Here is a 140,001-nt window from a genome sequence, read left to right on the forward strand (position 1 = left end):
TCTTAACTTCTCTTTCTTCTTTGGAACACTGCTGGGTCTCTTCCTAGTTATGTTTCCAGTTTGCAAACAGTAAGACTCGACTTTATCATTTATTTCTAGCAAAGCCTCCAGGCTCTTTTTGACTTTAACAGGTGAAAACTTGCATTTCAACAAGTTTCCAGGTGATGCTGATACTGCTCTCATTTTATGAGGGGAGAATTCTTTCCACTTTCTTATAATCTCTACTACTCCTAATTGTCTCACATGCCCTCACCCCCATTCCAGCTACTTCCATTCACATTACTTGCCTGGCCTGGAAGACATTTAATATTGTGACATCTGGGATAGCTGCATAGTAAGTATTCAGTTAAAGGTAGCTAGTATTTACTTAATAATCTTATGAATTAACTATTGTTATTCCTGCATTACAGATAAAGAAACTGAAATTCAGCTATGAGAGTGACTTACTGGAGGAAACACAGCCAGTAAACCAGAAGAAACTCACTGCCACAAGCTTTTAGTCATGTGGTCCCAGTAATTTCAATGTTACACACACACACACACACACGCACACCCCTGAGGTTAGCATAGGTGATGCATCAAAGGTTTTGGACATGACTTCATGAGCATAAAATAATATTTATCAGGGAAGAAAAGAAAGGAAATAGGAAAAAAGGAAAGGTTTACAATGGGAGGTGATATTAGTCAGATACAGACACACCCACTCTAAGATGACTATAAACAAGTTAACCTTGACGATTTCAAAAATTCCCCGGAACAAACAGGGTGTCTTAGCTATACAATGAGGCCTCATCCTCTTGGACCACTGAACCCACAAACTTCCTCCACTCCACAGGAAACTCTCCCTCTGAGTCTACTGGCTAGGCTGCTGTTTTGTTACCTAGCAGCTGTTTGTTCTTTTTCTGATAACAGTACCTGGCTTTGCGTTGGGGGAATGAGTCTTCCTCCACCCAGGACAGGGAGGCAGTGGGGCCCGCTGATCAAAGTGCCTGCCCTATCCCCAAAGAGTGGCCAAACAGACTCTCTCCCTGCAATCTTAACCTTGAGCAATGAATGGCTAAAGACCTGAAAATGTATGGCGCTTATTCAGAGATGCCCTGGGAAGACTCAGTTGTGCCTTGTTTGCCATTTTTTCCAAACTAGGTTCTTTTAGCCTTCCCTCTAATTCTACTACTTGTAAGATGAAGAATCCAATAGGGGCTAACTTAAGGCGACTTATTAGGAAGGGAGAATAGATGCACACTACATGCCCACACCATTCTCACAAATTCCTTCTCTGCTTATAATAGCCAGAATTTGTTTCTGTTGCTAGCAACCAGTAAGATTTAACTGCCTATACCCAGGTCACCACCAACTTTCTTGTTTCCAAATCCAATGGCTTTTTCTCAGCTCCCATCTCCTCTCTAATTCACAATTAAGGCCTTCATGACATAAATACAAACCAAATTCTTTATACAAAAATTATTTTTCCAAATAGTCTCAGTGCAAAAAACCATGAAAAGCAGAGCTTCCCTCTTTGAAGCACCCGAGTTCCCCTTTGTGATCCCTAGGGTCTTTGAGGACACAGCTTTCGAACCTCTTTTAGAGGACAGTCTTTGGAGTCAAAGGGTCTTGAATTTGAATCCTAACTCCTGCCATTATTGGTTATTTGACCTTGGAGAAGATGTTAAACCTCTGAGCTTCAACTTTTTTTGTCTTTAAAATGGGAATAAAACCTCCTAAGGTGGTTGTGAGGTTTCAAGATAAAGATACATGTGCACTTGCCACATAATATGTGCTCAGTAAGTGGTACTGGGTATTATTCTATTATCTTATACCACTCTCAGAGATTACCTCTCTCAGAGTTACTCAGAGACTTTTACCACCACATCAAGGCAGGGAACCCATTCTGCCACTTTTGTCCTCTGAGGCACCCAGCAATCCCCACACCTTGCCTGGGCCTCAATTTCCTACATGTAAACTAGGATGATGACACCAGCCCTGTGGGCACCTTTGAAGGGCTATCTGCAATTACGAATGTAAAGCACTAGCAATGTGCCTAGCACATAGTAGATGCTCAGGACATGTTGATCTCCACCCCACAACCACTCCTCTGAGTCTATGACACAATCTTTTTCCATTCTTATTTTGGTCTTTTCCACCAGCGGTTGTTGGCTTTGCACATTGTTGGTGCATGTCCATCTGGGTGTCCCACCTTCTTAAGCTCAACACCTTTATCAGCAAGACCAGCTAAAGCTCCTGCCTCGTTGTTTAGGGCAAGAGGTTCACAATCATACCATCACTGTTGACGCTTCCTCTTCCTCCCTGTCCAACGTCACGAAGTCCAATGTTCCTCCTGAACATTCTTCACATCCATCTGTTGGCTTCTCTGCAGCACAGGCTTTTGTTACCTCAAGGCTGAGTGATCACATGCACCCCCTATATCCTTCCTAACTCCATTCTATTGTATATCCTCACTTGGATGTCTAACCCGCATCCCAAACATAACATCTCAAGCCAAATTCTTGATTCCTCCTTACCGTGCTTCTCCCATCTCATGCATGGCAACTTCATTTTCCCAGGTGCTCAGGCCAAAAGCCTTATAGTCATCCACAACTCCTCCCTTTCTTTCATAACCCGCAGAAATCTATCAGCTAACCCTATTGCCTCTGACCTCAAATATATAAACACTTCCAGAACCCGCTTCTCACCATTTCCACCATTCTTGCCCGGTCCAAGTGTTATCAGGTTGGCCTCTCTTCCATCTATTCCATCCATTCTCCACGTGTGGGTGTTCCAGTGGCCAACCCCAACTAAGCTCCCAGCCAACAGCCAGCACCAAGTGCTGATCTTGCGGGGGAGCCATCACGGACATCCAGCCCAGTCAAGCCTTCAGATGACTGTGGCCTCAGCCACCGCCTGACCCAACCTCCTACAGAATCCAGCTGGTCCAAGTCAACCCACAAGGCCACAAGAGATAACAATAAATTGTTTTAAGCCCCTAGTTTTGGGATGGTTCGTTATGCACAATAGATCACCATAACAGCGGTAAACCAGATAGACAAAGTACTGCCCTTGGAGTATACTCTCTAGTGAAGAAAATAAGCAAATACATTGCTAAATAGAAAATATCAAAATGCTGTTTAAAAAAAAAAGCCAGGCCATGTCATTGTAAGTCAGGGGTGGAGGGGACCGGGGAAGTGCTCTCTGAAGAGCTGACACTTGCACTGAGACCCAAACGATGTGTAAGGCCTATCCATACAGTCATCTAGGGGCTGAGGGTTGGAAAAAGGGCGAAAGCTCTTGGCACAGTCACCTTTGTATGGGGGACAGTCCCTTTTCACACATCTAGATCTTTTCAGAAGCAGTAGAAATTGGCAACTAGGGTACATTCATGCATCCCAGATAAAATGCAGAATATTATGTCGTTGCACATTATACTGTTAAATGGAACTGTTAAAGCCATTTTTATAGTTGTGATGCACAAAATAAATAAGGGCTTCTATCAAATAGTGCTTCAGTAAAATGTGTATAGTTTGCTGTCCACGATGGGTAAGAGTATTTACTAAAATTAAAAATTTTTTTAAATAAATAATGTGTTTATCGTCCCAGTCATAAGGGAAGGGGGTGCGCGCGGGTTCAGGTGGAGGTTGTACTTCCTTCTACTGCCACGAGGGGGCACGCAGGGCTGCCTTAAAGAGCCGTTCCTAATGGCTGAAGAAGGGGCGTCTTGGATGCCTAAGAAACCAGCAGTGTCTTCCAACACTGACAGATGCGCAGCTTGAGGAGGATGGCTGGGTCAGATGAGCCCATTTCTGGAGGAGCCCACTGTTCGCTCTTTCACAACAGCAGGTCAGTACGCTAGCCTTCTGGACCAGGGGCTGATACGAGGGACACCCTGGGCATGTGACTGGCTGGAGCTGCTGGTTGGAAGGCAGACCACTTATTCCATCGGTGCATCCTTCATTTGTTTCTCTGTCAAATCCTGCTTCTGCTCCACCAGTGCCTGAGAGAACCAATGCATGGTGACTTTTAGGTGGAAGAACTTATCCAAAAAGGTGAAGCGGAACCAGCCAGGCTCCTTACACATGTAGGCTATCCTTTAGAACTGAAAGAGAAATTAAGGGCTTCCCAGACAAGTAAAAGCTAAAGGAGTTCATCACCACCAAGCCAGTATTACAAGAAATGTTATAAGGTCGTCTTTAGGAAGGAGAAGAAGAAAAAAAAGATAAAAAATACGAATAATCAAATGGCAATAAAAATATATCAACAATTACTTTAAATGCAAATGAGTAAATGCTCTAATCAAAAGACGTACGGTGGCTGAGAGATAACAAAACAAGACCCTTACAAATACTGTATATGAGAAACTCACTTCAAATTGAAAGACACACAGATTGAAATGAAAGTAAAGGGATGGAGAAAGATATTCATGAAAATGGAAATAAAATTTTTTTAAAAATCTTGGGTAGCAACACTTATACCAGACAAAATAAACTTTTAAAGCAAAGGCTATAACAAGGGACAAAGAAGGACCCAGCTATTGCACTTCTAAGTATTTATCCAAAACACCAAATCAAAAAGACATATGCATTCATATGTTCATTGCAGCATAATTTACAATAGCCAGGACATGGAACAGCCTAAGTGTCCATCAATAGATGAATGGCTAAAGAAGAAATGGTATATATATATAATGGAATATTACTCAGCCATAAAAAAGAATGAAATTTTGTCAACTGCAACAATATGCTTGGACCTAGAGGGTATTGTGCTGAGTGAAATAAGTGAGACAGAGGAAGACAAATGCCATGTGATTTCTTGTGGAATCTAAGAAAAAACAAAAAACAAAATAAATGAACAAGCAGAACAGAAACAGACTCATAGATACAAAGAACATTTTGACAGTTGCCACGTGGGAGGAGGGTTGGGTGAAAAAGGTGAAGGGATTAAGAAGTACAAATTAGTAGTTACAGAATAGTCGTAGGGATGTAAAGTACAGCATAGGGAATATAGTCAATAATATTCTAGTAACTATGTATGGTGTCAGATGGGTACTTGGTTTATCAGGGTGATCACTTCATAAGTTATATAAATGTGTAGTCACTGGATTGTACGCCTAAAACTAATATAATTGCACGTCAACTATAATTAGAAAATAAAAATTATTTTTAAAAATTATTGACATAAGATGGGCATGATAATGTAAAATTAGCTAGTTATAAAAGAACAGTTGGAGTAAGTTAAGTTTATCCACTCAGATGGTTAAGGCTTTTTCCTATTAATAATTGTGGAGAAGATAGTCTTATGGAAACTATGGGCTAGATCTTAGGCAAGGGCACTTCTATACTTGTATTTTTTTAAAAAACTTCATTTCCTTTTCATTTTCCTTCAGTCTCAGGAAATGAGGATGGTAAAGATAACTTTGAACTGCTTCTAGAGCTGCATCTCTGGTTTCACAGAGATTTGTAAGATAGAACAATTGCTCTCAGTTCCTCCAAAGAATTGGGTTATAACTTCAGTGACAATATAAGTTGATCTACTCATCCAATTACATCATCCTTAATTTGCTTGTTTCCCTCTGGGTACATTGTTTGATTTTAGCAGAGAGGGAAAGACCTAAAAAAAGAAAAGGAGCCCGGCCAGTGTTGCTCAGTGGTTGAGCGTTGACCTATGAACCAGGAGATCACGGTTCGATTCCCGGTCAGGGCACATGCCCAGGTTGTGGACTCGATCCCCAGTCGGGGGCGTGCAGGAGGCAGCCGATCAATGACTCTCATCATTGATGTTTCTATCTCTCTTTCTCTCCCTCTCCTTTCCTCTCTCTGAAATCAATAAAAACATATTTAAAAAAAAAAAAAAGGAAAGAAAATTTCTATCAGGCTCTGAATATGAGCTTCCAATTTGGCCAAATTTCTGATGAAAAATCATTAAATAGTTTCAAATATGTCATGAGATTTCAGCCAAGACATTGTAAATAATTCTGGCAGTATTAAGCAGTTACATGACATTTTAACAAACTTCCCCCAAATCAAATTCTAAGTCAAGTCTCTCTGACCTCCAAATAACTTTGAGATTTTCCAGAGGGTTCCTGGAACATTTTAAAGGATTTGTTCTCTCTCCTCATAAAAAGAGAAATGTTCATCTAATTAGGATCATTTGATATGTTAAATTACCTGGGAAGCACTGACTACTAAGAAGTAATACTAAACCTTCTTAGATTATATTTGTATTGACATATGTTATTAATATGGGTCCCAGGATTATATAAAATTCCTAATAATCTGATATGTCCTGGTATAATATCAGTCATAATTCCAGTTACCGTATTTGTGTGATAACCAGAAACAAATGTAAAAGAAGTTAAATAGTGATTCTGTAAAAGGTCAGTTACTTTATTTGTTGGTTACCCACACATATTAAAGATTGTTTAGTGTAAATACCCTTTTTCCAGTTATAAAAAATGATATTTTCCCTGGCTGGTGTTGCTCAGGGGTTGGAGCGTCAGCCTGCACACAAAGGGTTGCGGGTTTGATTCCTGGTTGGGGGCATATACCTGGGTTGTGGGTTTGATCCCCGCTGCGGTCAGGCACGTGCAGGAGGCAACCGATGGATGTGTCCCTCCCTCCCTCCCTCCCTCCCTCCCTCCCTCCCTCCCTCCCTCCCTCCCTCCCTCCCGTCTTCCACTTTGTCTAAAATCAATGGAAAAATATCCTCAGGTGAGGATTAACAACAACAAAAAATGATACTTGTTCATTGTCATTCAAATGACTAATACGAATTTTTAGAAAATAAAAACCATATGAAATTCCAGTACCCAGAGATAACTATCCTAAATGTGCAGGTGAACAACATCGAGTCATCATTCTATAGGATTATACACATATTTTACATCAAAGGGAACAGACTAGATCTCCTATTTTGTGGTTTGCTATTTTATTCAACAAAATGTATGGCCCCTCTCCATGTTAATGTATATAGATTAACCCCATGCTTTTTAATGACTGCTTAGAAGCCCATCAATTCCCTATGGTGAAGATTTCTGCTTTCCCCAAATTATACTTTTTGCAGTTATAAACAAGGCTACGACAAACATCATGATGTCGAGTTCAGAGAGGCTGTAGGATGCAAAGCTTGGGACTTGAAATTAGGCAACTAGGAAGAGGAGAGTTGCCATTAACAGAGATGAGCCGACTAAAGATGAGCAGGTTTGGGGTGCAGGTAGAGGGTATCAGAAGCTTGGTTCTGAAGATATTAAATCTGAGATGCCTTTAGACATCCAAGTGCAGCTGGCAATCTGGAATTCAGGGAGGCCTAGACTAGAGATGGGGGGTGTTGTCACCACACAGATTACATGACATGGTAGTGGATGCTGTTTCTACATACTGCCTTGGCAGGGGGTATAAAATACAGTCAGGCCACAAATCCATGCTCTTCTGACTTGGCCACTCCATGCTGGCTGCCAAGCCCACTTAGCTTCGGACATACCCACATCAGCATTTTTCTCATTTACACCCTGCTTCTTTACTGCTTTGGAAATAAACTGAAGTCAAAGCATCTTGATTAAATTGCTCCCTTCCTCCTCACACACGGATACACCCACATCCCTTATGTGCTCTGAGAGCTCTTAGAAACTCTCAGAGGCAACCTAAACAGTCCCATTTGTGTTGGCTCTATGAACATCACCTCTACCATTGTGTTGAAGACTGTTGCACTCATACTTGTGGGGTTTACAGGTGCCCCTTACCCTATCCATCCCTAGCCCTGGACCCCAGATCCCAAGCCAGAATAGCCTGTCAATTCATACATTTACCATTTGCTGACTGAGCACTTACATGTCCTGAGCTGGGTCAGGTCCAGCTCGAAAGACAGCCCCTGTGCCTCCAGAAAGTCCATAGTCTAATGGAAATTAAAGGATAGCAATTACCAGGGTGATAAGGAATATGTAAAGGTAAGTCCAGGGAGCTGCGGGAGTAGAAGGGGCATCTACAGCAGCGTGGTATATCAGGGAAGACTTCCTGGAGGAAGCAACAAATCATCTGATTTTGTAACAGTGAATCAGGCAGTTCAGTGGGGCATGTGGTTGGTGGAACAGGGCATTCTAAGCCAAACCATTATGATGGGAGGGACAGATTGCAAGTAACTTACAGTTGATGCCAATTGTGTCAGAGGGAGATGGAAGATAGCGGCAGGGGAGGACCCCACCTAAGGACCTGTTTTACAGGAACCCAGAATTATATAATCGGAAGGGGAGGTGGGCAGGGGCAGGCTTCAACCCAATGGGCCTGGCTTCAAAGCCTGCGGGTGGTCTAAGGCCCACCTGCACCACAAGCTCATGAGGAGCCTGATAAAATTTGAAGGCTGGGCTACAGCCAGACCAATGGAGCCCATAGGGTCTGGACCATAGGAAACTGCATTATTTTCACAAGAGCCCCAAATAGTTGTGGACAATCCAGATTGAAAACCACCACACACAGCTCTCCCGACTCCGCAGCTCTACCCTTGCTGATAGGGGCGCAGTTCTCAGGGCCCCTAAAAGTGGTGGGTGATGATTCACTTTCATGGTCATGGATTGCTTACATACAATCCCAGACAAACCCAGGGAGTTCTGGGAACTACTGTCAGATGAGGCCAGTGGGCAAGGAGTAAGCAGACTAGCTGCGGTGGGAGATCGGGGAGTTGTTTTAGGGGGTAGGAGTGTCTGTTCAGGCACTCAGCAACCAAGCCCTAGTCCCAGCTCTTCCCAGGCCTCAAGGAGACAGGAGGCAAAGAACCACAGAAGCAGCCACTTTTTATTCCACAACCAGTAAATCCCACCTACCACACAGTGACCTAAATTCTCCAGCACAGCCCACGATACAGGCCAGTGTTGTCCAAGAGGACTTTCTGTGATGATGGAAACGTTTGTTCCCACTGTCCAGTACAGCAGCCACTTAACCACTTCTGCAGTGTGCTCAGCTCCCCGCTCTGCAGCCCATAGCCACTCACATACCGCTGGGCGTACAGGAAGGGCACTGGCAGGACCTCTGCATAGACCAAAGTCAGTAGTTAATAGCTCCTAAAGCAAACGGTCACTGCCCACCCCCACTCCCCAGGCCACATTCAGAGTCTCAAAGCCAGGGAGGGGATGGGGAAGAGTTCTGCTATCAGAACCGGGAAGCCTGTGCTCTGGAACCATCCCCATCTTCCCCAATAGCACTTCACATCTTGAAACCTGGGCAGCAGACTGGCACTTGAAATGTGGCTAGTACAACTGAGGAAGTGAAATTTTAATTTAAATTAATTTAAGTTCAAATGCCACATCTGGCTCACAGCTACTATACTGCACAGTGCAGCTCTAGGCCCTGGCCTAGTCCAGGGACAGTTTGGTTCAAGAGCCAACTCTGGGGAGAACAAGCAGCAGGAACAGCCATTGGGGTCGCCACCACCCCTCCCAAGAGAGAAACAGCAGCCCCGGCGATGAAGAGGTCAGGTCTTAGGGTCTCAGAGGGGGGGGACGCCACGGGCGCGCCGGATAAGGTTAGCCAGCCTCTTGGCCAGGCCACCCGTTCTGGGCTCCTCAATGTAGAAGGTCCGGGTGAGGAGATTGTAGAAGGAGCCATAGCACACAGCTACCACCGTGCACGTGAGGCAGATGACATTGTAGGGCATGCTGAAGTCCGGCGTTGGCAGGTTCACCAGCAGGGGCTCCGTGTAGAGCCGCACGAAGTAGCTAGAACTATCGGAGACTGGGAACCTGGGGGTCAGGAAGGAGTGTTGAGGCAGGATCCCTGCTCCCCATCTTACCCCATCACCCCTTGGGTCACACTGGGCCAATGCTCGGTGGCAAGGATTTTCAAAGTTTTCTTAGCCTTCCAACCTTTCCAACAGAAGAAATCTCAGACGAAGGCTCAATACATAAAGCTGACAGAGCTGCCTTGTACTGAGGGGAAAGCAGTCCTGCTTTTGCCTGGCTGCCTCTTCCACAGCCTTCTGTTCTCAGCTAAAGGCATCTCCTCAGGGAAGCCTTCCTGGATCACCCACCAGGTTACTCCCAGAACCACCTCGGACCCCACTGCTCTCTAGAATAGAACCTTCCCTCTGGACTGTTAACAGCCAGGCAGGGGCGAGTCTGTCTTGTTTACTGTCGGGTAACTGATGCTCTCTGGAGTTCTCAGCATTCGATAAGTGCTCAATGAAATATTTGTTAAGAGTATCAGTGAGTAGCTTGGCTGGTGTTGCTCAGTGGTTGAGCATTGACCATGAACCAGGAGGTCACCAGTTCAACTCCAGGTCAGGGCACATGCCTGGATTGTGGGCTCAATCTCTGGTGGGGGTCGTGCAAGAGGCAGCCAATTGATGTTTCTCTTTCATCGATGTTTCTCTCTCTCTATCCCTCTCCCTTCCTCTCTCTCTAAAATCAATAAAAACATTTTTTTAAAAAGAGCATCAGTGAGTAAATACAGGCTTTAAATACTGCTCCTTTCACCTATCTACTCTTCCAGAAACACTTTAGAATCATTTTATAAAGTCTGTACGAATATTACAGACCACTGGGACTTTCATTAGGATTGAGTTAAATCTCCACATTGCTAGAGGAGAGGCAACACCAAGCCCCAGCCTACCCTGCAGGAACCAGACTATCTGTGCTGATGCCCCAAACCAGGCAGCTGAGGTCATACTCACAGGCTGTTGAAGAGAGGACTCTCTTCCCAGTCCACAGGTTTGGCTGCCACCATGCTGGGCACGAGGGCACTGAGGACAGACGGGCTGCAGAGAAGCAGGCAGGTATTCCATGAACCAGGGATGGTGGCAGAGAAGGTGGGTCAGGAGGGGAGGGGCAGCATGGGGGGGGGTCAGAGCCCACCTGATGTAGAAGCCATGATTGGGGTCTGGGGTGTACTCAGTCCACTTGAGCAGCGCCCGTTCAAACTGGATGGAGACCTTGGTGACAGAGCTGGCTGGCAGCTGAATGAGCATCTCTAGGAGGTGGGGCTGCAGCCGGTCCTGGGCAGGCTGGTAGTGGATGTAACCTGGAGACAGGCGAGGCTCAAGTGCCACCCATACCTCTTCCCTCAGGCCAGACTACCTGCACCTCCTGCCCCACCTATTGAGGCCTTGAGGCTTGGATATGGGCACCCAGAGGTGGGCTCTGGATCAGAGGAGCCAGGCAGGATCTCAGAAAAGGAAAAGTGTTTCCAGGGCAGCCATCCCAGGCAGGTAACTAATCAAACTTCACATCTTGAAAACTGGGCAGCAGACATGGATGTGATGCAACAGGAAGTTCACAGAACCACCTGGGATATTTTCCTGCCAAAAATAGGGGACCTGAATCTAATCAAGTCTCTAATACTAACCACCACTACTCAAGAAATATAGGGAACGGAGGAACATGTAAACATTGACAGGACAAACACTGACAGTACAGAACATTCTGTACAACAAATGACCCAACAACAACAAAAGAATGGAAACTGTTACAGATTAAAAGAGACTTAAGCCCTGGCTGAGTAGCTCAGTTGGTTAGAGAATCATCCCGATTCACCAAGGTTGCAGGTTAGATCCCCTGTCAGGGCACATACAAGAATCAGCCAATGAATATATAAATAAGTGGAACAATAAATCAATGTTTCTCTCCTTCTCCCCCTTCCTCTCTCTCAAATCAATAAATTAAAAAGAAAGAGAGAGAGAAGGATATTAAAAAAAAAAAAAAAGACTATTGGGGAACACGCAAATAATGATAGGCCATATTCTTTTAAAGTCCTTTATCCGTTAGAGATATATATATACTAAAGTATTTAAAGGTGAGTTGACATGATGTCTAGGACTTGTGGTTTTTTAAATGTCTTTATTGATTTTAGAGAGAGAGGGAGAGGGAGAGAGAGATAGAAACATCGCTGAGAGAGAAACATGGATCGGCCGCCTCCTGCATACCCCCTACAGGGAATCGAGCCCACAACTTGGGTATGTGCTCTGACTGGGAATTGAACCAGCGACCTCTTGGTTCACGGGTTAACACTCAACCACTGAGCTACACTGACTGGAGTAGGATTTGTTTTAAGATACTCCAGCAGAAAAATAGCCAACCAAAAAAAAGTGGGGAGGGAGAGATGATACAAAAATGAGAGGAAGCCAGAGACTGCTGAAGCTGCTGATGGGTCCAGAGGAGCTGATTATATTATTCCATTTGGGTGTATGTTTGAAATTTTCCAGAGCAAAAGGTAGAAAAAACACAAAAACAACCTACAAAATACATAGGTAGGGTGTTGGAAGCAGTTATTTTGAAAGTGGTACAAGTAGTGGTGCTGAAAATAAATAAAACTAGTAACCACAAGCTTGAAAATATGGGAAACAAGAGAGGGGTTTAAAGACAATGTAAGGTCTGGCCATCTGGGGTGTGCTGTGACCTCTTCCTAATAAGTCTTTTCTGTAGTATTAGTCTCTCTCCACTCCAGAGAATAACAAGTGCTTTATTATTATGTATTTATTATTTAGTGCTATGCCTGGTACCTAACAGAAAGCAGTCAGGAAATATTAACTCTCCTTCAGAAAAATAATAAAAAATTTAAAAATTTTTAAAAAGAGCACTTCTTCCCTCCCAAGGAAGCAAAAACCTACTCCAGATCTGTAATCTTTGTTCCCAATACTCTGTTGTTCTTGCTCACCCTTCCTCTACCTGAAAGAGCCTATAAATCATCACAAAATAGTGTGCCTGGCCCAGCCAGGTGTGGCTCAGTGGTTGAGCATCAACCTAGGATCCAGGAGATCAGGGTTTGATGCTGGGTCAGGGAACATGCCCGGGTTGCAGGCTAGGCAGCCGATCAATGACTCTCTCATCATTGATGTTTCTATCTCTCTCTCTCCCCCTCCTTTCCTCTCTCTGAAATCAACAAACATATGTTTAAAAAAAAGAAAGAGAAAAAAAAAGTGTGTGCCTGGAGCACCAGGAAGGAGAAAGTAAAAAAGGTAAGGAAACTACTGCCCTCCTCAGGTCTTATTAAGAATCACCAGTACTATGTGTTTTACTCATTTGTGCTTTATAAATTACTCAGGATCTGGCATTGGTGAGGCTGCCCTTTCCATTTGTCAAACTATTTCTAACTTTTTCTGCCTGTGTAGTTTTTCTGGGGTATGGACTTCAGGAATTACCCTGAGAAGTGAGGGTTTGGGGAACTTGGAAGGAGAGAGAGCAGGTGGGCAGGGGTAGAGGGAATGGTCGGGGACTCAGCTCTCACTTGGCTTGTTCTCCTTGCCCTTGGAGGTGATGGTGAGGGTGTGCACATACAGCCGCAGGTACCAGGGCACGGTGTCCAGGAGCAGCACAGGGAAGGCCCGGTACGGGTGGGTGTTGTATAGCAGCGTGCTCAGCTCCCCGCTCTGCAGCCCATAGCCACTCACATACCGCTGGGCGTACAGGAAGGGCACTGGCAGGGCCTCTGCGTAGACCAAAGTCAGTAGTTAATAGCTCCTAAAGCAAAGGGTCACTGCCCACCCCCACTCCCCAGGCCACATTCAGAGTCTCAAAGCCAGGGAGGGGATGGGGAAGAATTCTGCTATCAGAACCGGGAAGCCTGTGCTCCGGAATCATCCCCATCTTCCCCAGCCCACAGCATTAATAGAATTACTATTATTTCCTAAATACTTATAAATGCCAAGCCCTGTGCCCCTGCCAACCAAACCAGGTGCTCTCATGATATTCTGCACTTTTCCTGGGTAACAATGAACACAACTGCAATTAATTGTTTAATGTCTGCCTCAACCAGTAGACATTGTTTCTCAAATGCAGATACTATCTTCTGTCTTCAAAAAGTTTGTTGATTAAATGAATACACAGACAAACCCCATATTTTACATTATCTCATCCAATCTGCTAGGTATTGCTGTCCCCATTTTGCAGATGAGGCAGTGAGGTTAGGGAACTGCCCAAAGTCATAGAGCTTTGAAGAAATGGAGTTAGCCCAGCTGGGCGTGGCTCAGCAGTTGAGCATCGACCTAGGATCCAGGCGATCAGGGTTCGATTCCCGGTAAGGGCACAGGCCCGGGTTGCAGGCTGCAGCCAATCAATGATTCTCATCATTGATGTTTCTATATCTCTCTCTCCATCTCCTTTCCTCTCTCTGAAATCAATAAAGATATATTTTAAAAAAAAAAAAAAAGAAGAAGAAATGGAGTTAGAACCAACTGGCTGACTCTAGAGACCTGGGTCAAAACACTAGCCTGTTATCTCATGATGATGAGGCAGGACGGTAGGCTTTCCCCAAGAGATGACATCTCAGCATGTGGTGGCCCACCCTCACCCACCATTCTCCGGGGGTCTCTTCCACTTGAGCTGGAGGTTAAGGTTGCGGGAACTGTTGATCACGGCCGAGTCAAGCAAGTCGTAGACAGCATAGGTCTTCCGGGTGCCCAGGATGACACCCTGGTATGTGGTGAGGGGAGGCGGGTTCACCTCCAATGTCTCATTGTCCTGGGGACACAAGGGCAGGGCTGAGAAGTGAGTGGAGAGGCAGGCTAGCTTTCGGGAGGGGGGATTATGGGTGTGGCTGGAGACCTTGGTACCTGGCTGTAGCTGGTGATGTCCACGTAGACTCGACTCTCTGAAGCCAGGGGGCAGGGTTCTGTTAGGGTTCGGGAGAACATCCGGAAGAGGGACCAGTCTGGGAGGCAGAGAGCAGGGTTGATCAGGAGCTGGAATTAGGCCTGGTGTGCACAGATAGGGTGGGGCTGGCGATGGGTGAGCAGAGATGAGTTGCCATGGTAGCTTACCCTTCTTCCCCTGCCCCGTGACGAAGGCATCAAATACAACAGAAAGGGTCTGCCTCAGCTCCCAGGAGACACTGGTACAGCGAGCATTCTACCAAAAGGGCCAGAGAGCAGCAATGAGGACATCACTCCAACCTCAGAGCCTCAGGGACTCCTACCTGGACTTGGTCCCTTGTCTACAATATATCTTCCCATCCATCGATTTGCTACCACTCACTATTGAGCACTTGACCCTGTGCCATACCCTGTGCCAGCAGCTTTATGCATCAGTTGGATGAACCATTGCCAACAACCACAGGAAGTACTACTACTATTACTCTTATTTGACAGATGGGGAAACCAGGCTCAGAGAAACAAAATGATTCACTCAAGGTCATGTCAGCTGGTAAGAGACTAAGTTAGCAGGTGCACTGCATAGCTATTCTGAACCACTATGTTCCATGACAAAGATTTACTGAAAGCTTGCAGGCAACCACTGTTTCCTTGGTACGTGGCCAATGCCCCAAACAGTCATCATTGAATCTACCACTTACTACTGGCTCAACCCTGAACAGACACTGGGCTACGTGCTTTGCCTGCACTTTCTCTCCGAGCCTATGGATGGCACGCTTCTCCCCTCCACCCCCATTCCCCATGACTTACTCTGCAAACAGGGCGGATATGCACTGCCTGGGAGTGGTAGCTAGTGTGGAACAAGCGATCAGCCTTCAGCAGCATAGAGAGGCCTGCCTGGAAGAGGTGGGAAGAGATGAAAGGTCAGTGCCCTGGACACCTGGGCACAGAGCAGAGGTTATCTGTAAATACATCTGGCTACTAGCAGTGAAAGGGCATTTGCCAACTCCATCCACTCTCCGGACTCCCACCCACATTCAGACCACTCTGGCCTCACCTTGGAACTACAGGGCAAGAGCTTCTTCCATGGGGTGAGGTTCTCAGTGCAGACAACCTCCCGCGGTAGCACAGCATAGCGTAGGAAATAGTGATCAGTGTCTAAGGGAGACAGAAGTCTGTCTGGGGTGGGTCTTGGGCCCCACTCCTCAGGACCCACACTCTAGTGATGGGGGTTACCCCTCCGTGTTCCCCATATACCTCTCTAGCACCACCACCCTAACAGTCCCAGCTGGGAGTGGGACCCTCTCCTCCCCTGAGAGAAGGCAATGCAGAGACAGCACAGTCTCGGGAAGCCCTCTTCTGGGGCCAGCACACCCAGGAGATTTATGATCTGGCCCCACTGAGGAAAGAGGAAGCTGAGGGGAAAGGAGGCAAAGGTCTGGGCAAGAGGTAACAGGGAGAAGGAAAGGGCCGCAGGGGCTTCTCACCATTGGCCAGTCCCAGGGGTTTGAAGGAGGCAGTGGGTGTGACCGTGTTGGTAGAGTCGATGAAGTTGAGAGAGGCACAGAAGATTCCTGAGAGGACGTTACTGAGCTCCTTCCAAGATTTATCCACACTGGACAGAAACACAAACCCCCTCACTGCCCCAGGGCTGCCTCTGCTCCCATCTCAAAGCCTGCATTGGTTGCCACACCATTAGATCGGCTAGTTGATGGAGCTAGAACAGCATCACTGCCCCTGCTCAGCCCCCCCCCCCTCCTCGCTCCCTGTAGCCACACAGCCTGCAAGATGACACCACCTCCCCCTGTCACAGTCCCTTCATGGCCTGCAATAGGCCTCAAGGTGGGCACTCACTCAGTGACGGTGTCTTGGAACCAGACCCAGAGTTCTGCACCTGATGGGGCCTGCAGGAAGGGTGGGCCCCAGTATCGAGTCCTCCAAAAGCCTTGAGTGAGTGACAGGTGCAGCTCCCGGAGCGAATACTTGGAGATCAACTGACCCAAGGCTTTCGGGAAGAGCCTATAATGAGAAACTAGAGAAGGGGGAGTAGGTGAGAGATGATCCTGGAGGGAGGGTTCTCAGCCACCCCAAAGAAGCAGTAGACTTCAGCTCTGAGGTCAGAGAGATCTGCATTCCAGCCCAGACTGTTCTTTACCAGCGATGTGATCTTTAGCAAGCCTTTAACTCTCTACACCTCTGATTTCTTCCTAGTAATCTTTCCCAGGACTTAGCACTGTGCTTAGCACCCAGTATAAATGGTAACCAGCAACATCATCATCAGTGTTGTGGACAGAGGGCTCTAACTAAAGATTGAGAGTGGCAGCCTGGAGCTGCGGAAAAAGCACTGGACTAGAAGTCGCTGCCCCTGTCCGGGCCATAGTTTCGCCAACATACATTGGGGTTCTTCAATAACTATCCCATCCTTCCCCCACGGACCCACTTGGGCCGGCTCCACGCCCACCGACCGGAACCCCACCGGGAACTAGGCACCGCCCCCAAGGCTTGCCCCAGTTATCTTTCTCCGGTCAGTCCGGTCCTCTCACCCCCTTCCCGCTGCAGCTCCGAGTCCCACCGCGTGCGGAACTGGAATGTGGCGGCTACGTCTCCAGAAGGCAGCGGGGTGATGACGAGCTCCTCCCGCAGGCTGTCGCGTGGGGGCTCTGCATGGCCCCAGCCGCCCGGCCCCAGAAGCAGCAGCAGCACCGCGAACGGCACCGCCGCCGCCATGCCTCCGGCTGCTTCCGCCCAGTAGCGCCCGCCCCCAAGAGACCAGCCTCCAATCGGAAGAGCGTATGAGAAGTGACTTCCGGTACCGTCCTGGAAGCCCGAGTGCGGTTACCAGAGCGACGGCAAGGCTAGGCCCTTCGGGGACAGTGAGTTGAAGGGGGCGGTGGGCGTGTGGCGCAGTCGGGGGCTGGGTTGAGGCTCTCCAGCTTTGAAGAAGTCCCACCCACGAGAAAGTGTTTAATAATACCGAGTGCTTCTGCGGTAGTTGGGAAAACAGACTGAAAAAGATTACTTTTGCGAGGTAACGCTCCTGCCTCCCTCAGCTAGCGTCTCCGTTTGCTCCGCCCTGAGAATAGCCAGCTCCTCTGGTGGCAGAGCTTTCCTGCAAACCCCCAAATAACTGGCCCTTTTCTTATAAAAAATTTAAAACATGCAGCGAAGTTGAAAGAATGAACCCCATCACCTTGATTCCACCGTTAACATTTTACTCTGCCTGTACTTGCTTCATCACACATCGGTCCATAAATCCCTCAGTTCATCGTGTATTTTAATGCATTTTAAAGTAAATTGCAGGCATAAGTACCCTTCCCCCTAAATATTTCAGCACGTATATCATTAACTAGAGTTTAATATTTGTTTACATTTCCATACAATGAAATGCACAACTCTGAAGTGCGCATTCCCGGAGTCTGACGAATGCATTCACCTGTGTACCCAAACTCCGGTGAAGGTCTAGAACACTCCTAACGCCCCAGAAAGCTGGCTAATGCCCCTTGCCCATCAATTCCTGCCCCTCCCCACCTTCCAGAGGCAACCTGTTCTGGTTTTTCTCCACAGAATAACTTAATCTGTTGTAGAGCTTCATATAAATGAAATCATCATATAATATGTACACTTTTTTGTGTAAGGCTTCTTCCATGGCAAGAATGCCTTTGAAAATTATGTTCTTGCATGTATTAGCAGTTTCTTTTTATTGCTGTATAGTATTGCATTATATGAATATACCATAGTTTATCCATTCTCCTGTTGATGGACACCTGAGCTCTTTCAAGTTTTTAGTTATGAACTAGACCGCTGTGCAATTTACTTTGTAGACACGTGTTTATCATTTACCTTGGGTAAATATTTATTAGTAAAGGGTAGGTTAGGTGTATGTTTAATTTTTTTTCTTGCCAGTTTATTCTTGGGCAACAGACCTATTCAAACTTTCTGCCAAATCACACAGTTATAAACATCAAGTCATGTTATTTTAGAATTAGAAAAGACATTAAAGATGATCAATACTTGAATTATTCAGCTAAAGAAATTAAGTTAAGAGAGGGTAAGTGAGCCCTGGCTGAGTAGCCCAGTTGGTTAGAGCATCGACCCGATATGCCACGGTTGGGGGTTCAATCCTGGGTCAGGACACATACAAGCAGCAACCAATGAATGCATAAATAAGTGGAACAACAAATTGATGTTTCTCTCTCTCTACCCCATCCCTCCCTCCCTTCTTCTACCTAAAATCAATAAATAAAAATTAAAGAGAGGATAAGTGAAATGGCATGACTGCAAACACCACATAGCTGGCTGCTGGTACAGGCAGAGTAAAGCCGGGTCTCCCAATCCCTCTCTCTTGCTTTCCCCACATCTTTACAGAGACTCTCTCTTAAATGAAAGACTAGCACCCACTCAGCTGAGATTAATCTTGTAGCAAACCTTTTTACTAAAATTCAAATTAATCAGGATCACTGGGTTTATTTTCTTCTGCTTGGGGGTGTATCTCCAGTAGTACACAGGATTTAAGCCAACAGGCTCTGACTGTGGTAACCAAGGAAATGGGAGGATCTGGGAGTCATTTTGTTTTCAGGACGTTTCCAGGAGGAGCGTGCTGGGCGGACATTCTTTGGCCCAGAAGCTTGGTACCAACTTCCTTTGCTTGTCCTGAGTACCAGAAAAGGCTGGACTGCTTGTTGCATCAAAAGATAAGGTTTTAATCTGATTCTAAATCATAAATACTATACAGTGTTTATTTAAAATATGGCAATTTCTACTAGAAAATTGTAGGAAGAATAACTTTGCTCTTATTGGGAATTCAAATCTAGCTACTACTACTTTTTTTTTTTCTTAACATAGCTTATTTTTTCCTTTTTATTGAAAAAGGGTAACGCTGGTTAACAAAATTATACAGGTTTCAGGTGCACAATTCCACAAAACATCATCTGTACACTGTATTGTGTGTTCATCATCCCAAGTATTTGTGTTTAATTTTATAAGGAACTGCCAGACCTTTCTCCAAAATGTATCATTTTATACTTGTACCAACAATGTGTGAGTACCTGGTCAACATTTGTTTTTAATTTTTTTAGTATGTGGGAAAGTATGTAGTGGTATTTCATTATGGTTTTAATTTGAATTTCCCTTTTACCTAATGATGTTGAGCATCTTCTCATGTGCTTATTGGCCATTCATATATTTTCTTTAGTGAAAATTCTGTTAAAATGTTTTTGTACCCTCCCCTCTTTTTTACTGGCTGGTTTGCCTTTTTATTATTGACTTGTAGGGGTTCCAGGGTTAAGTTCCTGCTTTAGGTTTTCCAGCTGCCCTGTGCAGAACACATACATGAAGTTTGCACATGGTCTCTTGGCAAAACTCACCACCATACTTCTATGAAGAGCCAAATTTGGTGTCAGGCAGGTCTGCCAAAGATATACCCCAACCAACCAGAGGGGAAGTGTCAAAAAGGTGTTATTATCTCATGACTTCACTCTATTTACATTCAGTGTTCCTGTCCCACTAGACATGGAATAGAAGGCAGGCCATGAGTTTAGATGTCAGACAGATATGGGTTCAAATACCTACACCAGCCTTTAATCCATATGAGCATGAGCAACCTGAGTGTCACTTTTCCTCTGCTATAAAATGGATAAGCCTACTTTCAGGGTGGTTGTGAGGATTACAACTTAAGTACATATAGGATCTGGAATGTAGTAAGTGCTTAATAACATTTACTCAACCCTTTGAGGTAGGTACTCTTATCTCCAGTTTAGAGAGGAGAAAACAGATACAGAAACTGAGATAATTGTTTTAAGATCACAGTGAGGGATGGAGCCAGGACTAGAGGCTACACTATCAACCTCTACAAATTTTAAACAAGTGGCTGCCATCACTATGATTATTTTGTTTTTCGATGCTTTCTTTCCTTTTGAAATTGCCTGTCCCCATCATTCAAGACACAGTAACCTCCAGAGAACACTTACCTTCACCCTCTCTAGTGTGCTACAGTCCTCTGTGTACTTCTGCTGTAGCCCACATTATATTTCCATTATCCTTGGCCATGTCTGCTCCTGGAAGAGCTCTTGGTCACCTTAGTATTTCTGTTGCCTAAGCAAGGAGGCTAGCATATAGTAGGTGCTCAGGAATGTTGAACAAACAAACACACACAAGATAACATCATAGCACAGTTCTGTGTTGCCCCACACTGCCATGCTGTTCACAGTGTCAAGTTCTGTGCATTCCTGGGGACTGCTATAGTGTGAGCCTTCTAGGAATCTTTCCCTGGGTTGTATTTCCTCCTATTTCTATAGAGCAAGTTTGTCTTCTTCCTTCCTTTCCAGAGTCTGTGATTAGTCTATACAACAGACAAAAGAAGCCACACTGTGGCTTAGAGACTAAAAGCTGGGCTGTTTGCCTCAGAATTGGCTCCAGATCATCTTCCCATCTCCAAGGGCACTGTGTTGCCTGAAGCCAGCAGATGCTGGCTCTGAAGGCCAGCCAAGCCCCTGTGGTTTGGCAGAAGAAGAGGTCATTATCCAACCAGGAAGTGGTCCTGGGGTCTCAGCTGACCCTAGACTTTTCCAGGCAGGGCTGGGATTCATGACAGCTGAACTGAAGACTCCCCATCAGCTCACAAACAATTCTGCCTCTCCAGAGGGCTGTAGATAGATCCCACTTCCTAGGCAGACTCCCTGCCCCAAAGCCCACATTCTTAGCATCCTGTGCCTGGGGTACTAAGAGGTCTGTCAACATGTTGACAGCAATCAAGCTAGTCTAGCTACTCACCACTCACCTTAGAGGGAAGTAGGGTGATCCCAGGGCTGAGAACCCCTTCATAGCAAAGCTGCACAGCTTACAGGCTACAGCCCAGAATGCTCAGCCACAGTCAGACAGGAGGTTGAGCTTTGCTGCTCCAAAGGAAGGGAGGAGGCACAAGAGGACAGAGGACAGAGACCCTGTGTACAGCAGTCATAAGCAACCCACAAAAACTACACTATTTAACATAAGACTGGGCCCTCACCCAGCTGAATGGATGATCTCAACTTGGACACAGAGGCTTTTAGACAAAAGGAACACAACACTCCCACAAGTTTCTCCCTGGTGCTAGGAAAAGCACTTAAGAACTGTCACTTACAATAGCCTCCTGCAGGGGTGAAAGCACGATGGGACTATGGGAAGACTGCAGCCCTGTCACTCAGCCTGGGTGGCACAAAGAGCTTTGGGATTTAGGCTGAAGGTCATTGGTCTGTGGATGGTGTTTGATGTATAAAGAGAGGGTGGAATGATTTGTTTTTTCTAATGTGAGAAAAGACTTCATGTTCCTTAAGGTTGGGTCCTATAACTCCTTTCACTCATCACACTCTCCCTGGGCAAGCTCATTCACATCCATGGCTTCACTTACCACCTATACATTGATAACTCATGTATTTATTTTTCCAGCCCAATGCTCTCATTTAAATCCCACACTCATGACTCCAACTCTGTACTCAACATGACCCCTTGGATGTCTCAAAAGCACCTCAAACTCATCATATCCAAAACCAAATTTATGCCCTTCCCACCCCTGGTTCTCTCCTAAACTGCCCATCTGGGTGAAGCACCCTGCAAATCATCCCATTGTACAAGGCAGAAACAATGGTGGCACCCTGGACCCCTTCCTCTCATACCCACCTATCAAATCTTTTGGAATTTGCCTCCAAAATCTCTATTCTTTCGCTTTTCTATACACCCCCCCCCCCCAGCCAATTACCTCTTATCTAGGTGGCTGCAATCATCCCCTAGTTTCCAGACATCCACCTTGGTCCCCTCCAGTCAGTACTCCATAAGGAGCCCTTCAGCTATTCCTAGTCTACTCCTACTCATCTTTCAGATCTCAGCTCAAATGCTGCTTCCTCAAGGGAAACACCCCGTGACCTCTCTGAATAGGCTATTAACTCCTTTCTGGCACTAGTCAGAGTTGCAGTTTTACATCTGGCCTCCACAAGACTCTAAACTCTGTCTTTTTTTGCTACTACTACATTCGCAAGGCCATGCTGTGTCTTACACATGTTCAACACCCACATCTAATATTTACCGAAGGAACGTCATTTGTTCATTCCGTTAAGCTCATCATCACAACCATCTTCTGGGCCACTGGTGCGTCCTGCATGAACAACCGTGTTGTTACGTCTGTCTTGACCCTGTCCTCCAGTATGTTCTCTACACTGCAGCCAGAATTGTCCTTTTAACAAGCAAATTCAACCACTTGTAATCTTTCATTGCTCCCAATGCAATTCAAATTCATTAAAGTGGCCGCTAACATGTAAACTGCTAGTTACCTATCCAAAGACTGCTGTCCTCTTGTTCCTTAGTAACAGAGCCCTAATTTTATCAGGATGGCAGTGTGCCCTACTAAAGGGCTATCCCAGCCTTCCCAGTAACCAGAGTGCTTCTGAAAGGCTTGAAAGGTAGAACAGCAATCAGGTGCATTGGTGATTCAGTGACCTGAAAGGGTTATTGTCTTTCCAAAGGCCAGAATTTCCTTTCTAGACAGTGCCGTGTCCCTATATCTATAAACTGTCCATAAATAAAACATTTCTCATATTAGCAAGTGCTGGCCAATGAGATGAAAGTGGTTAGAACTTCCAAAAATGCTTCTTGACGTGGGGATAGACAGCTGGGTGTGCTTTGCCCCGCCTCAATTTCTTCTGCTTTCTGCCAGTTTCAAGGACACGATGGTGGGGGTTTCAACAGCCATCTTAGACATGAAATATCAATGAGAATTCGAGCCACATGCCCGGGATGGCTGACAAAAGAGCCAAACAGGACCCTGATCCCAGGAGGGAGTGGCCATACAGCCCTGTACTTTGGGCTTCAAGATGAGGACATAAATCTATATCTTAAGGTACTGATATTTTTCTTGCAGTCAAACTGAAACTTGATACAGGCTCTAAGCATTTTATGACCTGACCATTGTCAATCTTACCTCTCCCTTCACTTCCTCAAGTTCAACAGTTCAGCCAAGCTGAATATTTTTCAGCTCCTCACAGCTTTTCTCTCCATTTAAAATTTTCCCAAGTTGCTCTTTCTGCCTAGAATACAGCCCCCACCTAGCTAACTCCTACCTATCCTTTGGATTTCAGCTTCAAAATCAGCTCTTCAACAAACCATACTAGCCAGGTTAAGATGCCCATTTTCTGATAGCAGGGTAGCTCCTTGTCATGCTACTTACTGCACTGAGAATTGTGGTATTTCATCTCCTCCTGCAGAGACAATAAACTCCATGAAGGCAGGAATACAGCCTGTCTTATTCAAAACAGTATCCCCAATAACCAGCACAGGTATGCAATAAATATTTCTAGAATAAATGGAGCAAATGCGTCAGGGGGATATGGTGTTGGCTACAGAACTAAACAAACACAGTGGGTATGATATCTTTGCAACGTGAAAAATGAAGTGGAATGGTTGGCATATTATCATTTATTATTTATACCGTGCCCTATTCCAAAAAAAGGACATAAGGAAGCAGGATGGTTGGAGTACCACCTTACTTGAGTGCTAAAGAGTTCATGTCTGTTTAGAGACATTGGTATAGGAGATTGTTAGAAGATGGCAAGGGTAGTTTGGGGGAAAGGGGGTGCTAAGAAAAGCAGTGGCATCTTGTCCTACCTCATCTCCATCTCCTTGCTTGCAAGCTCTACCTCAGGAGCTCTACTAGTGGGAGGGTTGCAGCAGGAAGAGGTTAGCAATAAAATAGGAGAGGGTTCACTCCCAGGGAGGCACACCACCCACCTTTCTTTCCTCCCTCTGGTGCCCAACTACAAGTAGAGTCTGGTCTTCCCCAAAGAGCTCTGGCTGGGCCTAAGTTTCATGTGGAGAACAGCCAGCTCTGTCAGTCCATAGGTCGGGGCCCACTGCTAGCTACAGGCTCCAGGCTCTGCCCCTCCCTCACCCCCATCCTCCTCGTCAGACTGTGCCAAGGGCGTGTCTGCTCCACTGTCACTGGGATTTGGGCTGTGCAGGTTGGTAGAGGAGTCAGAAGATGAGGAGGAGGTGCGGGATGTGGTCCTGTCTGGCGTGTGCATCGGCAGGCTCAGCTCCTCCAGATGGTCGTCTACCCCTGCCCAGAGAGAAGAGCTGGTCAGGGCTTCAGAGGACTCTCAGGATGATCTGGTCAGGACAGAATGAAACCCAGACAGGGGTAGGGACTTGTCCAAAGTCACTTAGCCAGTCCAGCAAAAAGCCAGTTCTTCTGACTCCCAGCTCCTTCTACTTCTGGGATCACATCTGGGTTTTAGAGTTGGGTCAATCAATTCAAGATTTCAAGTTTACTTATGTCACTAATTTACTTATTGGCTTTGGGTAAGTCACTTTTACTCGAAAGGACTCTGCTCCCTCTCTGTAAAAAAAGGGATTTCTACATTCCAGAAGAGTTTTGAGGATGAAATATAATAATGTTTATAAAATGTCTGGCACATAGTAGTAGGCTATCGATTAATAGCAGCAGTTTTAAGTAAGAGAATATCTATCTTATAAGTTAAGTATATGGGCTTTGGAGTCAGAAAGCCATGGTCTGAACCCAGGTTTTCTACTTTTTGGCTATGTAACAACTTCTCTGAGTCTAATATTCTTCTTTATAAAATGGAGATACTACCTGCCCTAACAGGACATTTGTAAGGATTGAGGTAATATATGTAAAGTACTTTAGTACAGTATTAGAAACTTTATAAAGTGCTCAACAAATACTATATTATTAAGATGACTAAAATTGCTTAAGTTCTCTAATGTAAAAATTACATTTGTATATAATTTTAATTACATTAATTTTATAAATGTAAAATTAATTAGGCTACAGGGGAGTGGGGATTGGGCATTCCTAGAATTTTGGATTGGGCATCCATAGCCAAGTTGTCCTCAGGGTCAACTTCCCTAAAATCAGAACAGACAGCTGTTTCATTGGTAGAAACGCCCACTTCCAGCCCCTGTGGGTTTACTTCCCCAGTCTTGCAGCCACACTTCAGAACCCCAACATCCGGCTCCAGCTAACTGGTGCCCAAGTCTCAGCACATTAGCATACCAGACGTCTGGGGGGTTGGCGGTGGGTCTTCGCAAGGCAAGAACACATCTGCTCCGTCTTGATCCCCAAGATCAATAAATTCCACTTGCTCCAGCGTGTCCACATTCACTTCCATGGATGATATACTACCTATGGGGGCTGTAGATCAAGAAGGGGGCAAGTCAGGAGGATACAGACTGAAGCAGATAGGATGATCAGAGATATCTGTCAGGTCTAGAAATAGAAGTTTAGAGGGCCAAGAAAACAAGATTCTGGATCTACAAGGCTTTCTCCCTATCCCAGTCCCTCTCCCCAGGACTTAGAACTTACGTCTCTGTGCCTCGAGATGCAGGTGGGACAGTGGGAAGACAAACTCTGTCTCTGGCTGCAAAATGTCCTCAAAGAATTTCTGCCGCTCCCGCAGGCGGAGCTGCTGGCGCTCCAGGGATGCTCGAGGATTTGGGTCCATGTCAGCTCCTGGAGGGTGGAAGATGAAGCTGTGAAACTGAGAGGCAATGCAGTGGGGGACTGAGCTTGGAGAGCCCCACTGCAGCCAGCATCCCAGCAGTGAGGCCTCTGGTTCCAGCCCGGACACCTCTGGACTTGGCTTCCTCCTTTCCCTTCCCTAAAACAAAGTCTGTTACCACAAACTTCAAGTCTCATACGGAGGCGGGGCTGAACCTAGCTCCACAAAGGGGATGCCAGTTCCAGGCACGGCAAGAGAGGCTCCTCTGTGTTCAGGGGACAGACGGAGCCAATGGCCAAGTCTCAGAATCATGCCCATCTGAGAGGGGTTGGAGAAACTGCTCCAGCCCAAATAGAGGAGGCATTTGTCACTTAATGGACCTGCCTCTCCTCAGAGGCCATCTCAGGGTGGAAGGTCCTCTTCCTCTAGTGCTCTGGTTCCTGCCCATTCCTCAAAATCCAGACAAAAGCTGAAGTACCCCCTCCCCTCCTCTCTCTCTCTACATTCACATACCCCATTCACCTTCACCTCCATCCCCTCCCAACCCTGCTCTGAAGTCACCGACCTTACTTCCAGACTTGGCTCTTTGCCTAAGGAAATCATCTTTCTAGCCTCAGTCCCCCCATCTGAAAATGGCATAATCATCCTACCTGCCTCAAACACAAGACACTGCTTATGCGGGCGCTCTGCCTCTTCTCAGCACTCCCACAGCTCTTTATTTGCGCTGATGTCTGCTCTAACATACATGTTCTCTGACACATCTCACTGTCTTATCCTCCCCTAGTCAGTGGGTCCAATTCAGACCAGGCCCCCAGTGCTGAGAGCTTTCCAGAACATCAAGCTCTGGGCCAGGCCAGGCCCTGGGCATTCACTCACATTCGCTCAGTCTCCTTCCAGGCATTCGGCTCAGAGCCCATCACCGGAGGCAAGGGAGAAGTATCTAACCTGACAGCCAGATCAGCCTCCTCCGCAGACTGCTTTCCCCGCCTCATCTGTGCTCAGTGTATTCAAGACCCTGGTCAGCTCCACAGGCGCTCGGGCAGCGGCGAGGGACCCAAACCCAGTGCACCAGGCAGGGCCAAGGAAGTGTGGGGGGACCCTGTGGCCGCCGGCTGGCCATGGAGGAGCAAGGCGCTGACGCCGATTCCTGGGAAAGGCTCAGATCTGCGGCCCAGGTCACAACGCTAAAAATACCCGGGCCCCTGAGGCCGACAGCTTCAGCGGCGGGTGGGGGAGGGCCACGAGAGCGCAGGGGAGTGACGGCGACCAGGGGCTCTGGGACAGCCCCTCTTTTCCCCCTCCCCCAACCCCATCAACCTCTAGAGACCGACGGAGCTGCCCCCCGGGGGGTCTACAGAGCCGAGTGAGGGAGAGAAGGGAGTTGTTTATGCGACTAGAGGTGCTGGGGACAGGGGTGAAAAGATTTGGGGGCAGGAGCCTGCCAGGGGACCAGTGAAATGGAGAGCGCCCTCCTGGTCTCTGCCCCACCCGCAGTGTAGTCAGAGAGAGCGAAAGAATGCCCTAAAAAGGGACGCGCCGTGTCCGCGGGGGAAAGGGGGAGGCGACGGAGGCCCCTTTCCCCGGGGCCGTTCTGCCCCAGCTCGCGCCCCCCCCCCCCGCCCTCCCGCAGCACCTGCGCCCCCGCCGCCGCGGAGCCCCTACCTGCCTGCCGGCGCCCCGGCTGACTCAGTCTGTCCGCTCCGGCGAGACGGCGGCGGGGGCGTGGGAGCGGGCCGCGCCGGCCGGGGTGGGGCTGCGCCGGGTCTCCCCCGGGACGCACCGGCCCTGGGAGCCGGGAACGAGGAAGAGGCGGGAGGCGGAAGTGGGGGAGGGGCGGCGGCGGGCACACGCGCTCGCCTTTCGCCGGGCGGTCCCGGGGGAGCCCCTACGGGCGCCAAAGCTTGTACTTCGAGGGCGGGAGAAAAGTTGCCGGCCCGCATGCATCCTTCCTCCCGGCGCCCAGCCTGCCCCTCCGCGCTCCGCCCGTGCGCCCGGTTCCGCACGCTCTGCTCCACTAGCCGCGCCCCGCTGCCGGCGCAGACCCGCCGCGGGAACACGCGCGACTCCCGGCCCACGCACACTTGCTGCTCTCGGACTCCCGGGAAGCCCCGAAGCAACCAGCACGAACCCGCACCACTGCACCCGCAGCCACACTCGCACGTTGATGGGCGCACATCTCAGGAGGGCGCAGGCCGGGGAAGAGAAGCTGAGGACCGGCGGGAGGGGGAGGGCACCGACGCGGTGCCGCCCATCAGGGCTGGTGCGCTGGGCTGGAGGACCCCTTTACCCTGGCACTCACCAGGCAGTCCCTGGTTCCAGGGTCGGGGGCTGGGCAGTGCCAACTGGGTGGGGTGGGCGCCCGGACGGGGCGGGTCAGAGCTAGAGGGGTGGGCCGCTGCGCCGCACCCCTAGACGCCAGCGAGGAGCCAACTCCTGCGAGGTGCTAAGGGGCGCGGCAGGCCCGGGCGGGCGGGGGTGGGGGCAGAGGCGCAAATTGCGGGCTGAAAGGGGAAAGGTTGGCCTCCTCGCAGCGCCTCCTGGCTCAGACGAGTGCCAGTGTCCAGTCTAGCAGTTCTCGGTCAGAGAGGCCGCCCATTCTCTTCCTCCTCCCTCCCACCCTTTCTCTCGGGCTCGTAGCTCCAGAAGCCGCGGGGAGTAGGGTGGTGGGGGAGGCTGGCGGCCCGAGGTGTCTGTTAGAGATGCTTCTGTGGTGGGGTCAGTTGATTATTCATTCAATGAACATCAAACACCCTTGAACAAGCCAAGAACTAAGGACTCGTCCTTGTCACCTCCCTTTCCTTCGCTGCCCTCATTAAAATGCATCTTCATTTCCTGTCGATTCTCTTTCCTAAATATCTTTCCAATCCACCATTCTTCTCCGCTCCCACCACCATCTCCCTTGACTCCTGCAACAGCTTTCTAGCTGGATTTCCTATCCTCACTCTGGCCTGCTACACCCCATTCCCCACACAGCAGTCAGTCATTTCAACATGCAAGTTTGACATGTCACCCTCTGCTTAAACCCCTCCCTTGTCAGAATAATATCTAGGCCTAATATCTGAGCTGAGTTTTGAATAAATTAGTTCAACAAGCAGAGAAGAGGGGGAAAGGAATGGAAGTGTGAAAATTCATGACACATTCAGGTCTCCATGTCAGGAGACCAGTACTCTATGCAGATACTTAAAGCACTGCCTCTTCTGTTGTTATTGGGATCTCAAAACAACTCTGTGAGATAAAAACAGCAAGCAGCTTTCCCACTATTTTACAAGCAAGGAAACTAGTTTGTGGGAAGAAAGGAGTGCAGTGGTTAAGAGCACAGGCATGGTAGTCAGACCCTCTTGGGTTGTAAACCTAGCTCTGCATCAAGTCAGCTGTGTAAACACTTAATTTCTCTGCTCCTGGATTTCCTTGCCAAATAGATAGGAAGGCTTGACCCCTACCTCTTCTGAGATAATTCATATAAAATGCTTAGTACAGGACTCGAGCTCTTTGGAGATGTTCAATAAACATTAGCTGTTTCGATTGTAATGGGTTCTGAAACAGAGAAGAAACTTTCTTCCGCGAATTTCTGAAATTATAAAAGTACGCCCTAATAGTTAATACTTCTACAGAGCTTATTATATTAACTCTTTTAATCCTCTTAACAATCTTGTGAGATATTATTATTTCCATTTTACAGATACAGAAACTAAGATGCAGAGAAGTGAAGGGACTTGCCCAAGGCCATACAGCTAGTAAGTGAAGGAGCTGGAATCTGAACCCAGGTAGGCTGCCTCCAGAGACTGTAGTTATAACCACTACTCCTGGCCTGTTTCTCTTTGACCTGTTGCAGTTTTCATCTTCCAGATAAATGTTTTGGTCAGTTGGTTCTGATTCCTCATTAATGGATGGAGTAGATACTTGGTTCCATTTCCTAGCAGAAAGGAGTAAGGCCAAGTCAGGGGTACAGTGGATAAAAACTCAGGCCACAAAGTCATCTCCCCCTTTTTCAGGCTCATCCCTAGGAACAGGACTCCATGGATTATTTTGAGCTGTCCCCAAGATGGTGACAGATCAGGAACCTCTGTCCCTTCTCTTTGCCAGATATTTGCCAGATGAAAGGGTTGAGGAGGAAGAAAGCATGCAAGCTAGAAATAATTTAGGGGGCGATCCTGGAAGAGTGTCAGCCAAGAGAAAGACCCAGGCAGTGGACCTAGATGTGGATGGCAAAAGGAGGTGAAAAAGTAGATGGCTTAGACTTCTAGCTTCCGTCTACGATGCAGAAAGCTGAGAAGAGCATCACTCCCACATTAATAATTTCTTTAAATTGTTAGATGATCCATAAATTTATAACTTTTGTTGAATCCATCAGAGAGCTGAGGTTGCAGAATAACCAATTAACCTGAATTCCAAAGAAGGACAGGAGCCTCCAAGGAGAAATGGGATGCAGGCAGTGGCACACTTATGAAGCAGGAAGAAGACAAGGTCTCTACACAAGTAGGTAAGAAGAATTCAGCTACAGTTTTTATTGAATTGCTGAAGGCCCTAGTGTGGCTAGCAGAATCTACAAGTAATCATGGAAACAACAAAACCTAAATCTAGTTCAACTCCTCACAAGATTGACTCAGTCCTCCACACTAACGGACTAAGAAGAGATATGACAATTTATAGGCATAAATAACATTGTCCTCAGTCTCTACTGTTCTACACATTATGTCCAGAAATCAATAAAAAAATTAAAATACGTACATAAAAAAGCAACTTTACAAAAACAAAACACACACACACACACACACACAGCTCTATTGTCAAGAGACAAAGTAATGAACTGAACCAGACTGAAGGAGTTATCTGAGCAGAGAATTTAAAACAATTATAACAATATGTGAAAGGCTCCATTGGAAAATGTGGACAATATGCATAAACAAAAGGGGAATTTTAGCAGAGAGATGGAGACTATAAAAAAAAAGTCATATGGAAAATTCTAAGAATTTTTAAAACACGTAAGAAAGATCAAAAATGCCATTGGCAAGCTCATCAGTAAACTTAACACATCTGAGGAAAGAATCAGTGAACTTGAAGATAGGTCAACAGAGGCCACCCAAACTGAGAAAGAGAAAAAAGAGTGAAGTAAAACAAAACAGGAAAAAACAGAACAGAACATCCAAGAGCTAACAAATGTGGAATTTGAGTCCCAGAGGAGAAGAGATACATTTAAAAATGCATACCCTCCCCCCCCCCCACACACAATATCACCTATCTACATATTCAAACTGTTGAAAACCAAAGATAAAGAGAAAATCATTAAGGCATCTAGAGGGAAAAGGCACACTACTTACAAAGGAACAAAAGTAAGAATTAAAGCAGACTTCTCATCAGAGAAGTTATATGACCAGAAGAAAATAGAATGATGCTGAAAGAAAAAAGTGTCAACCCAGAATTCTATACCCAGCAAAAATGTCTTGCAGACTTGAGGGAGATACACTTTTTTCAGATGAACAAAAATAAAATTCATTACCAGCAGATCAGCACTAGAAGAAATAGTAAAGAAAGTTCTAGCGGCAGAAAGAATATGATACCAAAGAGAAACCTGGATCTACTATAGAAATGAAGATCTCTGGAAATGGATGGAATAAAGGTAAATATAAAACATTTTTCTGTTTTTAATCCCTTAAAAGATAATGGACAATGTAAAGCAAAAGAATAGCAATCCACTGTGGGTTCACAGATATATAAAAGAAAAACGTATGACAAAAACAATAGTAAAAAATGATGGGATGAGGAATTGGAAATATACTGTTAGAGTCCTTATGCTATATTAGAAGTGGTATAATATTATTTGAAGATTGATTTGATTAATTAAAGCTATATATTGTAAATACAAGGGCAACCACTTAAAAAAACAACAGCAATCTTTAAGGGGTATAACCAACAAGCCAATAGTGGAGATAAAATGGAATCATAAAAATATTGGAATGCATCCTACCTGGGCCTCTTTGTGTTCAATATGACTAGTTACGTATGTCAAGATTGCAAGGCCCTGACTTCTCTTTCACCTGGACCCTTCGCTCAGGAATGTTAATACAGCTGGCAATTTTGAGAGGTGAGATCATGTCTTTCTCAAACAAAGGCAGGCTTGTTTACTGCTTGCTATAAAAGTGCTGGACTTGGGTTTCTCAGCCACAATGCAAACCCACTGTGTGTGTACTGTGCATCTAGGACCACTGTATCACTTGCTGGACTTAGAGTTGAGGGAACCAACACAAAACTATGCTGATATTCATGTTGTCTGGTGTGCCATGAGCAATAAACTGTCTTGACTGGATACAGTAAGTCTCATTGTCTACTTTTGGTACCCATGAGGTTAAGCCATGACGTTAAGGTTTTTCCCTGACAAAACATAATCAAACCAAAGTAAGGAAGAAAAAGAGGAGAAAGCACAGATGAAAAAATATAAAACAAATAGTAAGATGGAGGTTTTAATCCAAATGTAGTAACAACCAATTAAAAGACCAATTACTAAATTGGGTGAATAAAAGCAAGGGGAAATAATGTGCTGTCTACAAGAAACCCAATTTAACTATAAAGAAATATATGAGTTAAAAGTAAATAGATGGAGTAAGATATACCATACAAACACTAATCAAAGCAAATTGGAGTGGCAGTATTAATATCAGAAAAAGTAGACTTCAAAAAAAGGACTATTACCAGGGATGGAGAGAGACATTATGTAATGATAAAAGGTTCAATTCACTAAGAAGAATTAACAATCATAAATGTGTATATAACTAATAACAGCTTCAAAAATACATTAAATAAAAATGAATGTATGTAGAATAAGAAAGAAAAATCTATAACACAGTTAAAAATCTAAGGCTATAGAACATTCTTTTCATCCACACACAAAACATTCACCAAGATACATCATATTCTGGGCCAAAAAACAAACCTTAATAAATTTAAAAGAATTTAAATCATACAAAATATGTTTTATGACTTTAAAAAAACTAAAAGATAAATAATGACAAAAAGATACTTGGAAAACAGCACAACACTTAGAAATAAAACACAACAATTCAAAATAATCCCTTAGTCAAAGATGAAGTTGAAAAGGAAATTACAAAAATATCTTGAATAAAATTGAAATGCAGCAACCAGACACCTAAAATCTCCTAATATTCCTTGCCTTTTGTTCATTCAGACCTTTGTATAGTTCTCTCGTACACTGTATCAAGGTTATTCTATGTGACCAATAAGACATGGCAGAAATGATGGTATATATCGCTTCCAAAATTAGGACTTATAAAAACAAAAAGGGACCACAACTTCCATCTTGGGTGTCCTCTCTATTGCTTGGATCGCTCATTCTTGGGAAAGCAAGTTACTACACTGTCAACAGCCCCACAGGCCCACATGGCAAGGAACTGAAGATTCCAGTCAAGAGCCAGAAGAGAACAGAGGCCTGCCAGCAACCACATGAGTGAGCATGGAAACAGGTTCATCAGCCCTCAAATGTGTATATATCTAATAACAGAGCAGCTTGACAGCAACCTCATGAGAAACTGAGGCAGAACCACTCAGCTAGAGCATTACTGGATTCCTGATGCTCAAAACCTTTGAGGTAATAAATACTTCTTGTTTTAAACTACTAACTTTTGGAAAAATTTGCTGTGTAGCAATAGATAACATGGCACTGGGGCAGAGGGTTGCTGTCACAGCACTCTAAAGTATGGGAGTGGTGCCTGGCCGGGCATGGCTCAGCGGTTGAGCATCGACCTAGGATCCAGAAGATTGCGGTTCGATTCCCAGTCAGGGCACATGCCTGGGTTGTGGGCTCGATTGGCAGGAGGCAGCCAATCAATGACAACTCATCATTGATGTTTCTATCTCTCTCTCGCTCTCCCTTCCTCTCTCTGAAATCAATAAAGATATATTTAAAAAAAGTTAAAGTATGGGAGTGGCATTAGAACTGGGCAATAGACTTTGAGAAGCCCATATTCTAGAGGTACCTCTCCCTTGGGCCTCTGAGCTTCTTGAGGGAGGCATGCTCTGCTTCTGATGTTGCTGTTCTTGGTACAAGGACATAATGGGTCCCCAGCCCTTGGCAGCCAGGGCTGATTGGCAGGTGTATATGCTTCTAATGCAGCCCACCAGAGTCCAGTAGAGTCCAGCTGATGTGAGCTGAAGTTGTGCTGGCAAGAAGAGGGATGCCTGAGCAGGCAGAGTGGCCAAGGAGTACTGGGGTAGACAGGAGGGAGAAGGGAGGCTGTCCTTTGTGTCTTCCCTCCCAAGTCACCTCCGGGTTTCTTCCCTAGGCCACAGCACGTTTAGCCTCACACATGATGCTCTCCCCACCCCAATGATAAAGGACATTTACATGTAAGAAACTGTCTGCAGTCTAAGCTTGGTTCATCACTCCTAAAAGGTGGAGCTACGCACTCCCTATGCGTGCACATCTCTCTGCCTTAGAAGCTGTATGATATGAAGTGGTTCCCACACTTGGATGGGTATCAGATTGGCTGACTCTCTTGGGTGGTACCTGAGAAGCTGATTATTCTAATGCAGCCACCTAGGCAGATTATTCAAAGCAGCCAGAGTGATTAAAGTCTACCTCATCTGTCCCAACCCTTCACCACAGCTCCGTCTCTGCCCTCATCTCCTGCCACTGGCACTCTCCACGCCCCTTCCCTTCCTTCCCTCAGGTCTCTTCTCAGATCTCATCTTGTTGGGGAATCTTTTCCATTCTGTCCTTTTAACATAGCAAAGCTTCTGTCTCTGCTCTCCTGTTCCCCACTGCCCTGTTAAATTTTCTCCACATACTTATTTCCATCTGACAGAAAAGTGGTGTGCTGGAACTGACTCATAAGGGCTCACAAAAGCCTCTTACATTTTCAGGAACTCTGCTGGCTGGTTGTTAAACATAGCCATTATTAAAAATTAAATTATACAGCCCTAGCTGGTTTGGCTCAATGATTAGAGCGTTGGCCCTTGGACTGAAGGGTCTCAGGTTCAATTCCAGTCAAGGGCACAAACCTTGGTTGCAGGCTCAATCCCTGGCCCTGTTGGGGAGTGTGCAGGAGGAAGGCAAGCAATCAATGTGTCTCTCTCACATCAATCTCTCTCTCTCTCTCTTCCACTGTCTCTGAAAAGCAATGGAAAAAATATCCTTGGGTGAGGATTAAAAAAAAAAAATTAAATTATACAAGCTTAATTAATGATATTAAAAACAAAGATGAAAATGCTCAAACTCATCAGTTTCTAATCTTTTTACTGCCTTTTACTATGATCTATGTTCTTGAGAGTGTACATCTGTAGAAATATATAATATATAATGGTATGGTATTCTCCATTTCTGTTCAGCTCTGCTTTCAGTGACATCACATTGGTAGCTTGAAAATAGCTGTGGAAGGAGTATTTACAGCACAGACATAGGTAAATGTGGTAAATCAGGTTTGATTTATTATTTTGTTGATGTCTAGACCAGGGATTGGCTATGGACCAAATCCAGCCTACCAACTATTTTTGTAAATAAAGTTTTATTACAACACAGCCATGCCCACTCATTTACATATTATCTATGGCTGCATTCAAACTACAAGAGCAGAGCTGAGCAGTTGCAACTATATGGCCTTTACAGAAGAAATTTCCTGACCCCTGGTCTAGCCTTGAGAAAGTAATGGAGATGTTGATAATGCAGATTAAATGTAAATATGTGTTCTGTCTACAGCTGTTACATGGAAATAGCAACACACACACACACCCCAAAATAAGAAAATATACTTCCAGTATTTGAAAACTATGATCTAATACAGCAAATAAGTTGATCATGTCATTGATGAATGGGTAGAATTCCAACATTGTTGTTCTTTCATTTTTTCACTTTCTTCTCTTAGTATAAATGAAAATACCAACATTCATGTTGGAACTACATTCATCCATTACAACCATAATTTGGCTATGGATACAAGAGTTAGGCACAATTCAAGGAGAGTATTCTGTATGAATCAGCTGACTATGGAATTTACAATAAAGAGTATTGTCAAATTTCATTACTTTAGATGTCTATTAGTTAAATTTATAATAAACACACACACATACGCACACTTTCTTTTAGAGAGCCAATTATTGAACATTTACAAGCACACACACTGTTTGGTTTGCCCTCTACTGGAAGGTAAGTTCCTTAAGGGTAGAAATTTTCTTTTATTCTAGTACTTGGAACAACACCTGACATGTAGCCGGGGCACAGTTAACACATGTGACATGAAAGAATAATAGATAACCTTAGCTGGGAACCCCTGGTTTCATGGGTTGACTGTCACACCTTAGGTTTCCAGCTCTACCATTATCCAACTTATGGCCTTGAATAAATTATTTAACCTCTTTGAACCTTGGCTTCTTCATTTAAAAAGAGGGAATAATCCTCTTACCTCACAGGGAGGTCGTAACAATATATGCCTCTGCCTGGCACCTACCAGGTTTCTCTGCAGATGGGAGTTTCTTCCTCACCCTCTACCCCTGCCACACATACTCCTTGGAGACCCAGCCCTGCTGTCGTCATATATTTCAGTGATGTCACAGCTCCCCTCCCTGGGAGCTGCAGCATGACCATACCAATGCCCAGCCTGCGTGCTGGCTGAACTGAGAGGGGCAGGGCTCAGGCAGTGCCTGGTACCAGTCTTGCTCCATCTGTCTGAGGCATCCTTCACAGCCCCAGCATGAGTCCATCAGCAAAGAAGAGGCCCCAGAATAGCGTGGTTTTCAAGGTTGGACTAGGGACTGGACCTAGAGGGGGTCTTACAAAGAGTCCAACCACACCCAGGGCAGGTGGAGGGAAAGGGAGCGCTGAAGGGTGAAGGGAGGTCAGAAGAGTTAAAATGGTCTCCCCATTTCTGCCACCAAACAGAAGCGAGATAACTCTCGGTCTAGGGTTGGTGAAATCATGCTGAGCCAAATGGAGAGGCCTAATGGAGGCACTCAGAGGGTAGGGGGTAGGGTTATCGCTCCCTCTCTCCCAGATGCAACATAAGGAAGCACAAGACAATAGGCAGCTTCTTATCAATAAATGGACTGAGAGGAACAGACTTAAATGGTAAGAGGCTCCATTTTGGTCCCAGCTGAGGAAAGCCTGGCCACCCGTGCAGTACTGCTTCTGGGTGCCATAGTTCAGTGATCCAGGAAAGTCACCAGGCTGAGTTGAACCAAAGTCTGGATGGGGAGTGGGAGGCTATCGCAGAACTGAAGTGTCTGTTTTTCTGGTTTCTCTACTCTGGCAGGTGTTAAAAAACTTGTCGCTCTTGAGGTTACTCAAGAGCTCGAACCCCCGGATCCAAGAACTGCATAACCTGGCAAAAATGTGTTGGAATTCACTGTTCAAAGTTCAGAAGGTCCTCCCGAACGCCTCTAGGTGAGCTCAGGCCACTCACACCCCCAACAGCTATCTTTACTAGGAACAGACACTGTGCTAAAGAATTTAGAAACCTAATTTTCACAAAGGCTCTGGGAGAAAGGTATTTATGACCTCTATTTTACTAATAAAAAGCTGAGGCTCAGGAGATGAACTGACTTGTCCCAGTTATCTGACCTGGTAAGTGGCAGAGCAAGAATTTGAAACCATTCCTGTCTATCATCAGAGCTGTGATCATAACCATGGTCATACTCATGCAGTTATGGGACTAACTACCACCTGCACCATTGAGCACCGTGGGCACCCCTCCTGCTCCCCCTCTCAGGTCAACATAACCCCTACATTCACCTGAAGACTAGGCATCTTGCTGAGGCTCAGTTTCCTTATTAGTCTCATCAGAATATTAAGAAAACTCACATTTATTACGCACCTGCTAAGGGCCAGGTACTATGCTAAGTACCTTACAAGCATTTTCCCATTTAGTTTATTCTTCACAATAATTCTATTAGGGAGACAGAATTATCCCAATTTTACAGATGATGAAACTAAGGCTGTGAGAGGTTACATTTCTGGCCCCAAATCACATAGATGGGAAGAGGCAGAAGCGAATTTGATCCCAGCTTGTCTGTGGCAAAAACCTGTGTTCTCCAAGCCACTCTGCCGCTTCACTGCTGCCCACCGTGCAGGACTGTTGTGGGGTCCCAGGCCACACACACAGTGGGCACTCAGTGAACGCTGGCCATTACCATTATCAGTAGTGTCCTTATCTTGAGCCCAAGGCCTCACCCCCCTCCACACACTCAGCTAGGACGGTGCTACCACTTTGCAGGGGACCCAATCTATTACAGACACATCCTTTCCAGCATTTAATACCTCTGGATAACTCCTCCTCTCTGGGCTCCTCTCCCTAAGTTGGCCTCCTAGATGCAGGCAATCAGGAAACACTGAGCCAGAGGGTCAGGATCATCCAGTTCCATAGTTTTCTAACCCTTTTAAAGCAGCAGAGCCCGGCTGGGCATGGCTCAGCGGTTGAGCGTCGACCTAGGATCCAGGCGATCAGGTTTAATTCCCAGTCAGGGCACACCCCGGGTTGTGGGCTCGATCCCCAGTCGGGGCGTGCAGGAGGCAGCCGATCAATGACTCTCATCATTGATGTTTCTATCTCTCTCTCCCTCTCCTTTCCTCTCTCTGAAACCAGTAAAGATATATAAAAAAATAATAATAATAAAAAATAAAGCAGCAGAACCTCTCTTCAAAATCTGTCCCCAAGTCCCAATTGTGTTGTTGTGGGGGAAAGTCTCTTACCTTCACCCTGCCCCTGGGGGGAGGAGGGAATTCCTTAGAATCCTCAGGCTTCTTGGAACACAATTTGAAAACCAAAACAAAACACTGGACTAGTTCACCCCATCAAGTGGAATCCGCACAGGTAGAACCCTGACCTATGGCTGGTGCAGACCATCAATATTCCCAGGTGTCCTACCTGCTACTAGTCATCACCTTTTGCCTTCCCAACCTCTCACATCCTTGCTGCCAATAAGTATCACATCCCCTGCCCGGAGGTGCAAGGCCTCTGGGTGGTAGAGAAGTTCCTTTTCAGGCCCTTCCTAGCTTTCTTCACAGGCTCCCCTGAGCTGGCTGCACAGCAGCTGTCTCAGGGCCAGGCTAGAGGACCAGGCCTCGGTCCTGCTCTACTTACTGCTATTCTCCTTTCCAGGAACAACACTGTCTGCAATAAAGTGGATCAGAACAATGAAGAGCTCCAGAAGGCTAGGTGCTCCAAGAAAAAAACGAAGTCCAAGAACTTAGGGAAGCCTAAGGAGTCGAAGGCCAAGGTGGGGATGCTGGGGAGGAAAAAGGTTCGGAAATCATGTGCAGTGGTGCCAGAGGGAGAAGAACAGGTGGAGTCTGAGGTCCCAGAGTCATCGAGGGGTCATGGCCTGACCACGTGCCCTGGAGCCTGGGGGAGGCAACTACCCACTAGGGACCCTGGAGTTGTTTTCCTGAAGACCCACCATGGGGACACGGAGCAGCTGGAAGTAGCTGAGCAGGGGAGCTGGTTTGAGGGGCTGCCCACGCGAATCCATCTCCCAGGACCCCGGGTGATGTGCAGGTCATCTACCTTGCGCTGCATCAAGCGCTGCTGCACCCGCTTCTGCTCTGCATCACTTGAGCTGCCTATGTGCCATCCATACAGGATGTGACAACGCCACTGCCAGGCCAGGGTGAGATACGGGCCCCAAGCCAGGTCCAGAGCTGGGCCCCAGAATCAGAGGGCTCAGAATACGGTCTTGGGGGCTGTGGCTGGCAGTGCTGGGAGGCCTCACCTTCATGACTAGAAAGGGAAGCTCAGAGAGGGGGAAGTCATTGACCAAGACCACACACCAGCCTAGTGGCTAGAACAGAGCCTCTCAGGATCCAACTAGGGGCACTTAAGGAAGGAGAGGCACACTCTGGGAGTGTGGCCTCTGAGGTGGGTGGTCATCCCACTGGCTGGAGGCCTCATGAGGGGCCACAACTGCTACGACTCAGAATCTCACAGAAGTCTGAGTAAGCAGTTCAGGAATTTCTAAATGTTGGGGGAAGTGATGTGGTCAAGTAGGACTCTGCCACTTCCCATCCCCTCTCGACCAAGTCACCTCTCCATTTGTTTTTCTATTCATGCTTCAAATTAATTTACCCTGAAAAAGTTCCTTAGCATGAAAAAGAAAGAAAATACTCCAGGCCCTCTGAGAGAGAATTCAGATCCCCAAAAAGGAAGGGGGTGATGGGCTTGGAAGTCCAGTGGAAAAGGCGGCTTCCCCTTCACAAAACCCACATCTCCAACCTGCGAGACATTGCAGAGCCCTGTCCCTAAGCCCTCTCCCTGGACGGCAGCGCCTCCTGGGGGTGCTCTTATCTCCTGACACTGAAGTCTCTGCTCGCAGGTGGCGTGACCTCGGATGGGAGCCAGAGTGTGAGCACAGAGAGGAGATTGTACAATCATCTGAATGGGAGAGTTGGACGGGAAAATTTGGAAGTATACAAATAAAACCTGCCATATGGCACTGAAGAATACTTCCGCTAGCTCTGCTTGTCTGCCTGGGGCTAGAAAGCCTGGAAAGAGAGGCCCTCTGTGGAGGTGGGGGGAAAGTGTGCATCAAGAATTCAGGCTTCTTCCACCCCATTGCCAGGCCCCTAAGGTCAGTCTAGAACCTGGAACAAAGAAGCCAGAGGGCTGCACCCTTCCCCACGACCCCTAACTGGCCTCCTGAGTGGTGTACTCTATGAAGTCATAGAAAGGGAACATTTCCTGGGTGCTTTCTGGGTGTTTCCTGGATGCCAGATGCCTCACAATAGCCTTTCAAGCCCAGGAGAAAAGGAAACCACGGTGCTGAGAAGGAAAGTACTTGCCCAAGCTCACACCACTAGGAGGCATGGAGCAAGAACTGTAATCTCCTGGCTATTCCCCATTCCCTTTTCTGAAGAAAGGAAAGAGGCCCAAGGGAGCATCCATCCAGCCTGTCATGCACATGCATTTTGCCCTGATTATCTCAGCTCTGGTGTCAATAAAAGGGTGTCGTTGGGCCCCACCTGAGTCACAGATCACAGAAAGCAGTAGGAACTTGGTACTATGTTCCTACTGCTCTCATGTCACATGGCACATCATCCAACCCTAAGTCCACCCATCCGGTCAGAGTCACCCTGTCAGTAGAAGGTATAGGGCCCTGAACATGTGGTTGGGAAGAGGAAAGCCCAGGCTTTCTGGAAAGAAGACTATAATCCTCAGTACTCCTTCCCCTAGAAGCAGGATGTGTTGCCTGAAGGAAAGCAGCGGAGCCATCCAGGGACGCAGAGCCCCCACTCCACCTCACCCCACCCCCAGGAGCCAGGCAGTGAAAGAGAGAGATCTCCAGACTGGGAGAGAGGGAAAAGCACGGGAGGGGTTCCCCTTGAACTCTCCACTCTTGATCTTCTACCCCACTGCTGCTCAGCACCATGACCGAGCATCCAGCAGAAAATGGAGTGTGCTTCCCTTGGGGCAGCGGGACAGCCTGGGTGCCCTATACCGGCTGCTCTGTGGTGCATGGCTCTGCCGGGGTAAGGTGGCCCAGCAGCACTCCCTCCCGGCTGTAGGCTATGGTGCATCCCCGCACCCCCCCCTCCCTCCCACCACCCATCCCCAGCCCCCACCACTTCCATGTGACAGCCACCCAGTAACCTCCACTTTATGCTGTTTTCCGGCTCAGCTTGCATCCCAGCCCAGTTCCTGAGTCTCCATTTTGGTTCCCTTGCTGGACGTCATCAATCTCATCAACTTCGAAAATAACCTCTACTGGATCTTTCCTCTCAAGCACTTTCCATTCCTTCATCCCACCTGCGGTGAACTTCTGTCTTGTGCTCACAGCAGGTTCTCAGCAGGCTGGGGTCCAGGCAGTGCGCCTCCCAGCCCAAACCAAAAAAACTGTTGGGGGGGGGCTGCACTATTTTTTGTGGGGGCCTACCCAGGGAACCCCAACTGGGGGCACGGAAAGATCAGCAGCTTTGGCTTTGCCCTAGAGGAGACAGAACTGCCCACAGGGAATGGCATGAAGAAGACAGGAACCTGGGTGCCCAGGCTGGGCCCCAACCTTGCCAGGGCACCTCAGGGGAGCAAGGATGCAGGCCACCTGCATGAGTGACTCCTAGCAGGTGCACTTCTTCCAGCCTTCTCCCCACCAGCACTGGCAGTTGGTCCTCAGGCAATCTGCCTACCACAATCCCACAATTGGGGGCTCCCCACTATACCCACCCTTTGTTTAACCACTTTAATCTGTGGCTCCTCTTCTGGGCTCAGATCCTGACTTGGGCAAGAGGCTGCAACAAGGATTAGAAACCATCCCAGAAATGGCTCCCTAACAGCTAACTGGTCAGGGAGGGGGATTAAAGTGTTTGAGTGGCTTTTAACAAGTCTCTGAGGCTATTTCATCTGTTTATTAAATAGAAATACTAATATCCATTCCAGAGGGTTTTGAGAAAATCAGGCTTGATGTAGGCAAGGGGTACTGATTGTGGGGTACTGAACAAATGTTTGGCCATTTTCCATGGCCCTGCACCATAACGAAGCCCCAAGGCTGGTACTGGCCATTTCTCACTTATGAGCACCTGCCTAACTGCCCACTAAAGGGAACTAGCTGCTTGTTAAAAATCCAATCCTATGCTCACAATCTTTTGCTAGAATGGCATCTGGATTCCTGAGACTGCTCCTCTCCCTGTCTGGATCATGTACCACTCAAACATGACTGGAACATGAAAACATGAAGCTATAGAAGCAGACAGGCCTAGCTCCTTACCCTCGATTTGTCTGCAAAATGAGGAAAATAATGGTGCCTATCTCATTGGGTTAAGTGAAAATATATGTAAGTCACTTTGTAGTGCACGGCACATAGGAGCCCAATACTTGCTGGCTCAGAAGAAAGGTATGTCCTCTGTACAACTGGGGGAGAGGGGGCAGTAACTATAACAGATTTATGGATCACTTCCTATAACTGCCAGGCCCAGTACAGAGTGCTTTACACATGACATCTCAGCGAATCCTCACAACCACTCAGGGAAGTATTATTACCCTCAGTTGACAAACAAGGAAACCAAGGTAGGAAAAGGTTAAGTAGCTTATCCAAGGTCTCACAGCTAGTAATGGGACTCCAGGACTTAACTCTGTAATCCATTACAACCCCCCAAAACCTTCCATATTAGAGCCCTAGAATTCTGACTTGCCCAGGTAGAGGCAGGGCAGGGACTAAAACTCTCTACCCCCTCATCTCAATGCTGTTTGCACCACCCTTCACTAATTTCCTACAGAAAACCTCAAGCACAACAGTGGCTTTTAAGTCCCTCTCCACAGAGGGCCGCTCTTGTGCCTTGAATCTGCCTCTACTTCCCCAGCTCCTGAGGCTCTGTTGTCCTTGGGCAGGAGCTCCTTGCCTGCACTCTGACTGCCTTCTGGGACTGTTAGAAGGAAGCTACCCTGATCTGGGAGTCACTGAAGGAAGAGTCTAAAGTCTAAGAAACTGCTTCCAGGGGTGCCTGTTTGAGCTGTGCTCTCCATAGCACTCATGGGGACCTGGAGCTTTCCACCCCACCCCCTAGTGTCTGACTGCCATCTGGCCCCATTTGGCTCTGATCTGGACAGGACTGCCTAGAACTAGAAGTTAGAGACACCCTCAGAGCTACACATTCCTTTCTCCTTTCCCATCCTACTTGCGACTTATAAACTATTCTGAGCACTTGCTATGCACTAGTCTCCACTTCTCTGCAAATGGCCTGAGTTCAGGTAGTGGGTGGGATAAAGAGAGGTCCAGACTTCAGGCCCCTAGAAAGTCAAGAGATACAACTCAGTGGTGGGGTGGATGTAACTTTCCTTTATCCTTTGGAAATAAAAATACTTCCTACATTCCTCTGTTCACTTGGAAATCTGTGACCATATTTTATGTATATCAGTTTTTCTTGGAAAGCTAGTAAAATTTTATAAAGCAGTATACACCCTTAGTATTTAAAACAGTATAGCAGGATGTGGAAGTATGATTATAAGGTGATAGGTTATTTAACCAATAAGAACTTACACATCCTTGAACTATTTAAAGTCTTCAGAAAGTTTATTAATGTCACTACTGAAGCCTAAATCCTGGCTCTGCCAGCTCCTAACATGTAACCTTTGGAAATTCCTTACAGTTTCCTCATCTGTAAAATACAGAAAATATTTTCTACTTCAGAAAATTGTTAAGATTAAGTGAGCAAGAAGATGTAAAACACTTAGCCCACTGGTGGACATCTGTTAAGCACTCAATAGATGTTATTTATTAATAAAATGACATCACTGCCATTGCCCAATTCTCTCCGGAACTTGCCTCTAGATACTGCTTTTATTGTTACTTTATAAATATATATATATATGTAAAATAACGAAGGTCACGTTTTTACCCCATCATTCGGCTCAGTCATTGTGTTTTGTTTTTTTTAAATTGGCTCTCCTGACTTTCAGCAGTATCCAAAAAAGATTTGTCATCTCAGGAAATACGTAGAAGAGCACAAGCTCCTGAAGGAAACCCCCAAAGAGGTATGCCATCACCCTTGGAGCAACCACCACAGGTGACCAAGGGAGATGGCAGCCATAAGTGTGCTGATGCCTTTCTCAAAATAGTCAGTCACGTGCCTTTAGTGTTTGTGGTGTCTGGAGAAAAATCCAGCAACCTAGGGGAAGTCATCTCAGCTGGTCTTGCCTCCAGGACCCTGCAGCCAGGATCAGAACCTATTATAAAGCTGCTTCCAACTTAGCCAGAGCACCCTGAGTTACGGAGGTGCCTCACCCTAGCACTTTCCCAAGCCTCTGCCCAGGCACATTCACTCTTAAACCTTCATCTTGTCAGCCTCAACACCCTACTCCGGAGGGGTGGGGGCTAGGAGGCTAGAAAGGCTTCCTGGGGAGATGCAAAACTCATCTATGTAGCCCTAACATTAAAAGCTGAGAACTGACAGCTCTCGTGGGCAGACTCCAGAGAACCCAAATAGGAACACCAGTGGTTTCAATGCAGAAGTAGGTACAGACCAGTGCATTCCACTGGACATGTTCAGAAATCACCAGCAAGTGAGAAAGGAATCCTGAGAGTCATGGCGGTTCACCCAAGATATAGTAGAGGAGGCTGCAGGTGGAGGGAGTGGGACATAGGAGTTCCCTGCACTTAATATTTTAACCAAATGGAGGAATAATCTGGATCTAGAAGAGAAGGTGACCTAATAATTCTTTATCTACAGCTCCCTTGCCTGGCTATGCTGATCTCTCACAGTCCCACCCATGGCATTACAAAGTAAGTACAGGCAGAACCGTGGAAAATACTGTATTTATGTACATAGGAAGGACAGCTGCAAGCCCCTCACAGAGGACACTCCACTCCCAAGAAAAATCTTAACAGCAAATTCCTATCTCCCTCAGCCCTATCAGTGCAGGTTGAGCTGGAAGATTGGGCTTCCTGTCTCTGTGCGCCCCTCATACCCCTCCCACTGCAGAATTTCAAATAAGTCAGGAAAAAGGACCTACTGCCAGAACTGACGTCAGTGGGAGCTGAGGTGCCTGATCATTCCCAGAGATTCTATTGCGAGGGTTAGGTTGAGAGCAATGCTGGGACTCTTCTCTGGGTCCTAAGGCCTATTATGCTGAAAGCTGGCAGCAGGGTGGGGACCCAGTAGAGAAAACTGGAAGTCAGTCATGGGTTCATGGGTGCACACACACATGCATGTAGCAGGACACAGGCTGTGCATTTTCTTTGTGCTTGATTGCCTCCATCTGCTGTCCTCTCCCTGAGAGCAGCCTAATACTTTGCACCTACATCTTTTTCTGTGGCTATGAATCCAGGCACCAAGTGATTCTCCAAACAGAATAGCTGCGGTTCGGCAACATGACAAAGATAACAGCTGTCCTAGGGAGATAAGACAGATGACTAGAAGAGTGGTTTGCTCCAATCAGATATCCTTGATTTTTTTCTTTTTTAAAACAACAGGCTGGTGACAGGTATGATGGCTCAAGAGTGACATGGTTCCAATTCTGTTATTACCCTGAAAGAGGTCCCTTTGCTGACCTCCCACATACCAAGGCTTCAGCAGACGAGGCCATTCTTGTAGCTGTGATCCTGACTGCTACCTGCCTTCTTGACAGGGCCTCACTATCTCTCCCACACCAACAGACTTCACATTTCCAGGGTTCCTCTCAGACCTGGGCTGGACCTCATCTAGAAGGTCTGAGCAACCCAACATGTTGGGGGGGCACAACTGCCCAGCAGGGTGTCCAAAGGACCCAATTCTAGACATTGGATTTAGGGGCTGAGTTGAGGGGGATCTCCTTGAGCTCCGTCCGCATGCACAGGTACTCCCCGATGACAGCCATGAGCGCAATGCACACAGCTTGGACCAGCCACCAGGTCAACGCCGAGGGGAAACGGGAGCTGTAGAACCAGCAGCCCAGGAGATGAAAGAAATGGACAGTGACAGTGAAATCCAGACACTGCTTCCCTCGCCGGATGAAGTACAGCAAGCCCAGGGCACTGTGGGGAGAGGACAGCAGTGAGTTGTCACTGGGTTGTCCTGGCCTTAGATTAGGTTATGTGGGGAGTGGGGACAATTAGGATGACAGCATAGAGATCAGAAGCAAGCGAGATAAGTGAGAAGCAAGGGTTACATTATTAGATGCTCAGAGGAACCTAGCAAGTAATGCTGAGAGTGAGTCAGGCTGGGTAGAAGAAAAACAAAAGTACGAGCTTGATGATAAATGGCAACTGTCACTCAGGGAAATCCTAGAAATTGGTGGGGATTGAGGCACAATGAAGCATACATGTTCCATCTAAAGTGGAAACAAGAGCTACTTGCAGCTGGGTAAATCAGCATGCTAGAAGTCTGGCCTAGAATCAATCCTCCCACTTTTCAAGAGAAGCTAGAAGTCTGGATTTTTTAATATAAAATATCCTTTCAACTAAGTGGAAAAATGTTTTAAACACCATACATGTACTGACACTGTGTAAGCCAAACAGACATATCTGGGAGCCAAACTGGAGTCAGCCCACCAATTGTCAACCCCCAGTGTAAGGTCAAAAGTAGTAATGTGTAAGGTATTATTCTAAGTACTTCCATGAATTAGCTCATTTAATCCTTACAACTATGAAATGGGTAATATTATTAGCCTCATTTTTACTGATGACAAAACTGAGGCTTAGACAGATTAACTTGTCCATAGTCACTAGACTAGTGGTAAAGCTGAGGTTCAAAGCCAAGTGTGTCTGCCTTTGGAGCCTGAGATCTTAATCTATGCTAACCTGCCTCTCAAGAGAAAGGTAATGGTCATGAGTGATGTTAGGCATTATTTAGTGAAACCCTTCAGTGTACAGATGAGAAGCCGGAGGCCCAGAGAGGAAGGAAGTAACTTGGCTAGTGTCACAGGGCCAAGAATAGAACTCAGTTCTCCTGACTCTCAATCTGATCCTTTCCTCACCTCATTCCACATCAGGGAAGTGATCTGAGGCAGATGCTGTCCCACAGGCAGCATGCACACAGTGACACAGAGCTTTCCAGATAAGTTCAAACAGCGATGAAAGGAGCCCTGTGATGGAGTCAGTCCCAGAATTGGCCTCTGCCACCCACTTTAGTCTCCTCCCCAGGAACAAATGCCAGCCTGTCTCATGTCCAAATTTAGGAAGTTAGTTCCAGTGCTAAGACCCCAAAAGCTGGACAGCAAAACTGGTGATACTCACCAGGTGAGAGCGTTGAGGATGAAGGACATCATGGAGAGCCGGCCTGAAGGGGTTGAAAAGCCCAGGATCTGAGGGGGAATCACAAATGGAAACATACTGGAGAAATGACTTAGTAGAGCCCCGGGCTCCAGGACCTCAGCCAGCCTCCTAAGGAACTTTTCCCAGAGCACAGAAGACACTATGCCCCTTCATCTCTATGACAGCCTATTTCCACAAGGTGCTTTCACAAACATCCATTATGGCATCCCATTTGAATCTCACAGCAGCCAGGAAGGCGTTATGAACTCTCATCTTACAAAGGAGGAATAAAAGCTCAGAGAAGTTAAGTAACTTGCCCAAAGTGATATAGTAAGTAAAAAGCAAGAGCAAGGTATAGAACAGGGCTCAGAAAACTATGGCCCCAGGAGCCAGGCACCTATTTTGACAAATAAAGTTTTTTGAAGCACAGCCACACTTATTCACTTAGTATTGTCTATGGCTCCTTTTTTGCTACAATGGCAAAGTTGAGTAGTTATGACTTAGAATCTTTACTAGTTCATCCTTTAAGAAAAGGTTGACCCACCCCTGGTCTAGAATTCAGGTTGTGTGTGCATGAGATGGCCCTTCAACAAAGTGCAGGATGCCCAATACCCTTCTCAGGAGAACACAGGCTACTAAGAGGGGACTGCCGGGCACCTATGGGTGTGCGACCTTCACCACTCTTGACGAAATACTACTGAATACCAAACATTTGCACAACGCTTTCAGTATGCAAAGGCCTTTGATATCCATAATTTCATATTATCCTCAAAAACCTCACAGAGCTATTACTTTTGTTGTTGTTACTCTTACCTCTTTTTGGATAGAACTTACCCAAGGGCTACACAGAGCATAAGCAACAGAAGTAAAGATTCCATCCCAGGTCTCGAGGCTTCAAGTACAGTGCTCATTACCAGACACCACAGCTGCCTCTCAGATGCAGACACCTCTGAGGTCCCCACTACACCTTATAGAGTACTTTCTTATTCCTTTGGACCTCATAACATTTTGCTGAGGGTTATTCTGTCTGGTTTCCAGAAGAGGAAACAGGCTCCTAAAGGTGAAACAACTTGCCCAAAATCTCATAGCTAGTATGTTTGGGCCCAGATTGAATACTTAGCCTTTTTGAAACAAAAGTACAGGCTCTTTGTACTGCAGTCCATGACCTCTCTGTTATTGGTCTCATGATTTTGCAAACAGAAAAACTGAGGTTCAGAAATAGGACGACACTTGCCTCAAGTCACACAGCTAGTCAGTGGAACTTAAACGGAGGCCTGACTTCAAAGTCCAGGCAGTTTCCATTACGCCTCCTTGAATACTCTTTTACCCATCCCCTTCCCCAATTTGGCACCTGAGAATCTTGGAGCTCAGAGAATTGAAGTCACTTTCTCAAGAGTGTCAGAAAGGAGATGTATTGGGTTGCCTAGAACGCTGGCCTGTTTGTTATAACACCCAGCCCCTTTCCTTTGTATTAAATCATAACTCAGCCTCTCTCTTATCAGCCATTCCATTTTACAGATGGGGCAGCAGAGGCTCAGCAAGGTGCGATCCATTCTCCAGAGCCACAAAGCTAGAAGGTGGCCCAGCCAGGTCTAGAGCCCAGGGGTGGTGTGCCACAAAGCTCACTCCGTGAGGCCGAGACCCCGCCCGAGGACCCTACCTCGGCGTTGAACATCTGGTCCAGCGAGGGGCTGCCGCGCAACAGCCAGTCCACCAGCGCCAGCCACAGGCCCAGAGAGCCGTAATAGACGTTCTGCATGAGGACGATCTGCGACAGGATGAGCACCGGGTCCCACACGTAGCTGCGGAACTGGCCCGCCATGCCGGCCCGCGGGGCTCTGCCTCCGCCTGGGGCCTGAGTCAAAGCTGCCGAGCCATGGGCTCCGGGACGCCCCGGCACCTGCGAGGACACAGCCGAGCCTCAGCTTGGCGGCCGTCACCATGGCAACACCACCCAGCCAGGGAGGAAGGACTGGGACGGAGGGGGCGAGCCCATTTCGGGTGTCGGGGGAGGGCGGGGCGGACAGACCCATTCCCGGAGTGAGGGGAAATCCTGCCCGTCCGACTGCTCGGGCCCAGGCCGTACTCAAGCTCCCTTGGGGTTCACTCACCAGCGACCGACTGGAGGATCCAGACGTCCGAGCGCGGCCCAGCCTGCCTCACCAGCCGACCCCCGAAACAGTCCTGACAGACAGGACCATGGAGGAGAGGCCCTACCAGCCTAGAGAGGCAAAGCTCCTGCGACCCGGGCGCCTGCCGCGGCTGCGTAGGAAGGAAGCGTTTCCGGGGACGGCGGAGGAGGGGCGGGGCTGAGGTTGCGCAGGCGTAGTGGGCGCCAGCTTCGGCTGGGCCACCAAAACGGGGGTTTCGGCGCCGGGTAGGGAAGTGTGCGCATGCGTAAAAGCAAGAATGACGGCAATCGGAAGCGAGGCACGAGAACCGAAGAGCTTGCGTGCCCTCTAGAGGGGAATTTGGAAGAAAAGAGAGCAACTGGGGAGGAGAAGGAGTGGTAGCCCAGGGTGAGGAAGTGTTGACTCTTTAGCAAAGATTTCCAGTATTTTCTTTCCCCTGAAGTCTGGGATATTTGAAATTAATCCACCAGCTCTTCCACCTAGGATTTTGCCACCGTTCGTGTTTCACTAAGGGTGAGCGAAGGAAAGCAACGTACTGTCTCAAAGACGTGAGTCGGTGGCACTCGGGATTAGAATCCAGGCGTTGCCAACACCGCAGTATTGATTTTGTACCTACCGGGTGCCGGGAAAGTTTGGACTCATACTAAATGTCCCTGCCCTCAGACAAAACCTAGTTAGAAGGCAGAGTAGTAGGTGTTGCGTCATGTATGAAAACAACAACACAGGGTCAGAAGTCCTGAAGGACCTGGGAGCGGACCCTGACTGCTTGCCGCTGTGACTGTTTTCCCTCAGCCTTCCTCTTTCGAGTCCAAAGAGTATGGGCAGCAAGTAAATATTTGCTGAGTGAGTAAGAAAAAGAAAGGGCAACAGCAAACTGATGAGTCACTTTATTCCTGCACCAGCAAACCCAAACTCCTCAACCTCATTGGTAATAGTTTTCCCCTCCCCAGAATGGGAAGAAGGGAAGTCACTGGTCCCAGAAAAGGAATCTGGATTTTGGAGCAGCTCTACTAGAAGTATAACTAGCTTCCTCCTTTAACCTTAGCTTCCCTGTTTATGAAGTGAGGAGTTAGACATTAATGTTTTCCAACATTTAATCTACCCTCTGCTAATGATTTTCCCATTTTAAAAAAGTGTCAAAGACCCATGTAACCACCAATCAGAACTTATGAACAGCATGTGATAACCATATTATCACCTTGGGTTGATACAATTCCAGACAAAAGTAAAGAAACTTGAGACTTTATCAAGAATAAGTATGTGATTTCCCTTATCATTTGGAAATGCTGTAAACAGTTCGCTTGGACTCCAGTGTGGAAGTTATTAAGGCCAGAGACTTCTGAGGGACTTTCCAGCTCAATCATTCTCTTACGTGCCTCAATTAAGTTCAATAAAAATACAGGGATGGGTGCACCTGGAGCCACACCACTCTCGCCCTCTCCATCGCCACATTCATTACATCCTGACATGCCTGGCAAAGCACACAGGCTAAGGAGAGGAACCAGCTGCTGCCAAACCTGAGGGCTGTGGGGTGGAACAAGCTGGAAGGCCAAGATGCCATCTTCAAGCAATTCCATTTCAAAGACTTCAACAGGGCTTTTGGCTTCATAACAACAGTAGCCCTGCAGGCTGAGAAACTGGACCACCATCCTGAATGATTTAACGTGTACAACAAGGTCTGCATCACCCTGAGCGCGCCTGAGTGTGCAGGCCTGTCAGAATGGGACATAAACCTGGCCAGCTTCATGGAACAATAGCAGTGTCCATGACCTAGACCCTGCCATTCCTCTCTGAATTCTTCAGGGAAAGGGGTGACTGATCTGGAAATCCAGAAAGAGAACAGGGGAGCCCCAATATGCTGCTGCAGTCAAAATTGCCAAGTCCACCCTGCTGCCTCCAGTTAGGGGTGAGTTCTTGCTGTGGAAAGAGATGCCAGCATCACTGCCAACACCAGAAACTTAGACCATTTCCCCCACACCATGCCCTTCATCCTTGGGGCTTTATTAAATGTGCACCAATTTGATTAAGATCTTCCCATACTTTACAGCTTCCCAGCAATAGTAATGATTTTCTTTCCAGGCTATATCTTGCTCCCTTTCTAATTCATTTCCCAAGAAGCTGTGATAGAAGCTGTGTCTCAGACAGACAGAATCTTATCTTAGAAACCAGAACCCTAATGCCAACCCCTCCTGTGTGACAGAAACATGTCTGCTTTTATGCCTCAATTAAAACTATTGTTTCACTTGGAAAAAAATACGGGGGTGGGCAAAAGTAGGTTTACAGTTGTGAGTACTCGAAACAGTTTATTCTTGTATTATTTATTTACTATTTATTGTATTTTTTATTACTATTATCAACCTACTTTTGCCCACCCTAATTACATGATTAGCGTTTCTGAGAAAACATCTTTTTAGGTACCTACATGATCTTGTTTCATCCTTACAATCTAAGAAGATAGATGTTAGGGTCCTTTTTAAAAGTGGAAACTGAGGTTCAGAGGGGGCTGACTCTGCCTAGGTCAGAGAGCTCATAGGAAGCTGAGCTGGAATTCAAACCCAGGACATTTGACGCCAAACACCAAGATACCATGCCAGAAGAAAAAAAAGAAAGGAAACTGAAATGAGTGGTGTAGTAGTGGGAAGTGGAAAAGGAACGGTGAAGCCCTCAGCTCAAATAGCTCTGGCTAAGGGATTAAGGGTGGTGGGAGGAGAGGCTCGAGGAAAGGTGCTTGAGAGGCTTAACTTCCTGAAAGCAGCTTCATTTTCCTTCCAGGTGCTGGAATGTGTGGCTCTTCCTGAGGTGTGTCTCCTCACGTCGAAGCTGGACCCTATCCACCCCATCTCCTCCCACAGAAGGAAGGCTCTCCCTACCCTTTCTCCTGAAGTGGAATATGCCAGTAGCCTGGAGCCTGGAGTGTTGAAGCAGGCTGACTAGCTGGTGCTGGTAGCTGACATCAGAGCCTGGAATTTTGTTTCTGGGAAACCCCCAAGGTCCAGCAGGACAGCCTATTGCAGTTTCCTTTTCCATGGAGGATTGCAGCTTCTGAATTCTCACCATTCCTAGCCCCAGAAATGGGCACCATCCTGTGTTTTTATTAAGGTACAACGAGGAAACCAAGCACTGGGGAAAACCACAGTAACTCCCTTGGCCAGGCTCCTTGGTCCATTTTAAGAATCTGACCACAGGCAGCTGGAGAAGAATGAGCTTTGGGTTCAGACCACAAAGCCTGAGCTAGGACTGGACTGGCTTGTCATGGGACCTTAGGCAGGTCCCATGCTGGTTCTTAGTATACCAAACTATAAACCCAGAGAGGGGCATTGGACTCAACTTGCAAATGCAGGCCATGGCCCTGTTCCATCTGAATCACCTTAGGAACATATCATGTAGCAGATTCCCAGGCCTTGTTACAAACCAAAGTCTGGATCTCCAGAAGCAGAGCGCAGAAATCTGTATATTTAAAGAGCTCCGCACGTGATTCGGGGGCAGCTATCTTTGGTAATTACAGAACAAGATCTGTAATTGACTTCAAACCAACTCCTCCTTCTAACAGAAAATTGCTCTGTGACCTTGCCATGTGCATGCCTCTCTTTGGACCTCAAGGTTTTTTTCCATCTGTAATATGAGGGGGTTGGACTAGAATAGCTGATCTCCAAGGGCCCTTCTCTCATGGCCAAGTTTGTGATTCCAAACTTATGAATGAAATTTTAAACTTCAGGTCAGAGGCAGAGTGACAAACAGCCACAAGCTGGGACAAACTGTTCCCCAGGAACTCCTCTGATCACTTGGTGACGTCACTTATGTCATTTCCACACTAGGCCCCCACTATGGGCAAGTAAGGACAACTGCTACTGGGGTCACTTCCAAATCCACCCCCAAAGCCCTTGGGAAATGTCCTCATCTAGGTCTAAGGGCTTTGGAGCCCAGCTTGTATTTGAATCCTGGCTCTACTACTATCTCGCTGGGTGACCTTGGGGGAGTTACTTCATCTCTGTGGGTCTGTTTCCTCCTCTATTAAATGAGGATCAGAGTAGTATCCATGTCATGGGCTGTCCTGAGAGTCCAATGTGTGCTTACGTCACTGCCTGATACACACTCAGCATTATGTAAATGTTGGAGATATTAATTATTGTTATTTTTCTTCTCTTGGAATGTGGGAGTGGCAATACCTGATCTCTCAGATTTATGGCAAGGATCTAGATAGTTATCAGAGTGAGCCCAGTGCCTGGTACATAGTAGGAACTCAGTAAATGTGGGACCCTCTCTCTAATCCCTCCCCAAGGGTCTCCAGCTCCCTACCTTTCTCCCTTCTTCCTCCCTAGGCTGCCTTACAGCCCAGCTCACATGACCCTTTCAAGGAATGTTTGACGAAAACACGTAGTGGAGACACGTGTCTCAGGGACACGTTATACAACTCGGCACTCACAGTTTTTGGAAACTATGTGGGAGGCCAGCATTTGGCTGCTTGTCCTCTGCATCAGTGGCCATCCTGGGCTCTGGCCAGCGAGTTCGTCTCTTAGAAGGGAAATTGGAGAGAGAGGAGAGAGAGCTCATTGCCTGCCTGTTTTCTCCCCAAGATTGAGAATCCTTTGTTACCCAGACTTTTTTAAAGGCTGTGTGAGGCTCCATATTTGGAGAGGAGCATTTGCTCAGCACTTACTGTGTGCCAGACATTTATATTAGTTCGTTTAATCCTTATGTAATTTCTAAAACAAGCCTGTGAGTTGTGGATACAATATTCCCACTTAACAGATGAGGAAACTGAGGCTCCAAGAAGGAAGTGACTCGCTCAGTTCACAGCTGGGTGTGGTTGGTCTTGACCCTAACTAGAAATGATTTCTTTCTCTGACCTTGGAGGATTCAGGGCTTTATTTTAAGAAGAAAAGCTGTTTTCTTCACCTTTTCATTATCATTTGTTCATTCAGTCATTCATTTGATAAATATTCATTGGCATTTACCAGGAACTGATCTGGGTGATGCAGATATATAGAAATAAAGTGAAGAGAGAAAAACTCTCACTTCATAGAGTTCATGTTATCACGGAGGAGAAAGACAACAAACAAGTCAACCAAATTATAAAATTTAACATCAAGTTGCGAGAAGTGCTGTGAAGGAAAATAGGGGGAGAAGGGGAGAGAATAGGGAAGGTGAGAGGAACTAGGTCAGAGATGGCAGTCGGGAAAGACTTCCCTGAAGAGGTGGCTTTTTAAGCAGAGATCTGATTGAAGTGAGGGATGGAGCCAACTGAGTATCTGGGAAGAACATTCCAGATAGAGGAAACACAAGTGCAAACCCCTGAGGCAGGAGTGAGATTGGCACATTGGAGGGATAGCAAGGAGGCCAGTGTCCCAGGAACTGAGTGAACAAAGGGAGGAGTGGAGGCGCCAGCCATCAACCCTTGCCCAAGAATCTCCAGCTTACAGTTCATTGTAACCTTACAACACCCCTGGGAGAGGAGGGGGGGACTAGGGGTGGGAGTAGGTGGGAGGGCTGGAGGGGGACAGCTTCATTCTCTCGTCCAACAAATATTTTTTAAAAATATGTTTTTGGCCCAGCCGGGCGTGGCTCAGTGGTTGAGCGTCGACCTGGGATCCAGGAGATCGGGGTTCAATTCCCGGTCAGGGCACATGCCCGGGTTGCGGGCTCGATCAATGACTCTCTCATCATTGATGTTTCTGTCTCTCTCTCTCCCTCTCCTTTCCTCTCTCTGAAATCAATAAAGATGTATTAAAAAAATAAGAAATAAAAAAAATATGTTTTTGCCTGGCCAGGCGTGGCTCAGTGGTTGAGTGTCGACCTAGGATCCAGGCTATCAGGATTTGATTCCTGGTCAGGGCACATGCCTGGGTTGTGGGCTCGATCAATGACTCTCTCATCATTGATGTTTCTGTCTCTCTGTCTCCCTCTCCTTTCCTCTCTCTGAAATCAATAAAGTTATATTTTAAAATAAATAAATAAATAAAATAAAAATATGTTTTTATTGATTTTAGAGAGGGAGAGAGACAGAGAGAGAAACATCAATGTGAAAGAAATATCAATCCATTGCTCCAACACACACCACAACCGGGGATCGGACCCAAAACCTAGGCATGAACCCTAGCCTGGAATCCAACTGGTTACCTTTCAGTGCACTAGAGATACGTCTGTGAACAAGACAGTGTCCCTGCTTTCATGGAGCTACATCTGGTGGGGAAACAGATGATACATAAGTTAAAGAATAAATGTGTTGTCAAGTAAGGAAGTGTTGTAACAAAAATAAAGAAAAGCAAGGAGAAGGTGATTGGAGGGGGGAGGGTTATTTTTAGAATTCTTTAAAATACCTCAGGTGGATGCTGACTCACTGTGTGGGCCTTGGTTTGCATATCTTACAATGGGTTTGCCTGTCTCCAGGGTTGAAAGGTCTAGGAGGGACCTTCCCAGTTCTGTAGTTATGCAAGGCAGCGGCTGGACATTCCATGGCCTCTGGAAGCGCATTGTCTGGAACTGGAGAGAGATTTGCATGTTGAGGAAGGCTGGGGGGGGGGGGGGTGAGCCATTCTGGGAGAGAGCCCCACACCCACTCTCTCAACTGTCCTGAAAATAGTGACATGGTTACTGTTACTTGCTCTGTGTGAGGAGCTGCTGGGGAGGGGGATAACTCCAGACGCAGAGGAGACCTCTGTGATCATAAAAACAGATAACATTTATGTGCTAGGTACTGTGCTAGGCATCACACTCTCCACTCTCACTGTAGAACAACTATAATGACTCACAAGCTACAAATGAGGAAACCGAGGCACAGAGAGGTCAAGTGTCCTGCCCCAAGTCACACAGCCAGGATTACAGCCCAGGTCTCTCTGACCCTGAAGCTTATGCTTTTAACCTCTGAGACACACAGAGAAAGGAACGTCTGCCCAAGGAAGGGGACAGATAGAGAACTAGACGTCTCAGGGGAAAGAGAGATGAGAGCTACATGAGAAGTGAGAGATTTAAGAAGGCTTCCAAGAGGAGGAGGCATTTGAGCTGGGCTAGTAGGGACAGGATTGTAGTAGCTTCTTGGCCTTGGTGTCGTGGATGCTCCAGCTGTTCACACAGCCTCAGGTAACTCTGGCCTGGGAGGCCTAGGGGGGGACAGCTTCACCCCTGGCCTAGGGCGGGGGTCAGCTCTGCTTTTGAGGGGTGGTGGGCAGGGCCTCTGGGCTCCCTGGATCACTCCTCCAGCTGAAAGGAGGCTGGGAGGAGATCATGCCCTGACTGCTCCATCTCAGGGGTAGAAAAATCAGAAAGAGGTGGGGGAACCAATGTGGAGGCACGGACCATGGACCTGGCCTTCACCTTGTTCCATCTTCCTAATTCCCCAAGAAATAGGTCTTTTACCCTCATTTTACTGAGGAGCAAAATAACTCAAACTTTCCTCTAACTGGCAAGTCATGTGCTGGAACCAGGATTCTATCATCTATCTATTCTATCATCTATCTATCATCTATCATCATCTATCTACCTATTTATTTCCCTTCTATGTTTCTCCTCCCCCTCCCCCCTCCCCCTTCCCCCTCCCCTCCCCCTTCCTCCTCCTCCTCCCCCTCCTTCCCCTCCCCCTTCCTCTTCCTCTTTCGTGGTCTTCACTGCTATTTGTTTGTTTGTTTAAGTAGGTAATGGAACCAGGATTTTAGTCAAGCGCTTCTTACCCTAAAACCTGTGTGAGCTCTGTTTGTTTTGCTGGTTGGCTTTTTGTTTTCTTGTTTGGGGTGTGTGTGTGTGTGTGTGTGTGTGTGGACTCCAGCTGAGTTCTACAAAACTTTGACTACTGCATTTTGTTTTCTGGGAGCCAAAGAAGAACCCATTAGAACTTTGTAAAGGGCCTCAGGGTTCCATCAAATTGTTTTTAAGTCTTTGGAGGTCATAACTTCATTGTGGATCTAAAGAGAGAATCTGAAGTTTCTTACCCCAGAAAAATTTACATAGAAACATACCCTACAAAGGTAGTGACCATCATGTACCCTTTGCCCCCAATCCAAGGAGCACAGGTTAAAACCCCACAAAGCCACGGATAGCTGTATTCAAACATACTGCGCGCCTTCAGAGAGATTCTCACACCTTGGAGAAGGGGAAGTTAATTTCTTAATTTCAGGGGGTTGGCATAGTTTTGTAGAAGAGCTTCCACTAACTGTCTCAACTAGCAGTTTTCAGTCGTTTTTGCTCGTGTACTCTCTAAATGATTATTGAAAAACTACTTCCTGGCACACTTTTTAGTTGACAGCTAACCTTTGTCATTGAAAGTTGACAAAGTTACAATGGTTGTAATTTCTGATACATTATAAAGTCATACACTTAAAAATAAATAGTTACCTAACTCTTTTAAACATATCCAGTTAATTAAATACCCTAGCAATTTGATACTTACAACCCTCCATTTAAAAAATACATGAACGGAGTTAGAGCCGTGGCTGCTTTTGTCGCGGACATGAAACTCGATGACTTCTACAGGGAGCCAAGTCTCTGATACAGACGTTTGCAGATTCTTCAGCAATGGTGCAGCCCCCACCACGAAGCCCAGGACGCTTTCTCCAAGCTTAAAAAGTAAGAAGCCCCGGGAACTTGTGCTGGTGATTGGAACAGACATGAGAGCTGCGGCTGCACCTCAGGTTCCAGCCCCGAAATCCTGGAAGGGGTTAATTCAGGCCTTACTGGATGCTGCCACCGATTTTGACCTAGAAGATGAGGAGAGCAAACAACTTCAGAAATGCCTCCATGAAGACAAGTGTCTTGCTCATGTGGCCTATGACCTTATTTGGGAACTCTCTCCTGATGGTAGTAATGATCGATCCACGTGTGACAAAGACTGTTACATGCAGCATTCAATGACTTGGAGTCAAAGATGGAAGACTCTGCTTCGGTCAGTGCTCCATCTGATGGGAAATGGAGCCCTGGTATTGGCTACGGTTTTCAACAGTGTATGAAGCAGCCCAGGGGAAACCACGCGCACCCTCTGACCTTACTGATGAACAAAAGGTTCTCGAGAGAAGCAGAAGCTGAAAGTGTTACCATCCACGGGTCTACACCAATCCTGCGGCACTGACCTCGTCCAGCTGGGTATCAGGATGTGCTCAGAAACACTGAAGTTATGAGAGAGATGTAGAAACTCTATGCAAACAAGTCATTTCTTTCCCTGGTTGAGGAGGGGCTGTGGGTGACACCACTTTCCAAGCCCTTTTCTCATTTCCAAGTTGGATGAGGTTAGTGCCACAGGATTGGTGTAGACTCAGAAGCATAAATCGGACATAACACATTTCATGCTAGTTCGGATAGGAGATAGAGTTCAAGAAGCTTCGAGAAGGCCTGGGGGACAAAGGGATTTACATTGTCCCTTATGGAATTGAATATGCTGATCTTCCAGAGTATTTCAAGGGACTGACCTATAAGATGTCCAGGAGGGGACAGATGAGCAGGCACGGTGAGAGCAGGTCAGCTAAATGGTCCATCTGCAGCACACAGTAAAATGAGAGACCATAGTACACGAGAGGGCTACAGAAGTCACCACCGTTAGACCGAGCTGTAAGGCCCTACTGTGGACAGTGTTCAACAGTAAACTTACAAGAACCCCACGCAGCTCCTAGCAATAATCGAAACTCAGAAGTTGAACGCTGGGGCTACACTGAGTATGGTGGGGGAATGTCCCAACTTAACCCTTCTTGCCGGTCAGTTCTCGGTCTTTTGTTTTGTTTTGTTTTTTCCTTCCTTGGTTCTTGGTCTTACGTGAGGCGTGGCTTATTGATAACTCGGTCATATTCCTCTGCCTAAAAAATATATATGGATATATTGGATCATTATTTTACTTTCTATGACCATAACACTAGGTATTAAATTTTTCTATCATTACAATTATCATAAGAATGTAATTGATAAAAAAAATGTAAATACATCACAATTTTTTAATGTCCCACCAAAAATTTTAACACCTTTATTGAGATACAACAGACATAAAATAAACTACACATATTTAAAGTGTACAATTTGATATGTATACACTCATGAAGCCAGTTCCCAAACTTTGAGAAATAATTATTAAACAGAAAAAGTACAGTGGGTGATTTTCCTCACCAGTTAGGCACACATCCCTGGGTGAATACTGCTTGTGCTAGAATGAGATCACTTTAGCAATAATTTTATTGCTAATTTTTACAGCTGTTGAACAGTGAATGGTGTGGTGAAACCAGTACAAACTGGTTTCACGTTTGGGGCATTTTGTGGGTGGTAGCTAAACATAATCATTACTAAAAATTAAATTGTATAAACTTACAATTAAATAAACTATATAAGAAACAAAGAAAATAAGTACTCAAAACATGACTGCCTAATTATTTGCCTACATTTTACTGTTATCTATGTTCTTGATATTATTTGCACCTATTGTATTTGTGTGGCATCCCTAACTAACTCTAAATTCAGTGGCATCACGCTGGTAATTGAAATCAGCTGTGGTGGGAATATTGACACCACAGAAATTGGCAAATGGTACAAATAGCACTTTCTGACTCTCCCCACTCTCCCTCCATGCACCACATATCGTTAAATATTTACCAGCACACCAGTGGCTGTAGGTGCTGAGAAACCCTCTTCACTTAAAGAGCTGGTGGGAACGAAAGGTGCTTTGTTATAGCAATGTGATGACTGATAATTAAAATCACACAGCGATCTATCAACAAAAAGTATTTTTAATGATCTACCTACTGACAACTAGATTAGAAGCTCCTTCAATTCTGTGGACAGAAAAGATGGCAAAATCCATCTGGCTGGCAAAAGGATTTCCTATTCTGACATGAAATTCATTCATTTTCTCAGCTTATTTCCAAAGCCAAGCTGAGAAAATTGGCTTTCCTTTAAATCCGTCGGGAAGCACCTGAGCGGCATCTGAAGCTTGCTTTACTTCCGAGGCTGTCTGCCGAGAGGATTTTCCTCTTTGGGTAATTAAGGGCTGGGACGGCGCAGGGGCGCCCACTCTCTGCTCTTCACACACTCTTCATAGGAAGCCAGCAGAGGCCGAAATATCCTGGTTCTGGACCCATGCTTCAGCCTTCGAAAGACAAATAGACACACATATTCTTATAAAGACATATTATCTATGTGTTTATATATCTTTATATCATATTTTCATATCTTTACACCATATAAAATAAGAAGAGCTACGGAGGCTAGACACCATTGGTACTTTGATTATCATGGGATGCTCCCCTCTAAGAATTCCAACAGTACCTGTACTTGGGGCCCCAGGGGATTTACCCCCTTGCTCTCCCCCACCCTCCCCCTCACCCCCCACCCCCCACCCTCATACACACTGTTGGGGGAGTGCAGGGATAAGGGTCACACAGGACTGTTTTATTTTGTTTTTGTTTTTTTTGCAAAGGTGGAAGCAGATGTGAGAATGGAGGTAAACTTGCAGAGCAGTTCTCTGAGAGATCAGACTTTTCAGGAAGTTCAAAACCTGGGAAAACAAATCCCTTGAAACAGGAGTCAGCCACCCTGAAACCAAGAAGTCTGCCCATGGCTTACTTTTGTTCAGCTCACTGCTAAGAATGATTTTTACATTTTTAAGTGATTGGGGGGGGGGGGAGATCAAAAGAAGAATGCTATTTAGTGACCGTGAAACTTTTATAAAATTCAGATTTCAGTGTCCACAACCAGTGTTTCGTTACAACACAGCCCCGCCATGCTTTTAAGTACGCATTGGCTCCCCTTGTGCTACACAGCTCTAGAGTTTAAGTAATTGTGACAAGAGGCCGTGTGGCCGGCAAAGACTAAAAAATACTTAGCTCTTCACAGAAAACATTTCTGGACCCCTTAAAACTAGCGGTGTTCGCGCCCCATGAGGACCGTCTCCCGTACCCTCGGAGGGGAGCGTACTTGGTTTGAAGGGCGCTGGTCTAAACTGACGACCCTGGGCAAGTCCTTCTGTGCGTGGGCCTCAGTTTCCCCCACTGTACAATGAAGTTAGACGCAGTGATCTTTGGGGGCCTGTCTAGCAGGGCATCAAATCAATAAAGGGGGTTGGGGCTCCTGTAGGACGGTGACTCGGGGGAGATGGGGACCCGGCGGACGCGCACAGGGCGGGTCCCTCGGGGTTTCCATCTCCGCCCGCGGGCGCTGCGCCCCGGAGGCCCAGCTTTCCCGGGGAATTCCTGGGGGAGGGGGCAGGGGTGCGGGCGCGGGGCGGGGCGGGGCGGGGCGGGGCGGACACCGCCTATAAGGGCGGCCGCCCGCGGGCCGCGGCCACTCGCCTGCGCGCCCTTTCCGCACCGCGGCACCATGGCCCCCGCTCGCCTGCTCGCGCTGCTGCTGCTCCTCGTGGGCGCCCCGGCCGCCGCCGCGGAGTCGGTAGGTGCTTGGAGATCCCCGGGGGGGCGGACCAGGATCTCCTTTGTTCCTGGGAGCCTGGGATAGGGGGTGATCGGGGAGCTGCGCCACCCCCAAGGAGATGCCGAGGCCGGGGAAACTTTGTTGGAAACTTGGCTCCGAGGTCACAGAGAGGCCCCGGGGGGCGGCGGGGGGCGGGGGGAGCTCCCTTGCTCGCCGTGCGCCCCCAGCCTGTTGCTCGTCCCGCCTCCCCGTGGCCTCCGCCCCGCCGCGGGCTCCGGGCTCGGACGTGACTAAGCCGGTGTCACCTTCCCCCCCCTTCCCTGGTGATCCTGGGGCTGGCTGGGAGCCCCGAACCTCCTCCTCGTCTGCTCGGCGCCGGGAGCGGGCAGCCCCGGAATCCCGGACGCCTGGGGATGAGGGAGACGGCGAGTGCGCGGGAGGGGGCGGGGTTTGGGGTCCTGCGGGGCCTCGTTTCACACACCGGGGAGTGGACGACCGAGCCCTGACCTCACTTCTGGCCGCAGCGTTGCCGCTGGCTTGTGACTTAGGGCAGGGCCCTGCCCCCGCTGAGTCTCGGTTCCCCCATCTGCCCCGCCAAGGGTTTGGGGGAGTGCGGCGGGAGGTGACCAGTGTTTCTCTAGGGTCGGTCTTTACAAAGTGGAGACTCTGATCCTCCGACAGCCGACGGGAGCGGTGGTTGGGGCTCCGCGCTTCACCGCGCGCCGCCCCCGCCGCCCCCGCCTCGCCCGGCTCCCCTGGGCCTTACGCGAGAAGAGCGTTTACTTTCGCCCGGTGAAGACTGGAAAGTCGAAGCACCCACCTCGAGTGAGAATGAGGTGAAGGGGGCTGGGGAGAGAAGGCCTCCGGGAGCCGCGAGTCTTTCCCTGTCGCTGCCCACTGGTCCCTGTCGTGGGCGAAGTCCTGGGCCACCTGAAGCGTCATTCATCCCAGCAGCCAGCTGGGGAGAAGGGAGGCGATCTGCGGGAAGTTGAGGGCGCAGGAATTGCTGGGAGAGGCGATCTGCCCTCCAAGGGCCTGGGCTTTGTGCCCCCTTCCTGTCCTTAAGCCCAGTTTTTTTGGGGGTGGGGTGGGGAACGAAGCGAATCCCTATCGTCAGTTCCTCTGGGTTCCTGTTTTTCTGGGATTGCTTAGGGGAAAGTCGGTTCTGCAGGGCAGGCCACGGGTGAGGAATGAATGGGACCCTGAGTAATAGCTTTCTAATGACTCTGTCAACTAGCTTAATTCTGGCAACAACCCTGTTTACTGTTCTTAAACTGTTCCTGAGGCTAGAAAAGCTAACTAACCTGCCCAAGGCCACACAGCTAATTAGGGGCTGAGCAGATTCTCTCTGCTCTCATCTTAACTTGTATGTAGTCTGATGCTACTCTGAGTGGCAGCTGCTGTGTCCCATCCTGCGATAACTCAGGACTAATTTAGAATCTAAAGATTTGGGGCTGGCTGTCCAGCCTCACGGAATTCTGAGGTGGAAGGTGATGACTCCCCCAAACTAAGGGCAGCCTTGCCGAAAAGTTAGTGGCTGAGCCAGGACTCAAACCCAAGCCTGCTGCTCCCTGGTGCAGTGGTCCTTACTAGGCCCTGAAGGATGTGTTGGAGTCCAGCAGTCCGAGAGGCATCCAAAGGAATGCCATGTTGATTCCCGTTGGCCTGGGCAATGGGAGGGGAAAGACCCCGGAGGCTATGAGGTCAGTGCATGGGCAATCACGTGCCAGTCTTGGCTCAGGGACTGCTGAGCTTGCAAGTCCCTGAGTAGAAGCAGACAGCTGTGTCCCCAAAGGATGTGGTTTGGGGAAGGGCTGTCAGCCCTGAGTGTGGTGACCCATCAGATGGGGGAGATTTCAGCCCTGAGCAACTGCTTCCTGAGAGAGGTGTTCTTCTGTTTCATCCTGACCTCAGTGCTCCCCTTCCTGGCTAATGTCACAGACCTTCCACCTCTAACTGGGTCAGAGGGCTTCCCCTTTTGGCCCACCAACCCCCCTTTCTTCCCAAGGCTGTGGCCAGAAAAATCAGACCTCACTGCAGGAAGAAAGGTTTTGCTAATAGCTATGATTTATTGGGTGCTTTCCCTGTGCCAGGTTGGGTATATGGAAAGCACTCCACAAAAAACCTGTGGGGGATTGTACCGTGCCCACTCTACAGATGAGAGAACTGAGAGTGGTAAAATGGGTACCACTTTGAGGTAGCAGAGAGCATCTAGGCCATCAATCTGTCCAGTAGTCCTCTCCAATAGTGCTATTGGGGCCCCTCCCCAAATTTTAGGTTTAAGCCAAAGGCCTGCCCTCCCCTCGGGTGGTTTCCCCCACCTCCTAAGGTGCCAGAAGTTTTGGGAAGGAAACTCTGGCTAAGCACCCAGCCTCTTCTCCATTTAGCTAGGGCTTGCCTTCCTAAACCAGTTCTTCTTGTCCAGCTGGGAGTATTCCCCTGAACTGCCTTCCTGCCACTCCCTCCCTAGCCAATTAAAGGCAGCCTTGTTTTGGGAGTCTGACCCCCCACCTTCCAGGTGGTGCTGTCCAGGAGCACAACCCACCTATGTGGCATTAGGCCCAGTTGGTTCTGGGGAAGTGTCCCCCACCCATCAGTGTACTTTAGCTTAGAGATGTGTCTGGTCTCCTTGAGAATTCTCTCCTTGATTGCATGGAAATAGGGCTGGGGAGGAAGCCAAAGGGTCTAGGATCCTTGAGTGACCAGTGAGAGCTCTTTGGAATTCTTAGAAGCCCTGAAAGCCACCAAGCACCCAGGAGAATATTTGGACCACAGTTTAGGGGGCGGTGAGTCCCATGGGTCCCATAGGGTCGAGTCCCTTTCCCTCTCTGGGTTGATATTTCCCATCTGTAAAATGGGATTTCAACTTAATGGCCTCCAGAGCCCTTTCCAGCTCGAGTAGTTTATTAATGATTAAGTACCTACACTTTGAAAAGGGCTTTGGAAACCATAAAGACACCCTAAGGCTTTCCCTCCCTTGAAGAAAGTTACATTTGTTGAGGGAATGATACACTCCACCAAATTCTGAGTTTTCTCCCCCCCTGCACACACACATACCACTTCCACCCACACACCCCCAAGGCAGGGACTCTGCTCTATTCCTTTTTAGTGAAACACTTGTCTTGTAGTTAGTACTCAGGAAATGTTTGTATGAATGAATAAGTAATATTCAGGCATGTAACTTCATTCTAAAAGGGGCACCGGGGTTATTTAATACTGATGTGAATGCCTCCTGGTGTACTGCAAGGTAGGTATGACTATCTCCATTTTTACAAGGAACTGATGCTCAGAGGAATGTAGTGGTTTGCCAAGGTCAAAACAAGGTCTGTCTGATAACACAAAATGTTTGCTTTGGTCGTCCTCAGAGAACATTCCAGGTCAGGAAATTGCTTGGGTTGAAGGTAGATACCTTAGGTCCTACCTCTGAATTGCTGGGTGACCTTGAGCTATAATGCCCTATTTCTGGATCTCAGTGTCCCCAACTCTAAAATGAGGAGGTTGGACCAGAGCCCTTCAGGATCCTTCCTGTCCTGAGAGCTTACTGCTAGGGGGAGGAGAGCTTTCTTGGCCTTCTTGGTAAAGAGCCTGAACAAGAGAAGTTGGGGGTGGGGAGGGACATTCAGCTCCTGCCATCCCCAGCTCCTGGAAACAGAGGGCTTTTCCAAGAACTTAGTGCTGAGCGGCCTGAATGAGCGCCTGGGAGAGCGGGGCTGGGCTACCCGCCCCAGCTCCCTCCTGGGAGGAATTGACTCCTAGCTGTCCTCAGCCTCCTGGACTGCTGGGTGTGAGTTCCAAATGATGTTTCAAATTCGGGAAAGGGACTGGACAGGGCTCTGTGTGAGTCACTGGAGGAGAGCGGTGGCTGGCCTGCCTGAGCCACCCATTCCTTTCTACTGCTTGGCTATAGGATGGCTCTATGGTGGGGTTATTGCAATAGGCTCCAGAATTTTACCTTGTTCTCTGAGAGCCTACTAAAGACAGTCAGCATCTCCAAGGCCTCGAGGGGACACATCAGAAATAATAGTACTTGACCCAGTCCTTCACAGTGCCTTGCCCTGTGTGAGGACTTTGAAAGAATAGAATTTAGCCAGTCCTCAAAGTTGGTTATTTGGCCTCTGCTGAGCAGGTAATGCTTTTTCTCTCTTTTTTTCCTTATAGCAAAACTAAGGCTGCAACTGGTCTTTTATAGAGCAAAGCTGGCACAGTCCAGATTGGATTTGACCTGAGGAGTCTGGTTTTTTGGACACCCCTTCCTTGCTTTCTGGGACTGGCTACAGGGCATTGGAACATTGGTTTGGAGTTAGGCTGAGCTAACTCCAGAGATGTGAGGTCCTGTCTGACTCAGGATGGGCCACTCAGCCACTCAGCTTCTTGGTCTGTAAGATGGTCTGGACTGTGGTAAGGCTTGTAGGAGATGACAGGACTGCAAATAAAGCTCCCAGTGTCATGCCTGGTAGGGAGGGGGCGTTCTTAGTGACAGTGCCCTTCTTTGTCCAGGCTACTTGGATGCTACCTGGTACCTTTGAGGAACCCACCCCCCTTGGTCCCTGGAAAGCTTTATCCCCTCCCCCATTTCAACCCAGAACTGCAAGGTGGGGAGGGAGGAGTCCAGGGTGGGGCTGATGGAGCCCAAATCTTCTATTTGTTTGTCTTAGAAGTAGGCTGTTTGCTAATTATCAGATGGGTTTATATTTAATCAAGAACCAGTTCCAGGCAGCCCCACCCTCCTGGCCTGATCAGTAGAAACCCCTTGCTGAGAAGTTTGCAGCCTGCAGGGAGAGGGTGCTGGGGTTTCTAAAGGCTTCGGAACACTGGGACAGGGCCCAGGACTTGGGGGTCGTCAGGTTAGAGACTGAGTGAATTGCAGATCTGACTTTGGGCTTTGAGGGGGTGTGATGGTGGACAGAAAGGTAGTGTTCTGAAAAGCCAGTTTTCCTGCGTTTTCATTGCCTGGTGCCTAGAGAGGGAGGAGGAGACAGCATTTGTCAACACTGGGGGCCTGATTTCGCTTAGGAAGGAGAAGACAAACCTGACTTCGTGAGCTGGTTTGTTATTAACTCGCTGCTGAGCTTTGGGTGCCATCCCACACATCTGCAAGGGGCCGCTGGCCCTGTCGGCTGGAGGCTGGGCGCCTGGAGAATGGGTATGTTTCACAGCCAGGAAAACCCGAGCCCCGTCCCAGCTCTGCCTCTTACCCTCAGTGACACACAGTAAGTTAATAAGTCACTTCGCCAACTGGAGCCCCAGTGTCCTCTATAAAACACCTGTGTCGCTCGAGGGTCATAATCCGTGCTTGGCAAACTTGTAAAGTGCTGGCTTAAGTTTCGTTCAGTATTGTCAGCTAGACAAGGGTTCTTAACCTGGCCAGAGGCTGGCTTCAGAAAGGTGGTCTGTACCCACGTTGAAAATGTAAACTGATGGTTACAGTTCTTGGGGTTCAAAACTTTTTACTTTTTTCAGAAAACTCTAGGAGTCCTCAAAAGATCACTCTGGTCTGAACAGTTCTTTCTAGCTTTGGCCTTCTGCAGTCCCCACCCCTTTTACTTTCCACCCACCTCTGTGCCCTCTGTTACTCCCCTCTCTCACTCCCCATCCAGACCCTCCAACTCAGCCCCATCCCCCTTACTCTGCATGTCCCCCTCCCTGTCCTTCAGGCCCAAACTCGGCTGTCCCAGTTTTCTCTGGCACAGTGGAAGAGGCTGCTAGTCAGGTGACACCTGGGGTAATGGAAAGGGGAGGCAGGGAGAGGCTGGTATGTGTGGAAACAGTGACTTGATGGAGCCTGCCGGTCACGGCCAGGCCTGCAGGGACTGGCTGTACCACTGCAGCCTTGGGGCATGGGGGCAGGGGTGACCTGTGGCTGGGCGAGTCACCTGGAGTAGAGATACTCCTTGCCCTGGGGAAGCTGGGCTAAGATGTCTTTGGGACAGACTGACTTGGTCTAGAGCCGTGGCTTCCCCAAGTGGTAGGGGAGGCTTTGAAGGGGCAGGAAGCCAGCACCCAGAGCTGATCTAATCAGCCCAGACAAGGCTATCAACTCTGCTCTTGAGAACAGGGAGGCTTGTTTATGTCCTGCCCGACATCCAGCAGGGACCTCGGATCCAGGATCCGCTGCCTAGATTACAAACCCCAGCTTCAATGCACCTCTGTCTCCGAGGCCCTGCGGGAGCCAGCCCCTCCCGGCTGTCTCCACCAGTAATCGGTAATCGGAGCAGTGCCCAGCTTGGTTACCAGGCTTCAAGACAGAGGGAGGCTTGTCTCTTTGAGAACTGTCTTTTACAGGTGGGGAAACTAAGGCCCAAAGAGGCAGTCTCCCAAGATCGCTTGGGAGTTAGTGACGGGTGTGACATCGGCTCCTGGCAGGGAGACATCCAGAGGCTCCCTGCCCCTCCCCCTGCCCCCATTCCTAGCTGGCACCCCAGGATCCTGGAGCCCTTGCTGTGGGAATGGGTTGCCCTGGGGGGTTGGTGAAAAGCTGGCTGCTGGCAGTGCCAGGCCTGGCTACTCTCCTGAGTGATTGTGTTCAGAGTAACCCGACCTCAGAGTGGGCAGAGCCTGGGCAGAGAGGACATTCGAACCCCCACCCCACCCCCAGACCTGGCTTAACCCTTTAGGCACCAGAGCACCGGGTTGGGGATTGGTGTGTGGTTGTTTTTGCCTTCTAGATAATTTTTTTTTATCCCCAAGGCAGGTCAGGCAATACTCTGGCATAGAATTTCAGGCATCCATCGCCTTTGCCGTTTGATCCTTTTGGAAAAATACAACTGAAATACAACTGGTCTTTTTTGCATAGGACAGGTTGCTCCATGTTGTGTGACCTTGGGCAGGTCTCTGCCCCTCTTGGGGTCTTTCCCCCTTGCACAGTCTGAAGGGGACATGATTGGTTGTGGAAAGGTCTCTGATCCAGTATAGGGTATAGCCCTGTGCAGTTTGCAAAGTACCTCCGACCGCGTCCTTTCCGGCAATGGAATTGCTTCAGCTTTTCCCAGGTCTCTCTGACTCTTTGACCATTAACCCCCTTATCCAGAAGGAAGACAGATGGGGATTAATAATAGCCACTGTCGTTGAGCACCTGCTGCGTACCAGGCCACGTGCTGGGTCCCTTGCACACACTAGTACATTTCACGTAATCCTCCCCATCCTGCCAGGTGCTACTAGCCCTGGTTACAAAAAGAGGAAACTGAGGGTTCAAGGTGTGAAATAAGGCCCCAGACTCATACAATTTTGCTCATGAACCTGCCTTTTCAGGTAACCGCTCTAGAAGAGCCTTCCTTTCTGCTGGGGTGGGGCTTCCTTTCCTGATTGTGGTCCCCCTTGGGGAAGAGCCAGGTGGGGGAGGGCTCTCCTCCCTCCTTGCACCGGTTCATAGTTAACCAAGCCCTGACCCTGAACTTCTCCCTGGTGCCCCAGCCTAGTTTCTGTTCTTTTGTTTAAGCAATATCACTTTCAGCGGTGTTTACTCCCTGGCAAAGGGAAGGGGTGCCCTGGAGCCCTGGAGCCCTGGCCTGGCAGTGTGTGTGTGCTGTGGGCTGTGAGGTTGGAGTGGAGAGGTGAAGCATGGGTGGCAGTGAGAAGTCTGGTTGTGGCTAAGATATAGTCTTGAGAAAGATCTAGGATTGAATCCCAGCTCTGTCACTTTCTAGCTCTGTGACTTGAGATGAATAACCCAACTGAACCTCAGTTTCCCGCAAAATGGGTAGAACACCCTACCAGTTTGTGCCAACAAAGTGAGCTCATATAGAAAAGAACCCGGCTTGGTGCCTGGCATGCAGTGGATACTTGTGATAGCCACGCCAGCCCCCATGCTTGTCCCGGGTGACAAAAGCTGTAGGACTTCGGGATAAGGTTGGTGACCTTTTCCTAGCTTTATGCCTGTAGCCTAAGAACTGGAAGGAGGTATATCTGGATTGACAGCTACTGCCTGTGGACCTGTTCAGACCCTTAGGGGCAACCAAAACCCTTGAAGAGGGGAGGGAGGACACTCTAGCCTGAGCGCCAGGAGACCTAGGTTCTAAGTCCTGCTCTGTCGCAGCCGCCAGCTGCTTGGGTGACCTTGGCAAAGCCCCTTGTCTTTTAATCTGTTTGCTGGGTTATAAAATGAGACGCTTGGGCTCTGTGGCCTCAGATACCTTCTGTTGGCAGGTGTTAGTCCCTTTAGAACAAAACAGCACCTACCCTCCTTCTTTCCATGGATAGTGTGGGAAGCATCCAGCATCTCTAACCCTCCAGGCACCAACCCCAGGTGCGCACCAGCCACGGGGCCAGCAGGGTCCAGGAGACCCAGGCCCACTGCCTTGTCCCCCTGGTGATTTCTGTTGTGTGTCTGTGAGGACAAAGACACAGGGAGACCCAAAGGCCCAGAGAGGATGCCTGTGCATGCACACACATGTGAATACACGTTCCTTGGGCAGGGATGGGGTGAGCTGAGGAGAACAGACCACATCCTTAGCCAGGAGCAGGGTGGGGTCCTTCTCTGGTCAGGGCTGGGCCTGGCTGCTGGGTGGCCTGGTTCTTCAAAGCCACCCCAGACTGAATGGGCTTTGCTGTAAAGAGAGTGGGGGAAGGGCTGTTGGAACCCCCCCCACACACAAAGGGATGATTACCCACAAGCCCCTGCAGCTTGGTCCTGGCATGCTGGCCTCGTCTTCAAGAGTTCCTGCCCACTTGGGAATTTGCCTGTTGTCAAGGGTCATGGGCAGAGAAGGAGCCAGAGAGGGTGCTTCTGGAGCTGAAGAATTTAATTTCCTGTTTCCTCTTATCAGCACACCTCACAATTCTGCCAAGCCACCTGGACTTGCTGCAGGAGGGCACCTAGGCTGCTCTAACGCAGCCTTTAGGGACCCGGTCCCTCCAGAGCCAGAGCAGGTACCTAACGGGGTCCAGTCCTGACGGGGCTGCGGACTCCAGGTGTGACCTTAGGGAAGCCCTTCACCCTCTCCAGGAGCCCTGCGTAAATATGAAGGGCTATGAGTGACCAGGTGACCACAAAGAGAGATGAACCAGGAGTAAATCTGGTTAGGCCTCACTTTGCAGGCGTGGCGCCAGCGACGCTGGACCTGCCTTGCCTTAGTCTTCGGTTCACCCCTGTTGGGCGGAGGTGTGTGCTCAGCCAGTGGGTGCTAACCCATGGGTTGTTTTGAAACACTCGTGTGCACCGAAAGGCAGGTGAGGAAGCAACGTTATACGGCTCCTGGGGACAAGGAGGGTCTCGGCCTGAAACAGCCCCTGCTGGGACCCCAGCCCCTGTCTTGAGGACTTGGAGCTCTGACTCCCACAGCCAGTCTGGTCTCCAGGCCAGGTCAACAAGTGGTCATGACACCATCTTTCCCTCCTGGGCTAGTTTGACATCCACCGAACAGGGCTCCCTGGGTAGGTGGGCACTTTATGTGCACGTGTGTTTATGCATGTGGGTTTAAGTGTATATGGGTAAAGGCTCAGGGGACCCATGCTTGGGTTCTGGCCCAGTGTGGCCATTTCCTACCTGTGTGAACTTGGGCAAGTGAGTTCACCTTTCTGAGCCCCCTTCCCACCCCTTTTCTACTTCTGTAAAGAAAGATCTATTAGCAGAACCACTTCATGCTAAGTGCTTAGCTAGGTAAGCCACAGGTCCTGCGCTCAGGTCCTGGCCCACAGAGGACTTTGCAACAGAAGGGGGTAGGAGCACAGGAACCCCGCCCTAGGTACTGGCAGTTTGTGCAACCACCGGGAAACCTTACTTCTGAGCTGCCAAACCAAAGCCGCAGGCACAGGGCTATGTGCGGGGGGCTGGAATTCCAACACCAGTGGCTCAGCAGCTCCTGATTCCCAAGTCATGAAGTCATCCCTGACCAGGGCTTAACCCCTTCTGGCTCCCCACCCCCATGTGTGCCAAGCAGTCAGCAAAGATTCTCCCCTCCTGCAGGAGGTGCGGTGCCTCCCACTGCCTCTTCCCAGCCTGGCCCTGCTCCCTTCTGGGAATCCAGCATATGTCCTCGTGGGAGAGGAAGAGGGAAAGGGCCTGACAGCTTCCACCAGCCTCTCCCTGGAAGCCAGTGGAAGGAGTGCAGGAGGCCCTGGGCCCTTCCTGCAATGGTAACCTTGTCTTAGGAACCAGTATTCCTTCTCAGGCTTCCTCCTGTCACAGGCAGTCTCGGCTGGGTGAGGGCCAGCCTGTTTCTGGGACATCAGAAAGAGACCTGGCCTCTTCCCTCTGTGAGCTATGTAGTCAACTCACTATGTGAACTTGGCCAAGTTACTGACTGTCCAGGGCTAATATTTTCTCATATTCTTTGAATTTAGAGAACAAGACATCCCTCGCCCCTCCAGCTGGTATCCTATGGTTCTGAGCAGAGCCCAGGCTCCTGCAGTTAGGGGTTCTGGGACAGAGGATGAGAAACTGTTGGGGTGTGTATTGAACTTAATCGAAACCCTAACCCTTCTGGCAAATAGTAGACATTTTGATATTTGAATTAATTAGTGCAATCATGAACTTGGTGCAAGGCTGCTCTTTTGTGGGCAGACAGAACCTCAGCCCAGGAGCTAAGAGGAAGGATGTAGGGCATTCTGAGTGCTTCCTACCCTCTTGAGCTTAGGGGTTGGGAGCAGAGTAGCTGGTGTACTGTAGGACCTTGAGAAGGTTCTTTGCCGCCCTGTGCCTTTGTTACTTTTGTAAGCTGGGGTGGACCTAAGATTTTGTTGTGACCATGGGGTAGGGGCTGAATGACACTTACGGGTGCTGGAGCAGATGGTCTGTGAAGGCAGGAGCTATGCCTCTCCATGTCGTGTACCGTGTTGGTAGCAGAATAGATGTGTGGGAGCTCTTTGGAAGGCTGAATACAAGAGATGTTTATGCACTTCTGAGTCACTAGGTCTGGACAACGCCCTGACCTGAGGCTGTCCTGGGGTGTGGGTGAGCAAGCCCTGCCTGTCCCAGGCAAGTCTGACTCAGCTGGGAAAGGTGTCCCAGAGCCAGCAGCCCTCTCTGCCATGGGTGAATCAGCTGCAGCGGCATCATAGAACCCTGGCATAGCGTATCCTCTGGCCGGCCTGTGTGGGTGGGAACGCTGGCTCTGAAGTCAGGCGGCCCAACATGGGCTCCTCCCTCCTCCATTTGCTACTTCTATCACCAAAAGAAAATGATTTCATGTCTTTAGTGTCCACTTTCCTTGCTTATAAAATGGGGTTAAAGTCATGCTTTGAGAATTAAGAACAGGTCCTGGCATATAGCAAGTGCTTAGTAAATGGTACCTAGTACTATATTTACATTCTGATTATTACCACTTTTATTATTTTTATTAGCCCAGAATGGGTAAGGGACTTGCCTAAGGTCATACAGCAAGTTAGGCGCCAGGAGGAGTCCAGAACCCAGGGCTCTAGGCTCTGGCCTGGTCCCCTTCCAGCACCTCAGTTTACCTTCTTGAATGCCCATTTCACTGCCTTTTGGGGCTCAGAGGCTGTTGTAGAGCATTATGGGGGCTATTGACTGATCTGTCTCCTTTTTTCACCCTAGATCCGAGAGACTGAGGTCATCGACCCCCAAGACCTAGAAGGCAGATACTTTTCCGGACCCCTACCGGACGACGAGGATGTGGGGGAGCCCGGGGAGGAACTCGATGACTTTGAGCTGTCTGGCTCTGGAGATCTGGGTATGGAAGGTGCGATGGGCAAGCCTTGGGTGCGGGTCTAGAGGGAATATTTGCTCTCCTCCAGGGAGGGTGACCACTTTTGTGGGGATTTTCCTACAGTGCTCCTCCCTGCTCACATAAGAGGAAACAAAGTAACTGGATCAACCATTTCCATCCCTGAGACCCTCCCTGGGCTGATTGTTTGTAGCTCTAGGCTTTCTGAGCACCAGCCTGCACCTATCCCCGTAGGGCATAGTGAGAGTGGGTTGGGGTAGGAAGAACTGAGTGTTTTCCTTCCTCAGAAAAGGAAAAAGACCTGGGGCCTACAAGGGCAGAGGTGTGGATGGGAAACCAAGAACAAGCTGCTTATAAGTGTGGACTCCCAGCAGCCGCGGCTGAACGGGGGTCATTTATCTGGGGGTAACTGGCCTCACTCACACAGCCTTTCTGACCTCACAGATGACTCAGAGGACCCCAAGGTCTTCCCTGAAGTAATACAACACTTGGTAAGTCTTACTTTGCTTTGCTTGCCTTGCTTCTCCCCCGGCTCCTCTCTAACACCTGTTGAGAGGGACAGAATAAGTGAGGGCCTGACCTCACTCTGCAAGAAAGCTTTTATTTGTGACCTGGGCTCCTTGGGGGCGGGCACCACTGTGGATCATGGGTAGGCCCCCTTTCCTGCAAGATAATCACCGTGAGTGAACATTTAGATGTGTTTCCAGCCCCTTTTCTTTGCTGGAATTTATAGATATTTCCCAACATGAATATCAAATGATCTCGAGTTCTATGTGTTGTATTTTTCACTTAAAGTGGTCATGAGTATTTCCCCACATAATTAAATGCTCTTCCTGTTTTTGGAGGCTGCATAGTTAGAGTTCACCCGACTCCCCTGATTGATGGAAAAGTTGTTTATAACTTTTTGATATTCTGAAATTATAGCAGACATCTGATACATGTCTCTGGTTAGCATCTTAACACAGAGTCCCAGAGGCAAAATTGCTTATTTAAGGGCAGGCAGTTTCTGCAGTTTGGCCAAACCTTCCCTTCAGAGCAGTTGCTCTTAGGATACCCACCGAGCAGCGTGAGTGGGGACACCTGCTTCCTTGTACCTTTGGCCACATTACTCATTCCCAGTTTGAGACAGACCTGCCAGAAGAGTTGAGGGGAAGGATTTGACGCCATCATTGTTGAGGTCGTTCGTAGTTGATTTCTGCTCCAGGGCCACATGGTTCAGTCAGCAAGATGGCAGAGCCAGATTTTCCACCTAGCTAAATGTCCCTGTCCCCTGTCCTGGGTCTCTCCCCAAACCATACTGAGCCTTTCTCTTCTCCTGTCCCCACCCAGGTGCCCTTAGATAACCACATTCCTGAGAGGGCGGGGCCTGGGAGCCAGGCCCCCACCGAACCCAAGGAGCTGGAAGAGAATGAAGTCATCCCCAGGAAGCTCCCACCGCCCCCTGAAGGGAGCGAGGACATGTCCAACAGAGTGTCCATGTCCAGCACTGCCCAGAGCAGCAACATCTTTGAGAGAACAGAGGTCCTGGCAGGTAAGGCCCCTGCCCCCCACAGGATACCTCGAAGAGGGGGAGGGCTCAGTGGGAGGTAGTGCTGCAGGCGGGGACACCTGAGTCCATGGGCTCCTTGGGGGCCCTTCTTTACAGCCACCCTCAGGGTGTCCCACTTTGAAGGACTACACCTCCCTAAGGGGGGGCTCTGACTGTGCACTCTGCTGGAGGGGGAGCGTGATTGCACATCAAAGTCTTCTAAAGAATAGACAAGCTGAGTCATTCACTTGCCTCAAGCCCTTCTCTCTTATTTTCAAAGCTTTTTCACCTTCTGGGTTTGGTACCTAAGGATTTAATTATTAAAAGTCAACATTCTTTGAAAACCTCCCTTGAAAGCCCAGACACTCCCTAGGATTAAGCTGGCTTCCCCTCCCCCTGTCACTTGACATCTTCTGACCTTGACTGAGAGGCTTTTGAATCTCAGTGGAGGTGAGCCTCAGTTTCCTCCTCTGTAAGTGGGGGCAGTGATACCTCCTTGAGCTGGTATAATTACTCCATGAAAAACGGAATCTGAAATAACTAGGCAAACTGTAAAGGGCTGTTCTGATTTGTTAGTATGATATGTTAACCTAAAATATAAGGTCAAGGTGAGAGGCAACAAGGGTTTATTTGAGATCCAAAAGAATAGCTATTTGGGAAGCACTGATTCATGCAGAAGAAGCCCAAATAGTGTTCCTATTAGAGGTGAAGGCAAGGGGTATTGATGAAAAAGGGGGGGATAAGTACATGAATAGAAGAAAGGAATTCCTTATGGGTGTTACATAAGCTAAGGAAGCAGATAAACTAACATAGTGATGCTAATTCTAAAGAATGTCTTTCATTTTCACTCGTGATATCTGCTTTCCTGTTATCTTGGCAAACAGGTTTTTGGAATACAATGCTGCTTTAGGCGCAGTCCCTCCAAAAGTTATTTTGTCCAGTTTTAACATTCCAAAGGTTTGAGGTGTGAGACCAGCAAAGCAGTTCTTCTAGGGTGGCAGCTCCGGCTCCATTTTGAAGTGGCTCCATTCATATTATTTTTCACAAATTTGTCATTGAGTCTTCATTGACCTTTCGCAGTAGGTGGCACACAGGGAACCTTCATGTGACAGACTGAAAGCTGAGGCCTAGAGAGGTTCAGTGGTTGGCCTCAGGTGAGAGCTGTAGGCTCCTTGACTATAATGTGCTGCTATGGGGAGAGCTGTGTCCCAGAGTGAGGCTTCAGGAGTGGCTTTGTCAAGCCTGACTGCCGGACCTTCAGCTCCGATGGTGGCTGACAGCCTTGGAGGTCTCTAGAGCTGGGGAGGGGGAGATTATCAGAGGGAGGTGTTCTGGCCAGGTTTCACAGGCCAACGGCCAGTCTGGATTAAACCAGCCTGGTGACTGGGCACCCTGGGCCCAGGTTGGGTAACTCTTGTCTCCTGGCAACCAGCTGGGCCAGTAGCTCCCAGGAGGCTCGAGGTACAGGGAAGGAGTCCTGCATCCTGCCTCCATCCAGGACAGATAAGGGATCTTGCCTGTATCTGGCAGATGAAGCTCCTGGGAGTCTAACCCCAGGTGACTTTGAGCCCATCTCAGCCCTGACCCTGGGACCCTAGAGACCATTTAGTCTTTTAAGTTTCAGACTCTTTGGTTGAAGTGTTTTAAAACCTCCCCTATCTTTCTTCAACCACAGTTTCACTTTCAGCTGCATGTGTGGGATTCACAGAAAGTTTTGTTTTTACCAACTAAGGATCCTATTCCTTTTTTTTTTTTAACCATAAAAGTGGTTTTAAAAACCACTGATCTATTCCAAGCAACTGTTTCTTATACATGGGGCAGCTGTTGCCCAGAAAAGGCAAACCACTTGCTTTGGGCTACATAGCAAGAGTCAGGACTAAAGGCAGGTCCTCTGTTAAATCTTGCAGTAGACAAGGGTACAAGGATGTGATCTTCATGTGAAGTTACGTTGCTGAGCTAGCTGAGGCAGGACCCCCCCATCGCACCTTTTAAAACAGCATCTGGGAGCTTATCAAGTGTTTACTACGTGCCATGTGATTCATGTGCCCTCCTCATTGGAGTCCCCACAGCAACCCTATCAGATGGGTATGGCTATCGATACCCTTACAGAGAAGGAAACTTGAGTCTTCAAGAAGCCAAGTCACTTGTCCAAAGTCATAAAATCAGAAAGTGGTAGACCTGGCACCTAGGACCACAGTCACTTCTGAGTCTTTACTTGAACCTTGACCTTCTAGAAGAGCTGGGGTCTTTGGAGGGAAAGGTGGGAATGACAAGAATGGATTGGTACCTGATATTCTCTCTCTCTTTTTTTTTTTAAGTATATCTTTATTGATTTCAGAGAGAGGAAGGGGGAGAGAGAGAAACACCAATGATGAGAGAGTTGTTGATCAGCTGCCTCCTGCATGCCCCTGACTGTGGATCGAGCCTGTAACCCAGGCATGTGCCCTGACCAGGAATCGAACCACGATCTCCTGGATCCTAGGTCGATGCTCAACTGCTGGGCCTGATATTCTCTCTTCCTGGCATCTCCTGGGGGTACTTTCTTGCTGCTTTTCATAGAGTTTTAGCCAAGAAAGAACCTTACTTGGCTCCTGTGCTCCATTCTCTGCATAGCTTTAGTGTGTGCAGGTAAAGAAAATTAATCGTCTTAGCCTGAGTAAGTCCGAATTAGGGGACTCAATCGGCCACAGAAAGGATTCTGTGAGACATCCCTGCCCCCTCAACAAACAGGAGTGAGCCATGCTGGCCTCCTGGCGGAGTGCAGAGGGCATCCACCTGAGTTAGAAGCCCACATCTGCCGGACACAGGCCAGGTGCCCTTGGGCTGTGCTCCTCTCTGGGCCCAGCTGTGAGTGTCCTTTACTGTTGTGCCAGGCCCGATTCAAGGTGCTAGGGACCCAGATGGAAACCACAGACATTTACAGTTTATGAGTGCAGAGCATATGCTATGCACTTCTAAGCACTCTAAGTGGATTAATGTACTTAATTCGTAGAACACACATATGCAAAAGGTGCTGTTATTTCCATTTTGCAGTGAGTGAGATGAAGGAGCTTAAGATCACCCAGCCAGTAAGTGGGAGGGAGGGAAGGGGACGTTAGGCCTTAGCTGGTGATCATAAACCACCATTTACAATTATGTAGAACATAGTAGGAAGGACAGGACGTGTGTTACACCCGTGCACGGTAGTGTATACCTGTGTGTACACGGATGTGTCTGCAGAAGTGTAGGCCGGTGTTCATACAGGTGCACCCGGGGACAGCTGGGGGACAGCGCTAAGTGTGTGTCCATGACCATTGCCACGGTCTGCAGTTTCCCTCGCTGCTGGCTCAGTTAGGGCTGCGCTGCTGCTGGGGAGTCGGCCGGGTGTTTGGAAGGAGCCGGGCTTTGGACTCGGCCGATGTGGGTTGGAATGGTGGCTTTGCCACGCTGGCCCCGTGGTCTTCAGTGACCCCCCCCACACCCCCATCTCGTAGGTGAGGATCAGATAAGGCATCGGCACGCAGGGCACAGGCAGTGGCGATGGGGGGGCTGTCTCATTGTAAGAGACGCGACTGGGCGCGGGAGGGCACCCGAAGCCCCGAGGAGCCGCTCTCACCTTGCTGTCCCTCCCCAGCTCTGATCGTGGGCGGCACCGTGGGCGTCCTCTTTGCCGTGCTGCTGGTCCTGCTGCTCATGTACCGCATGAAGAAGAAAGACGAGGGCAGCTACGACCTGGGCAAGAAGCCCATCTACAGAAAGGCCCCCGCCAACGAGTTCTACGCCTGAGGCTCCCTCACCGCACCGCCGACCGGCTTGGACTGGGGACTTTGGAGGGGGGACTTTAGGGGGGGTGGGCGGCCCAGTACTGACCTGTCAGCATCTTCAGCTCTGATTCGTGGTAAGGGACAGGAGAGGCATCATCTCCTGTTCCTGCTCCTCTCCGGATCCTCTGGGCTCACGGTCCCAGCAGAAAAATGAGGCTAAACTTGGCCTTTCCGAAGGCAAGTCTAGGATCGCGTGACTTCTTCATCTTCCAGCTTAGAACCTAGGCCCTGCTTAGAGCCTGTACTTACCGCGCTTCGTCCAGAACCCCTCAGAAGCTGTGGCGGGCGTCCTGCTGGGGGTCTGTCTCCAGCGCCTTCCTCCCTGCCCCCTCCCTTTCACAGCCCGTCCCTCTGCCAGGAACTGAGATGTGCCCATCAAAGGGCACCGTGTCCACACTACAGGAGTCTCTGTGGTATACCTTGGGCCATGGGGCTCTTTCAAGTGACTTTTGGAAATCAACCTTTTTTATTTTGGGGGGGAGGGAGGGTGGGAGAAGAGCTGAAAGTTCATACTGAAATGGATTTGTAGAATATTTGTAAATCTATTTTTAGTGGGGCTTTTTTTTGGTTTGTTTAACAGTTCATTCCTTCGTGTAGAGTCTCTCTGCCTGGGCAGGAGTGCACGGACGCTAAGGCGCTCTCTGCTCTCTGGCACATTTCCACCGTACTTGCTAAGTTTGTATTTAATGGTTGTTTTTGTTGTTTTGGTTTTTGGTTTTTGTTTCTCAAAAGTGAGAGAAGAGCCGGAGATATGATTTTTATTATTAATTTTTTTTTTTACTATTTATAGCTTCAGACAGGGCCTCGCTTTTCTCTTTTTCTTTAAATCCCCTCCCTATTTTATAAAATAGACTTTATAGTCCTCTGTCCATGACTTGGACCCTTTCGGAAGCTGCTTCCTCTAAGAAGTAGTTTTTGCTGAGACATAGTTTTCTAGCAAATCCCAAAATATAATGTACGGGATAGTGGGATATTTGTGTCTCTTTTCTTGTAATATATTGTTCTTCTTTGGTCCTAGAAAAATAGATAAATATATTTTTTCAGGAGATAGTGTGATAATTCCCATTTGAAGTTGGCTGGGTGGTTGAGTGAGTGAATTTGTATGTGGCTGAGGGGGGTTTTGCCTGTTTCTCTTGCCCCTTTCCTGGTGCCTTTTCACTGGGCTAGAGTAGTTGAGGGTAGATAGTTCTGCCTTCTTTCTAGCTTCTGCTTTGAACCCAGCTGGTGTTCCTTCATTTCTCCAAATTTAAGAGAAAACTGGAGAGCTGTGCTAGCCAATACAGTAACCACCAGCCACAGGTGCTGTTAAAGTCAATTAAAATTACATCAAGTTAAAAATCCATTCCTCAGTTACACTAACTGCATTTCAAGTGCTCAGTTGCCACATGTGGCTAGTGGCTACTGTAGTGAGCAGGCAGGTAAAGACCATTTCTATCTATTGGAGATAGAAGCGCCCCAGGATGCTTGAAGGGGTCTCTGCTCCTAAACAAAACAGCTAGAGAACTAAGCTGGCTTAGCAAGTCACAGCCCCAGCTTTGCTGGGGTGACCTTTGTCTTCCGGGCAAAGGACGGGGTTGGGGAGGGCTGATTAGGCCCTAGCTCGGGAGCCTGTTACCTGTGCCTTCCCTTCCAGGGAGGAGAGGCTTGGTGGCTTAGCCTGGGTAGGCTGCATCTTATGACCCCACTGGCTGGGGTGAGGGGACTCAGTCTCGCTTCCTGTACCCTTCACCCCCACAACCCAGGGTTCCCAGCTGGCTGGGTCCTCTTCTCCACGTGCCCCCCCCCATGTCCTTCCCTCTGGCTATGTTGGAAGTGAGCATCTCTTGTAGCCCCCTCACTGTTGTCTGTTACTGATTTTTTGATAAAAAGATAATAAAACCTGGTACTTTCTAGATCGCCTGCCTCTGTGATTTTTAAGTTTATAAGAAGTTCTTTCTGGGCTCTGTTTCCTTTGGCCTCAGTGGAGCCTGAGATGACTGCCCTGCCCAAATGCCCTTTCCAGAAGCCAGGAAGGGACCTGGGAGGAGGGAAGTAGTGAGAATGTGCACGCTGTGGCCTGTGGGCCATGCACTCTACCTCTGTTTTGTTTAGGCGGCACCGTGTTTGAAAAATAAACATATAAAAGTCCTTGGATTAGTTGCCAACCAGCAATTAGGCCATTTCCCATAAAAATCCAGATTCCTCACTTCTCTTGGGAAAAAAGATTTGACAACTCTCAGGCAGCATGGCCACAATTAGGAGCTGCTGGCAGGCAGGAGCCCGTCTAGATGTGGTTCTCTGTCTCACCACAGTCTGCACCGATTGCACTTAACGTCGCCTGCTTGGCCTCAGCAGGCAGGGTAATTGGCAGGCTCTAGACACTTCTTTTGATCCTCATAGCAATGCTGTGAGGTGAGTAAGATCCTTTTTACTGAGTGGGCCACCAGCAAATCCATTCTGTGTTTTACACCTGGACCCACTTAATCATCACAATTCCACAAAGTAGGATCTGTTAACACCTCCATTTTACAGATGAGGAAACTAGCTAAGAGGTTAAATAACTTGCCCAAATTGGCAAAGCACCAATGGCAGAGGTGGGATTTGAACCCAGGCAGACAGACTCTAGAGTGCTCATAATCACAGTATCTGAGGGTTTATGTCACTCAGGGCCCCTTCACGGGTTGCTCAGGCCCCACAAACCCCCTCTGAAGCAATGAGTCTGGTCTCAAATCCCTTCCCAGACCCCGCCACACTTGGTTTTCCTGAGCCCCAGGATACTTGAAGGGGTCTCTGCTTCTTATAACTGGGATCTTGCAAAAGCCCCCACATCTGTTCCATCTATGCTGTCCAAACTGGCTGCTAGTCACATGTGGCTACTTAAACAAACTGATTAAAATTTAAAAATTAAAATTCAGTTCCTCAGATGCACTAGCTATATTTCAAGGGCTCAGTAGCCACATGTGGCTGGCAGCTATTCTATTGGGCAGCACAGATACAAGACACTAATGTCCTAGGAGTTTCTGTTAGGGCTCTGTTGAGTAGTGTAAGACTTCTGGGTTTGGATTTCAGCTTTCACCAGCTGTTACCTTGTGCTCCAACAGCCCACGGGGAGGTAGGTCAGAGCCTGGTGCGCAATAAGTGCTTGAGAAATAGCACTTTATTACCATCATCAGCTCCATCAGGTAAGGTGTTAGCTCCACAAGGCCCTGTATTATCTATTGCTGTGTAGTTTACCCCTGAGTTTAGGAGTTTATGATGGCATAAATATCTCACATAGTTTCTGCGGGTCAGGAATTTAGGAGCAGCTCAGCTAGGTAGTTCCAGGGTCTCATGAGGTTGCACTTGAAATGTTGGTCAGGGCTGTGATCACCTAAAAGTTTGACTGGGATGGAGGAGCTACTTCCAAGATGGCTCATTGACGCGTCTGCCACGTTGGTGCTAGCTGTTGGCAAGAGGCCTCAGTTCCTCACCCTGTAGGCTCCGGAGGGCTGATCGAGTGTTCTCATGACATAAGGATGGCTTTTCCCATAGACTGATCCAAGAGAACCAGGTGGAAGCCATGATGTCTTTTATGGCCAAGCCTCAGCAGTCACATTCTGTCACTTCCACAATGTCCTATTGGTCACACAGGCCAGTAGTCTTCATTGCAAGAGGGGACTAAAGAAGTGGGGGTAAGACTCACTAAAAGCCATGTTAAAGGCTGGTGACTATAGCCCCACTGCTGGTCAACTCTGAACAGAGGTTAATTTATCTGGAGAGCTAACTCTGGAACTTAGTATAATATTTCTGAGAACTGGGCAAAGCGGGTTTTGGACAATATTGGGCCATTATTCCTCCTGCCAATCTTCTGAGAAGCTGAAGCACTGACTCCTGCACGGGCCAATTCCATCATAGGGCACTGGAGGGCCTACGGGCCAAAGAGATGTGCCTTTGCCAATAGTTTGGGGAGTGGGGTAAGCAGAATTCTCAGATGAGATGACCCACAAGATTTCTGCCCTCTGGTGTCTACAGCCTAGACATTTCCTCCCCTTGGGTGTGAGCAGGACCTATAAATATGGTGGCTGTCACTCCCATGATTAGGCTCCTTTGGATGGCAAAGGTGAAAGGATTTTGCAGATGTAATGAAGGTCCCAAACTAGTTGATTTTTGAGATCCCGAAAAGTGGGATTATACCAGTTGGGCCAGACTTAATTAGTTGAAAGCCCTTTTAAAAGAGGGTCTGGAACCTTCCTGATAAGAGCAATGCTCTCCTGTTGACTTTCAAGAAGCAAGTTGCCTTGAGTTCTATAAATACAAGGAAAGAAATTTTGCCAACAGCCATGTGAGCTTGGAAGGGGACCCTGTACCTCAGAGACACTGCAGCCCTGACCACAGCCCTTAATTACAGCTTTGGGAGACCCTGAGCAGAAGGCCCAGCTAAGCTGTGCTGGGACTCCTGACCCATGGAAACTGTGGGACAATAAATGTGTGTTGCTTTAACCTGCTACATTTGTTGTAATCTGTTGTGCAACATAGAAAGCTAATACAGAAGGTCACTTAGCTCTTCTGGACCATCAGTTTCCACATCTGTTAAATGGAGAGAGTGCAATATTTGGACTATCTCTGAAAGTGTTCTGGGGTAACAATGACAGCAGCTAGCCCATATAAAGTGGTGCCTGTGGGCCTGTCGAAAGTGCTTTACATATATTAATTATTTTCTTTCTGATGATATCTTATGAAACAAATACTATTACCCCCATTGACAGAAGAGCAAACTGAAGCAGAGAGAGGTTAAGTGACTTGAACTTGTTAAGCTTACCCAGCTAGTACATACTGCTTTGACTCCGAGATAGCTGTTGTCTGAAAAGTCACTAAATCTGTATTCCTTCATTTTAAAGTGACCCCTCTGAAAATATACATGAGTAATTAGTGTGAGAAGTGCATGTATGTACCAGGACAAACCCCGCCAAACCCAGGATACCCCGCCCCAGGGTAAGGTGCTAATGATGCACTTTCAGACCCCAGCCAGGGTTGGGGAGGGGTTTTGAATCAGTAAGGGCTTGGGGATGAGCTTGGTAGAGTGGTTCCCACTTCAGCACTTTATAACAAAGTGAGTCCATAGAGCTTGGTCACAAGGTCACGCCTTTCCCCAGGACTTTGCCTGCTCCTCCCATCCCCCACCCCTGCCCCGGGTGGCTAGCAGCCAGTTAGAGCAGGTGTTTACCGAATTACTGTGTCACTGCTGCCCTGCCTGCCTTTGTCACTGGGGTGTGGAACAGAGCCAAGCCCGGCTGTGGGGCCTTTTTTGGTGAGTATGGTCAAAGCTGACCCTTGCAAAACTTATTATTGTGTTATTGGTTTAATTACCCTTAAAGCCACTTCTTTGCTCTCTTGCTCTCTTCATGGTCTATGCCCTGAACAGTCCACATCTTCCCCAGGGAGAAAGGTACCTGAGAATTTCACCCACACTGTGGTTATGAGTTCTGAGGAAACCCAACTTAAACAAGACAGAGAGACCCAAAAATCCATGCATAAGCCAGAAAGCTAGCTTGTTCATGGTGGAACCTCAGGCAGCATGAAAGCTGGTCAATTGGAAGATTTTGAAAGAGATTTTGTCTTTGTTCTCACTACGTGCCCCATCGCCTGCTCCCCGCCCCTTGGAACACACACAGTCTACCTACACCTACCAGCAAACTAAAAGTATTAATTACTATTAGGTAGAGAATTAAAAGAACCTCAGAGCCCCAGACTTAGTATCAGGAGTATAGGGTTCAAATCAGGCTCTGTCGTCAACCTGCTCTTAGAGCTTCCTGGGCCTTCTCTCTCAGAGCCTCAGTTTCCCCATCTGTGAAAGTGAGGAGGAAATGTGGATGGGAGCAATGATTCTCAGCCCTGGAGGGTCCTGATCCTGAGAGCTTGAAAACGTGAAGATTGTCTTTAAGAACCCTAACAGTTTAATTACATGAAAACTCAATTCTCAGGAAGGGAACAGTGCCACCTTCTGGTTTCACTTTTCCCTTGCAATCTCCAAATATCTGCCAATGCAATGCAAAGCAATTTGGTATTTATTATAGAGCCCAACTCAATGCTCAAGTATTGTACTGCGCCCTCCAGGATATGCAGCAATAAGCTCCTTTCCACTTGAAGCTCACAATCTATAGGAGACACTTGACATGTACATAAAGCCCTTTGTTCCAAGGTGGACATGGTCCCAGTGAGGTTTTCCACAAGGTGGAAAGCCTGAAGCCAGGGCCTGCTTTATGGACACGTGATGTGTGGAGTCACAATAGGCCTTGATTTCAGGCTCTGCTGTCACTGTCTTGAAATTCTTAATAATTTTGGCACAAGGGGCCATACTTTTTTTTTTTTTTTTTTTTTTTTTGCCCCGGGGTCCCACAAATTATATAGCTGGTCCTGCTTGGGGGAATCTTGGAGGCAGTGACATCTGAGCTGGGTTTGGAGAACAGAGCAGTAGTGAAGGGAGAGGAAAGGAGGAAGCCTACTTTAGCGTGGAAGGAGAGGTGGAGTCAGTCCTTAGGCCTCTGAAACTGGGTGGTATGGGGGATGGAGATAAAAGATCAGGGGCTGTGAGGGGTGTGGGCAGGGAGGTGGGTTTGATGTTCCATGAACTCAGGATCGGGGGCTAGGAGGACCTCCAAGGACAGTCCAGTAGCTGGAACTCAGAAGACAGGCTAGGGCTGGAGCTTTGAGGTGGTAGACTTCCAGGTGGGTGTGCAGGTGGGACCAAGGGTCCTAAGGTGCCCTGAGGGGAGTGCAGAAGACAGAGGTGCATGGCTGGGCCTGGGCTTTCAGGCCAACCTAGGTTCTTGGCTTCTGACACTCCTGCTTTGTAGAGTGGTAGAGGAAGTCCTTGAGCACAGGGCTGGATGGGCCCTTGAGCACCAACTTCCTGTGTGGTGTGCTATAAAACTCTTCTTAACCTCCTTATAAGTGGCTTCCTGCTTCCACATCATCACAGGCACTGAGCCCGAGCTCTCCTGAGGTGTGCACTCATGTTGGGGACATTTCCATTCAACTTGTGCCCTGCATTCCTTGGCCAGGATTCGCTCTCAGCAGCTATTAGGGGCTTTGAACAAGCTTCTCCTTCCCTGTCATAGTGGGTTCAGCCTGCTGCTGCACACTTTGGGAAGTCTAAAGAGCAAACCTCTTGGAAAACGTCAGCATCTTCTCTCTCATGGGGCTTTCCATGCTCTGGGGGAGGAGTTTTGCAGGAAATGAGCGCCTCCTCAGAGTTCAAGGAAGGTCAGGACAAGGGGGAGGTGAAAGCCCTGAACCAACATTTCAAACCAGTTCTCTCCATTTAGCACCATCCGGGGCTAGCAGAGGTAGCTGGCACCCGTGATATCTGTGTCCCTGGTTCCAGCAGCCTGAGCAAGGATACTGCCTGGTTCTTCTGCTTCCCTGTAGAGCACAGACCAGACAGAAGGTGGGCAGGTTGAGCAGGGATGGTTTGTGACTTAGTCCCCAGGCCTCATGCAGAGAAGCTCCCCTCTCAGCTGGGTTACTGCCCAGTTGATCGCAGGACTTGTGCCCAGAATTGTCCTGGGAAAGTTTTATTCTGTATCTTGTGTTTGTCTCTGGGCCTGGGGTGCATCTTTGCTTGGGGTGGGGGATAGCTAGTAGGGTAACTCATCGCCAGAGCTGACAGGTGGCCCCCGCGGCAGGAACAGGGTCAGGGATGCTAGCTTCTTCTCTAGAAAGGGCCCAAAGGGCAGGCTCTCTGCTCCATCGCAGTTTCCTTCTTCTGTGTGTGTGAGGAGGGGGAGTACACTGGGCACCTCCTTGTGCAGGTGCGTCATATAGATTAGGCTCTGCCTTGGACTGGGGACACTGCTAGCACAGCAGAGGGACCCCTGATCCTCAGGACTTCATCCTACTGGGCCTCTGAGAGAAATCCCTGGGTGGCTAGTTAAGATGGCAAGAACTTCCCAATGCCCCAGGCAACCTGCCCAGCCACTAAAGGTGTGAGCCGAAGAGGAAACACCAGCGACTGTGCCTGCTCCGGCCATAAGGAGCATGAGGAAGTGCCGGAGTCTGTGTTCCCGGGTAGAGCCCAGTGCTCCAGGTGGCTCCCAGTGCTCCAGGCGGGACCCGGTGCTCCAGGCGGGACCCACTGCTCCAGGCAGGACCCAGTGCTCCAGGCGGGACCCACTGCTCCAGGTGGGACTTGGCACACCAAGACAGATCTCATACTCAGGGCCTGCAGGCCAGGCCTGGGCATGTGAAACGATGGGAGACACAGAGATGGAGAGAGACAAAGATGGAGCGACAGGGGCACACAAATAGAGAGATCTACAAAGTTACTGAGGGAGAGAGACAGATTGTTCGATTTAGAAACAGAGACAAAGGCGGTGAGAGCCACACTCGTGACCGGACACAGAGAGCGTCACTCAGGTCCTGTCTTCCTAGATGTCAAAGGAGGAGCCGTGACTCCTGGAAGACGCGCAGGGGCGGGTTTCAGTGGCGAGAGCCTTCCCCCGCTGCTCGGAAGGGTCCTTCCCTTCCAAACCGCGCAGAGGGAGGGCCTCGGACGTGAACCGCCCGGCCGGGGCGCGCCTACGTCTGGATGAAGAGGTGGAAGTTGGTGCGCGTGAACTCGCGGTGGATGCTCTCCAGGAGCGCGTCCGCGTCGGCCTCCGCGTCCGCGGGGGGCTGGGGGTTGCCCGGGGGGCCGGGCCGCGCGCTGTATTCGGGGGTGTAGGTGAAGGAGAAGGCGCTGGGGTAGAAGAGGCCGTCGGGGCGCACCAGGCTCACCGCCACTGTGATGGGTGTGCGCAGCCAGCGCCAGTCGCTGCAAAAAGCCGCTACATCCGGCACCACGCACACCAGGGACCGCGGGCTCCTGGGGGTGGGGCACGGGGATTAGGGCTGCAGTGACGTCAGTTAGGGCTGACGACAAGCCCTCTCCTCTCCCCGTTCCCCGGGACCCAAGGGAGGCTCCCCCGCCCATACCTGTACATGGTCTCGGCCTCCACGTCCCCGAACCACACCTTGAGCCCCGCGTGGAAGTTCTCACCGTGGAGCTCCAGCGTGGCCACGTCACCCCCGCCACTCAGCTGGGAAAGGGTGGGACCAGGAGGTGTGGGGGAAGGGGTGGCCAAGGGCCTGCTGCCCTCCCTCCCCAGCACCCCGCCCCCCAGCGCAGTCACCCGCCAGAGTCCCCCGCACCCCGATTCACCTCGAGGGTGCTGATGAGGGGCACCGGGGTGACCGGCTCCCGGGTACACGCCAGGCTGGTGCTGAAGGAGAATTCCACCGACTCGGTGCCAATGATGGTCCAGCAAGAGCTGTCGTTGAGCAGCGCCCTATTGGCCTCCTTGGGGCAGGGGGAGGCCTGAGAGGAGACCCGGGGAGGGGCAGAAGCTCCGGGTGGTGGCCACCAGCGTGGGGCGCCCGGCAGTGCCTGGGCTTCCCTGCTCCGGTTCCCGGCCCAGGCTCTGCGGTTTACCTGCCCTTTGAGCTTAGACAAGACCCTTCAGTTCTCACTGGGTTAAATGAGTTCGCTATATGAGCCGGCTTCTAAAGGTCTATTTTGTTAGGACTCTAGAATTCTATTTTTAACATTGTGCAATTCTGCGCCCTAACATGCTACAGTTCTAAAGTTCTTTGGGAGGGAATATTGCTCACTCATGTTATTTTCTACTTAAGGATGATTTCATCCCTCAACTGTCCATGATAATCTTCTTTGGGGAGTAGCATTGCTTAGTAACAAGAATAATCATCATCTCCCACATTCTACAATTCCATGACTTAACGTTTCATGGTTCTAATAGTCTTTGCTCAATAATACTCAATACTATTATTATTTTTTTATTTACATTCTAAACTTTTATATTAGAACATTCTATGACTCTAAAATTCTTTGGGAAGGAATATTGCTGTAATACTGTTATTATTTTTTCTACATTCTCTGTCTCCATAGCCTATGATTCTAACATTCGCTGGGAGGCAGTGCAGCTCATTATGACGGTGATGGTCTTACATTCTGTGCTTCTCTGTGTCCTGACTTTCCTAGATGCTTGGTGCTGATCTTCTCTGCTTCTTACCTGGAATTGCACCACCTTCTCTGTGGCAAGACATAAGTAGGTGCCACCGCCTCCTGGAGGACCACCAGGAAACTGGAATGCACACTTGTGCAGTTGTGAGATGGGCTCGTCCACGTCAAGGAGCGCACACTGTTTGACTACTTTGCGGATGATCTACAACAAAAAGGTGGTGGGAAGTGTGGGAGCAAAGGTGACTGGGTGCTCAGAGGCCACCCTCCCAGCCAGCTTTCCGTTACTTCAATAGCCATGTGGGCACTGGCAGATTCCCCCCATGCCAGCCCTTTACCTCTATCCAGCCTCACAAAGCACTGAGTATCCTGGGTGAGAACTGAGTAGGTGTCTTTATGCCTTGGGCCCTCACCAGCCCTGCCCACATGGATCGTACCTTCTGCATGGATCTGGGGGGCCCTCCCTTCCCATACCATCGGAGGTAGTGTGATGCCCGTGACAGTGCAGACGAGCTGCACCAGGGAGCCGTAGCGGACATAGCCCTCTCGAGGTGGGAAGTCCCCCTGGGAAGAGTGATCATCAGCTGGGGGTAAAAGGAAGGAAGAAAGGAGGGTTTCAGGGAGCCCCAAGCTTCTGCTTCAAACCCTGCCCTTCTTGCCTCTGACTCCACCCCATTTGCACATGGGTTTTGTGGGTAGGGTTGGCACATAAGGAGGCAGCTAAGGCTGACGGTTCTCATCTTGGAGGGGCCATTTGTGGCCATCCTCGCAAATGTCCACCCCCTGGGGTGGGGGGCTGAGGTGAGGGACTGGGCTGGACACTGGAGTCAGAAGGGCTTGGATCAGTCACTGACTCACTGGGAACTTTGGCAAATCTTTTGTGTTTCAAAGCCTCAGTTCCAAAGGCAGAGTTTACCTTCCCTAAAGTGTGGTGGTGGATATCAAATAAGCTAATGAATGCAAAATGCCCAGCCCCCACCTGCTGACGTAGTTACCCAGGTGCAGGGTGAAGGCAGCCCATTGGCGCGCACTGGCCACGAAGGCCCCATCCTCCACGGAGAGGTAGCGCGTGGAGACAGTCTGGGAACGCAGGCGGTTGAAGAGGGAGACCTTGGAGCCCGAGGATATGCACACTGTGAGGGGAGGTGGAATCAGTGCTCTGGCCTGGCTTGGTCCCTCGGACATGCCAGACACAGCTGAGTCTCGGTCCCCTCAATACTCAATACTATTATTATTTTTTTAATTTACATTCTAAAATTTTATATTCCAACATTTTATGCCCCTGTGCCAGTTTGATTCATATGCCCACTAGCCTAAACATAGTGGGCACTCATATTTCATAGCTGTTTACCTAGCACCTGCCCCAGTCCTGTTTCTGCACTTGTGCCTGGTCCTTTTGCTGCCTGGACATACTTCAGTTCAATATACAGAGTTATCAAGTATTCACTAAGTGTAGCAGGCACTGTGCTGGGTACTGGGCACCAAAGGGAGAATTGGACCCAGTCTTGCTCTGGAGGAGCTCATGGTATCAGAGAGGAGACAGGGACATAAATATAAAATTTCAGTCTGCTGTGGTAAGGACTGGGTTAAGGAGGGCTTCCTGGAGGAGGTTATACTCTCAGCTGGGGAGCATGAAGTAGGTGGGAGTGCTTGGGGGGCTGCATAAGCATAGGCCACGTGGTGTGGAACAGCAGTAGTTTCTAGGGCTTGACATTGATCTCTTCCAGCCTATCACATAGGCAGAGCTGCAGTTTTGTTTTCTGATTGGATTTTGACCACCTGAGGAGAAAGCACTGGGGCATCTCCTTCTCTCCCTCACAGTGCTAGGCATAACATAGGCCCTTAATTTATACTTAGCCCAAGTTCCCATCCATTAAATAATAGCTAACGTTTGTTGTAGGTCAGGTGCTGTTTTAAATGCTTTATAGGTATTAGTTCACTTGAGCTTCTCAACAACCCTCAGAGGTAGATAATATTATCTCTACTGAAGACAGCAACTTGCTGAAGATTGCTAGACAAGTGAAGGGAAGAGCCAGGATTCAAAGCCAGGCCACCTGGCTCCAGAGTCTGCACCGTGCCCATCACACTATACCGCTTACTCCTCGGGCCCTTTCCTGATACCAAGGGTCAGCCAGGGCACTGCCTGGATCTGAGACATTCTTCAGGGTTTACAACAGACAGAAAGTAAGTCTGTTAAAGTAAGTCTGTATAGGAGTAAGAGCTGGGCTCCGGAGTCACGTTGACCCAAGTCCAAATCCTGGCTGGACCACTTCCTAGCCAGTCAATCTTAGGCAAGTCACCTGGAATATGATAGGCCCACATGTTTCTCGAATGAATGGATGAATGTTCCAAACCTCATTTTTCCCATCTACAGCTTGGGAACAGTGACAGCACCGACCTCACAGGGACACAGTGAGCGTCAGACAGGAGGGATGGATATAATGTGTTCCAGGAAAGCCAACCCTCCCTTCTCCTACCCCTCCGTCCCACCTCCCAGTGTGGGTAGTGGTGGTGATGTCACTGTCACTCAGACTTTCCCCCCTTATATTCTCAAATCCTCCAGCCCTGGGATTTGTCACCTGGCGCCCAGGACAGCACTTATCTCAAACTGTCTCTAGACTGTTAGACTGCGTGTTCCTCCAGAATGGACACTGGTCCTTGTTTTATAGGGACCCAGCACCTAGCAAGAGCCAGGCATAGAGCAAGCCCTGAATTTAAATGTTTTTAACTGAATTTCCTTTTTGTTGTTGCTAATTCTCACCAGAGGATATTTTTTCCATTGCTTTTCAGAGAGTGGAAGGGAGGGAGGGAGGGAGAGAAACATCAATGTGTACACCCACTGGTGGCCTCCCGCCCGCACCCTAACGGGGGTGGGGGGACGGTACCTGCCCTTGACCGGTAATCAAAGGGGAGACCCTTTGGTGCGAGGGCCAACTCTCTAACCACTGACCCACACCGGCCAGGGCTCCTCTGCCTTTTTATTGTCACTTTTAATCTGTCTCTAGTTCAGCACCTGCCGGCCTTTTGAGGGGCCCCCAACTCCCCCGTCCCCAACTCACACTCTCAAGCCTGGTATCTGTCCCCTCTCCGCTCCGCCCTTGCTTCCCTAACATATCATTCCCAGACCCTCCCCCGGCTCGGCCAGACCCCGCCCCTCGGGGCTCAGACTCCGCCTCCTCCCCTCGGACCCCACCCCTACAATCCGGGTCTCTCCCCCTCGCGAACCCCGCGGCTGCAGACGCAGGCGGCCCCTCCCCCTCGCCCTGAGACCGAGCCCCGCCCCGCTCACGGTCCGTGTTTTTCAGGGACTGCTTCTTCTGCGACGGCTTCGAGATGACCTTGATGAGGCGGCTGTGGAAGGTGCCCAGCTCCCGGCCCCCTCGGAGCACCAGCCGCAGCACCAGCCTGAAGTGCTTCCTTTTGTCCGCGTCCGAGATGTACAGGGTCTTGGCGCAACCGAATTCCTACGGGGTTCAGCGGACGGGCCGGCTCATCTCAGCCGCCCGCCTCGGGATGGACCGGCCTCGCCCAGTCCCCTGACGTCCGCCCCGTCGGAGCCACGCTCTGCAGTGCACCCTCCGAGCGGGACCTCGCTTTCCCGGGCGCCCCGCTACCCATCGCTCGGCTTCCGCTGGGGAGTACGCGAGCACCCCTCCCTGGGGAAGAGGCGAGCATGGGAGCGGGACTGGGACCCCCTCCTAGGCGCGCTCACCCTGGAGTCGGGCTGCTCCTCGAAATTCAACTTCTGCGTCTCGGCGGCGCTGCCGGAAGCGCCGTCCAGTCCCATGTAACCGCAGACCGTGGGCCCCGTCTCCCCGGCCAGGTGGGCTGGAAAGGGACGCCAGGGGGCTCTGGACGGACTCGGGAAGAACTCGGGCGCCGGGCAGGCCTACTTTCCGCCGCCAGAGGGCGCGGCGAGACTGCGTCTGCCAACCGCCCCGCTCCCAGCCCCTGCTGCGTGGTCCCCTACCGTGCGAGGCGACCAGTCCTGGAGTCTGTCCTCACCTTGGCCCGGCACTGGCTTCACCCTCCAGCCAGGACCTGCGAGGTAGACACAGGGCGGGGGGCAGAAGAACCTGCAGAGACATGTAAGCGCTAAATTCGTGTATCATCTCCATCCGACTGTCTTGTAGGCACCTCAAAGGTAGCAGAAACCTGAAAGAATCCCCCCTCCACCTTTCCCACCGCCCTCCCCAGGCTTCTCCATGACTGTGAACCCCATTAACATCGAACCTTCTTTATCACTCCCCTCATTTGAACCGTCAGTAAGTCCTGTCCACTCCACCTTTAAATCATGTCCAGAATCCACTGGCTTCTTACCACCTCCACCTTTTTATTTGTAAAACCATGAGCCAACCATGTTACTTGGCTTCTTAAAATCCTCCAATGGTTTAAATTCCATGTCCTCACATGATCTGGCCCCTGCTTTCCTCTCCAACTTTATTTCCTACAATCCCACCCAGCTTCTCAAACTGCAACCACTCCACTTCTTTTGTACCTCAAACAGGCCGAGTTGGTACCACCTCAGGGTCTGTGCATTTTCTGTTTCTCCTCACGATTCCCCCACACTTTCTTCTGTCTGGCTCTATTTTCACACTCAAGTCTCAGTTCAAACGTTACCTTGACCTTTCTAGCTAAAGTATCCTCCCTTCCATTTCTATCACATTGCACTGTTCCCTTCCAGTTTCCATGAGGATCTTGTTCATCGATTATGGGGACTTTATTGTCTGTCTCTTCCACACTAGAATGAAGATGCCACAAGAACAGGGACTGTATTTGTCTTGTTCAGCTGTATGCCCAGTGCCCAGTGGTACCCAGAGAGCCTGACACATGACAAGTACTCAGTTACTAGTTGTTGAATGAATGGGTGAATGAGTGAATGAATGGAGACTGTCGATTCCCTGGGAGGTTCTGCTAAGACCAAAGTGGGAACTATTGGTGGCTGAGGGAGAAGGCCCACGATGGCCAATAGCTGAGCCCTGAGTCCTCTCCAGGTTCCAAAAGACTCATAGGACCGGATGCCAAAGAGATCTGGGAGGGGTGGGTTCGGCACCTACCGTTTCTCATTTCCGTATGATTTCTGGGCCACCTTGGCGTGCAGGATCCGCACCGTTTGCTCGCACTGCTGCTGCAAGCACCGGCGCACGCCTTCCCTCAGGACAGTGGTGTGCTCTGGGGATGACCTGGGAGGCCCACAGCAGGGAGCGTTAAATAGCGTAGGTTGAATGAAATGAAGTTCTAGTGTTGACCCTTTGTGGTCAGGGCAAGGAAGTGTTGGGTAAGGGAGGGGACATGTGCAAGTCAAGAGCTAAATATTTGGGCTGCCCGGTGCTCAGTGAGGCTTGCTCTGAGCCTACCGGGACCACCCAGGCACCACTCTGTGGGTTTGGCTCCACGCCCATTGTAGCCTGGAGCACTGGGGAGATGCCCCAGAGGCACAAAGGCCAAACGTGTGTTGGCCTTGAGATGGAGGCAGAATATGTGAGGGTGCCTGGCTTTCCCTGCACCCTGAGGGTACCAGCCCCCGGGAAGTCTTGATGCCAGGGGGGAAGAGCCTTTGCTGGCCCCACAGACCAGAGTGCTCTCTTGCCTGCTGGTAGATGCCTGCAAAGGTGGAAGGGCCCCAAAATAGTGTCCCCAGGATCCTGGGATTGGGGGAGGAGGAGCATTTCAGTTTTTTCCCTGGTCAAAGTAACTCTCCCCGCTTCCTCCCAAGAGCAGGGCCTGTTACTGTCTTAGCTTTACTTGGCTTGATCACAGGGCCTCCACTGGCCACGTGGCGTGGGCCACGCAGATCCTGGTGGCCTGATGGCTTCTCAGCCTGGGAGTTTTGATGGGTGAGGGTGGGTGGGCCCAAGACTTAAGCAATTGCAGAGAACAAGTAAAGGAATCCGTGATGGCAGAGATTTGAGGGACCACCAGGTGGGGCCGGGGAGAGCCATAACCCCCGGCTGCCTTGAATCCTTTACCCACTTCTCAGGACCATTGTCGGGGGCCTCTCCTCACTCCTGGAGGGGGCGACCGAGGGCAAGAGCCGCCTCGCCCTCCGAAGCGGGGCCAGGCGACCGGAGGCCCAGCCGAGCCCCGCTCCGCCCCCTGGGGCTCTCCTCAGGGAAGTGGCTGGAGGCCTCCAGCGCGTCCGGCCGCGGACAGGGTGGCCGCCCAGCGGCCCTCGGTACCGGACTCCGGCCCCGCAGCCCGCGTCGGCCGCTCCCAAGGTGGCTGGAGCAGGGGGCGCTGCTCTGGCTCCGCCCCGGCCCTCGGAGGCAGGGGGATCGCCTCGCCAGTGGGAGGGGTCGCAGCCCGCGCTCCCCCTCCCCACCCGCCAGCCCGGGTTAAAGGCGGCCGCCGCCGCCTCGAGCTCCAGCTGCCTGGCAGTCCCGCCTCGGGCACGCTGCCCGCGCCCTACCTGCTCCAGCTGCCCGGGAGGCTCCGCCCGTCGGCTCCACTCTGCGGCCGCGCCTCCGAGTCGTCCAGCAGGTTCAGGTGAGTCAAAGGGCCTGGGGGCGCTGAGGGGTCTGCGGGGAGCAGGCGGCCAGCCAGACCAGGCGACCGTACTTAACCGCGGCTGCACAGCCTACGGTACCCGCATTGGACCTGCAGTGCCCTTCCCCACTTCTGTAGGGCTCTTTCCAAATTGAGTCCCCACCAGCAAGCCCACCAAAAAGGGGAGGGAACGTTTCCCCCTAATCTCCTCCCCCTGGGAACCCCCAGGTCCCTCCTGTAGATCAGCTCACTTTGCAGCCAGCTCTTGAGGAATTATTTACAGAACTCTCCTCCCTCTGGAGGCCACTTTCCCCACCCCAAAGACATTTCCAAATCTTTCATTTTAACCCAGGATTGATTACCCCCCCCCCCCCAGCTCTGGGCTCTAGCGTCAGCCTGTCACCACGTTGCTGTGTGACTTCGGGTGAGACTCTACCCTCTCAGGACCTAGTGCCTTCCTCTGTAGAATGTACGGTTGGAAAGGTGATGAGCTTTGAGGCAGCCGCTATTTTGACTTTCTAGAGTTCCTGGGGTGCAGGTAGGGTACCAGGTGAGATGTTTGCTCACGCACGCCAAGAGCAGGATAAGGGGGACCTTAATCATGACTTGGGGTCCCTGAGGCTTCTGGAGGTAGGAAAGGATGAGAAGTGGCAAGAGCCCCTTGTGCCTTTACCCCCATGCTCCCCAGGGGGTGCTGGCTTCAACTATGGGCCAAGCTAGAGAAAGCATTCCAACCTTCCCGCTCCAGCAGCTGGCACATCTGGCTTGGTCACCCTCCCCTGACGGACTCTGCCAGAGGGATTTCTGTTCCTCTACCAGGCCTGAAAGGCGCAGGCGGAAAGGATCCGGGACGGGAAAGCCGCCTCGGGTGAGAGGCAGGCACCCGGCCTTGCTCAGAATAGGCCCATTCACGGAATTGGGGGGCGGGGCGGGGCTGCGGTTGGGTTAGGGGTGGCTGGCCCCCCTCTACCAAGACGCAGCAATAGAAAAATGTCTAACGCAGCCTCAGCATGGGCGCGGGGGTGGGCAGGGAGCAGAGGGAGTGGATGGAAGGGAAAGGGGGTCAGCGGCTCCTAGACGCCAGGTTGCCAGGCAACTCAAAAGGAAGGAGGGAAGCAAGGAGTCCCAGGTTCCTTTGCAGCTCAGCGGGCCGCCTTCTCGGGCCTCAGTTTCCCCATCTGTACAATGGGAGTCTTTCGTGATTCTCAAGGGGCCGCGTCAAGGGCCTTGGGAGGGTGAGCGCTCACCTGCTGCCCCCACAGGGTCCATGGCCGCGTCCCGAGGCCCCCGCCGCTCGCTCACAGCCGTCTGTGTGCTTCCCGCGCCGCTGGCCTCGGAACCCTGCGCACTCCCGCTCCTGGACCCTCACGCCGGATATATCCTACCGGCCTTATCTCAAGGCCCCGGGGCTCCCGGCTCGCTGTTTGTTCTGGGCAGGGGCACCTGCTGGGCAGATGTGGGCTTCCCACGGCCGCCTCGCCAACGCAGCCAGACCCGGGAAGCGCCCCCTGGCGGCCTCTCCTGAGAGCAGGCGGGAAGTGGAGGCGCCGGGCCTCGAATTCAAGTGCGTGGTGGGATTTGGCCAACGCAGTGCCCACCCCCTACCCTCCCAACCCAGAGCTCACGGCCCTCCCCTGAGGCCTGCGGTGTGTGTGTGTGTGTGTGTGTGTGTGTGTGTGTGTGTGTGTGTGTGTGTGAAGGACAGCCACACAGACGCGCCTTGTGTGGGGAGGAGGTGGGGAATGACTTCCTTCTGCAGAGGTTTTCCTCCCGGGAGACGAGGGCGTGGACCAGTCGGCTTGTCCTTGGAACTCCCGAGGTACAGGATTGCATCCCGGCGCAGCCACTTTCTTGTCGCGAGACTTTGGGTATCGGAGCCTAAGTTCTTTGAGCCTGTTTCCTAATCTGTACAATGGGAACAATAACAGCCTGTCTCATAGAATTGTCCAACTGTCGAGAGGGTTAAATGCCACAACGCCCGAGAAGCGTTTAACATTGTGCCTGGCATTTAGGAAAGGCTGTTTCTGTTTAAATTTTGTATGTTTTTATCTACTTATATTTATTTACAAAGCAGAATGCCTTGTGTTTCCCAGAAATCCCACTGTAATGAAAATTAATTATGAAGATACACAAAAGTAGAGAGATTAGTAAAATAAACCCATGACTCTCCTCCACCTCCAAGTGCCCATCGCCCAGAATGAGAGTTCTGCAAATACTACTATTTTGCTATCTCCCTTCCTCTCTCCAGGCTCTGACACCTCCATTCTCTGCCCCCCAAGTGCCATGAGGGGCCTTCCATGCTCACCACTGCCCATGTTGCTGCTCCTTCTTCAGCCCTGGGAGACCCAGCTCCAGTTCGAAGGTGAGCCGGGGCCCAGACCTCACCGGCGAGGGGAGAGGAACAAAAGCAGGCTTTCCATCTGCAGCCAGGTAGGCCTGCTGGGAGAGACAAGCAAGAGCTTTGGAACCCTCCAGGCTGGGTTCGAATTCACCCTTTCACCTCTCTGAGCCTCAGTCTCCTCATCTGGAAGATGTGGCTTAGAGATTTCAAAATTGGGCTCACGCAGAATACCCATTTGATGTTACATTTTTAAAAGTTAATTGAAAAATAAAGAGGTTTCACATAAAAATCCTGATGTGGGACTTGTCTTGGAAAGTTAAAGAATCTGCCAACATGGCTGGCATGCCTGCAGCAGCATTTGGCTGCAGCTGCTCACTTTAGGGACACGGCTTTCTGGGATCCACCGCCAGACCCCATCAATCAGTTCACTCGTTTATGCTGCGTGCGGGCCCCTACAGGCAGTTGAGTTTGCGACATGACTCCTTCCTGTCCCAAATGGATCATACCTCCTCAGAATAGCCCTCAGAGCTGTAGGATAGACAGCTGGTGAAATCTACCCGGGCCCTCGGCAAATGCTGGGCGAGCGGCTGTCTCTAACTTGCATTTGCTGGGGTAATTCCGCGCGGGCGCTGTTTTGCAGGGATAGTACCATTCGCCCCGGTTTTCCCTGGGGATCTCCTCGGCCCTGAGGCTTCGCCGACCTGGGAAGGCCCTTCCTCATCTCGCAGGTCCCAGGTGCCGCACTGGACCCCTGGATTTGGTGTTCGTGATTGACAGCTCGCGCAGCGTGCGCCCCTTCGAGTTCGAGACCATGAGGCAGTTCCTGGTGGGCCTCCTGCGCCGCCTGGACGTGGGGCCCAACGCCACGCGCGTCGGCGTGATCCAGTATTCGAGCCAAGTGCAGAGCGTCTTCCGGCTGGGCGCCTTCTCGCGCCGGGAGGAGATGGAGCGCGCCCTGCGCGCCTTGGTGCCGCTGGCGCAGGGCACCATGACCGGGCTGGCCATCCAGTACGCCATGAACGTGGCTTTCAGCGTGGCCGAAGGCGCGCGCCCGCTGGAGGCGCGCGTGCCTCGAGTCGCTGTGATCGTGACCGACGGGCGGCCGCAGGACCGGGTGGCCGAGGTGGCGGCGCAGGCGCGCGCCCGCGGCATCGAGATCTACGCGGTGGGGGTGCAGCGTGCGGACGTGGGCTCCCTGCGCGCCATGGCGTCGCCCCCGCTGGACGAGCACGTCTTCCTCGTCGAGTCCTTTGACCGCATCCAGGAGTTTGGCCTGCAGTTCCAGGGCCGGCTGTGCGGTGAGTCAGGGGAGCGCGGGAGCGAGGCTCGAACTGCCTAGATTCCCATCCCCACCCCGGTGCACCCCGCCCCGTGCTGGGGGCCCGCCCGCCAGGGAGCGGAGGCGCTCAGGCCTGAGACAGCCTGGCACGTGCCAGCTCTGCCCACTTTTGCTTAGCCTTCGCCCACCAGTAGCAACATGTGGCGTACTCCCCGCCCAGGACGAGCCGTGGTTCACCGCAGGCTTAGAGTCGAACTCTAACCGCCGCCCCTCCGCTCAGGAAGCACCGCCCCTCAAAGCTGAGCGCCAGCGCCCGCTCCGGAGAGTCCTGTCCCGCCCGCATGGGCACGGCCCTGCCCGCTCGCATTTAGCTCAGCTCGTCCTGCAAGCTGCCAGATCCGTTCCAGTCACCTTCAGCCGCTCCGCCCACCTGGGTTCAGCGCCGCCCCACTCCACCTTACCCCGTGTGGTCCTGCCCTATCCCATCGACACACACAGCGGCCTCCCTCTTTCGAGCCTATTTACAGGGGGTTCAGGCCTGTTGTTTCCCGAAGCCGTCCCTCTCGGACCAGTTCTTCTCAAATGAACTAAGCCTATACTTGATCACGGTTCCTGCCTTTGACCCCATCCAGCTGTCTCTCGTTGCAGGCTTCTGCCCATCTGTCCCCTGCTGATTCTACTCTTAAATGTGTCCTTAGGAAAGAACCTGTGTGCTGAGGGGGGACACGGCTGCCAGCACCAGTGTGTCAGCTCCGCCAACACGTTCCACTGCACCTGCAACCCCGGATACCAGCTAGCAGCAGATAACAAGGGCTGTTTGGGTGAGAACTACTCCTGCCCTGCAATCCTGAGCCTTCTGCGGCTCCCCATTGCCCCAGCATCAACCCAATGGGTCTGGAAGGGCCTTTGGAAGTCCAGCTCCCTCACTTTACAGGTCTGAGAAAGGGAAGGTATGCCTGGAGTCACACAAGTCCTTGGTGGGACCAGGGCTAGAAACCTTGACCTCACCGTTAAGTGTGCTTTCTGCATCTTTCTGTCCACTCTTTCAGGCTTGATCCTACCTGGCTCCAACACGCCTCCCAAACTTGTTTATGTCTTCTCACAGGCACATCTTCACAGTTTCTGTAACTTAGACACTGCTGGAGTCTTCACTTAGGGTCTCCATACACCACCACCCCTGCATCGTACATGCTGTCATTCCTGCTTCTGCGTCTCGCCTGGGCTACGCACCTGGCTCTCTTGCTGCTCCTCTCTGCACCTGCGAATCTTTCAAGGCCTGGTTCTTCATTTTTGCCTTCTGAAAAGCTACGGCACACAATGCCTTTGCTTGTACAATTGGGACTTTCTTTTTCATTTGTATGTGTGTCTACTCCTTTCATCTTAACAGCAGCTACCGTTTACTGAGTGCCAAGTTACCTTCAGACATTGTGCTGGGAGCACTGCATACATCATCTCCCAACCTCACAGCACCCTGGAAAATGAGGTCATGTGATCCCCATAACTGAGATGTTAGCTGGGGTCTCCTTGTTTCTAGAACTTAGACAAAACTGGCCTGAAACACCATGTGATGACCCATGAACATCCCAACCCCTCCCCAAGATCTCTGAGAATTCCCCAAGTGCTTACATTCTGTGGCCCCCTCTCACTCTGAGCTTCTGCTGAATTCAATCAGTTGATGGCTCTTCTCCTAATTTCTCAGCCCCACACGTGCTGTTCTTGTGCTATACGCATAAATCGGCCTCTTTCTTGGTTTACACACTTGTGCACACCAGGGCATGTGAGTGTGTATATAAGTGTGTGTGCATATGTCCATTTTACTAAAGATGGGGGTGGACAGAGGTGTGCGTTACATCTAAGCAAAGCCAAACATACACACAAAAAGGGAAACACCCATTTTTTCTAATGGAATATGAAGCATCGTTGACCCTGAAGGCCCTCAGCCTCCCCACTCCGAGGGAGTTTTTACTGGCGCCCTCACCCCACACAGTCACTCATCTTCACATTGTCTTGTCCCTTTTCTTCCTCTCTCCACTCCCACCTCTTTTCCAGAAACCCCAAGTTCTCACTTTTTTATGCAGGATAATTCACCTCTCTGCAGTCCCTATTCCCTGGTGCTGCTCTAGGCGATCTTTGCGCATCTAAGCCATCAAAATACTCAGCAAGGCAATAGCTGCCCTTCCTCAGAAGGAAGCTGTAAAGAGCAGTTGTTCTCTCCCATTATATCTTCATTTTGCAGATGGGAAAATGGAGGCTCAGACAGGTGAAGTGGCAGAATCTGGTCCTCCTCTGTTAGTGAGCGAGCATCTTCAGGGCAGGGGCCCGGTCTCCTACGACTGTGGATTCTTGGCCTATTCCTGGCTTGTAAGGGGCACTGTGGGACGCATCTGGGTCTTGAGTTGGCAGGGCCATCCGGCCCACAGCCAGGAGGCCTATGCACATAGGAATCACAGGTGCCTGGGTACCACCCCAGGCTAATTAAGTCAGGGTAGCTGGGAATTGGGGTCCAGGCATAGGTATTTTTTTAAAAGCTGTGCTCTCAGGGCTGAGAAGTGCAGCCCCAATGTATATGCCAGCCTCCCCTCTTCCTCAGCCATTGACCTGTGCACTGAAGGGACTCATGGTTGTGAGCGCCACTGTGTCAGTTCCCCGGGTTCCTATTTCTGTCGCTGCCGAGCTGGCTTTGTACTCTAGACCAGAGGAGCTGCAGGGTTGAGCGACCTCCGCTCCCCCCTGTAGCATCCTGGACTGAGGTCTCTGGTGGCTCCAATCAGAAGTGACATCTTGCTGCGTCTTCCTCCCCACCAGTCATTGATCACTGCGGCTTTGGGAACCACAGCTGCCAGCATGAGTGTGTTAGCACCGTTGGTGGGCCAAGGTGCCGCTGCAGAGAGGGCCACGACTTGCTGCCTGATGGGAGGAGCTGCCAGGGTGAGGAGGGGTCCCCTGTGTGTGCTGAAGGGCAAGGGGCCTTAGCTGGGGGAGTCTGCCCTGACTTAGCCTGACCTGCCTGCCTCGCCTTGAAGCCCGGGACCTTTGCAACGGCATAGACCATGGATGTGAGTTCCAGTGCGTGAGCGAGGGCCTCGCCTATCGCTGCCTGTGCCCTGGTGGGCGGCAGCTCCAGGCGGACGGCAAGAGCTGCAGCCGTGAGTCGCGGGTGGAGGGGGTTCTGCCTGCCCCTGCCCCATCCTCGCGTTCCGAGCATCCTTGACTTTGGTGTGGGTGTGGTGTGAATGTGTGGGTGTGGGCGGTGGTGACGGGGCTGGAAGGTGTGCGGGGCCCTGCCTCTGTCTCTTTCCCTTCAATTCTTTACGCTGTTGCTACGGTTAATTTTTAAAACACAAACATGGGTGGGCGAAAGTAGGTTTATAGTGTGAGTGTACAAAACAGAGTTTATTCTTGTATTATTACTTGTTAATTATTGTGTCGTTTTCCACACAAACAACTGCAGCCCTACTTTGGCCCTCCCTGTGTGTGATCGCACTCCCCCCTTGCTCGGAAGCCACCTGTGGCTCACCAGGGCCACAGAATAAAGGTCAAATGCCTTTTTCAGATGGTGGGTGCAGCAGCCACATTCGTGGGTAAGAAAATCCAACTAGGGGGTTACAGCTAGCATTAAAAAGAAAGAATAAAGAAAGTTTACAGCATGTAGAAAGAATAGGTATTGTTTCGTGGAACTTAATTTTAATTATATGTGAGCATATGTAGTACGTCATGACGTATTATTACTGTTTTTATTTTATTTTCCTTTTTTTTTTTTTTTTTTACTGTGGGTTGTGGTCAAATTTTTGAAACCACTGCCTTAGCTCATCACAGTCTAGCTTCAGCCAACCCCATAAGCCTTTCTCTTGCCACACTTGAACATTTTAGCCACACTGGCCTGCCCGTTCCTGAATGTGTGGAGAGCCCCCAGCTTCCATGCCTCTTCACATTCTGCGCCCACCATCTAGAATGCCCCCGCCTGCCTTGGAGAACTCCTACTCCCCTCTGAAGACCAAGTCGAATGCCCCCCTCCACGCAGCCTTGCCACCTCCAGGAGGAATGAATTATTCTAGCCCCAGGCTCTCTGCTGTAACACATGGCACGTTGGACTGCTCTGCCCTATCCTGATTTCCTCATGGATCAGGATTATGTTGCATTTATTGTTTGAGCCCCCTTCAGGGCTGGCGAAGTCCCTGGCTCAGAACAGGCGAGCCAACATTGCAGAGCGATTAGGAACATGGGTTTTGCGGTCAGGCAGACCTGGTTTCAAATCCTGGCTCAGCCGCTGCTGGCTATGGGATCCAGAGCAAAACACTTTATCTTTCAGAACCTCAGGTTATAGAAAAGGGGGACAATCCCCAAGGTTATTGGGAAGATTGAGAAGCAATATATAAAGCACCTAGCCCAGTGCCTGGCACATGGTAAGCTGTCAAATAATAATGTTTTTGTTTTTATTTAGTATTGTTAATACTGGTAAAGTGTTTAGAATTCTGTCCGATACACAGTAGATGATCAATAAATAGTAACTGTTGTAGTTGTGGGTATTATTATGATTATGTTTTTAGCAGATTGCCTGGCTTGTTATGCTCAGCACCCAGTAAATGGCAAAGGTTATAGTGATGCTGGTAATAATAACAGCACATCGTGCCGGTGCCTGGTCAGGAAGGCCTTCACACACGGCATCTGCTATATAATCAGTGTTTGTGAGTGAAGGACGAGATGGGTAGATGGCTGCTGCCCGCCAAGATTCTGGTCCCTCCATCCAAGTCCTTCTCACCGCCTAGGGTGCCGGGAAGGCCACGTGGACCTGGTTCTGCTGGTAGATGGCTCCAAGAGTGTGCGCCCTCAGAACTTCGAGCTGGTGAAACGCTTTGTGAACCAGATCGTGGACTTCCTGGACGTGTCCCCCGAGGGCACGCGCGTGGGGCTGGTGCAGTTCTCGAGCCGGGTGCGCACAGAGTTCCCGCTGGGCCGCTACGGCACCGCGGCCGAGGTGAAGCAGGCGGTCCTGGCGGTGGAGTACATGGAGCGCGGGACCATGACCGGGCTGGCGCTGCGCCACATGGTGGAACACAGCTTCTCTGAGGCGCAGGGCGCACGGCCCCGCGTCCTCAATGTGCCTCGCGTGGGCCTGGTCTTCACCGACGGCCGCTCCCAGGATGACATCTCGGTGTGGGCAGCTCGCGCCAAGGAGGAAGGTGGGCTTGGCCCGGGACGCACTTGCGTGGGGTTGGGTTGGACACGGGGAGGTGACTTTCCTGACGTCTAGGGCACCCCCTGTATCCTCGGTAGGCATTGTCATGTACGCCGTGGGCGTGGGCAAGGCAGTGGAGGAGGAGCTGCGTGAGATCGCCTCAGAGCCCGCAGAACAGCATGTGTCCTACTCCCCTGACTTCAGCACCATGACGCACCTGCTGGAGAACCTCAAAGGCAGCATCTGCCCGGGTGAGCACATCTGGCTCCAGACACCTCCCCTTCTCTCACTGCCCAACCTCTGATATCTCCCCTACTATTCACCCCCATTCCCCTTGCAGAGTTACAGGGAGGGTGTGGACTCGCTAGACGCACCCTTGTTACCTAAACCAGCAGCAGGGCTGTCACTTGGTAATTTGTTAGAGTTGCAGCGTTTCCAACTGTCTCCAGACCTAATGAATCAGATTTTACACTTGAATAAGACCCTCAGAGAGTTCATATGTTTGTTAAAGTTTAGGAAGCACTAGCCTAGGCTACCTTTCCCTCAAACTAGTGGGTTTTCGGAATATTTTGGGGGAACTTTTTCAGAGGAACGTCAATCTCAGAATTTCTAAGTGGAGTCACAGCCTATAGTCCATTAACTTGTTGGACTTCAGTTTTACAGACCTGGCAAAGTTGCAGGACGGAGGGTTTCAAGTACGCAAAGCTACGTGTCTTCTTTTGAACAATGTAGCCCATAAGTGCAACCGTCTACTGCATGGTGCTCAGCTGAAAGGGCCAGTGCTCTCCAGGGAGGAGCGGAGGGCTGGCGAGCCTTCTGAACTGTACTTTATAGGACATAAAAGGGATTGTTTGGGGGTAATTTTTACCATAGAGTGTTAAGACTAACCCAGGCGTAAGATGTGACTCTTCTTTCAGATTTCCAGGCCCTACGTCCAGAGCTAGGTTCAGTAGGGCTGAGCTGGGCCTAGGGAATCTCTCTCTCTCTCTGTCTCTCTCTGTCTCTCTCTCTCTCACACACACACACGAAAACACACACACAGTTGACCCTTGAACAACCCACTTATATGTGGATTAAAAAAATATGCTTATAAGTGGACTAGCCCTGTTCAAATCCATGTTGTTCATGGGTCAACTGCCTTTTCCATCCACAGTTGGGTATCTGCATATTCAGAGGATTGACTTAAGTGATATGCAGATTTTCAACTATGCAGTGGATCAGGGTTCCTAACCCTCAGTTTGCTCAAGGGTCAGCTGCATATACATACATACATGTGTGTGTATATATATGCCTATACGTATATATACACATGCACACATACACCCCCACCCCAGGTTAATTCTAATAATTAGCCAGCATATTGTGGAGGCACCAGATTAGCTGCTCCTTTAAGGCCCTTCCTGTCCTGGCTCTTATGTCCCACACTATGTGACTTTGGGCAAGTCACTTAATCCCACCCATACCTCAACTTCCCTCTTCTGTAACAGGGGAGGGTGCCGGCAGCCCAAGGTTGTCTCGAGCTCTAGAATTCTAAGAGAACTCTGGGCTCTGTGTTTGAGGCTCTTCACCAATTGGCTGTGTGGCCTTGGGCAGATCCTCCCCCCTCTCTGGCGCTTGGTTTCCTCATCTGCAAAGTTAGGAATCTTTTCAGGACAGTCACCAATACCATTAATGACATGACATACAGCAGTTTGCTAAGGGTACATACAGGACTAAGAAATAACCTTTAAAATCATAACAGCAATTCTTTATTGGAGGCCAGACATTGTGCTATCATTAAAAATGGCACATCTTTACAGACTGTTAGTGAATCTAAGATATCATCCATTGTCAAATTCACCATTATTTTCTGTATAGCTAAGGAAAAAAACGGGTGCCAAATTGAATTGTAAGGCACTTATTTTGATTTTAGAGATGCTGAAATGTGTCAGAGATAGACTTGGATCAGTGGTTCTTAAACGTTAGTATGCATCAGACTCACCTAGAGGCTGAGTTAAAACACAGCTTGCTGGGCTCCAACCCCAGTGTTTCTGATCCAGTAGGTCTGGGGCGGCGGAGTCTGACAATTTGCATTTCTAGTAACTTCCCAGATGAGGCTGATGCTTCCCGTCCAAGGGTCACACTTTGAGAATCACAGGTCTAGTTGAAATACACTATCAGGTATTTACGGTGCCAGGCAGTGCTCTAGACCTGCACTCCCCAGCAAGGTAGCCACCAGCTACATGTGCCCACTTAAATTAATTACAATTAAATAAAGTAAAAAAAAATAGCTCTTAAGTTACACTAGCCACATTTCAAGTGTTAAATAGCCACATGTCCGGGCAGGGCAGATATAGCACATTTCATCACTGCATGAAGTTTCATTTGGAGAGTGCTGCTGTGAACTCTTGCCACTCCAAGTGTGGTCCACAGGCCAGCAGCGTCAGCAGCACTTGGGAGCGTCTCAGCTCCTTCCCCATTCTGAATAAGAGTCTATATTTTAACAAGATCTCCTGGTGATTCTGAGCATCAAGTTTTAGAAACACTCTTCTAAGATGTGTACACACAAATTATAGAATCCTCAGTACCAGCCAATGAATAGATTTTCTCACTGTATCCATTTTTACAGACGAGGAACCTGAGGCCTAGAAAGGTCGAGTGAGGTTTCCAATATCCCACAGCTATGTAGCTGGGACTCACCCCAGGTCTGTTTGAACCCAAAGCCCGTACACTCAGCCACAGGCCGGGTGGAGGTATATCAAAGGGCCTTGGCCAGGGCCCGCTGGTCCTCCTGCAGATTCTCATTCCCCCGACTCTGTTCCCGGCTGGCAGAGGAGGGCATCAGCGCGGGCACCGAGCTTCGGAGTCCCTGCGAATGCGAAAGCCTCGTGGAGTTCCAGGGCCGCACGCTGGGGGCGCTCGAGAGCCTGACTCAGAACCATATCCTTTGGCGGCGGGGGCGCGGGAAGGGGACCCCGCCCCTGCGATCCCCCCGTTTCCTTAACCGCTCACTCGCCCAGCTGACGGCGCGCCTGGAGGATCTGGAGAACCAACTGGCCACCCATATGTGAGGGCCGCGGTGGCCGGGACCGGGCAGGGGCGAGGCCCCAGGACTATGCCCCCTCGGGCGCCGTCGGGCGCCGTCGGGCGCCGGGGCCGGGCTGAGCCTGAGCCCCTCGGGCCCGGGCTGGCGGGTTCCCAGCGCCGCGCTCGAGCTGGCCTCGCCTGGACCACAGGCCTGACTGCGGAGGACAGGGGGCGCGGGCTAGGTCCGCACGCCCTCGCAGCCTGCTGCTGCTCTCAGTTCTTTGTTGGATCTCTTTTTTGTTTTCTTTTTCTTAAAAAAAAAATAAATCTGGTTTCCATGGGGTCGATTTGTGGGTCTTACTGTGCCGCCAGGGGGAGGGGAGACCAGACGGAGCGCGCTCCGGCGGCGCCCGGGTGGCGTCTCCTCGGAGAAAGGCGCATTGTGCGGGGGTCGGGCTGGGGGGCAGGGGACTGGGCACTGCTTCCCCCTCCTTGTTTATTCAGCCGAGAACAGACGGCTCCTTCTGCAGGCTGCGGGAAGGGAGGGGGCTCCACGGGAACCCTTGGGGTCTGCGCAAGTCCGCATCCCCTCCATCCCCCAGCGGATCGAACGCTTCTCTCTCTGGCCGTACCTATCTCATGGTGCCCCCAAACCTGGCTGCAAAGCTGCTGGAGCTGGGCGGGGGAGTTGGTGAGGAAGCTGGAAGCTGTAATTGAGCTTCTAAATGGACGGGGTGGGGGCGGATGGGTAAGTTTCCATGGATTTTATCTCCCTCCTGCATTAGGTAGGAAGAGGAGAGGGTATCAGCCAGAGCCTCTGGCCGAGGGGCCTCTGCCTGCCTAGCCTGTGCCCCACACGCTCTGACTCAGCGCCTCAAGACAAAAAAAAACCCCTAAAAGCAGCCCTCTGTGGTAAAGAGCACAGACCAGCACCACTTCCCAAGTGCATGTAAGAAAATGCAAAGATTAAAATGCTTCCAGTCCTAGAGTGATCGCGGACAAATTACTCTGAGTTTGTTTCCATATCTGTCAAATGGGGATTGAAATTGTTACCCCCAAGAGTGATGGTGAGAATTGAGGAAATCGTTCTAAGGCATCTGACATTGTGCCTGGCACATCGTAGGCTCTCTATTAATGGTAGCTATAAATCTTATTATAATAGCTAACATATTTAGTCTGGAGCACTATTCTAAGTGATTTGCAGGTATTTTCATTTTATCTTCACAAAAACCTTGTGAGGTAGGAATTATTGCCTTTACCATCCCCATTTTACAAGCCTTCCAGCCAAGCCTTAACCTCTGGCTGGAATTTCTGCAGGTGGCCATGGTGGATGTTACAGGTGAATGAAGCATGAATGTGTGTGGTTAGGAGTGACTGCAGTAAGTGGGCACCAGATGATTGAGATCTTACCCAGACTTTAGGGTCAGATGGGCTAAAGTGCTAAGGACAGTGCCTGGCTTATGACCTCATCTGCCCCAAACCTTTATTTTACAGTTGGGGAACCAGGCCTAGAGGGTAGTTACCTGCTTAAGATCACACAATGAGAGAAACCCATCCGGATCAGGCAGCAGCCTAGGAGGATCTGATGGGACTGAGGACACCAATTGCTGGGTGGCACCAAGCTGAGCGCAAAGGCAAGGCTCCCTCCTAGGCCAGAACTGCTTTCTCTGGGGTGCAATTTCCTTATTGGCCACTGGATGGCGCCTGAAGCTCTGATTTGGAGTTGAGTCCCAAATTAGGCACTTGGCATCTGGCACTTGGCCTAAGGAGCCAGGCCTGCCCTTCTCCATGAGGCGCTCTTGCCTGTTCAGACCCCTCCCCCCCACTCTGGCAGACCCCACCATCTCAGGCTAGAAGCTGCTTCTGTTCCATAGGTATTGAGCACACTTCTGGATTTGCAGACCAACCCTGCTGCTTACCAACTGTGTGTCATGTTGACAGGTGCTGGCTTCCTTTCCCATCTCCCAATCCCCCCTCTCTCATTTCCCTTTCCTCTTACCCCCTTTTGCCTTTTGGATAGGAAAGAATGTCCCACTCATGGGTAGCTAGCCCTTGCTTCTTTGTTTACACCCTTCCTACTTCAAAGGATAGCAGACTTACAAAGGACTCATCAGTTCAGTAAAACAAACACCCATAAGCCCAAGAACAGAAAGAATCCAAGTAACTGGAAGGGGGTGGGGAGGGGAGTGACAGCGCCAAGAAAGCTTAGATCAAGAGAAGGCACAGATAGAAAAGAAGAAAAGGAAAGGAAAAAGGAAGAAAAAATAAGAGAGAAGGCACAGAGCCTTAGCAGACTCTGGGCCTCCTGGTGGCCAAAAGCTGACAACACTGGGCACAGAGCATTTACATTTTGGGGGACTCTTGAGCCCAGGTCTCCTGGAAGGAAGGAGCATTCTCAGCCCTCTTGGTTCCCTGGAGATTTGAATATTTAAAAGGCCAAGATGCACTGCAATGGTTGGAGCTGTTTCTTCTACTTGGTAACATGTGCTAGGCATGGCCCTAGATGGGACCGTGTGCTAGGCATGGCCAAGGGCAGGAAGGGCCTGCAACCTCAGCCAGTCACCCTGACTCCCTTCCTGAGTTACAGCTCTCTCTTTGTTCTCTGGCTTTCTGTTTTTCCCTGATTTTTGGCCTTTTTCTATTCTAGCTCACAGCCCTTCTCAGTTTCTCCAGCTGGCACAGCTGCTTTCTCCAAGGGTTATGGACCCTTCTGGTTCCTTGGACTCAAGATAGTGAGAAACGGAGAAAAGCAAGCCGTCAGCTACAAAACACCTCTAGCATGCCAGGGATTATGCACGCTTCGCGCCTGCACTGTCTTGTTTAAACCCCTCAGCCTACGGAAGGGAGAAGCGAGTTTCAAAGAGGCCAGTTGCCCACCGCCACAGAGCTTCCAGGCTAGGATTTGATACCAGGGGTCCCTGGTCCCATGTATGCCCCTTTCACACTCCTATCCTTCAGTTCATCAGGGACAAATTTGGAGTTTTTCAAAGAAACTTTTACTAGGAAACTTAGGGGCAGACAAAAGCAAAGCACAAGTGATGGAAGAGATGAGGGGCAGAGAGATGGTTCTTTGTTCAGGGTTAGCTCAAGCACATTTAAAACTCCAAGGCCCAGCCCTGGCCAGGTAGCTCAGCTGGTTAGAGTATTGTCCCAATCCAGCAAGGTTGTGGGTTCGATCCCCAGTCAGGGCACATACAAGAACCAACCAATGAATAAATAGGTGGAAAAACAAATCGATGTTTCTCTCTCTCTTCCCCTCTCTCTAAAAAGCAATCAATAAAAGAAATTTGAAAACAACATCAAACAAAACTCTCCAAGGTCCATGAGCCACTGTTTCTTGCTGTTCTTCCTCTTGCCCTGGGCAGTCCCGCCTCTACCCCACCCTACCCCACCCCACCCCACCCCTCCCCTCCCCACCCCACCCCACCCCACCCCACTGTCTGCTCTGCCCCCTCCCAGCTCCAACTTGGTTCTTTTTCCTGAAGTTCTGCCTTTCACCTGAGTGTCTCACCCCAGGGAGCACATTGTGGGAAAAGTGCTCCCAGCAGCTGAGCTGGGCTGGGGGTGGGATGAGTGGAGGAAGTTGGCAGATAAGGTAGCAATAATGCCATCGCCACAATACGAAGATGATAGTCTAGGTCTGTTTTTTCCCAGACCCGAACAAGAAAATCGCAGGGTGGCCTGTGTCCCCCGATAGAGAGAATCTGTTCCTAATCTTGGCAGGTGCTCAAAAATGCCTTCCCAGTGAGTAGTTTTTGAATGTCTATTTCAGAGAAATGTCAGGTACTGTACCAGGCACTGGGGATACAATAGTAAAAAAGAGAATAATACTCCCTGTCTTCAACTTATGTTCTAGGAGGGGAAGGGCGACACAAATAAGTAAATGAGTAAGGTTTCAGACAGTGATAAATACTAGGAAGACGGCAAAACAGGGCGTAGTGCTCTGTTAATAGTGCAGTGCTGGCCAATAGATTTTCTATGATGAAGGAATGTTCTTTCTTTTTGTTAATTCTCACTCAAGGATGGATTTTTTTCCATTGATTTTTTTTTTTAGAGAGAAACATTGATGTGAGAGAGACACATCGATTGGTTGCCTCCCATACGTGCCCCGACCAGGGCCAGGGATCAAACCTGCAACCCAGGTAAGTGCCTTTGACCGGGAACTGAACCTGCAACCTTTCGGTGTGCGGGCGGATGCTCTAACCACTGAGCCATGCCACCCAGGGCTGAAGTGTAAGAAAATCAAGATACCCAGAGACCAATCAAATGATTTTTCTGCTCCCATTTGGATTTGCTCCCAAAAGAGTATTCAGTTATCACCTTATTGATTCCAGTCCCCTTGTTTGAGAGATTTCTTTTTAATTTTATTTTCTAAACACCCAAACACTTTTATGGGACTGGATAGTAACGGGGGGAGCATAGAGGGTTTTTCTTTTTTTTTCTTTTTTTAATTTTTATTTTTGTTTAAAGTATTACAGATGTCCCCTTTTCTCCCCAGTGACCCGTTCCCCCCCGTTCCTTCCCCCTCCCCAGTCACTCTCCCCACCATTGTCCGTGTCCTTGGGTTGTGCATATATGCATATAAATTCTTTGGTTACTCTCTCTCCCTCCACCCCCCCGCCCCCCTTCATCCCTTTGACATTCGTCAGTCTCAACTATGCTTCCATGTCGTTGAATCTATTCTGCTCATCAGCTTATTAAGTTCTTTAGATTCCACGTATAAGAGAGATCAGAGGGTTTTTCTTATAACTTATTTTAAAGAAGGAGTGTTCCTTTTTCTAACATCTCTTGATGCACAAATGACTGGCTGTGATGACATCTGTCTTAATTCCACTACTATCCTTAAGGCAGGTTCTATGGGCACATGCCCCTGTGCTCTGCAAGATTAAACAAACAGCCATGCTGGTACGTGTTTGCACAGAGAGAAACTCCCCTTGGATACCTTGTAATCATTTCATGTTCTATTTCTTGCAACACGTAACATTTATATTTTCGAGAAATGCCCATAAATCTTGGTATAATTGCTAAATTGTTATAGTCTATTAATTTATTTTTAAATTAATAGAGAGAAAAATAATATTATTGTGAGTATAAGAGAAGTCCAGACATATGAAAGCATTTAGATTAAGGATCTCTTGAAAGAACAGCCAAAAAACTTAATTAAGAGATGAGTTCATGGAAAACGAAATGCAAATAATAGCCTAATGCCCAAAACAACTTTGAAATACAAATTTGAAGCCCTTGAGAGGGTAAAAGGAGTAATATTCATAGAAAGAGAAGAGGAGACTATAACATAAAAATAGGTAAATATGAAATGAACAGACGAGTATAGAAAAAAATATGAGGGTGTGACATACATACAGCTCAAGTTCTGGAATAAAGGAAAGAATGTCAGGAGAGGTATCCAAAGGCGCAAAGGCAGAGGCTTTTCTGGAATCGAAGAAGGAGGTGAGTGTTCAGATCAAAAGTGTGCATCACGTGTGGGGCAGAATGACTAAATTAACAGCTGTGCAACAGGATACTCGGCTTTGGTTGTAAGTTCATGGCACCGACTGGAAGCAAATAGGCCAGAGGCTGACTCAAGTTCACGCATTGTGCTGGCAGAGAAAGTCCCACACTGGCCGACTGGGGGTGCTTATTCAGGCTGTTGCATCAACAGGAGTGGTGGGAGAGAAGCATGGTGGTGGGATTGGCCCATGGCCTGGCTCTTTCCTAATGTGACTAAGGCCTGGAAGTATCCAGATGTTCCAACCACCAAGCTACTGGGAGGAGAGAGGCCAGTGCTAAGGCAACTTTTGCTGCTGCCAGGGTTTGTATGGGAAGACATGTATTCCCTCTGTGAGAAATCCAGCGGAGGCCGACCCATTTAGGACCACAGCCTTTGGTGCCCTGGGCCATGGATGAGAGGTCACCTGCCTTTTTACCCAGAAGGGGGAGCCTCTGCCTGGCGTTTCTATCTCCACTTTTGGGCAAGGAGCTGTGACGCAAGATTTCAAATGAAGACTCCGTATTACGCGTTGCCTTGATATCTGGTAAGATCAGGGGAGATCTGGAATGTCCTGACCTTAAGTTCCCCTCCCCAGGCTGCTCTCACTGATAAGGTCTGTAATGATGTAATGAAGTTGCCAAGGACTTATATTACATGTCAGTGTGATAAATACAAATGCAGATGATGAAAATTGTTGGTATTACAGATATGTTACAAAATAGTCAACAGCTCTTGATAAAGTTTTGAACAAAAAATAAACTTCCCTGAATTCACATCGTAGTTGCATTCCTGAAAAAAACCCAAAAAAACCTAGTGGTTATGACTGGGAAAATAATATTTTATATATATATATATATGTATACACACACACACACATATATAATGAGTTTGGTGGGAAGCTCCGATAAATAGTTTTCATCTTCAAAATGCCCAAAAAGACATTTTAAAAAGTTTAAAAATTAAAGTAAGAGTCATATAACAAATTGAACTATTAACTATTTTGAAGCACACAATTCAGTGGCATTTAGTACATTCATAGTGCTGTGCAACCATCACCTCTAATTTCAAGACTTTTTCATCCCCACAAATGAAAACCTTTACCTTTTAAGAATCACCCTCATTCCCCTTTCCCTGAAGCCCCTGGTAACAACTAATCTGCCTCCTGTCTCTATAGGTTGACCTATTCTGCAGGTTTCATATAAATGGATTCATATAGTAGATGACTTTTTGTGCCTGGATTCTTTCACTTAGCATGATGTTTTTGAGGTCACCCACACTGTAGTATGATCAGTACTCTATTCCTTCTTATGGCTCAATAATAGTCCATTGTGTGGAGAGATCACCACTGTGGGAAACAGTTCAGTGCTTCCTCAAAAAGTTAAACATAGAATTACCTTGTGACTCAACAATTCCACTCCTAGGGATCTACCCCAAAGAATTGAAAACAGGTATTCAAGCAAATCCTTGTGCACGAATGTCCATAGCAGCATGATTCACATCACTGGTGCATTTTGAGTCATGCAAGGCATTGACACTTGTTAGTGTGAAGGATTGTGTGTAAACGTGTGATGTCTGGCATCCCTGGCCCTCATCCACTAGATACCAATAGGTCTCTGCAATCATTTAAAAGCCCAGCACTACCTTTATACATTTTCCAAAGTCCCCTGGGGCTTTGCCACTGCCAGTGACAACCACTGTTGGGATCAATGTTCTATGAGTGGAGGGACTGAGCTCCAGAGAAGGTTGTTGACAGAAGGAGACAGTTGGAGCCAAGATTAGAACTTGTGTCTCTCCAACCCAAGTTGATGTTCTTTCCATGCTGAGTTTCCATCCATCCCATAGAACCAGAGGGTAGGAAGAAAACACAGCAGGTCCCCAGTGCTGAAACATGGGCTTGTTTCCTCCCCATAACCTGATTCCCACCACCAACTGGAGAGGGTAGAAACGCCCTCACTGGAATGTAGGCCACTCTTAGGAGAACAGAATGTCCTAATTTTATATAAGGCTCATGGGAACAGGGACTTCGAGTCTTGATTACTTCTGAATTGCCCATGCTAGAAAGTGCCTGGCACATGATAGGTTTTACATATAATCATGTATTTGTTGAATGAATGAATGGATGAATAGTGTGTGGTCCTTTACAAGTTGTCCCTCGTATGAGCACATCCTCTAGAGGTTACTTTGGTTTGATTCATCAGTATCTTCCAAGCACTCAACTCAGGGCCTTGTAAAATTCAAACTTTGTTCGGTCCCCAGGGAGAAGCTAGGAAGGAAGCGGGTAGGCCATCTGTTTCTCTCTAAGGTGTGGGTAGATCCGGCTTGCCACATCTGTCACCCTTGCATGCCCAGAGGTGATTGAAATGGCCTGAGCCCCTCTTGTTTACACCTATTTTCCAGTCTGCTCTCTCTGTCCCCACTCAGCCATGTTTTCCCCTGATACTCTCACCACCCTACCTGCTCACTTCTCCAGGCCTCCTGGCTTCTGAATCTCCATTCCAGTTTGGTCATTATTGAATATTTTTTATGTTTTGTTCAAGGACACTTTCAAGTTAAGTTATAAAGGCAATTGCAAATGTCAGAACCTGGGCTGAGGCTCCTGGGGCAACCTTGTTTCTTACAGTCACAGTTATCGTCTTGGGACAGATAGAGAAACTGAGGCACAAAGGCAATGGCTGCCTCATTCACATAGGAATGAGCCATGAGAAACTGGTCTCCTGAATTCCAGTACTAAATGGTACTGGGGACCACTGAGGAAAGGTTGTACTGGTCAGGGTTCTCCAGAGAACCAGAACCAGTATACATTACAGATAGATAGACAGACATTTATTTTAAGAAATTGGCTAATTGGCTCATGCAATCCTGGGGCCTGGCAGGTACAAAATCCATAAGGCAGGCTGGACATTCAGGTAAGAGCCATTGTTGCAGTCTTGCACCCGAATTCTTCAGAACAGCAGGCTAGACAGTCAGGCAGGGTTTCTAGGTTTCTGTCTTAAGGAACATTTCTTCTCAAGAAAGCATCTGTTTTTAAGTCTTTCAACTGATTAGATGAGGCCCACTCACGTTATGAAAAGTAATCTACTTGACTCAAAGTCTGCTGATTTAAGAGTTCAATCACATGAAAGGGTATCTTCATAGCAACATCTAGACTGGTGTTTGGCCAAACAACAGGGCACCAGAGCCTAGCCAGGTTGACTCGTAAAATTCATACAAACAATACGGAGCCGTGGTGCTCTGAGGAAGATCAGGAACACTGTCTTTCTTTTGTGCTGGGGGATCTGAAACCAGTCACATACGATACTAAAGACCATGAAGATCTGGTTTCAGGACCCATCGAGGGAGAAATGCTGCCGGGATACTAAAAAGAGTCTTCCCATGCTCTCTGGTTGGACAATAAATCTGTTGGCTCCTCTTTCACGGATAAATCACTATACCTCAAAGGGCCTGCAAACTCTGTCATATATTTTTAAATCAAATTGTTTTTATAGACAGAGGCCCTGTAAAACATATTTGCCAGGACCCCCACATACACTAAGAGCAGCTCTAGGCATTTAAAGGGGCAGAGCAAGAGGGCCCCAGAGCCAAAGACTGGGGCCGCCATTAGCCTGTGCTCCCTGTGCGCAGGGCACGGTGTTCCTGCTTGTGATAAGAACAACGTGAACCATACTGAGCGGACCAGACTCTGTGCCAGCAATGTGCTCCCAACCTAAATCATTCTTTGAGTTTAGGTTCTTTTCTTTTTTAAATTAAATTTGCTGCTGTGATATTGGTTCATAACATTACATATGTTTCAAGTGCACGCTTCTGTAATACATTATCTGCACATTGCATTGTGTGCTCACCACCCAAAGTCTTATGTGCTTCCATCTCCGTGCATTTGACCCCCTTGACCCTCTTTGAGTTTTGGTTCTTAACAACCTGTGGTACTGGCTCCAGGTGTCTTTGTAGCCTTGGGGCCTAGCACAATACCTGGCCTGCAGTAAGAATTCATTAAATAATTCTTGTGTGAATGAACTGAATGAATGAATGAATCCATAGTTTTTAGCAGAAGGTAACAGAGGTGTGTGAAGTAGGCTTCATGACAATCTTGGGTTAAGATCGGGTTAGGAAGGTGAAGTGCCTGCCTTCAAACAGGTTCTGGAAATGAGCATGGGAGTAGCCAGTTCTAGAAAAGCTCAATGCCGTGCTGTGTAATTAACTCATTATGCAACTTTGGGCTTGTACCTTCTCCTGAGGGCTGCAGTCTCTTGCTGCAAACTAGAGTTTTGGTCTTGATCAGGAGTCAGCCACAATTACTCAACTCTGCCTGGGAAAGTAGCCACAGACAACATGTAAACGAATACTGTGTGGTTTGTTTCAATAAAACTTCACTTAGTAAAACAGGCAGCTGGATTTGGCCCAGTGGCAGTAGTTTTCTGTCCCTTGGTCTAGATGACTTCTGACATCCTTTTAATCCTAACAGTCTATGACTTAAGGATTTCAAGCCCATGGTGAGCAGGACAGAAATGATCATACAATATCATTATGCTCCTATAGTGCCTAGGGCAGACATTACTAATTGATCACAGGGTTCTTTTCCGCTGAGAAAGGACTTGGCTTTTATCAATCAATCACAGATAGAGAACTCTAGCCGTAGCATTCTCCCTTTCACTCCTTTTTATGTTTTGTTTTGTTAACCCTCATTCTAGGATATTTCTTCCATTGAGAGTGGAAGGGACAGGGCAAGACAGAGAGAGAAACATTGATGTGAGAGAGACATATCGAGTGGTTGCCTCCCACATGCACCCTGACCAGGGACTGGGGACCGAGCCTGCAACTGAGGTACATGTCCTTGAGTGGAATCGAACCCGAGACCCTGCAGTCCTCGGGCTGACGCTCTAACCACTGAGCCAAACCAACCAGGGCCTCACTTTCACTCTTTAAGAAGCAAATACCTAGAAAACTCCAGATAGTGTCTTGAATGTGGCATTGAGGAAGATAGAGTGGTAGTTACATGGGATTTGCTTTATAATAATTTATTAAATTGCATATTTATGTTTTAGGCATTTTTCTCACTGTTATATTTGTCAATAGATTAATTAAAATATACCTCAATGAACATATTGGCAAATTATATATCAATGTCTGCACATTGGAAACAAAAATATTCATGTTAGAAATGTAAAGTTACGCCCGGCATGGTGTGGCTCAGTGGTTGAGCACCGACCTGGGATCCAGGCGATCGGGGTTCAATTCCTGGTCAGGGCACATGCCCCGGTTGTGGGCTCGATCAATGACTCTCTCATCATTGATGTTTCTATCTCTGTCGCTCCCTCTCCTTTCCTCTCTCTGAAATCAATAAAGAGATATTTAAAAAAAAAAAAAAAAAGAAATATAAAGTTACATCAGACAATGAAAAACTGATCAAAGAAAATCTTGAAAAATCTCGAAAGTAAGCACACATGCACACCTAAAGAAAATGCAAATATTGAAATAGCCTAAGTGTCTTAAATAACAGGTGGAGCTGGTGTCTTCATTAGACAAACTCATGTGAGGGGAATTCACTGGCTTGTTGGGGCGGGGCTGTGAGGTCTACTGACAGGAAAGTCGCAGGTTCCAAGACATGTGGACCAGGGCTTTCTCCTTTAAGGGGCTCAGTTTCCCTATCTGCACATTGTAGTGACTGGACTGCATGAGCCCTGGAATACAAATTGAACAAAATGCAGAAGTGCAGGATGTCTGAGTTGCAGGTAGGTGGCAGGGAGGAGTGTAAGAAGAAATTAGACATGATGACACATCCCAATCCTAGTGCAAAGATGGAGACTGAGGCTCAGACAAGGGAAGGGTGTCGCCCACATTTTCTCAGGACATCAAGAGTGGGAGTAGGACCAGAGCCGCCCCTCCAAAGTGCTCTTCTCCCTGACGCTCCCTGCCTGGCCGGCCCTGGGCAGCTGAGGCGGCTGCTGTGATTGCAGGCGCGGGACCGGGGAAGTGAAGGCTGCCCGCTTCCGAAGAGGCCTGGGTCCGAGAGTTTGGGAGGAATCCAAGCCCCGTTTCACAGGAGCAGCACTTATTTCAGGGAGGGAATGTCCAGGCTGTCCTGGCTTGTCTCTGTCCTACCCCACCCTAGCATTACTCAAGCAAGGGCCATTGTTCTACTTTCTTCCATCCTCGCTGGGAAAGGATCAGTGAGTGTTTCAATCAAACTCACCGAGCATAGCCTTTCTCAGGTCCTGGGAAGGCGCTAATATTTCCCGTAGAACATGGGCCCATGCCCTTGGAAGTCTGACTGTTATTTCCTGGCATATTTCCGATAAATTGCAAATTCATGTGCATGTGTGGGTTTTTACTTACACCTGCATATGGGTTTCTATGAGCCTATTGGGGCTGGGACTTTGTGGCATTCCTGCTTGCAACCCAAGGTGCGGACCACAGACCAGCAGGATCGGTGGAACTGAAAGCTGGAGAATTACAGATTCTTTGGCCCCATGCAAGACTTACTGAATCAGGATCTACATTTCAGCCCCGGCTAGTGTGGCTCAGTGGTTAGAGCATAGGCCCTCTGACTGAAGGGTTATGGATTCGATTCCTGGTCAAGGGCACATACCTGGGTTGTAGGTTCCATCCCCAACCTTGGCTGGGGCGTGTGCAGGAGGCAGCCAATCGATGTGCCTCTTTCACATGGATGTTTCATGGTTCTTGTGCACATTGGAGTTTGACAAGCCTGGCATATCTGCATTCTAGATTTGGGCATTAAAAGGCACACGTGTGTGTCTCTGTACATGAGTACAATGTGTCTCCTGTTCAAAGGGGGAGCATTTCTGAGGAATGAAACCCTGAATGTTCTCAACACATCATTTATATCCTCCGCCTCATTTGATTTTCATAAAGGCCTTGGGGGAAGCAGAGAGTGGGGTTGATTTGTGTTGAAAGCCTTAAAAATATCCAAACCCTTTGACTCAGTACATTTCATTCTAGGCATCTGTCCTAGCAGAAAAATCTGAAATAAAGAAAAAGTAATTCACGCACAGGGTTTACACATACACAGCATTTACAATAGAAACCAAGAACTGGTAATAACTGGTTTGTCCAGTGGAGTTACAGCTTTGATGGCATAGCTTTGCAGTGAACAACAGTATGGCCATTTGCTGAGTTCAGCTAAACAGTGTTTCCTGGGTGGGCTCTCCATGCGGAGCTCATGCTGTGCGAAGGCTCAGGAGCCCGCTGACCGCAACGCCACGGCCCTGGCTCTCATGACCAAGATGCTTAGGAAGTTCGTGTAACATCGGGAGATTGTGCTATAATGTAAATCAGCACAGAGGCTATGAAATTACATGTACAGCATAATCACAGTCAAGGAAAAAAGTACTTGAATCAGAAAGAACAACCCACACCTTACCGCTCAGATAGGGAGGGAGAGGAGGCCAGCGACCTGCTTGTACTCTAGTCCTGTTAAAGCCTCGCCTTGTTTTCTGTGTAAACTGTTTCTTATTCCCCACAGATGGCAAGAGTCACAATTTGTAAGGAACAAAAGGGCTGCTTTGTGAAATAATATCAATGCTAGCTCTTTTGTGGGGAGGACGGCTTTGAAAATTATGGGCGGTTTAGGAAAATGTTTCTCTTTCTCTGTGCTTTCTCAGAACTGCTTATCCATCAGTGGTTGTGGGTCATAAATCTGCCTGTGTGTTATCTGATCTAACCACCAACCAAGACTCACTGGACACTCAGGAAAATAGACGATTGTCCAGCTGGAGAGGCTCAGCAGTTGAGCATCGACCTAGGACCCGAGACCACTGTTCGATTTCCCTTCAGGGCACATGCCCGGGTTGTGGACTTGATCCCCAGTAGGGGGCGTGCAGGAGGCAGCCGAGCAATGACTCTCATCATTGATGTTTCTATCTCTCTCCCCCACCCCTTTCTCTCTCTGAAATCAATAAAAATATATTTAAAAAAAAAAAAGGAAAATAGATGATTATCTGCAATTCACAGGACTAACCATGTTATGTCAATGCTCACTCTGGATTATTTTGGAAAACTTGGAATGCCAAAGACCTCACTAGGCCATCCTGCGGCACCATTCTCCCACCTCCAGCAAGGATTATTGTAGAATGAGGACCCCAGACTCAGGGAAATAACACCACCAGGGTGTGCCCACCTGTCACCCTGCAGGGGAGGGAGGCCAAGCCCTCCTTCCTGAAAGGAGAGAAAATTCGTCATCTTCTTTTTTCTTTGCTTAAGAAATTAAAAGAATTTTAATCCACTGTTCCCTGTGAAATTAATTTCATTTTCATATTGGCCATATAATATCTGAAAGGCTGATTATGAAATTGTTAACAGTTCTAAAAATAAAGCTAGGCAAACACTCCAAAGCAAACTACACAAAAGGGACAAGCAACCAGGATGTAACATTTGAAGATAACAAAGTAAGCAATAAAGTGATTTTACAGATTTAAGAGTTACGGGGGGAGGTCCAACAATGAGTTAATTTTAGGGTCTTCCATAGGTAGCTAAAGCAAACAAGGAAGTATTCAGGAAAGCTTAAGAAATGAAGGAAACGGCTCATTGATAACCTTTGTAGGGAACAGTGCAGAACTCTACACCCAATAGCAGGCCCCGGGCTGGGGAGTTTACTGAGACTGTTCAGATGAAGCGCAGGGAAAGGCAATCCAGTGTCCCTTCCCTGAACTTTTTGCTCTCAGATTCCAGCCTTTGAAACTCAGATCCTAAGGATCCATATACTTTCAGGCTTTTGTTATACTTTATAGGAGATAAACTTCTTAATTATACACAGAACACATGCTGACAATGTGGTGGCGAGTTTTTCTTTCTTCCTACTTTTCTTCCCTAATTTTTTTGACAATGATCACTTTTTAAAAATGAAACACTTACTAACAAATTAAAAAATATTTAGAGTCCAGAAATTACATTTGATTCTTTTTTAAAAACTATTTTTAGAGCAGTTTTAGGTTCACAGCAAAGTTAAGAGGAAAGTACAGAGATTTCCCACATACTCCCTACCCCCACACAGGCATAGCCTCATCTATTATCAACGTTCCCCACAATTCATCAACTGTAAGAACTACATGGACACATCATTATCAAACAAAGTCTATAGCTGACATTAGGGTTCACTTTAGTTTTGTACATTCTAGGGGTTTGGACCAATGTGTGACATATATCCATCATTTTAGTATCATACAGAGAAGGTGAATGGCCCTAAAGCTCCTCTGTGCTCCACCTACTCATCCCTCCTTCCCCATTCCCTGGAAAGCACTGAACTTTTTACTGTCTGCATAATTTTGCCTTTTCCAGAATGTCATGCAGTTGGAATCATACAATATGTAGCCTTTTCAGATTGGCTTCTTTCAGTTAGTAATATACATTTGAGATTCCTCCATGTCTTTTCATGGCTTGATAGCTCATTAGCTTTTAATGCTGAATATTCCATTGTCTGGATGTGCCATCATTTATTATTCATTCACCTGCCGAAGGACATCTTGGTTGCTTCCAAGTCTTGGCAACTATGAATAAAGTTGCTGCAAACATCCGTGTGCAGTTTTTGGTGTGGACATAAGTTTTCAGCTCCTTTGGGTAAATACCAAGGAGTGTGATTGCTGAGCTGTATAGTAAGAATATATTTAGTTTTGTAAAAAACTGCCATATTGTCTTCCAAAGTGGCTGTACCATTGTGCATTCCCAGCAGCAATGTTGCCCTACATCCTTGTTAGCTTTTGCTATTGTCGGTGTTCTGGGTTTTGGCCAGTCTAACAGGTGTGTGGTGGTATCTTATTGGTGTTTTTACTTGCAATTCTCTGATGACATATCATGTGGAGCATCTTTTCACATGATTATTTACCATCTGTACATCTTCTTTGGTGAGATGTCTCTTAAAGTCTTTGGCCCTTTTTTTCATCTGGTTGACTGTTTTCTTACTGTTGAGTTGTAAGAGTTCTTTGTATATGTTGGGTAATAGTCCTTTATCAGATGTGGTTTTTGCAAATATTTTCTCCCAGTCTGTTGCTTGTCTTCTCATTCTCTTGACATTGCCTTTCACAGAGCAGTTTTTCATTTTAACATATTTTGGGGTAGTGATCACTTTTTATCACTGTCCTTAGGTCAGGTTCCCTGAGAAACAGTCTCAGAGGCAGATACTTAATGTGCGGGAGGTTTCCCGGGGAGTATCTGAGGAGCAACACCGGTGGGGAGTAAAAGGCGAGGGGCTGGAGGGAAGGAGAAGGGGAACTGCGAAGCAGCAGCAAGAAGGCTCAGCCATTTTCACAGGGAGCCCCGGAGCTCGGCGGCCCTTCAGAGGTGTCCCTAATCACACAGGGGAGCTAGGCCTCTGAACCTTAACAACCACCGGTCCGTGGATACAGGGTGCCCTGGGAATGGGGTGTACCCTCGGATGAAGCAGCTCACTTTGACCCAAGGAAAGTCCCTGGGATGGACTGAGCTGTGTCAGCAGCCGACACTCCCAGCGACTGGCCATGGGCGCCTAGGCCCTGAAGGGGGACCTGGACAGCACATCACAGCATCCACTCTATAATCCAAAAACAAAATCAAGCAACAGCAAAAAAATAAATAAGCTCAAAAATAAAGAAAAGAAGGTGGGGCTTGGAGATAAAGAACATTCAGCTCCACCACTGACTTACTGTATGATGTTGGACACCTCTCTTTGGGCCTCAGTTTCTCCATCTGTACACTAAGAAGGTGTTACTAGACAGACTATCTTTGACTTCTTAGTTTTAGCTAATTGGGACACCCATAAGTCACAGTCGCCAGGTAAGCAGGTGCCCAGGAAGCTGACCACAGCAACTAGAGAAGATGGGGCTGAGGTGGGGCTGAAAGATTGAGGGGAAGCTATAGTCACGGGGAGTTCATAGTAGATGGGGTGGCCCATCCTACTGGGACTGTCCTTCAAGGTGTTTCTATGAATCATTAATTTGTGAAACAGCAGAACAAAGTGGGACCTGAATCACCCTTTCATTATACTAGTGTGGAGTCAAAGAACATGCCTGATGTCACAGACTGAGTCAGCAGCAGGCTTAGAAACGAACCTCTCAGTTCTTGAACTCTGGCCAAGAGATTTCTCCACAACCTCATGTTGTCTGTACCTTGAGAGACTGAATCAAGGTTTGTTCTAGTTGGAAGAAAGAGATCCCCCCTCAAGCTAACTTCCATGATAGGAGACCTCTTTGAAAAGACTCAGGATGAAAGAAAATTTCCCTTACCCTCTTCTTTATAAAGGAGAGACCAAGGGACCAGAAAGAAGTGATTTGAGCACAGAACTCTGCAGTCAGCCTAAGGCAGGTTTCAAATGTAGCCAGAGTCTTGGAGGGGCAGATGCTCTCTTAGCACAGTAAGGTTAGAATTAAGGGACCTGTGTGATAAGATCAGATTCTTGCACATAGACTTTGGGAGGCTTTCAGGGGCAAATAATCTCATGGATCAAATATTTGATTTTCGATAAGCTAGTTGAGAGTAAGCTGGAGCCAGAGTGGAAGACTGTAATACTTTTCCTCTCACTTGTGCCAAAAATGATGGGTTTCTGTCTTCCCTCTTCTGGACCCCCACGGCTCCACCACACAGAATCCACCGACACTGAGAGCCGAGTTCACCCTTCCCCACCCAACATCAGAAGCACATGTAAGAGACAAGCTTGATATTTGGTGGACCTGGAGAGTGACAATCGTTTATTTATACATGGTATTCCTGGAGTGAGATTTCGGATTCTTCTGTTTTCATTTCCCGCGCCCACCCCCACCCCCACCCAAAGGTGGGCTAGAGACAAACACTTCCATGTAGGATCCATGATGAAATGAGGAATGACACGGAACTCAAGGGCAGGAAATAAAGTGAGGTTATACAGTGGATTCCAAACAGTGGTCAGGACTGTATTATTCATGCAATAAACTCCAAATGGCAGTGGCTTAACACCATAACAATTTATTTCTTGCTCATGTCATAGTCCCAAGCAAGTGGGGTGGAGAGGCTGTGATCCACAGAAATTCAGGATCCCAGGCTCCTTCCATCTGCACCTTCCTCTAGGTCCTCGAAGTGCTCTCCATGCATGGGCAGATAGTGAGAGAGGAGTTTATGGGCTAGGTCCAGAATTTGGATGGGTCACTCCCACTCTGATATCATTAATCAGAACCCAGTCATACAGCTGCAAGGAAGCTCATATATCAACTGAAAAGGAAGCTGGGAAATTCAGTCCAGCCGTGTGCCCAGGAGAAAGCAGGGACCATGGCTACTGGGGAACGCTAGGGTTAGTTATCTTCAGGCCCATCTCTCTCTTGCTGCAGGGTCTCTCCTCTCTGCTTCAGACCTAGTTTATTCTGTTTCTCTACAGGCCAGTATCAAAGAATAATGTAGCAAAAAGCCTTGCTCTTTCATCTCAGAATACTGTATACACCTTTTGTGGGACCCAAACACAGAAAATATGACTCAAAATGCCCCAGGGCCCAAGGTCAGATTTCAGAATCTAACCAACAGGGAATCGAGTGTGAGAAGACCTGAAAGAAAAGAACATATCAGAAAAACAGAAGTGCAGGAATTGATCAAAACTACATGGGAAACAGTACCCCCATCCCTTACAAACCCCAAAGGTAGGAGACAGAGAAATCCAGCAGTCATACATTTTCACGGACAATCGTTTTAAATATATAACACTTTATTTCTTTGTGTTATTTTCATATTAAAAAGCATTGAACCAATAAAAGGAAGTGAGGGGAACATGGAAGAATTGGCTCCAAGTCTGAGCCTGTACTACCAGTGTCTTCTCAGGCCTGGTTAAGAAGGGGTGTCTACCTGGGAAGAGAAGACAGAGTCAGAGATATGGGACGGTGCAAACTGTGCGGAGGACCTTGGCTGGGTCCCAAGGCCGCTGTGGCCTGAACCCTGCTGAGCGCTCTCCTCCCGCGAGCACTGAGTCGGGGCCTGGGGATCAGGAACTCCAGGCAGGCCATCCTAAGGACTGATATAATCGTACGTATCCTTTACCCACAATTTAAATGTGAAGGCGAAAGTGATTCATTCTTATAAACTGGAAGAAAAAAAACCAATTAAAATTAGTTATAATGAAACTTCAGTAACAGTTGAGGAGCTTAGAGATAAAGAGGTCTCTTGACTGTCCTTGAAGCGAAATTGTCAGGGCGGATCCTAGTTTAAAAGCTGCGATGACTTCCGAGGGCACTGGCCGTTCTCAGCGCCCCGGGGACACCTGGTTCTCGGGGGGCGGTTCCGCGCCAAGCCGAGTGACAGACGCGGGGCCTCCTACCTCAGGACAGAGTCAGCCACGGCTCCACGCACTGGTGTCTGCAGTTGTAGAAACAGCACTTCTTGTTCTCCTTGCAGCCCTTGTCGCGCCGGCAGGCAGGCAGCATGGTGAACGGGCACCGCTGGGCGAACTCCGGGCAGTACCCCGCTTTCTCCACCCCTGAGGGACCAGACCACGGGGCGAGCTGGGGCACCTGTGCGTCCTTGGGGGCATCAGCCCCAGCTTGTCCCACGGATTCCTCTGGGCACATGACCCCGTCCCGACCACGCACAGGCCCGCCGCACCCCACACTCACCCGTGCCCCTCCTCCCAGGCTGTGCCCCGCGCAGGCAGAGGAGCAGGGCGAGCGCGGCCAGCGCCGGGAGGCCGCCCCGCGGCATGGGAGCGTGTGCGGAGGCCGGGCGCCCCCCGCTTATATCGGCCGAGGCAGGGCCCGCCTGCAGGGGGCGCTGCAGCCCCCAGGCTAAGGTCAGAAGGGCCCCGATTCGGCCTTCGCTGGTGTCAGCTGTTCCTTTCGCCCCCCAGGAAGCGGCGCTGCAATAAGCTCTGGGGCATAAGAATGAGAGCCCACGGAGCGTCCTCTTTTCCAGGGAGGGCCCGGCCGGCCCGGCCCTTCAGTATTCTTGCTTTAGGCAGCGGAGTTTGAGGCATTCCTCAGATCTGACATTCCCCGCTCCTCACTATGTATCCAGAACGATTTAAACCATACCTCTCCCAACAGATGTCAGAAATGGGTACATCTGAAGAGTTTACTTTGAATGAAAGAAAGCTTGAAACACACACAGGCACCAAGACAAGGCAAGATAATGACCTATTACTAGGATAATTTTCAGAATATGGAGAATTGGAGATCAGATAACCAAGTCTGGGAATATATTGTAACCTGCAGAGACGTCAGTTCAAGTTGTGTGATGAATATTTTCTGCTTTAACTCCTGTCTTTAGGTCTCCATGACTTTGTATAGACTTCATTTGTTTTTAAGATCAAAAGTCTAAAGAAGTCATTTTGGAATGTGAACCCCAGGCTAAATGACATCCTCAGCTCTCTCTGTGCTCCTGTAAAAGGGTGTGTTGCTCCTACTTGCTTGGTGGCAAAGGACATATCTATCTGAAGTCATGGTAAAGCCATATTTATGGATGCACATAGGGCCATTGGTACCAGGTGTGGGAGGCAGAGAGATGCCGAGAAAACGATGGCTGTCTGGAGCAGCAGCTCTATCCACCAACTCCTCCTCTCCTCCCCTCTCCTCCCCTCCCCTCTCCTCCCCTCTCCTCCCCTCCCCTCCCCTCCCCTCCCCTCCCCTCCCCTCCCCTCCCCTCCCCTCCTCTTTTTTTCTTTCATTTTAATTAAAAGTATAGCTGACATACAATATTATATTATTGTCAGGTGTACAACAAAGTGATTAGACATTGGTACGCCTTATGAAGGGATCACCGTGACAGGTCTGGAGTGCACCTGTCACCGTGCATATTATTACAATGTTATTGACTATATTTCCTATGCTGAGAATTATTTATTTATGACTGGAACTTTGTACCTCTTACTCCTTTTCATCTTTCCACCCCCCCCCCCCCCCCCCCCCCGGTGACCATTACTTTGTTCTCTGTCTCTATGCACCTGGTTCTGTTTTGTTTGTTTAAATTTCACTTTTTCATGGCTGAGTAATATTCATATATATGTGTATCACATCTTCTTTATCCATTCATCTGTCGATGGACCCCTAGGCTGCTTCCATATCTTGGCTATTATAAATAATGCTTCAGTGAACCTAGGAGTACATATATCTTTTTGAATTAATGTCTTTATTTTCTTTGGAGAAATACCCAGAAGTAGAATTGCTGGATCATTTGGTGGTTCTATTTTCATTGTTTTGAAGAACCTCCATACTGTTTTCTCTGGTGGCTGCACCAATTTACAATCCTGCCAGCAGCACACAATGGCTCCCTTTTTGTCACATCTTCACCAATACTTGTTGTGTGTTCATTTTTTTCATAATAGCCATTCTGACAGGTGTGAGGTTCCTCTTGTTTCTTTCTAGTGCAACCGTAGCTGCCTCCTGGTGTTTTTCCACTGTGAATCTACATTGCTCTCTTCTAGCTCTAGTTTGGCCTGTTCTCTGTGCATTTCAGTTCATATTTAGAAAAAAATCCTTTCCAATTTTTTTAACAAGCTAATTACTTACTGTGCCTGCACTTCTATTCACAAGATGTTTGTTTGCAGTCCCACAACCCACTTGTGACCATTCTGTTTTCAAAGAACTTTGATATTGCAACTTTGATACCAAAACATGACAAGGATATTGCATGCAAAGAAAACTATATGCCAATTTTGCTAGAAAAATGAGGCAAAAATCCTAAACAAAAATTAGCCAATGAATATTGTCAATATGAGAGTGATGATACATCATAAACAAGGGGGGCATTATTTCAACAATGGATAGTTGGTTTAACATTCAAAAGTAAGTCAATGGGCTAGTCCCCATTAATAGATAAAGGGAAAAATCATATGATCATTTCCATATCAGTATTAAATATGTGAAAAATCAACTAATAGATTAACCAATTAATCAACTAACAGATTAACCAATTAATCTATTAATATATTAATGATAGAAGAATAGGATGGTACAGGATTAGAAGTTCACTTTAATTTGATAGCAAGCCCCTACAAAAACCCTACTACAGAGGTAAGCACTTTCAGAAAGCCATTAGAACACTAACAAATATTGTCAAAATCAACCTTTTCAGAAGCCGAGAACTTTACTAAAGGCTTGCAGCAATCCATGGAGTGTTTATTCAAGAAAAACAGGTGAATCTCGGGAGAAGAGAAAGCTTGGCTTGCTCTGCTCCCATCCCATTCTTCCTAGCTGTGTGGTGGCCTTGAAGCCAGCAGGCTTGTCCTACAGCCCATGACAACCAGCTCTGAAAACCGGCAGCCCAGCCACCACTGAAGGGGAGAATGGATTTGATGCTACTCCAAAGCTCCATCTCCAGAAAACTGTCACTATTTGACCTGTCTGATAGCTTCATAAAAAGCTCCATTCTCAGGGCATGTATTTATCTCACCCAACTCAGAGCTTGCTCTCTGTGGTCCATTCTATCCTTAGGTCAATTTTTTGACATCGCAGTGACTTCAGACAGTGAGACCAATTGGAGCTAATACAAAGCTGACCCAAAAAACATGAAAGGAACCCTGGGCGGTGTGGCTCAGTTGGTTGGAGCTTCATCCTATACACCAAAAGCTCATGGGTTTGATTCCCAGTCAGGGCACATACCCAGGTTGCAGGTTTGATCCCCAATTGGGGTGCATATGAGAGGCAACCAATCAATGTTTCTCTCTCTCGCTCTCCCTCTCTCTTCCTCTATCTCTAAAACTTCAATTAAAAAGTTTGGCACATTACATTTAAAAAAAAACATCAAAAAAGGAGGAGGGAGTGGGATGTCTAGGAGGTTTTGAAAATCTCTTTCTTATTAGTGGGAATCCAGAAGGCCACACGCATGTGTGCCCAGTGCTATGTACGTGCCTCTTACTATAAAATGAGTGGCCTGGTCTCTTAATTGGGGTGCATATGAGAGCTAGTTTGAGAAAGACTCCAAGAGTCTAAGCAAAGGTCTCTGCCTGGTGAGTAAATCGGCAAGAGAAGAACAGAAGGGTCATTGACAGGAGACCAAAATGATGCAGAACACTTGACCTTTTGGGGCGCATCCGTTGATAGCTGATCTTATCTTCTCCCTGAATTACATTATCTTTCATTCTCCACTTTGGCTTGAGTCCCTTCTGTTTTCCTGGAATTCCTGCTGTGAACTTGATTTCTGGTTCAGGTAAAGCAACTAGATCAACAAGTCTTTTTGTCAAGGCTCCTAGTCAACATCCTGCAGAAAGAGAGCAGGCACATCGGACAGGCAGTCCCCGGCCTCAGCTCTGCCCTTGACGCCTGGTGTGAACTTTGATGGCGCCCCTAGGCTTCAGTTTCCCCATCTGCAAGATGAAGGTGTTTGTCTGGATTGTGTCAAAGGGGACTTGCAATTCCAAATTCTGTGGAAGGTTGTGGCTCAAGCACCTGGGACAAGCTGAGAAGCACGTGGTGTCAGCCTGACCCATGTCAAGCTGGACTCCTGGGGGCAGACACACATGGCTGGCTAGAACAGAGCCTCCTTATCTGAGGAGGTTCTGGTTAAGAAGAGCCTCAGAAGTGGCCAAAGAATATCCAAAAATTATCAGTGACTTTGGCTCCTCAACCCTCCAGGGGCACACAGAGCAGAGCCTGCAGATGAACATCAGGGTTACAGCTCAGCAAAGCCCCCTCTGCGGGGGGCGCTGCGTCTCTGGGAGGAGCCGGATAGCGAGCTGTTCCCAGTTAGCCCTAGACCCTGAGACTGTGGTGCCACCTGGGCGCTACAGCCAGCAGCTCGGGGTCATTTCCCTAATATTGTGCAGCCCCAGAGCTTCTCATCTTCCCCATCATTCTTGCTCTCTCCCCTCCACTTCATGCAGAGTTGAAAACACCTTTTATGAAGCAGTAGGTGTTTTAGTGAATATCAACCACGAGGCCTTGGAAGCCTCACCGGCTCCAATCTCCTTCCTTTTTATTGTTGGTTAAACTAGAGGCCAGAAGCTGGAGCTAGAGCACAAAATGGAGGGAGCGTGCAAGCAGTTGCCCTGTGCTCACAGTGGGCATGAGACTGGTTTTGACAACTTTTTAAAAAATATGTTTTTTAAATTGATTTTTAGAGAGAGAGGAGGGGGGTAGAGAGAGAGAGAGAGAAACATTGATCGGTTGCCTCTCGTGTACACCCTGGCCAGGGGTTGAACCACAGTCTGGGTATGTGGCCTGACCGGGAATTGAACCAGAGACCTTTCGGTGCATGGGATGATGCTGAGCCAACTGAGCCACACTCGCCACGGCCAACGTTCATTTCTTGACTTCTATGCATACAAACGCCATCCTATTATTAGAGCATATCCACCATGTCAGTCTCCGGGGTGGTAGGCTGAGCCCATGTCCCCCACAGAAGCTGGAAGGTCCAGAAGTCTGCTCTCCCTGCCTTCTCTGCAGCCACCCCATGCGCATGTGTACTGGTTCAGACGACACATGCAAGGCTCTGTCAGGGACATGAGGACTAGTGATGGTAAGAAGCAGACACAGAGGAGGGGTTGAGTTAGAATTTGTTCCAGCAGCCAATGGCTACAGCATCTCACTTCCAGGAAGAGGCGTGGAAGTGATGTCCAAGGCTATGGCAATGCTGGGTGGACAGGATGGGACATCAATTTGCCCAGAGGCAGTAGTGGTGTGCTCTATTGTGATTTAGGAGTGAAAGATTATGGGACAGGTATTATGGATGAATTAGTGTCTCCATGAAAACATCAAGCTGCAGAAAGGGAAGACATAGTACTGTCTAGTGTGAAAAAGCTGGCAATGTAACCTGTGATTAAAATAGGGGCAGAAAAGTAACTGAAGTTCATCAAAAGTGACCTTGTGAAATAAATTACTGCTGATGGAGAAGGCAGAAGAGGTGTCTTGTTGTCTAGCTTGGTATGAGAAGGCACTTTCCTAAGGACGTTTCCACGGTGACTGGGGAGTGTGGCCTTCTCTTTCGGAGGTGGCAACATTCGTGCCATTCCATTTCCAACTGGAGTTTGGAATTCTATGAAAATCCACAATGTAGGGGATATTGGTATGTTTATTGTGGGATTTCCTTCTTATGTTTTGACACTTTCCTATTTGAGTTGATATATGAGAGCTGGCCTCCCACTGCAGAAACTGGACAGATCAGAGGGTCTTCCTTCACCCGATACCCAGGGCTGCACTAAGATGCTCAGCAAATCCAATATTCCCGCCTGGCACTTTAGATCTCCACTGAGTGGTTCAAAGCACCCAGGGCAGTGGGGGCAGTGGGGCCAACAGCAGAGCCATGAGGTCATTCAAGTTTGCCCAACATATAGCCTCCACTCTCGTCACTACTCCAGCCTGCCCTGCCCCCACTTTATGTCTCCAGAGACCACTATTCAACTTTCCTGCTAAAGGGACAAGGACTTGGTGTGTCTTGTCTCCTCATTCACATCTTAAAATAGACAGTTGGGACAGGATATTGCTTAACCCAAAGGAATTATATGTTAATGGAGGCATCTCAGGCACCAACAAGTGAAATTTCCGGATTTCCATTTCCTGGTGCTTGGGAGCCTGCAGTTCTTGGGTTGTTCACTGGATTTCTAATGTTAAGCCCTGGAAATGGGCCCCTTGCTCCTGCCCCCTGCTCTCCTTCACACCAGGAACAGCTCCCATGGAGCCCTCTCACTCCCACCCTCACGGGGGAGAAGGAGTCCCAACTCCACAGCCACCTCCAGGAGCTTCCAGGAGCACAGAAGACACAGGAGCCAAACACATGGAGCAGAAAGCAGACTTTATTAGAGTCAATGAGAGAAGCAGCCCGGGCCTGGGCATCTTTGAAGAGGGGAAGAATGAAGCATGTGGGAAAGGGGTTCAAATGCCAAGAGACCTGGGACTGCAGCCCCGGGGCCTTCACAGGTGCGGCAAGGACAGGCTCCACCTGGCAGGAGAGAGGAGAACCAGAGATGTGACTTAGCAGGTCAGAGCTCTCAGAGGCAGTGAGAGAGAGCATCAAGTCCACAGGTCACCCCTCTCAGGACCCCAGTTACAGCCTCTGAGACCCCAGTCTCCCGGTCCCCTCCCAATATCATCCCTCTCACCAACTGAGGATCATTCCCCACCGCTCAGTTTCTCTGTGCCCTCAGGCGTTGCCCCTTCCTCCGTTCAGTCCTTACCTCACTGCGGATTCAGACAGGCCCGTCCGCAAGAGCCCATACAGCACTTCTTAGCCCCGTGGCACTCAGAGTCCCTCAGACAGGCGTTAGGGGGGTTCAGCATGGCGCATCTCATGAGAACCCTGGGGCAGACTCCAGGCTTAGTGTGACCTCTCTGTGGAGTTTGGACTTGACCAGGCCTTTTGACTGGATGTTGACCTTTAACTACATCTTTGTCCGGAACATGACCTTTGCCAACTCCTTGACCTGTATAAGGAACTGTTGAAAGAAGAAATGTACCCACAGTTAGACCCCGTGTCCCTGTTTCAGCTATCTTGTCTTCCTTCTCTGTCCTGTCACTGCTCACTTGTGTCCCCCAAATTATGACCTGAGATGGGAGAGGCTCACCAAGGCTAACTCGGGTCTGTGCTCTTGGAAGGCTATCCCCTGAGTTTTGGGGGGAGGGTCTACAGGACCACGGTTGCCTCAGGTGTCCTTTCATTTGCCATCCATCCATTCCAAGTCCTGGTGCTCAGGAGGAGATGCCAGATCTGAGTGACTCCCAGAAGTGAGAAGGACACATAGTCACTTCTGAGGAAGCTTAGGGGAGGGAAGAAGAGCCCTAAGACACATGCCAGGAGACCTGAGATCCTCTTGGCTCGGGAGATTGCCTCGACAGTTCCTCCCTCCTCTCTAGGTCTCCATGTCCCTAGTAAAATGGTGCTCCTCAAATTACACGCTTTCTGAGGCCCTGTTGGTTTTTAACCTCCTCTTAGAGGACTGATTAGTCTCAGGTGCTCTTACGGGGTAGACAGGCAGGGGACAGACCCCACACCCAGGGCCCAGATTCCTGGGACTCCTCATTCCACTCTGCAGAAGTCTCAGCGTCTGAGGCCAAGGCAACATGACAACACTTCTTCCACAAACAGTCCTCTTCTCTCAGTCCTGGGGTGAAAAGCAAGTGGGGTCTGCTGGGCAACCTCCTACTCTTTCTGGATTCAATGGAAGTGACCACAGGCAAGAATATGGGCTCGAGCTCTGCCTATTGCTCCAGAAATGCTCCCTGTTAGCACCTAGGTTGCCCCTGACAGCCTCTCCTCAACCCAACCCAGCCCCAGCTGGGCCACTCGTCCACTCACCTCCACTGACAGCTGCCTGTACTGCCAGGGTCCCCAGGACAAGCAAAACTGCCAGAACCAAGAAGCTGCTGGTCCTCATGTTGTCAGAAGGGTGTGTGGCTAAGGGCTGAGGCCAAACCTAATTTATGTAGCTGCAGCTTGGCCTGGCGCCAAGGGTGGGTCTGTGGTTTTACAAAGGACAAGACCTACATTTTTGTTTCTACCAGGAACTAACCACCCCCAGCCTGGGAGGTACCTTGGGGCTTTCCCCAAAGACTATTCACAGAGGGAAATGGCAGACACTGTGTTACATCACCTATGATAGTGCCAAGAGCTGTCCTACTTTCTCACGGAGAGGCAAGGCTGCTGGCCCTGAGACACTATCATGACCAAATTCTTTACATTTAGAAAGGATACGAGGCCCAGAGAAAAGACAGAAATCACCCAAGGTCACTCAGCAAGTCAGTGGTCCTGTGTTCTGATTTCAGAACCAGGGTGTTCCCTGATCCTGTGAGCCCCACCTCGACCTACCTTAAGAGTTTACTTCTCCCAGCAACAAGCTGGGCTTCTCTTTCATTCTCCCTAGCCCCTCCCAAAGGCAAATTTGCCTTAAAAGTCTAATGGCTAATCACTGCACTTTGCCATTTCACAGGTAGTCTCTGAGATGCACCAAAAAAGCAATAGGGAAGGTGAAAGTCTAGATCTGGAAGGGGATGATGCCCTGGAAATCACAAGAAGAAGAAAACACCCAGAAAAGCAACAGGAAGAAAACAGGAATCATCTATAAGGTGGGGGTCGATAGTGCTTTCCTCCTTCTTAGAAAACACCCTGTTTCTTCTGAAGTACTCTGTGTCTTTGTATCAGCAACTTAAGAGTCTAATGGGGACTGCTAATCGTGAAAGGAAGGGTATGTGTTTGTGTGGCTCGACTGAAGTTCAGATCTATTGAAGTTCTTTATCTGAATGGACACAAAGGGGAAGAGGGAAGGCCCTCCTTTGGGTGAGATTCTAGATATGAGCCTGGGAACTCCAGAAACTCTGGATCCAGCCTGGGAGGAGTTCAACTGTGTGAGAAAAATGAACCTAATTAATCACTGATAGAAGCAGAGAAAAAGTGGCGAGAGAAGATTCGGGAAGCACAGCCCAACTTCACTCCCCTTTCCCTTAAGAGCAGCTCATGCCATACTCTTCCCACAGTTGGGTTATGACCCAGTAAACTAGCATTCTGCCTAAGCTAGTCTGAGTTGGTATTTTGTCATAGCTACCAAAGTTGAGAGTAATAGAAATGAATACCCAGAAGCTGGGTGTTACCGGGGACAACCTGAAGTGTGGAAGTGACTGAGTTCAGCTTGATTGAGGCAGAGAAGAAAGAAGACTAATTACTGGATAGTAAACCAGCTGACTAACTCCCCATTCTTTGTCTTTTTGGACTCAGACCACCAATGCCAACACATTAAGGAGATATAAACAGAGGTCAGAATGTTGGAGTCTGCTGGCTACTTAAAAAAAAAAAAAAGTCACTGCAAAATAAATCATACAAACAAAAATGTGTAGGACAAACTATATTCTTTAAAGAATAGCATTAAAATGGGCAGTCTATACCTACTGCCAGGTACTGGAGGAGAATGTTTCCTGTATATTATCCTACCCAATTGTCCTTCCTCCCTAATTGCTTCCCTCCTTCTCCTTCCCAGAGGTAACCACTTTCCTGAATTTCCTGTTAATTAGCCTATTCAAGTATCTTGCACATTTTCAAAAAAAATATATCTTTATTGATTTCAGAGAGAGGAAGGGAGAGGGAGAGAAAGAGAGAGATAGAAACATCAATGATGGAGAGAGTCATTGATCGGCTGCAGTCTGCAACCCGGGCATGTGCCCTGACTGGGAATTGAATCCGGATCTCCTGGATCCTAGGTCGATGCTCAACTGCTGAGCCACGCCCAGCCGGGCTCTTGCCCACTTTTAATGGGTTCTCCATCTTTTTTTCTTATTGATTTTTGGAGAAAAGAAATTCTCATTCATTACTGATGAGAGTCAAACAGGTGCAACCTATTTGAAAGTCGGGTTGGCATCGGCTATTAAAATTGAACATATGCAAAATGTATGATCCAGCAATTACACACCTAAGTATACACCTAAGATAAATATTTTCACATGTTCACCAGGAAACATGCACAAGAATGTCCACACAAGGGTTGTTTCTAATAACAAAATACTGGAAACAGCCCATGTGACCAACAAAAAAATTAATGGCTATACATGTTATGGCATATTAATACAATGAAATATTACATAAATATAAAAAGAATGGCCATTTAATATTTATATATAACTATATTTATAAATATAATTTTTAAATATAAATATAGTTACAATGTGATTTCAATGAAAGCAATGTTGAATAAAAAATGCAAATCCCCCCCCCCCAAAATATTTAGAATTATATGCTTGTTATAAGGCTCAAAACTAAGGAAAACTAAGTAATAGATTGTCTAGGCATACTTATATATGTATTAAAAGCCAAAAAGTGGTAAATAAAAATGAGGAAACTCATTTATCATGACAGATGCATACAAAGAGAATATATACAAATACAGCAAAAACACACATCAGTAAATGAAATTTTAATAATCACATAAAAACATGAGGAGATTATAAATAAATTTAATAAATTCTGTACAGGAACACTACAGGGAAAATTATAAAACTTTAGTAAGAGACATTTTTTTAACACTCCCGATTAGAAAGGTATACCATGTCCATGGATTATAAGAACAATTTAATAGGACTTTAATATAGCAGATCTTAAGGTTTATTTTAAAGCTGTAGTAATTACAATAAAGTGGTATTAGAACAATGATAGGTAAGTATGCAAATGAAACAGGATAGAGGGTCCAAAACCAGATGCTTGCACATAGTAAGAGTATGTTTTTAACATGGTTGTATTACATAGACATAGCTATGGTTATATTAAGAAAGGTTCACATCAGAATAGCAATGTAGGTTCCTGAGTGGTTGATGGAGGGAAAGATAAAGAGGTAGGATAGGATGGAGAAGGCAAAGAAAAAGAAGTAAAGAAATATTGCTTCACCAAAAAACTCATCATGTCTGACGTGATCCTATTATATTTATAAATATCTTAGAAAAAGAACAACTATCACTGGATCTCTGTTTGCTGACTTCTGGAAATGTCCATGAAATAGCAGAAAAAAGCAATGTCCTTGGAGAGTGGTATCTGTGTTTTGATAATATTTCAGTAGAAACATATAAAACTCCCATCTATCCCTACATTTATGGATGAAAAAGAGGAAAGGTATGAAGGAATACACACTATACTATTAACAGACAGAATTGATCCAACCAAGAAAAGTTTGCGGAAAAGGTGTCGGAGGTCTGCAAGCAAAATAACCTGAGGCTAAAGCAGGCCAAAGAGGCTCAGGCTGAAATTGCACAGCACTACCTGCAGAGGGAGAAGATTTCAAGGCCAAGGAAGCTGAGGCTCTGGGATCCCCAGGCAACTGCAGCACTGAAGTGAAGGACACCCAGGAGAAGGTGACCATCCTCCAGACCTACTTCCCGAAGAACAGGGATGATGTCCTGGCTAACCTCTTGGCCTTTGTCTGTGACATCCGGCCAGAAGTCCATGTAAACTACTGAATAAATGGAGAGGGGAAGAAGGAATAAGTGCCTGGTTCATGGATTCGCTTTTCAGATGCTTCCACCAAATACGGAGCTTTTGCAAAGCCAGTGTTATATTCTTCTGGAAAGGTACTACGTTATTTCTATTACATAGTAGGTCCTTTTACTTTCAGAGAATAGCAAATCTAGTTTCTCTGTACAAACTTAGAGCTTATCCAAAGATTTCATCCTTTTATGTCATATTTCTTAGAAATTTAATGAGTATACACTGTTTTTCTATGCCTTTTAGCTTAAGCAACACACACACACACACACATGTATCCCAATATGGACTTTCTTTCTCAGATACAGTAAAAAAACAATTTTTAAAGAAAGAGATTAGAAAAAAATTCCCCCCTAAAGCTATCTTGAAGGTCAGGGGCTTTATCTAGAAAAAGTAGTAAATAGTTATTTGTAACCTGTGTAAAGCAGCAGCCAGCTTACAACAGTCCTTTCTGGCTAAGGGTTAGGACAATGAATATAATTGCTTGGGCTGCTTGTAGGATCTCTTAATCAAAATTACTAGGTGATAGAATTCAAGAACTTGTTACATGTTATTACTTTGTGTACTGATTCATAATCATCTTAAAGTAAAGACTCCTTGTCATGCAAAAACAACAACAACAACAACAACAAAAACCCAGAAAGAAAGAAAGAAAGAAAGAAAGAAAGAAAGAAAGAAAGAAAGAAAGAAAGAAAGAAAGAAAGAAAGAAAGAAAGAAAGAAAGAAAGAAAGAAAGAAAGAAAGAAAGAAACGTTTTTGGAAATTAGCAAAATGACTTCTGTTGAGCACTGAACATTCTGATCGTAGAACTACCTCCAAAGCAAAAGTGGAACAAATAGCATGTAAATATGATCTGCTGTGAAAATGTAGAAACAGCAAAACTGTGATCAAATCGGACAAGGGGGAGAGAAGGTAGATAAGAGAGTCAGCTCCCTGACTGTTTTATATGTAATAGCCTCAAGTTTTATTTTCCATAATAAAAAATAACTTTTTAAAGATTCCCAAAACAGGAAACTTCCACAAGGTAAAAGTGTCCCTCTTGGCCAACATAATTTGCACCTAAATATAATAAAAATCAACACCTGGTGGGTTTTGTGTGCCCCCATGAAATCACTGTTTCAGGCAATGATCATCCATGGCTTCAAAAATCATCAGGCGGGTGGGAGGGGGCAGGAAGAGATTAACCAAAGAACATATGTGCATATATGCATAACCCATGGACACAGACAATAGTCCAGGGAAGGCCTGGGCTGGGGCAGAGGTTGGGTGGAGTGGGGCAAAAAGGGAGAAAATGGGAGACATTTTATTTAAAAAAAAAAAATAAATCATTAGGTGGAAGTTTGGGACCAGCTATTTATAGGGTGCCAGCTCATCACCCCACAGTTTAGTTGCTGTTTATAAGTAGGAAAGCACAACTTCACAATGGGGGCACCAGGGGGCACCACCTAAAACACATTCATCTTCACCACACTGAAAGTGGGTGGGCGAAACCCATGTTCCTACTGAGGTGATGCAAGAAGAAGGCACACCGGTAAAGTGTTTGTGCCAAGACAGTTGAACTTGAACCTCACCGAGCCTCTAGAGCTAATGGAGAAGGAAGTTGAAAGACATCACAGGGAAGTGATGTGGAACATTGTAGAAAGCAATTCATCTTTTTCTTCAACAAGTAAATAGCATGAAGGAGGAGGGGGAGGAAGGGAAAGAAGAGAAGTCGGAGCTGGAGGGAATGTTTTAGATGAAAAGAAATATGCGAGACATTACAACCAATGCAATGTGTGCACCTTGTTTAGACTCTGACCCGGGCACGCCAACTGAACAACGTCATTTTCGAGACAATAAGAAAAATAGAATACGAGGAGAATATTAGATAATGTTGAAGGCAACACTGCTAGTTTTGTTAGATATGACGACAACCTGCTGATTATGTGAGAAAATATCCTTATTTCTTTGAGGTGCATATTGAGGCATTAAGGGTAAAATATAAGACGCACTGGATTTATTTCAATGTACTTTAGCCAAAAAGGGGTGGGAATATACATGAAGGAAGTGTTGTAAAATGTTAGCTGTTGAGACTCTCAGTTATAAGATGAATAAGGTCCAGGATCTAATGTCCAGCACGGCGACTATAACCACTGCCTCCTTGGAAGCTGCTCAGAGTACATCTTTCCTGCTCTCACCGTGACACCACCGCCGCAATGGTAACCGCGCGAGGGAAGCAAGTGTTACCTGACTTGCTGCGGTGAGCGTTTCATGACGCGTGCGCCTGTCAAGTCAGCACGCTGCACGCCTCAGGCTTACCCAGTGTTACATGTCAGGTGTATCTCAGTTAAGCTGG

General features: G+C 48.5%; 8 protein-coding genes and 2 pseudogenes across 13 annotated transcripts; 5 read left to right on the forward strand and 5 right to left on the reverse strand.

Annotated features, from left to right (window-relative positions):
* Positions 1-8,751: 8,751 nt before the first annotated feature.
* On the reverse strand, positions 8,752-17,310 carry PIGT (phosphatidylinositol glycan anchor biosynthesis class T). Its single transcript, XM_081148274.1, has 12 exons — positions 17,097-17,310; positions 16,408-16,585; positions 16,041-16,168; positions 15,611-15,711; positions 15,364-15,450; positions 14,725-14,812; positions 14,518-14,615; positions 14,260-14,425; positions 13,194-13,394; positions 10,826-10,991; positions 10,645-10,728; positions 8,752-9,715 (listed from the first exon to the last, which is right to left on the reverse strand). Exons 1-12 carry the CDS (start codon positions 17,278-17,280, stop codon positions 9,463-9,465), a joined length of 1,734 nt encoding a protein of 577 aa, XP_081004400.1. The 5' UTR covers positions 17,281-17,310; the 3' UTR covers positions 8,752-9,462.
* Positions 17,311-23,977: 6,667 nt separating this feature from the next.
* Positions 23,978-28,069, reverse strand: DBNDD2 (dysbindin domain containing 2). The gene is given in 6 exon segments (XM_081150355.1): positions 23,978-24,634; positions 25,592-25,729; positions 25,901-26,067; positions 27,699-27,780; positions 27,783-27,915; positions 27,917-28,069. Coding segments are annotated over 6 exon segments (783 nt in total). The 5' UTR covers positions 27,977-28,069; the 3' UTR covers positions 23,978-24,431.
* SYS1 (SYS1 golgi trafficking protein) lies at positions 25,964-50,149 on the reverse strand. Of its 3 annotated transcripts, none has more exons than XM_081150354.1 (4): positions 49,802-49,969; positions 49,351-49,590; positions 47,673-47,740; positions 25,964-26,047 (listed from the first exon to the last, which is right to left on the reverse strand). In XM_081150354.1, exons 2-4 carry the CDS (start codon positions 49,510-49,512, stop codon positions 26,041-26,043), a joined length of 237 nt encoding a protein of 78 aa, XP_081006480.1. In that variant the 5' UTR covers positions 49,513-49,590; positions 49,802-49,969; the 3' UTR covers positions 25,964-26,040. The 3 variants fall into 3 exon arrangements, with proteins under 3 accessions (XP_081006480.1, XP_081006479.1, XP_081006478.1); XM_081150353.1 differs by lacking the exon at positions 25,964-26,047 and adding an exon at positions 45,259-46,472 and having other exon boundaries at positions 49,802-50,149; XM_081150352.1 differs by lacking the exon at positions 25,964-26,047 and adding an exon at positions 45,259-46,472 and having other exon boundaries at positions 47,673-47,768; positions 49,802-49,968.
* TP53TG5 (TP53 target 5) lies at positions 36,734-41,228 on the forward strand (the record flags this gene model as incomplete). The annotated part of the gene is made up of 3 exons (XM_081149241.1): positions 36,734-36,781; positions 37,223-37,402; positions 38,913-41,228. The coding sequence occupies 3 exons, from the start codon at positions 36,734-36,736 to the stop codon at positions 39,621-39,623; spliced, it is 939 nt and encodes a 312-aa protein (XP_081005367.1). The 3' UTR covers positions 39,624-41,228.
* Positions 50,084-51,596, forward strand: LOC308562314 (pterin-4-alpha-carbinolamine dehydratase pseudogene; annotated as a pseudogene). The gene is made up of 2 exons: positions 50,084-50,199; positions 51,303-51,596. The product of its transcript is annotated as a pterin-4-alpha-carbinolamine dehydratase pseudogene (transcript).
* Positions 51,597-62,047: 10,451 nt separating this feature from the next.
* On the forward strand, positions 62,048-80,993 carry SDC4 (syndecan 4). 2 transcript variants are annotated; one of them, XM_081149072.1, is made up of 5 exons: positions 62,048-62,170; positions 73,641-73,776; positions 74,215-74,261; positions 75,100-75,301; positions 78,912-80,993. In XM_081149072.1, the coding sequence occupies exons 1-5, from the start codon at positions 62,102-62,104 to the stop codon at positions 79,061-79,063; spliced, it is 606 nt and encodes a 201-aa protein (XP_081005198.1). In that variant the 5' UTR covers positions 62,048-62,101; the 3' UTR covers positions 79,064-80,993. The 2 variants fall into 2 exon arrangements, with proteins under 2 accessions (XP_081005198.1, XP_081005197.1); XM_081149071.1 differs by having other exon boundaries at positions 62,050-62,170; positions 73,641-73,785.
* Positions 80,994-87,536: 6,543 nt separating this feature from the next.
* RBPJL (recombination signal binding protein for immunoglobulin kappa J region like) lies at positions 87,537-95,666 on the reverse strand (the record flags this gene model as incomplete). The annotated part of the gene is given in 14 exon segments (XM_081148313.1): positions 87,537-87,922; positions 88,033-88,136; positions 88,259-88,414; positions 89,127-89,279; positions 89,549-89,658; positions 90,070-90,207; positions 92,364-92,538; positions 92,787-92,902; positions 93,080-93,150; positions 94,132-94,257; positions 95,044-95,115; positions 95,117-95,195; positions 95,198-95,592; positions 95,656-95,666. Coding segments are annotated over 14 exon segments (1,992 nt in total). The 3' UTR covers positions 87,537-87,636.
* On the forward strand, positions 95,055-107,695 carry MATN4 (matrilin 4). The gene is made up of 10 exons (XM_081150391.1): positions 95,055-95,560; positions 97,809-97,922; positions 98,630-99,199; positions 99,879-100,001; positions 101,986-102,108; positions 102,204-102,326; positions 103,947-104,360; positions 104,455-104,607; positions 107,168-107,274; positions 107,347-107,695. Exons 2-10 carry the CDS (start codon positions 97,844-97,846, stop codon positions 107,404-107,406), a joined length of 1,752 nt encoding a protein of 583 aa, XP_081006517.1. The 5' UTR covers positions 95,055-95,560; positions 97,809-97,843; the 3' UTR covers positions 107,407-107,695.
* A 24,795-nt stretch (positions 107,696-132,490) lies between these two features.
* Positions 132,491-134,097, reverse strand: PI3 (peptidase inhibitor 3). Its single transcript, XM_081149068.1, has 3 exons — positions 134,007-134,097; positions 132,889-133,146; positions 132,491-132,653 (listed from the first exon to the last, which is right to left on the reverse strand). Exons 1-2 carry the CDS (start codon positions 134,083-134,085, stop codon positions 132,890-132,892), a joined length of 336 nt encoding a protein of 111 aa, XP_081005194.1. The 5' UTR covers positions 134,086-134,097; the 3' UTR covers positions 132,491-132,653; position 132,889.
* Positions 134,098-136,840: 2,743 nt separating this feature from the next.
* LOC308562317 (V-type proton ATPase subunit G 1 pseudogene) lies at positions 136,841-137,641 on the forward strand (annotated as a pseudogene). Its single transcript has 2 exons — positions 136,841-136,847; positions 137,350-137,641. The product of its transcript is annotated as a V-type proton ATPase subunit G 1 pseudogene (transcript).
* The last annotated feature ends 2,360 nt before the right edge of the window (positions 137,642-140,001 follow it).

The sequence above is a fragment of the Miniopterus schreibersii genome (genome assembly GCF_964146895.1).
Source record: "Miniopterus schreibersii genome assembly, chromosome: 10".
In the NCBI taxonomy this organism is placed as follows: domain Eukaryota; kingdom Metazoa; phylum Chordata; class Mammalia; order Chiroptera; family Miniopteridae; genus Miniopterus; species Miniopterus schreibersii.

Coding starts and splice junctions, on each gene's coding strand:
- PIGT (XM_081148274.1), bottom strand. CDS start 17,280: ATGGCGGCGGCGGTGCCGTTCGCGGTGCTGCTGCTGCTTCTGGGGCCG. Junction 16,586..17,096: donor GGAGCTGCAGCGGGAAGGGG/GTGAGAGGACCG, acceptor CCCCTTCTCTAG/TTTCTCATTATAGGCTCTTC. Junction 16,169..16,407: donor TTCCAAGACACCGTCACTGA/GTGAGTGCCCAC, acceptor GTTTCTGTCCAG/TGTGGATAAATCTTGGAAGG.
- SYS1 (XM_081150352.1), bottom strand. CDS start 49,512: ATGGCGGGCCAGTTCCGCAGCTACGTGTGGGACCCGGTGCTCATCCTG. Junction 47,769..49,350: donor ACCAGATGTTCAACGCCGAG/GTAGGGTCCTCG, acceptor TCATTTCTCCAG/TATGTTTCCATTTGTGATTC. Junction 46,473..47,672: donor ATCCTCAACGCTCTCACCTG/GTGAGTATCACC, acceptor CTCTCCCCACAG/TGCCCTGGGCTTGCTGTACT.
- SDC4 (XM_081149071.1), top strand. CDS start 62,102: ATGGCCCCCGCTCGCCTGCTCGCGCTGCTGCTGCTCCTCGTGGGCGCC. Junction 62,171..73,640: donor CGGCCGCCGCCGCGGAGTCG/GTAGGTGCTTGG, acceptor TTTTCACCCTAG/ATCCGAGAGACTGAGGTCAT. Junction 75,302..78,911: donor GAGAACAGAGGTCCTGGCAG/GTAAGGCCCCTG, acceptor GTCCCTCCCCAG/CTCTGATCGTGGGCGGCACC.
- MATN4 (XM_081150391.1), top strand. CDS start 97,844: ATGAGGGGCCTTCCATGCTCACCACTGCCCATGTTGCTGCTCCTTCTT. Junction 102,327..103,946: donor GGACGGCAAGAGCTGCAGCC/GTGAGTCGCGGG, acceptor CTCACCGCCTAG/GGTGCCGGGAAGGCCACGTG. Junction 104,608..107,167: donor CAAAGGCAGCATCTGCCCGG/GTGAGCACATCT, acceptor CCCGGCTGGCAG/AGGAGGGCATCAGCGCGGGC.
- PI3 (XM_081149068.1), bottom strand. CDS start 134,085: ATGAGGACCAGCAGCTTCTTGGTTCTGGCAGTTTTGCTTGTCCTGGGG. Junction 133,147..134,006: donor ACAGGCAGCTGTCAGTGGAG/GTGAGTGGACGA, acceptor TTCTTTCAACAG/TTCCTTATACAGGTCAAGGA.